A 133,893-nucleotide genomic window follows, 5' to 3' on the forward strand; every position below is an offset into this window, starting at 1 on the left:
CTGTGCTGGGTGCGGCGGCTGTGCGTGGCTATGGGTGGCTGTGCGTGGCTGTGGGCAGCTGTGCTGGGTGCGGCGGCTGTGCGTGGCTGTGGGCGCCTGTGCATGGCTGTGGGCGCCTGTGCGTGGCTGTGGGCGGCTATGGTCGGCTGTGCTGGGTGCGGCGGCTGTGCGTTGCTGTGGGCGGCTGTGCTGGGTGCGGCGGCTGTGCGTTGCTATGGGTGGCTGTACGTGGCTGTGGGCGGCTGTGCTGGGTGCGGCGGCTGTGCGTGGCTGTGGTCGGCTGTGCTGGGTGCGGCTGTGCGTGGCTGTGGGCGGCTGTGCGTGGCTGTGATGGGTGCGGCGGCTGTGGTCGGCTGTGCTGGGTGCGGCGGCTGTGCTGGGTGCGGCGGCTGTGGGCGGCTGTGCTGGGTGCGGCGGCTGTGCGTGGCTGTGGTCGGCTGTGCTGGGTGCGGCGGCTGTGCGTGGCTGTGGTCGGCTGTGCTGGGTGCGGCGGCTGTGCGTGGCTGTGGTCGGCTGTGCTGGGTGCGGCGGCTGTGCGTGGCTATGGGTGGCTGTGCGTGGCTGTGGGCAGCTGTGCTGGGTGCGGCGGCTGTGCGTGGCTGTGGGCGCCTGTGCGTGGCTGTGGGCGGCTATGGTCGGCTGTGCTGGGTGCGGCGGCTGTGCGTTGCTGTGGGCGGCTGTGCGTGGCTGTGCTGGGTGCGGCCATTTTCTTGGTCCTGCTCCCGGAGTCGGCGCCTGCGCAGTCCGCGCTTTCCGGCGCCATTTTCTTGAAGACACTGCAATGTGTCTTCAAGAAAATGGCGCCGGAAAGCGCGGACTGCGCAGGCGCCGATTCCGGGAGCAGGGGGACAGTCACGGCCCGGAAGCGCGTCGGTGGAACGGGTCAGGTAAGTATACTCACCCTCCGCCTCCTGGCTCGTCCCTGCTTGTCCGGTGGAGATCGCGGTGTGCGTTCAGCGCTTACGCATACCGCGATCTCCTGGGAGCGTCGCTCTGTGCGGTCCAGACTGCGCCGGCGCTTGCGCTTGCGCAGTCTATAGAGGCTTCGGACAGAGTGACGCTCCCAGCGTTATATTATAGATATGTCGCCATTATGTAAAAGGCTGTATAGGGCAGACATAAGGCAAAAAGCAATTATAATCAAAAGTTTGCACAATCGCAACCGGTAAAATTACCGCATGTCCATACCGAACTGTAGCATATTATGAGCATAAATAAAGATTAGTTACCCATGAGTGTGGAGAGTCCTGATCCAGATCCCGATCGATTAGGGGTAATCGATCTTTACTATAAAGTAAATTAAGATTGACAAGCTTCAGTAATAAGAATTGATGTTTTTGGCATTAAAATGGGCACTGTAGGTGTTTTCCTGGCCTCCACTCACTGCCGACTTTGATTCCCCATTGACTTGCATTGGGTTTCATGTTTCAGTCGGCCCCCGACTTTTTGCAATAATCGGCCGATTTCACCCGACCCGACTTTTGACAAAGTCGGGTTTCGCGAAACCCGACTCGATCCGAAAAAAGTAAAAGTCGCTCAACTCTAGTCATATATACTGAAATAATACAGTGAAGCATACTGAGAAGGCATATGAGAAGGATCCCATTGCGCTATGGATAATCAGGCTTGGGAATAGTGAAACCAAATACTATGAAGTGAAGTGATATGGTATAGTGAACCGACCTGCGCCTGGACGTGGAAGGAAGGCACGTTTCGCACACTTGCATCTTCTGGGGGTAGTATTAGTAGTAGTTACGTGTGCATTACTAGTATTAGTAGTATTAGTAGCAGTAGTATTAGTAGTAATTACATGGGTAGTAGCAGTATTAGTTGTATTAGTAGATGCAGTATTAGTGGTATTTACGTGGGTAGTAGTAGTATTAGTTGCTGTAGTATTGGTGGTAGTTACATGGGTAGTAGTAGTAGTAGTATTACTTGTATTAGTAGCAGTAGTATTAGTAGTAGTTACATGGGTAGTAGTAGCAGGCTCGGACTGGCCCACAGGGGAACAGGGGAATCCCCCGGTGGGCCCCAGTGGAGATCTAGGCCCCCAACCCCACTGTATGGGCAGTATTGTCATAATTTACTTGATTCTCTCTGTACAGAAAAAAGCAGAATCCCATCATTCATTAACCAAACTACCCAGTGTATTATTATGCAGAGATATAGGTAAATTTGTGAACCAGGATTAAGTAATATGGTGAAAAGTGGGCCCCATTGTCAATGTTACTGGTGGGCCCTTGATACACCAGTCCGACACCGAGTAGTAGTATTAGTTGGATTTGTTGCTGTAGTATTGGTGGTAGCTACGTGGGTAGTAGTATTAGTTGTATTAGTAGCAGTAGTATTAGTAGTAGTTTTGTGGGTAGTAGTATTAGTGGTATTAGTTTCAGTAGTAGTAGTTACGTGGGTAGTAGCAGTATTAGTAGTATTAGTGAAATTAATGCAGGATCAGTAATTGAAGGTAAAACTGTTGACGACTTGTAGTCACACAGATAATTTCCCCCACACCCTCCATTAAAGGAGAATCCATGACTGACACAGCGAGCAGTAATAATGTTCCTCAGCCGTACGAGATACAGACAATTGTACATATAATTATTCTACTTCTATACACAGGTATTTTCTTCTTATATTACACATCTCAGCTGCTGCCTCCGTTCCTGAAACGTAGCTTCTTATTCACTATGGTTAAGTGACACAAACATCCCTCATCCTTTTATTTCTATTTTTTTTTTTTTTGCATGAAATGATGTTCTTCACTAGCTAAAGTGTGCTATGATGTTCTGCAGCAGCTAAGACACAGCACAGGGCGCTGGAAGATGTGAAGATTACACCAGTGACCAGACCGAAGAAGACAACCCAACAGAGAAGCTCTGCACGGCCAGGTGACAGATCGGAGAGTATATAGACTGTTTTGGTGGTTTTTTTTTTAAAGCATGGCTATTATTCTTGAGGTTTGGGATCTGCAGAAATCTCAGAGCATAATACTTTATACTTCACGCCAAAGTTCAGCTGGTTCACTCATCACAAGTGTAAAGAAGATATACGGTATATATATACAGTATATATATATACAGTGGGGCAAAAAAGTATTTAGTCAGTCAGCAATAGTGCAAGTTCCACCACTTAAAAAGATGAGAGGCGTCTGTAAATTACATCATAGGTAGACCTCAACTATGGGAGACAAACTGGGGGAAAAAAATCCGGAAAATCACATTGTCTGTTTTTTTTATCATTTTATTGGCATATTCTGGTGGAAAATAAGTATTTGGTCAGAAACAAACAATCAAGATTTCTGGCTCTCACAGACCTGTAACTTCTTCTTTAAGAGTCTCCTCTTTCCTCCACTCATTACCTGTAGTAATGGCACCTGTTTAAACTTGTTATCAGTATAAAAAGACACCTGTGCACACCCTCAAACAGTCTGACTCCAAACTCCACTATGGTGAAGACCAAAGAGCTGTCAAAGGACACCAGAAACAAAATTGTAGCCCTGCACCAGGCTGGGAAGACTGAATCTGCAATAGCCAACCAGCTTGGAGTGAAGAAATCAACAGTGGGAGCAATAATTAGAAAATGGAAGACATTCAAGACCACTGATAATCTCCCTCGATCTGGGGCTCCACGCAAAATCCCACCCCGTGAGGTCAGAATGATCACAAGAACGGTGAGCAAAAATCCCAGAACCACGCGGGGGGACCTAGTGAATGAACTGCAGAGAGCTGGGACCAATGTAACAAGGCCTACCATAAGTAACACACTACGCCACCATGGACTCAGATCCTGCAGTGCCAGACGTGTCCCACTGCTTAAGCCAGTACATGTCCGGGCCCGTCTGAAGTTTGCTAGAGAGCATTTGGATGATCCAGAGGAGTTTTGGGAGAATGTCCTATGGTCTGATGAAACCAAACTGGAACTGTTTGGTAGAAACACAACTTGTCGTGTTTGGAGGAAAAAGAATACTGAGTTGCATCCATCAAACACCATACCTACTGTAAAGCATGGTGGTGGAAACATCATGCTTTGGGGCTGTTTCTGTGCAAAGGGGCCAGGACGACTGATCCGGGTACATGAAAGAATGAATGGGGCCATGTATGGTGAGATTTTGAGTGCAAACCTCCTTCCATCAGCAAGGGCATTGAAGATGAAACGTGGCTGGGTCTTTCAACATGACAATGATCCAAAGCACACCGCCAGGGCAACGAAGGAGTGGCTTCGTAAGAAGCATTTCAAGGTCCTGGAGTGGCCTAGCCAGTCTCCAGATCTCAACCCTATAGAAAACCTTTGGAGGGAGTTGAAAGTCCGTGTTGCCAAGTGAAAAGCCAAAAACATCACTGCTCTAGAGGAGATCTGCATGGAGGAATGGGCCAACATACCAACAACAGTGTGTGGCAACCTTGTGAAGACTTACAGAAAACGTTTGACCTCTGTCATTGCCAACAAAGGATATATTACAAAGTATTGAGATGAAATTTTGTTTCTGACCAAATACTTATTTTCCACCAGAATATGCAAATAAAATGATGAAAAAACAGACAATGTGATTTTCTGGATTTTTTTTTCTCAGTTTGTCTCCCATAGTTGAGGTCTACCTATGATGTAAATTACAGACGCCTCTCATCTTTTTAAGTGGTGGAACTTGCACTATTGCTGACTGACTATCTTCTTTACACTTGTGATGAGTGAACCAGCTGAACATATATATATATATATATATATATATATATATATATATATATATATATATATATATATATCTTTGTATTCATACACACAATAAATAATGCAAACAAATAAATGCATTTATTTATAAATATTGTATCTTATATGCTTTCTATACTTATAGGCGTGTTATACAGTTGGATCTTTGCAAAGGTAATTTTGCGCTGGTGCCGCCCCTGTGATTAATGTGATAATTGTGGGATCGGATCATGATTGCTGAGTAATATCGACCAGTCATATATATGGTTAGGATGACTGACATGTTTACTGTGTAGGAGAAAACCGGCTTAAAATTGTGGCTTAAATACTAAATTAGAAACTCTTTAACAACCTCTTATTGTAGAATCAATCCCTACTCCACCTTGTTTATGGGCGACTTCCCTCCGGAGACTTATAAAAGGACCAGTTTTTCAGAGGATCTGCTTTGTGTGTTGGATTTATGAAGAGCGGCCACCACGATGAACATCGTCACTGCGGCTCTGGTATCAGTGTCTGCTCTCTGGAGCGTCCTGGAAGGTAAGTGTGAATGTAGATGGGACACTCCGCTCTTGGGTCAAGCTTGGATGTATTTGGTAATTTTATATGATAAAATATGCAGAATGAATGGGCATCACATTACAGATTACATCTCTATGTACAATGCACTATTCACAGATCAGAACATGGCCATTTTCCTTTTTTTGTTTTTGTTGTTATTTTTTTCTCCCCTTCTTCTAAGAGCGATAACTTTTGTATTATTTCCATCAACATAGCCGGGTTAGGGCTTATTCTTTTGCAGGATGAATTGTACTTTTGAACTACACGATTGATTTTACCATATAGTGTACTGGAAATCAGGAAAAAAATCAAGTACAGTTAAATTGCAAAAAAAGTGCTATTCCACAATTGTTGTTTTTTTTACCATGTCTATTACATGGTAAAAAAAAGACCTGGTAATATGATTCACTAGGTCAGTATGAGTACGCAGAAACCAAACATGTATATTTTATTTTTTTATTTAAGTGCTAAAAAAAAAAATCCAAAATATGTATGAAAAAAAGTACCTGGAGCCGTTGAAGCATAGTGTGTATGCGAAACGGCTGTAGTCTGCACAGTCACCCACGCTCCCCCGTGTCCACTTACTTGGTACCCAGAACCATTAAAGTGTAGTGTGTATGTGAAACAGCTGTAGTCTGCACAGTCACCCGCGCTCCCCCGTGTCCACTTACTTGGTACCTGGAACCATTAAAGTGTAGTGTGTATGTGAAACGGCCGTAGTCTGCACAGTCACCCGCGCTCCTCTGCGTCCAGTTACTAGGTACCTGGACCCATTAAAGTGTAGTGTGTATGTGAAACAGACATAGTCTGCACAGTCTCCCGTGTTCCCCCGCGTCCAGTTACTTGATACCTGGACCCATGGAAGTGTTGTGTGTATGTGAAACGGCCGTAGTCTGCACAGTCACCCGCGCTCCTCCGCGTCCAGTTACTAGGTACCTGGACCCATTAAAGTGTATTGTGCATGTGAAACAGACATAGTCTGCACAGTCTCCCGTGCTCCCCAGTGTCCAGTTACTTGGTACCTGGAACCATTAAAGTGTAGTATGTATGTGAAACTGCTGTAGTCTGCACAGTCACCCGCGCTCCCCCGTGTCCACTTACTTGGTACCTGGAACCATTAAAGTGTAGTGTGTATGTGAAACGGCAGTAGCCTGCACAGTCACCTGTGCTCCCCCGTGTCCAGTTACTAGGTACCTGGACCCATTGAAATGTTGTGTGTATGTGAAACGACCGTAGTCTGCACAGTCACCCGCGCTCCTCCGCGTCCAGTTACTAGGTACCTGGACCTATTAAAGTGTAGTGTGTATGTGAAACAGACATAGTCTGCACAGTCACCCGTGCTCCCCCGCGTCCAGTTACTTGGTACATGGACCCATTGAAAGTGTAGTGTGTATGCAAAACGGCCGTAGTTTGCACAGTCACCTGCGCTCCCCTGCGTCCAGTAACTTGATACCTAGACCCATTGAAATGTAGCGTGTATGTGAAACAGCCTAGTCCACACGGTCACCCACACTCCCCCGCATCCAGTTACTTGGTACCTGGACCCATTGAAGTGTAGTGTGTATGCAGGGCCATATTTAGAGTTTCTGCTGCCCTAGGCACTTTTAGTGCTGCCTCCCCCTTTGGTGAGTATGACACTATCGGCAGTGACTTTGGCAAGAATTGCTGATGTGAAAGTCACCTTTTGCAGCAGATCCGGCAGTTTTTCTGCATCTGCCGCGTAACGGATCACTTACGGCAACACTGCGTTCGGCCTCATTCATTCCCTATGGGATTTGCGGCACTTGCCATGATCTGGCAAATGCGGTACCATACCTCCCAACTTTTGAAGAAGGGAAGGAGGTATAAAGTTTGCGGTGCGTGTAGTGCGCCGCGGCAAATTTTAGGCCACGCCTCTGACCACACCCCTTTCACAACAAGTCACACCCATATCCACGTCCCAAACACAGCCATTTAGCACTGCTGATCACACTGTTTTATATACAATAATTATAAACAAAAGAATATGGCCACACAGTGCTCCATACTGTATAATGGCCACACATGACGCTCCATACTGTATAATGGCCACATATGATGCTCAATACTGTATAACGGCCACCACACATGATGCTCCATACTGTATAATGGCCACATATGATGCTCCATGCATACTGTATAATGGCCCACCCCCCCTCCCATCATGTATGCATGGCTCATCTGCCCCTCCCTGTATTCATAGGTGGCTCATCTTCCCCCCCCTGTATGCGTGGCTCATCTCCCCCTCCCTGTATGCATGGGTGGCTCAGGCACTGGCTCATCTCTCATCCCCCCCCCCTGTATGCGTGGCTCATCTCCCCCCCTGGCTGTATATGCGTGGCTCATCGGCTCCCCGCCGCTCCCATCTTGCATGGCTCGGCTCCCCGTCCACCACAGTCCTCCTTCATCCTCCCCGGCTCCCCCTGTCCTCCCTGGCTGTCATCATATACTCACCTCACACCACGCAGAAGAACGGAATCCTCCACGGCTCCACCTCTGTCCCTGCGCAGCACCGTCCCTCATCCTGTGTGAGCGCCGCGGTCGGGTGGTACCGCTCATTAAGGTGATGAATATGCATGCATATTCATCACCTTAATGAGCGGTACCATGTGACCGCTCACACAGGACGAGTTGCAGTCGCTGAGAGCAGACCAGCCGGCACCGCTGGAGCAGGTGAGGTGAGTATGACAGTCAATACTGCATGATGTCTTCAAGGGGGGCCAGGCCGGCAAGGAGGCAGCAGCGGCGGCGCCGGGGGGGCAGGGGGGTTAAGGTGACCACGGCCGGACCGGACTTTATAATAATAATAAAAAAACCTGCTCAGGTAAAGCCGCCCAACCGCATCGCCCCGCCCTAGGCATGTGCCCTCGAGTGCCTAGTGGCAAATACGGCCCTGTGTGTATGCGAAACAGCCGTAGTCTGCACAGTCACCCACATTCCCCCGCATCCAGATACTAGGTACCTGGATCCGTTCAAGCATAGTGTGCACGCGAAACCACAGTAGTCCGCACGGTCAATGGCACTTCCTGTGTTCAGTTACTAGGTACCTGGACCTGTTGAAGTGTAGTGTGTATGCGAAACAGCCAGGGGCGTAACTACCGCGGTCGCAGCGGTCGCAGCGGTCGCAGCTGCGACGGGGCCCAGACTACTTAGGGGCCCCATGGACAGGAGTGAAGGAGAATGAAATGACCCATGATTGATGATGATCCACCATTTGTGAGTGACCCGCAGCAGGGAGCCGTCACCGCTCTCTAATTATACTTACCTACTCCCGGCACGGTCCCTGGACGTCCCTGCTTCTTCCAGCGCTGCAGATTCTTCCTGCACTGAGCGGTCACATGGTCCCGCTCATTACAGAAATGAATATGCGGCTCCACCTCCCATAGGGGTGGAGCCGCATATTCATTTCTGTATTGAACGGTAACTGTGACCGCTTAATACAGGAAGAATCTGCAGCGCTGGAAGAAGCAGGGACGTCCAGGGACCGTGCCGGGAGTAGGTGAGTATACAGCGCTGCGCGATATTTACCGCTCCTCGTTCCGGTGCGGCTCTGTCATCAGCGTCCTCTGGCAGTGACGCTCAGGTCAGACGGCGCGGTGACGTAGTCAGTGCGCGCCCTCTGCTGAACGTCAGTGCCGAAGACGGAGCCGCACGAGGAGCAGCCAGGTAAATATTGAAAGTGCCGGGGGTCCTGAGCGAAGAGAGAGAGGTGAGGTGAGTATGTGATTTATTTTTTTTTATGGCAGCAAAAGCATAAGGGGCAAGTGACTGTAGGGAGCATTTTATGGGGCCATAACGCTTGTGCAGCTCCAGCACTATAAGGGGCAGTGGCTGTGCGGAGCATCTTATGGGGCCATAACACTTGTGCAGCACTATAAGGGGCAAGTGACTGTGCGGAGCATCTTATGGGGCCATAACGCTTGTGCAGCACTATAAGGGGCAGTGACTGTGCGGAGCATCTTACGGGGCCATAACACTTGTGCAGCACTATAAGGGGCAGTGGCTGTGCGGAGCATCTTATGGGGCCATAACAATTGTGCAGCACTATAAGGGGCAGTGACTGTGCGGAGCATCTTATGGGGCCATAACAATTGTGCAGCACTATAAGGGGCAGTGGCTATACGGAGCATTTTATGGGGCCATAACACTTGTGTAGCGCCAGCACTATAAGGGGCAGTGGCTGTGCGGAGCAGCTTATGGGGCCATAACAATTGTGCAGCACTATAAGGGGCAGTGGCTGTGCGGAGCATCTTATGGGGCCATAACCCTTGTGCAGCGCCAGCACTATAAGGGGCAGTGGCTGTGCGGAGCATCTTATGGGGCCATAACACTTGTGCTGCACTATAAGGGGCAGTGGCTGTGCGGAGCATCTTATGGGGCCATAACAATTGTGCAGCATTATAAGGGGCAGTGACTGTGCGGAGCATCTTATGGGGCCATAACACTTGTGCAGCACTATAAGGGGCAGTGACTGTGCGGAGCATCTTACGGGGCCATAACACTTGTGCAGCAGTATAAGGGGCAGTGACTGTGCGGAGCATCTTATGGGGCCATAACAATTGTGCAGCACTATAAGGGGCAGTGGCTGTGCGGAGCATCTTATGGGGCCATAACACTTGTGCAGCGCCAGCACTATAAGGGGCAGTGGCTATACGGAGCATCTTACGGGGCCATAACACTTGTGCAGCACTATAAGGGGCAGTGACTGTGCGGAGCATCTTATGGGGCCATAACACTTGTGCAGCACTATAAGGGGCAGTGACTGTGCGGAGCATCTTATGGGGCCATAACACTTGTGCAGCACTATAAGGGGCAGTGACTGTGCGGAGCATCTTATGGGGCCATAACACTTGTGCAGCACTATAAGGGGCAGTGGCTGTGCAGAGCATCTTATGGGGCCATAACGCTTGTGCAGCACTATAAGGGCCAAGTGGCTGTGCGGAGCATCTTATGGGGCCATAATGAACGGTGCAGAGCATTATATATGGCACAGCTTTATATGGAGTATCTATGGGGCCATAATGACCGGTGCAGAGCATAATACATGGCACAGCTTTCTATGGAGCATCTATGGGGCAATAATGAACGGTGCAGAGCATTATATATGGCACAGCTTTCTATGGAGCATCTATGGGGCCATAATGAACGGTGCAGAGCATTATATATGGCACAGCTTTCTATGGAGCATCTATGGGGCCATAATGAACGGTGCAGAGCATTATATATGGGGCAGCTTTATATGGAGCATCTATGGGGCAATAATCAACGGTATGGAGCACTATGAGGGGGGCTGCGTTGTATTCTATGGGGGTTACCTTGAGTTGTATGGCAGGGCTGCGGGGGGGCCCCATTTGGAAGTTCGCACCGGGGCCCATAACTTTGTAGTTACGCCACTGGAAACAGCCATAGTCCACACTGTCACCTGCGCTCCCCCGCGTCCAGTTACCTGGTACCTGGATCCGTTCAAGCATAGTGTGTACGTGAAACAGCCGTAGTCCACATGGTCACACGCGCTCGCCGCATCTAGTTGCCAGGTACCTAGACCCATTAAAGTATAGTGTGTACACGAAACAGCTGTGCCCGGTTTTAGGGGTAAAAAAAGGGTTGTTTTATGAACTCCTGGTTTTGTTTTAGATCTGAGCCTTAAAAATCTGCCTTTGACTAATATTTCTACCTTCTTTTATTATAGTGCATTCTCTGCAGTGTTACTCCTGCACCAACATGAAAAACAACACTGAGTGCAACCAGCTCCCGACAGTCACTTGCAACTCCTCCAGCTTTTGCTTCACACAAGTCGAGAAAATATTTGGTAAGTGCAAATTCTTCACATAGTCTGCCTCATTATCTTATTAATTAGGGTGTCTACTGTTTTACTGCCAGAGGTGACGCTTGAATCTTCCTCACCGTCAGAACTGACAGAACAGCACAGCGCTGTGTGGTGGCCGTTCTTAGGTACTGCAGCTTCAGCTCCTATTGAAGTAAAGGTGATCAGAGCTGCAGTACCTGAGAGCGGCCACTACATAGTGTACGGCTCTGTGCTGTTCTGGTTCCTCATACTGTGTGTTGGCGGTGTGACGTGACTGTTCATTGAGAGTTCCAAGTGTCGGAGTCCTACCGAGTCAATCCGAAGGCTACGTCATTAATTAATTTGATAGTCTTGGACAGCTTAATAATAATAATCTTTATATAGCGTTAACATATTCTGCAGCACTTTACAGTTTGCACACATTATCATCGCTGTCCCAGATGGGGCTTACAATCTAAATTCCCTATCAGGATGTCTTTGGAATGTGGGAGGAAACCGGAGAACTCGGAGGAAGCCCACGCAAATACAGGGAGAACATACAAACTCCTTGCAGATGTTGTCCTTGGTGGGTTGAACCCAGGACCCCAGCGCTGCAATGCTGACTGTAGTGCTAACCACTGAGCCACCATGCTGCCCTCAACTTTCATACACATGAACATAACCTTAATTGGATCAACCATCTTTCTAATGTGTACTGAGGTCCTTTACCCCAAACAGCAGATGACAAAAAGATCAAAGATGCTGGTCTTCCATATGCCCAACTTTTTGCTCCAGCGAGAGATAATATGGTGCCCTAGGTGTTTGTCAGTGATTAATGACCCTGACTCTGTTAAACAGATTCATGAGATTCAGAAAGAGTAGCAGTCGGTCAAATAGGCATTTGGCCATCAACTATGTCAAGTGTGATGGCAGCTTCATGTCTTGTTGGTTACGCGTCTCCTTCTGAAGAGTGTCATGTTGGTGTAAGGGGACTCACAGGCCATGCAATTCTCCTCTGGGAATTCCAGTGGAGCACTGCATAGCCTGTAAGTCTTACTACACTTACACGGAACTTTCCCCAATTAAAAGCATTAATCCTTAGAACATGCCAGAGGCGTCTCATCCAGCCAAAATAGCTTTGGTATGATGTGGAGTAAACACCCCAAAACATGTGTCTGCAAATCTAGTTTCTGGTTTGGCTTTTCATACCAAGTCATATGGCAAGACTTTTTAAAGGGTCGATATTGACTTTAGGTGTACTACGTCCAACAATTGGAATTAGGCCAGGATCACACATACGTGAGATACGGCCGAGTCTCGCAGGTGAAAACCCAGCTCTGGCGCCGGCACTCCGGAGCGGAGCGTGCAGCAGAGGTCATTTGCATATTTAAATTTCTAAAGAAGCATTCCATGGCCTATAAGTCTCCTTACATTAGGTTGCTATTTTCCACAAGAAATGTTTCCACTTAAATGGAACCTGTCACAAGAAAAAAAAACGCTATTAACCTGCAGATATGGGGTTAATCTGCAGGTTAATAGGGGTACTAACCTGCTTGGTGCCCGCACTTAGCCAAACACTGCAGGGAGAAAATGAACTTTATTCCCCCCAGCAACATTCCAGCTGTCAGTCAGGGCCAGGAAGCAGTTACAGCCGCCGCTCTCTCTACATAGAGCGGGGACAGAACAGGCAACAGTGCCGCCCCCATGGCTTAAACTAGAATGTTGCAGGGGGAATAAAGTTAATTTTCTCCCCGAAGCATTTGACTATGTGCCGGGAAGCTTAGTAATGATATTAACCTGCAGATTAACCCCATATCTGCAGGTTAATAGCATATTTTCTGGTGACAGGTCCCCTTTAAACCTCCTGCTAGAGCCTTCTCAGCCAGCTAAATCAAACCTCCTGCTTTACACTGATGAGGGGCAAACACCCCAAAACACATGTCTGCCAATGGACTATGGACTTGTTAAAGGGTGAATATTGACTTTTAGAATTTCTACCCCCAGTATGTGGTCCTAGAGTTTCTGGACTCTTCCTCGCTGTTGCATAGGTCTTATTGGCATATTTTGGGCATCTTGTGTTGTCCACGAGCAACAACCTTTAATTTAAGTCAGAGGAAAGCTGAGGTTGATTTTCACTACCATTTACACTAATTTATTGGGTAAATTATGTTAATTTCTTGTGTACATTATTATGTCAATCGATGGTTTGGTGTTCCCTTCCGCTACACCTCGCCCACTTTTTAGAAAAGTGGCACGAACAAAGTAAAATTGAAGAAAGTTTGAGCAGAGGAGGTGTACTCCAAATGTAGCTTTTTTATTTATTTTTTTTTACCAGAAAACTGACCCAAAGTATATAAAAAAAAAGTTGATATTGAAGTAAATCCAATGATGGTGCCTGTTTTAATTGTGTCTTTTCTTTTTATTCAGTAAATAATCAGAAGATAACGAAGAGATGCGCACAAAGCTCCGAATGCAACTCGGGAAACTACAGCGTGTGGCTGGCGTCCAGGCACACATCCTGTTGTACCGGAAACCTGTGCAATGAATTCGCCAATGGCAAGACCAATGTAACGTGTAACACGTTCCTGGTGATGGCAGCAGTCCTTGCTCTTATCTTCAAGAACATTTAGCCTGAAAAAAATCAGTGATAATAGACTTTTCTAGAAATAATGCAAAAGAAGGTATAAAGGTGGCACCAATTCACAAAATGGTCACTGTATGTTCAGATAACCTGACCCCATTTGATAATGTGATGAATAGACAATCTGAAAATCATTCAATTAATAAATTATGCTGTCTTACCCCCAAAAAAAATCCCTCCAAAGTCTAGGCCGCTGGGTGTTTCCCTTCTCTATCAGTTCCTGTCTGCTGCCTGTTGTCAAGTGCAATCCACGTCTAGCAGCAGAGATGGATTACAGGACATGTGGGATGATCTTTGTCTCATAAAAAATGCGGGCAAGTCTTATATCTCTGCATCAGGGCCAGACTGGCCATCTGGCAATTCTGGCAAATGCCAGAAGGACCTGTCTGGTCATGGGTTGCCTTGTCTGCTACGTTGTTACCAGAATCGGTGTCCTCAAGACACCCATACTGTTAAGAGTTATGATGGAGCACAAAGTTGCTGACTCCGTCACTTACCCCAGCAGGCCACGGGTATCATTAGAAATATTGGCTGATCCTGTCCATGTGGCCGAGTCACACTATATCTGATAACACCATTAGGAATGGAGCTCATTCTAGTTTTAATCCAGCTCTAAATGACAAATAATAATAATAAAAATAGTATGGAATCTAATACTTAATATTTACTAAGAAAACACAAAAGTATCTTAACTGTAAAATCTAATAATAAAATGATACAATGTTTCCTATTATTTCATTTAGTGACTCTTTCCTTGACTCAACGCCTAAAAGTCTCCGGACGGCACCACAATAAAGGCATCAACAAAGATTTTTTCCATTTCACTTTGACCAGTAACCTGCATTCTTTAGGGATTTTTTTTTAGTATTTTTAATTTTTACCCACAGAAGAGAACATTGGTGGGATCACATGAGCAAGAGTGAATCAAAGAAGAAGGAAAAGTATAAGGGCTCGCTCACTCTGGAGTATAAATCGGACAAGTGCAATGCGAGAAAACATCACATTGCACTCTGACCAATGTTAGTAAGTGAGTCAGTGCTCACCGGCTAGTTTTTTCTGAGCTTGGATCGAACTGAGAAAAAAAATGCAGCATGCCAAGAGAGGATGCGAGAATTGTATTGCATTTACCAATGCAAGTTAATGAGTGCAAAAAAAAATCACACCGCACAGGAACAATGCGTGTACCATTCGATTTTACACACCCATTTCATAGGAGATAGACAGATAATAGATCGTGAATATAGACAGATAATACATAGATAATAGATAGATATATAGATATATGATGGATAATAGATAGATATAGATAGGTAGATAGATAGATAATAGATATCTAATAGATAGCAGATGGATAGATTGATTTGATTGATTGATAGGCTTGTAAAAGTATTCCCCCTCCCCTTGGCATTGTCATGTTCTGCTATCTGGCAATCTGGAATTTTATTGTTTTTTAAGGTTATCAACAGTTATTGTAACGAACATGCCTACAACTGTGAACATTTGGTTTTATTTTTATTGTGAAGCAAACAACAAATGGGACAAAATAGTGCATGACTATTCACCTCCCTAAAGTCAGTACTTTGTAGAGCCTCCTTTTGTGGCAATTACATCTGCAAGAGGCTTTGGATAAGTCTTTAACCCCTTCACCCCCAAGGGTGGTTTGCACGTTAATGACCAGGCCAATTTATACAATTCTGACCACTGTCCCTTTATGAGGTTATAACTCTGGAACGCTTCAACGGATCTTGGCGATTCTGACATGGTTTTCTCGTGACATATTGTACTTCATGATAGTGATAAAATTTATTCGATATAATTTCCGTTTATTTGTGAAAAAAACGAATATTTGGCGAAAATTTTGAAAATTTCGCAATTTTCCAACTTTGAATTTTTATGCCCTTAAATCACAGACATATGTCACGCAAAATACTTAATAAGTAACATTTCCCACATGTCTACTTTACATCAGCACAATTTTGGAACCAACATTTTTTTTTTGTTAGGGAGTTATAAGGGTTAAAAGTTGACCAGCAATTTCTCATTTTTACAACACCATTTTTTTTAGGGACCACATCTCATTTGAAGTCATTTTGAGGGGTCTATATGATAGAAAATACCCAAGTGTGACACCATTCTAAAAACTGCACCCCTCAAGGTACTCAAAACCACTTTCAAGAAGTTTATTAACCCTTCAGGTGTTTCACAGAAATTTTTGGAATGTTTAAATAAAAATGAACATTTAACTTTTTTTCACAAAAAAATTATTTCAGCTCCAATTTGTTTTATTTTACCAAGGGTAACAGGAGAAAATAGACCCCAAAATTTGTTGTACAATTTGTACTGAGTACGCTGATACCCCATATGTGGGGGTAAACCACTGTTTGGGCGCACAGCACTCTGTCAGATCGACGATCTGCTGTGCAGGGCTGCAGGCTTACCAGCGCCTGCTCTGAGCAGGCACTCGGTAAGCCACCTCCCTCCCTGCAGGACCCAGATGCCGCGGCCATCTTGGATCCGGGACCTGCAGCGAGGAGGGAGGTAGGAGACCCTCAGAGCAACGCGATCACATCGCGTTGCTCCGGGGGTCTCAGGGAAGCCCGCAGGGAGCCCCCTCCCTGCGCGATGCTTCCCTATACCGCCGGTACACCGCGATCATGTTTGATCGCGGTGTGCCGGGGGTTAATGTGCCGGGGGCGGTCCGTGACCGCTCCTGGCACATAGTGCCGGATGTCAGCTGCGATATGCAGCTGACACCCGGCCGCGATCGGCCGCGCTCCCCCCGTGAGCTCAGCCGATCGGCTATGACGTACTATCCCGTCGAGGGTCAGATAGGCCCAGGTCACCTCGACGGGATAGTACGTCTAAGGTCACAGAGTGGTTAAAAGCTTTCCACTTTTTGCCATTGGGATTTTTGTCCATTCCTTAAGGCAAAACTGCTCCATCTCCGTCACGTTAGATGGCTTTGAACAGCAATCTTCAAGCCTGACAACAGATTCATTGGATTATGATCTGGGCTTTGACAAGACCACTCCAGAACATTTACACATTTCCCGTTAAAGCACTTGTGTGTTGCTTTAGCAGTGTGCTTTGGGTCATTGTCTTGTTGGAAGGTGAACCTCCGCCCCAGTCTCAAATCACTGACAGACTGAAGCAGGTTTTGCTCAGGAATATCCCTGCATTTCGCAACCTCCATCTTGCCTTGATTCAGACCATTTTCCCTGTCCCTGCTGCCAATAAACATCCACACAGCATGATGCTGCCACCACATTTCACTGTGGGGATGGTGTTATTGGGGTGATGAACTGTGTTGGTTTGGAGCCAGACATAGTGTTTACCCTGGTGGCCAAAAAGTTTAATTTTGGTCTCATCTGATCACAACACCTTCCTACATATATGTGGGAGTCTCTCATGTTTTTTTGGAAATTCAAAGCAAGACTTACAATTTTTGTGTGTAAGTAAAGGCTTTTTCTTCCACTCTTACATAAAGGCCACTTCTCTGAAGTGTATGGCTTATTGTGGTCGTATGGACAGATACTCTATTCTCTGCTTGGGAACCCTGCAGCTCCTTCAGGGTTCCTTTTGGTCTCTGTGCTGCCTCTTTGATTGATGTCCTCCTTGTCCAGGCAGAGTTTTGGTAGGCAGCGCTCTATTGGCAGATTTGTTGTGGTATCATGTTTTTTTCCATTTCATAGAATGGTAAAGTTGGGAGGGACCTCCTGGATTATCTGGTCCAACACCCTAATTTGATCATAATGGAATTGATAGGGGATCATCAGAGATTGGGATAGTTTTTTATAACCCAACCCTGACTTGTACTTCTCATCAACTTTGTCCCTGACTTGTTTGGAGATCTCTTTGGTCTTCATAGTGTAGTTTGGACACACCTTGGTCTTCAAGGTGTTGTTTGGAGATCTCATTGGTCTTCATGGTGTTGTTTGGAGATCTCCTTGGTCTTCATGGTGGTGTTTGGAGATCTCCTTGCTCTTTATGGTGTTGTTTGGTTAATAGTGCCTCTTGTTAATGGTGTTGCAGCCTCTGTAGCCTTTCAGATAAGGTAAAGTGTATATACTGACAGACATGTGACACTTAAATTGCATACAGGTGGACGTCCTGACACTTAGCATGGGACTTATGAAGTGAATTGCTTGCACCAGAATATTTTAAGGGCTTCATAGCAAAAGGGATGAATACTATTTATTTTAACCTATACATTTAATTTATGTCTATATTTTTATTTCCTTAACTTACATTATTTTAGTGCTGATTCACACAAAATGGATTACAAAAATATTAAAACACAGGTTGTAATGTAAAAAAATAGGTAAAAAGCCAAGGGATGAATACTTTTACAAGCCACTGTAGATAGATAGATAATGTCAGTGAGATACATAATAACCAGTGCTTTGTGTGTGTTTTTTGTACTAGTATTTAGCTAATTAAATAAATACATGAAAAAAAAAGGTTAGGTCCCCCCGCATGTTTAGTAACCAGCTGAGGGAAAACAGACAGCTGTGAACTGGTATGGTAATGCTGGGAAGGTGTCAAAATTAGTGTGAAAACACACATATAGGAAAGTCCTTTAGCGTAGAAAGCACTCCCCGATAATTACCCTCTTTTACTCATTCATTACCAAAAACAAAAAATATCACACCTGTCCACAGTAATCTATAATACACTCCCTGACAGAGGTTATGTCGCTTATCCATGTTATGTAAATAAAAGCTTATAACCTGATGTTAAATTCATCCATTGGTTGTATAAATTATTCTTTTGAAAGCTGAAACCCTCCAAAATGTGGTTTAGGTTAAGAAAATAAATTGGCATCAATGCAGAAATATTGATCAGTTAATGGACACAGAATGGTCAGATTTTGGCAAGACAAAAGTTGTCGCCCACAGAAAGTAATGTGATATTCAAACAAATAATTAACGTAAAATACAAATATATGTTGTATAACATTGGTGAGTGAAGTTGTGGTGCTATTAGTCATATTTAATATTTTGTGTGACTTCCATGAGCTTGAAGGACTGCATCCATGCGGTTCAACAATGATTCATACAATTTATTAATGAAGTCATCAGGAATAGAAAAGAATGCAATCTTACATGCCTCCCAGAGTTCATCTAGATTCTTTGGTTTTGTCTTCCAAGCTTCCTCTTTCATCCTACCCCAAACATGCTCAATGATGTTCATGTGTGGTGACTGGGCTGGCCAGTCCTTGTGTAATAATTATAGGGGATAACTCAGGAGACTCTTTGCGTGGAACAAGACAACTACAGGACACAGTTTTATAAGTGGTAAAGTCTATATTATCACACAGTGATTCAAACAGGTGCAGAGAGAAACTCAAGTCCACAACACTTGGTGCAAACATCAAATGCAGCTCAGCAGTCTATAGGAAACTTCAGAGGAAAATGCAATCACGCAGAAAGTCTATGAAGCACAATTATTCTTGAGGATACTTGACACGAATAAGTCCTTGCTTAGTCCACAACACAGATAGATAAGCTTATAAAGCAGTTCAAATAATATCTTAGCTCAACCAGGGAGGTCTGGGTAATAGTCTCAGGTTCTTGCAGAGCAGAAACAGCTTACATGTCCAGCAAATGCAGATGGAAGCAAACACGAGCGGCAGATGAAGGAGGATTACTGGAACTGGTGTATGCAGCAGGAACTCAGAGCAGAGTAGCAGGATAACCCCACAGGTTCACAGGAGCAGGTATATAGCCAGGGAGTCACCAGAGGTCAGGAGCTGGATGCAAGGCAGAATACTCTAGCACAGACTGAAGGCTGGGGTGGAGTTTTATAGCAGGAAGACAGTGCACATGAGACCAAAGACGCCATCTTGGAAAAGGGCAGTAATGCACAAAAAGGTAACAAAAAATGTTCAGAGTCCTGACACCTTGATCTTTTTTGCCTGGAGGAACTTTGTTGTAGAGATGGATGTATGAGATGGAGCACCATCCTGCTGCAGAATTTGACCCCTTTTATGATTTGGAAGATAAGAGGTAGCTAATACCTCTTGATATTTTAGGCTATTGATATTGCCTTCCACCTTGCAAATGTTTCACACATGCCTATACTGAATGTAACCCCAGACCATGATCTTTCCACCACCAAATTTAACTGTTTTCTGGGTGTACTTTGGATCCATACGGGCTCCAGTAGGTCTCCTGCAGTATTTGCGGCAGCTCTGGTGTAATTCTACTGAATATTTATCAGAGAAATCCACCTTCTGCTACTTTTCCAGTGTCCATCTGTTTAGCAGGCTGTGGGACTTTGCAAATGCCCACATGGTACATTTAGTGGAGACGTGTGGATCCTGTCGATGGATGGCAGTGGTGGCTGTAGTTTCCCAACAAAAAGCTGCAAACAACAAAACGGGTCAGGATGTGGTTACATAAGGAAGGTATCGAGCATGTCCAGGACCAGCGCTGTAGATCTTAAAGAAAAAAAGAGATAGTACTTAGCGCATGTGTTGGAATCTGTGTTTCTGTATCTTGCAAGACTACAAAGTAAGGAATAGGCAGCGGTGCGAATGCACGGCCAGGACTGCTGGATTACAAAAAAAAAAGCTGCAGAGCAGGTGATGAGACATTAGGAAGACTGCAGGGCACTTTTGGAACATGATCCAAATGGGTGAGTTTATTTTTGTACTATATCACAGTACAAGGGGGGACTTCTAAGACCCTGCAGGACCAAACTTTGGATACACAGTGTCACGGACTCTGATGCGTGGATTTTGTGTGCTGATTTGAGAGAATGTATGACCCCACTAATTATAAATCTGATTCATTTATCATTTATGTCACGGCATGATGTGTCCTTAAAAAAGCTGCAATGATAAAGGGTAAGTTATGAGCGGTCCGAAATAACAAAAATGAAAAGTCAACAATACATGCCTCCATTGTATTAGCGTGGGCAAATGGCTCCGATTCCACAATCTTTGTGCAGAAAAAAAAGCAACTCAGTTTCTGTAGTCTTATTGAATCCAAAGGAAAATCTGCAATACCAGGCACGACCCGTCGACAGATGTGGCACTGCTTCATAGTATATTTTTTGACTCCAGTATAACATCTTTAGGCTGGAATTATACAGTACCTGCTGTTTTTGTTGCAGTTACTTGAGCCAAAACGGAGTGGATTTAAAGGGGTTTTTCAAGTTATCCCTATCCATAGGATAAGGGTTCCTTACTGATTAAAGTAGACGCGCCTGAATAGACCAGATGTCAAGCATGAAAACCCTTGCTCCATTCATTCCCTCTGGACCTGTCGTAGTCCGCCATCTCCAGCAGTTCTAGACAGTAGAGCAGTGGTGCGCATGCGCGACCATCACTCCATTCTAGAGGATCTCACAGCTCCGTCCAGGATGCTAATTTTACATTCAGGGAGCACAGCATATATTTGATATTCACAGATCACATTGTATATATTTTTTTAGATTTAGGGGGCGCAGGATGTTAATTTTATATTCCGGGGCTTCATGTTACATTCGAGGACATTTTGTCATTGAAAACATCAGGTCACAGATTCAAGTCTTGTGCAAGAAGCAACCGCGGGTGTTGAAATCAAATGGGACGTCTCAATTTTTTCAACGTCAAGGTAAAATGTTGACCCGGGCAGGGATTTTTTACATATTGTATGTTTAGTCATTTGTAAAAATATTCATTTGTCAGGTGTGACAAGAATTGGGAAACACTGACCGGACGACATGCCGACTGTCTCTTATCACAGAGGTATTGTGTAAGGAGCCAGGTGACACGTCAATGCAGGGTATTAAAGGCATCTGTTACTGACCTCGAGACTACAGAAACCGCAAGCAGATCCATCCCAGAGACAAACTCTCAAGACGCTGCATTGAGCTGCAGACAAGGACAAGGTTTTGCTTGGGACCATGAAGACCTTTTTGCATCTAGCAGTGTTTTTTTGCTTAGTCATACTGGGGCAGATGAAAGGTAAGAGCACTCACTCCTGAGTGGTATAATGTTCAGTAAGTGCGGGGGGGAAATGAGACTAATTGTACTGGTTTTTAATTTGGAAGAACTTGGTCTGGGACGTAGGTTGAGATGTGTCCACTCTTACTTTTGCACAAATTTCGTAGACTCCAATTTCTCATTGACACTTTCTTCCACAGACACATGCAGCACAAACGGCGCAAGGCAACACAAATGTCATTTCCAAAGTTGATCATGACCACTTTACATTGTAGGTGGAGCCGAGATAGAAGAGCAAGGACACATCTGTACAAATGTGATTTCACTACCAAAATTGTTGACTGGGACATACATGGAGATGTGTCCAGTCTTTCTTTTTCTGCAAATTTCGTAGACTCCAATTTCTCATCAAAATGTTCTTCCACAGTCACATATGGCACAAATAGCGCACCACAGGGTAACACACTTCCAAAGGTGGTCATCACCACTTTACATCATAGGTTGAGCCAAGATAGAAGAGCAAGGACACGTCTGTACCGATGTGATTTCACTACAACCAGTGTTGGCTGGGACGTAGATAGAGAGGTCCAATGTAAAAGAGGGACAGCACCACAGCAGTTGTGAAAAAGAAAAAATCACATTTTATTCCACCTCCTGCAACGTTTCGGTCCGCAGACCTTTTTCAAGCATGACATAAAACCATTCCAACCACCATTATATACCAATAATCCCGCCCCAACAATTGACTCACAGCCAATCGGACGGTTCAATACAAATAGATAATACAAATGACACCAGAACCATATAAATAGTTAAAAATTATAACCCATGCACAGCCCACCACATATAATCACCACCCGCAGAGTTAAATCCTCCCTGATCGCTCTTTTAATACAAACTGTCCCCAAAAAAGCCAGATATCCGCTCCCCACACTCCATTTGTGTATACTGGCGATCGCACCAATGGGGAGCGGATATCTGGCTTTTTTGGGGACAGTTTGTATTAAAAGAGCGATCAGGGAGGATTTAACTCTGCGGGTGGTGATTATATGTGGTGGGCTGTGCATGGGTTATAATTTTTAACTGTATTTATATGGTTCTGGTGTCATTTGTATTATCTGTTTGTATTGAACCGTCCGATTGGCTGTGAGTCAATTGTTGGGGCGGGATTATTGGTATATAATGGTGGTTGGAATGGTTTTATGTCATGCTTGAAAAAGGTCTGCGGACCGAAACGTTGCAGGAGGTGGAATAAAATGTGATTTTTTCCTTTTTCACAACTGCTGTGGTGCTGTCCCTCTTTTACATTGGATTTGGACTTGGATACCGGGATGGATCCCCTGGTAAGGACGTGCACCCCTATATCCACAGAGATATGTATTTCTTAATTTTATCTATATGGGTGCGGCTAGACTATTAATTATTGGTAGATAGAGAGGTGTCCACCTTTACTTTTCCGCAAATTTCATAGACATCCAATTTCTCATCGACACATTCTTCCTCAGTCACATATGGTACAAATAACGCACCACAGGATAACACAAGTTTAATTTCCAAAGTTAGGCATCAACACTTTATACTGTAGGTGGAGCCAAGATAGAAGGTGAGTAAGGACATCTCTGAATCAAAGAGGTCTTCAATTTACAGTATATGTATGTTTTATTAGCAGGGCAGTGCCTTGTCTGCCATTCATGTAACAAGTTCAGCAGCGTCACAGAGTGCGACCTGCAACCACCAGAAAACTGCACCGCGGAAAAGCCGTTATGCAAGATAACACAGGAGAAAACCGGCATCCCCGGCGTGGAAATGTGTGAGTATAGATGCTGCATGTGCACAGCATTCTGCCTTTGAGCAATAAACTGTCCTGTGTGAACAGCAGGAATAACATTGCTTCTCACTATTATGATTTGTATACCTGCATTTTCACCAGTTTTCCCCTCTGCAGGCTCTATGTGTAATTTACAGTTGTCTCTGAGTTAGTGGGGCTAGTAGCTGCTATGATGTCTCCTATACACCGCACACACAGACATGAGGGATTCCTCCTCTCCCGTCTCTATGTAACATATTCAAAAGCAACATCATGGAGGGCATTATACAGCAGTACTGAGTAGTGTAGATGTGAATAAAGCACTGGGATTGGAAAAACAAAAAAAGCACTTGCTAGAAAAAAAAGCAGAATGGATGATCATATACAGCAGTACTGATCAGTGTAACTGTAAATCCATCAGTGTATGAAATAAAACACTTACTAGTAAGAAGCAGCTAGGATGCTATCATGCAGCAGTACTGAGCAGTGTAAGTGTGAATCAGGCATTGTAGGAGATAAAACAGCACAAAGAAGAAGCATGGAGGACATTATACAGCAGTGCTGAGCAGTGTAGCTGTGAATTCAGCACTCAGGTTAAAAAAAAACACCACTCACTAGAAAGCAGTCTGGATGAAAATATAGTGGTACTGAGCAGTGTAAATGTGAATCAATCATTGTATAGGGTAAAACACATAGTAGAAAGCAAGATGATATTTCAGCCTCTCACTGTTTCCACCCTCTCTATAGACTTCAATAAACAGCTTAAATTTGCATTCCCTCACAGATTTTGGCAGTTTTTGAGAGTAAAGGAGGTTCGTCAAGCTATGCTTTCTCTGAAACACCAAGGCTTTTCAGAGCAAAACATCTTCCTACAATGGTGCAGCCAGGCACTGATTTATGCAGCCAGTTGTTTTTATGCAGCATGAATCTAGTCACAGGGTTCATACCACACACAGAGATGGTACTGTAAAGTGGTGCCGCAAATCCCAGAGGGAAACATACCTTAAAGGGATTAACCAGCACCTCTGACTTCCTAACCTACTGAGGGTTCTGCCATAAAAAGTGCATGCGTCCAATACTAATTATGGGACAGATGCATACCTTTTGGGCATGAAGCCTTGCCAGCAGCCGATAGCCACCACATCAGCAGCAGTACTTCTCACCCTCCAATCCGGAAGTGAGAGGCGCTGGATAACTCCCTTTAACTATATGCAGTACTCGCATGTTACATCTATTGAAGCAACTTTTCCAAAATGGCGGCAACATGCAGGGGTTTCGCAGCAATTTCAGTAAAGTGACGTGAATTTACCATAACAAATACCAACTTTTCCTGCACACCCTAGTAACAAAGAATCCTCGCCCTATATTCATGTCTTACATAAACCTAACTTGTTCTTCACCGTTTCAGTTTCCAAAGTCACAACCACCAAAGGATGCGCCAGCGCGGCAGAATGCAACGGAGAGGACGTCAGCGCGTGGGAATCGAAAAAGTACATATGGTGCTGCCAAAACGACTTATGCAACATATTTCAAAATATGGGCAAGTCTGGGATGGATCTCTTTAATTCACACGCTCCGAAGAGTGACCCGTTACCAGTCCTGTACGCCGCTGCCCTGGTTCTGTATATTATATATTGTGCTTAGAGACAGTAAATTGCCTTACACAGAGCTGTCCTTTATTATGTCACTATGGGCGCAGAGAACATGGGCACAAAGCCACAAAAACCGCTGCAAAAAGCGAAATCCTGAGCAAAATCTGCTGCAAAAATGGATTTTAACCCCTTAGTGACGGAGCCAAATTTTTGAAATCTGACCAGTGTCCCTTTATGTGGTAATAACTCTGGAACGCTTCAACAAATCCCAGTGATTTTGAGACTTTTTCTTCGTGACACATTATACTTTATGATAATGGTAAATTGAGGTGGATATGTTTTGTGTATATTTATAAAAAATATCAGAAATTTGAGAAAATTTTTTAAAAAAATAGCAATTTTCAAACTTTGAATGATTATCCCTTTAATCCAGATAGTCATACCACAGCAAGAGATTAATAAATACTAGTTCCCACATGTCTGCTTTACATCAGCACCATTTGTAAAATGTTATTTTATTTTGTTAGCATTTTAAGTTTAATAATGTAGCAGTAATTTTTCATTTTTTTCAAGGAAATTTACTAAATTTACTTTTTTTAGGGACCTATCCATGTTTGAAGTGCCTGTAGGGGTCCCATATATTGGGAAACCCCTAAAAGTGAAACCATTTTAAAAACAGCACCCCGCCATATTGAAAACTGCAGTCAGGTAGTTTATTAACCCTTCAGGTGATTTTCAGGAATTAATGCAAAGTGGCATGACAGAAATGAAAATGTGAATTTTTACCACCTAAATGTCGCTAACTGCTGAGCAGGTTACAACAGCCAGCAGACTCTAAGGCCCCTATTTGGTCATGAATTGTCATGGCAAACATCAGGACCACACAATCATGATCTGAGGGCCCCAATTGGGATAAAGAGGAAGCCCCCACACTCTGTTAACCATTTATATGATGTAGTCACTATTGACAGCAGCATCTAAGGGGTTAAACAGATTTCGACGGTGCAAACACTGATCGTGGCTGATGCAGCAAGTTGTCAGCGATAGTGGACAGCCGCTGTATGGGGAGGCTATTCTCTTATATCGCAGGTCAGTTAAAAGACGTATTGGCGGTCATTAAGGGGTTAATCCCTCAGCGCCGGTCGACTTTTCTCTGCAGCGCGCGCAGCAGATGGTGTCTTTTCGTGAAGATTAGCGGGTGATTAACCCCTTCAACACTCAGAAGTGCAGTTACAATAACCCGGCATGCCTGGAGATTATAAAATAAGCTCAGTTCACAGTATTAATGGCGGCAGTGGTTAGTGTTACACAGGATCAGGCACTTTCCAGGTTTCCTTTTTTCCATATTTTAGGTCCTGTGAGGCACAAAGACGCCATGAAACCCGTATGGGACCTGTACCGGCGCCTCCGCTCGGGCAATTTCAGTAAAATCTTTGGCATCCAAAATTAGGAGGAAAATATTTCTATCCTAGAAAGAAAAATGGAAAGAACAATTTAAAAAGGGATTTTTTTGTTCTGTAAAACACTGGCAAAAACTGTATTTACATTCCCTCCCCGGGTCCAGTACTGAGCCTCCGACGCTGCTCCCAGTGTCTGTTACTGACTGCAGCGCTGACGTCATGTTGACAGTGCTGCAGCCAATCACTGAGCTCAGTGGACTGTTCCCAAGTTGACAGCACGATCCGCTGAGCTGTAAATGTGACATCAGCGCTGCAGACAATACAGATGCAAGGGGCGGTGGTGGAGTCTCAGCACTGGACCCGGGGAGGGAGAGTAAAGCTCAGTTTGAATTGTTGAAATTAGAAAACTCCTTTATTTCATTTATAACACGAGACTATAAAAAAAAACACAAAAACTCTGCACTACAACCAACATATAGCAGATTTACCTGCTGCACCACTGCCAGTCTTTATTGACCAGGTTGCGGCTTCTCATCTTTAACACAAGCCAGTCACTGACCTCCGCAGTTTTGTGCCATCTACCTCCGCATTATTTCTAACGCCAGTGATTGGCTGCAGCGGTAACACTTTGGAGATGGGATGTCACCATTGCAGCACTTTATATAAAGACTGTTGGCACACAGGGGCAGGAAAGAAGCGGCGCTACATCCCTGTCACGTACCTGATGAGGTGTAAGAACAGCGGAAAGAATGACGCCATCGTCCTCCTCAACAGAATTTGGATAAGGCACAAATATTGGCTCGGAGGGATAATACCCGTCCTCCTTCCACACCTGCAAAATCCAGTACATAAAAAAGGTCAAAAGGTTTATTATTAAGGGACAGACAGTCATATGTGAATAGATGGTAACAACAATGTAACAATCCAGCTACAGAGAGAGAACTCAAGAGTACAAGTGTATTCAGGCTGCCCTAACCTGGCCTGACTGACAGCTGCAGCTTGTACTGAGCAGTGTGAGGTCTCAGTAGGAATGTGGGACACTGAGGAGCTGACAATCAGGCTAGGTGAGTGGAGATTCCTTGGTACACAGGAAGGATGCTGATTAGCTGTCAATCAGGTTAGGAGGGAAACAATTATTATTATTAATAATAATAATTGTATTTATATAGCGCCAACATATTCCGCAGCGCTTTACAAATTATAGAGGGGATTTGTACAGACAATAGACATTACAGCATAACAATAAACACAGATCAAAACAGATGCGAAGAGGAGTGAGGGCCCTGCTCGCAAGCTTACAAACTATGAGGAAAAAGGGGAGACACGAGAGGTGGATGGTAACAATTGCATTCGTTGTTCGCACCAGCCATAGAGTAAGGATCGAGTGTTCATGAAAAGCTGCATGAACCAGTTAACAGCCTAAGTATGTAGCAGTACAGACACAGAGTGCTATTAAAGGGAACCTGTCACCCCCAAAATCGAAGGTGAGCTAAGTCAACTGGCATCAGGGGCTTATCTACAGCATTCTGGAATGCTGTAGATAAGCCCCCGATGTATCCTGAAAGATGAGAACATCATGTTAGATTATACTCACCCATAGGCGGTCCCGGTCCGGGTCCAATGGGCGTCGCGGTCCGGGGCCTCCTATCTTCTTACGATGACGTCCTCTTCTTGTCTTCACACTGCGGCTCCGGTGCAGGCGTACTTTGTCTGCCCTGTTGAGGGCAGAGCTAAGTACTGCAGTGCGCAGGCGCCGGGAAAGGTCAGAGAGGCCCAGCACCTGCGCACTGCAGTACTTTGCTCTGCCCTTAACAGGGCAGATAAAGAATGCCTGCGGCGGAGCCGCGGCATGAAGACAAGAAGAGGACGTCATCCTATGAAGATAGGAGGCCCCGGACCGGACCGCAACGCCCATCGGACTGGACCGCCCCCAGGGTGAGTATAATCTAACCTCTTTCTCATCTTTCAGGATACATACACTTTAACTGCATAAAGTGTATGAGAACATGATGCGAGGAACCTAGTTATGGTTTAAGTTTTTTGAATGGGCCACACAATTAAGTAACAGCTGGAAGTAGGGACAAAGAGGAGATGTCAATTAGGTTGGGTGGGAAGTGATTTAGCAGCGGCAGGGAGGAGGGACGCCGAGGAGCTGCAGCACGGAGGAGGGACGCCGAGGAGCTGCAGCACGGAGGAGGGATGCCAAGGAGCTGCGGCAGGGAGGAGGGACGCCGAGGAGCTGCGGCAGGGAGGAGGGACGCCGAGGAGCTGCGGCAGGGAGGAGGGACACACTGTAAGTACACCAGACTCGTGATGTGTAAGAAATCTATTTAATAATTATGCAGTTTGTACTGATAAATGTCTGATCGCTGAGACGTTATCCCAATTACTAGAACAGAGCAGCGGTCAAGCATGTGCAGAGTCACGCTATGCAAAGTCTGAGTACAATGCTTGGCATTGTACATCAGCCATATTGCCCCTGAATGAAGCTGCACCAGGATTGCACAACCGATGCTCGCCCAAGGAGAAACATGGGGGAAATCAGAACCACCATTCTAGCGTTCGGTGGCAGTCCCAGCCCCAGTATTAAGGAAACACGGGTCACATATGCGGAATATGCCCGATTCAGGAATGAGCCACCCAATACAACTCTGTTGCATTCGAGACATGCTGGCATATAGACAGGATACACCCTAGATGCACGGACCACATCTATCTTGAGAATCGGAGCAGACACTTGTTACCAGGAATGGAACGGTGTCTGCACATCCGCGGCTTTCTCCATCCACCTCTACGGAAGCTCTCAGATTATTGGAGAGCCGCGGATGTGCACCGCGTCCCCACTCCTGACAGCGCATGTCTGTCCCATTCCCAGAATACACGCAAGTCCCAGCGGCATACAATAATGTCAGATGGGAGCATGCGCCGAAAAGCTTCTGTCATCAAACCCAGGAGAGGGCAGCCGTGCAGGAGCCACATCCAACTCATCGTCACCTTGGCTTTCTTCGACTCCACATCCACTTTAAGTAAGGAATCCCCCACGAGGTGCTGGAAGCCGCAGCCGTAGAAGAATCGGTATTTCTTTGTGTTGAATTTAGCGTAATTTATCTGTGGGAATTCGATTCCACATGAGTTCAGCGTGTGGTCATGGAGGTTCTCGTGGGTGCACCATATCTGTGAAAAAAAAAAAAAATCAGTGTCAATAGCTGTGGATTTCCTTGCACCAAAGAGTGAAATCTACAGATTTTCTTTCCGGAATAGATCTCATTCACTGCTACAGTTAAAATTCATCCCTAAAGTGAACATCTGCAGCAAAAAACAATGCAGACTTGCAGAAACCATTGCTGCAATTTGCAGTTTTGTGTCCTGCAGTGACCGCTGCGCCATCACGCGCCAAGATAAAAAGGAGCGTCCGGCGATTGGAACAACATACCCGATGACTCACCCACCTTCCCTTCGCTTTTCTTCGCGGCTGTAGCAGATGAGTAGTTTAAGGGCCTGATGGCTAAATCGTCTTTGACGCGGTCGTCCAGAGGGAGGACGAACCGACGCGGGTACGGCTTTGCTATCTGTCTTAAAATCTGCAAAGAAGAAAAATCTATAAAGATTCTCCTACATAGAATGTAACAATGGCCGCACACACACAACACCGGCCTCCTCAGGACCTCATCCCTTCCAGGGGGCAGAGGGGATAACGTCTCATCCATTAGTCACCTGTCCTTGAGGACAATCGGTTCCCTCATATTAATGGACATCGTTAATTTCGGTCCCTGATGAATTGCTTGAGATACGTTTCCCTCTCGATATTCACTAGATGAGGGGTCAACAATCTGCGATAACACAGCTGGTGTACAACTACAACTCCCAGCATGTCGGCTCTCCAGGCTGGGAGTTGTAGTTTCACAGCAGCTGCAGGTTACCGACTCCTGATCTGGATGGTATTTTTCTGTACATGTCGCCCCAGTGAGAGGGATTTATCTCGGCCCGAGAGAGATCACTCCAATATAAAATAATGTCGGCTGCTTCTTCTCCGCAATGTCCCGTATGGTCAGACCGCACCACCCCGGGCGCCTCTCTGTTCCATCTTTACCTTATTCAGATCATCCCCAGACTTGCGCAGATTTTCCAGCTGGTAGGTGGCCATGGCTGCGCCGTCATCCTGGCAGCAGAGGTCAAGAACAATGCAGCCCTGGTCCTCGTAGGCGTTGATTTGATGAAATGTCGCAAAGGCTTTGGTGTGGAAAGTGGCTGAATGTTTCTGAAGAGACAAAGAAAGTGGTCAATGACCGTCGATAAAACCATCAACGATGGAACGATAGACCTTCCCAGGACGACATTATGGAGCTGAACCTCATGGACGTGGTGCTGTGAAATATCATCATCTAAAGGGTGGGTTCGTCTTGTTAAATAGGTAAAATGGCAAAGTTCTGCTAAAAACAAGTTTATTGCTCATTGTGTAGGTTACAGGTCAGTTCGGAAGTCTATCGGGAGTCAGATGTATGCTCCTGAGGATGGGAAGAATTGTACCCAATGTAGACTATTGTAGATAGGGGATTAATTCCTGATTGTTTGGAAAGTCTAGACCCCAAGAGTGAAGGTTGAGCATGTGTATCCTCCGATCCCTTCCTTGTCTATGATGCAGTCAGAGATCTCAGAGAGTGGTGCTCACCTGGTCCCATAGAGAAGACATGGAGCAGAGGTGCACTGGGTCTGTAGAGCTATATTTTTGGGAAGGAGCCTCAGCGATCTGTAAATGATCCCTTATCCTATGTGTAGGGCATAAATTCTATACTTGATAGAGTCACATCTCTTATATAGACCCTTGGATGGTGCATTATCCAAGCATGCTCAGGTGCTAACCGAGGGTCTTTGGCATACTCGAATACTATCTTCAAGTCCCCGTGGCTGCACGTCTTGTTGCTATTCGACAGCCGCAACATACAGAAACTGCCCGTTTGCTAGGAACGGAGACTCGAACATATTATTCGAGCACGCCGAAGACACCCGGTTAGCACCCGAGCATGCTCAGATAACATCTTATCCCAGAACGTTCACTCCCTAGTGGTGATCCGATGTCCACATCCACCTCCCACCATAGATGTTTTCTGCTCTCCTCTGCAACCATCACTGATGCCTGATCCAGTGACTTATACACCGGTATATCCACATGGACGTCACTGGAGCTTCCCCAGGCAGGGACTAGATGATCTCGGATTCCCCATGTTCTGTTCCAAGGCTGCTACTGCTTTGGAGGACAAGTGACCCATGTGAAACCAGATCCATGATGGGGAGAAGGCGCCGTCTGCCAGGGATAGGACGTCTGGCTCTGCACTGAGGGCAATGAGCAAAAAAACATTCCGCTGTCCTGGAGACCCCATCAACCCTTCTAAGAAGAGTAATGTGTGGTAACCAACCCACGCTTCACCCCCAGAAACCTACAGCAATGTAAATTTTTTTAAAAATACTGGAGTCACCCATGGACATATGTGTATAGCTAAGGCCATTGTGGGAAACACACATAATGTGTACAGGGCCTTATCTGTGGAGGGAGCAGCACGACTGCGCATTACACGGATGATGTACAGACCATGGATTTCAGTGACGCTTTCCTCCTCCTGTGCTGTCGCTTTGGGAAGCAAACTCCTGCAGGCGGATTCCCCAGCACAGAACCACTTATGGTCCGGGATCCCTGCAGAAAGGTGTGAGCTCTTCTGGCCAAAAAGAGTCATCCAATATCCCCTGCATGGACTTCATTAGTGTTAGCACTGATACATGTGAAGCCCCCATGGGTGATTTCTCCGCACCTCTCCGCTGTGTTTATTGATGACGTGGAACACAGTGTTTAGCTGCGGCTCCCAGCTCAGGCTCTGCGACATGGCCTTCCCTCGTATCTGGCCCATCAGTATCTTCATTATGTTCAGTCTCAGAGGCTGCTCCACAAACACCACAAAATTCTCACTCATACCTGGGGAAAAGAGAAATATAAGATAAATATCTGTTATATGACGGTGACACTGCGCAAGGTCCGAGAAGAACAAGGCCCGAGAAGAACAAGTCCCGAGAAGAACAAGGCCCGAGGGGATGTGAGAATGTGTGCAGGAAAGATGGCACATGTTAGCATATCTATAGTGGCCACAAGTCCGGGGTTGACAACGGCGTTTATGTCCTGAGATCACACTCTTATAAGGACGCCTGACACCGTACAGCAGACTCACAATCAGAGCAGAATAGAAACTGCGCAACGGTTGGAAATCCCAGGACTCTTCTCTGGGTAATAAACAGAATGAAACTTCAGATTCCACATTATGGTACCATCCGTGAGGATGATTGGGGTTTTCTTACCGAAGCTGTGGTAGTACGCAGGTTTCCTTTTCTCCTCCGGTTCGATGGAGCAAACAATCTGCGCCCCTTCTAGTGTCTCCGCTGAGCTCGACTTCTGAGGAGGAACCCGAATAATGTTGTAAAGTGTTCCTGTAAAAATAAAAAAATCATGCAGATTTCATTGTAGCACAAAAGGAGTCAGATTACACTATGTGCTCAGGACGACCCCTGACAACTCCCCTACACTGCGGCAGTGCAACGCTGCCGGCATATCCTGCCAATAGCATCATCTGTACGGAGACTGGATGTTCTCCCAGGTTCGATTACAATGAGGTACATTTTGTAGCACCAATGCCCCTTCAAAAAAAAAAAAAAAAATCAGCAAGAGGCCAATAGTTAGACCCCTCCTTTAATAATCCTCAATATAAAAAGTGGAACCCATTTAAGATTCACAGTAACAATAGGACTATCCATTCTCCCCACCAGGGTGGGCAGCAGACTGCAGGCATCATCATGAAAGGTCCGCTGCATGACCGCCCTCTCAACAGGGGCCAAGCCACACGACTAGGCGATCAGACTGTGGCACTGCTGAGGGGTTATGGAAGCCCAGGTTGCTTTGATAGCAGCCTTCAGCTCGTCTGCATTGTTGGGTCTTGTGTCTCATCTTCCTCTTGACAATACCTCATAGATTCTCTTTGGGGTTAAGGTCAGGTGAGTTTGCTGCCAATCAAGCACAGTGATACTGTTGTTTATAAACCAGGTATTGGTACTTTTAGCAGTGTGGACAGGTGCCAAGTCCTGCTGGAGAATGAAATTTCCATATCCAAAAAGCTTGTCGGCAGAGGGAAGAATGAAGTGTTCCAAAACCTCCTGGTAGACGGCTGAGCTGACTTTGGTCTTGATAAATCATAGTGGACCTACACCAGCAGATAACGTGGCTCCCCAAACCATCATGGATTCTGGAAACTTCACACCAGACCTCAATCAGCTTGGATTGTGGCCTCTGCACTCTTCCTCCAGATTCTGGGACCTCGATTTCCAAATGAAATGCAAAATTTACTTTCATCTGAAAACAACACCTTGGGCCACTTGCAACAGTCCAGTTCTTTTTCTCCTTGGCCCAGGTAAGACGCTTCTGGCGTTGTCTATTGGGCATGAGTGGCTTGACAAAAGGAATGCGACACTTGTAGCCCATGTCCTGGAGACGTCTGTGTGTGGTGGCTCTTGGAGCAATGACTCCAGCAGCAGTCCACTCCTTATGAATCTCCCTAAAATTTCTGAATGGCCTTTTCTTAACAATCCTTCCAAGGCTGCGGTAATCCCGGTTGCTTGTGCACCTTTTACTACCGCACTTTTTCCTTCCACTCAACTTTCCATTAATATGCTTGGATACAGCACTCTGGGAACAGCCAGCTTCTTTAGCAATTACATTTTGTGGCTTCCCTTCCTTGTGGAGTGTGTCAATGACTGCCTTCTGGACATCTGTCAGGTCAGCAGTCTTCTCCATGATGGTGGAGACTACTGAGACAGACTAAGGGACCATTTTAGATGCTTAGGAAGCCTTTGCAGGTGTTTTTTGTTAATTATTCGAATTTACTGAGATAATGACTTCTGGGTTTTCATTGGCTGTAAGCCATAATCATCAACATTAACAGAAATAAACACTTGAAATAGATCACACTTTTTGCAATGACTATCTAATATAAGAGTTTCACTTTTTGTATTGAAGAACTGAAATAAATTAACTTTTTGATGATTTTCTAATTTTGTGAGAAGAATCTGTGAGTCCTGACTCCAACAATACAGCGCGGGGACTGGATTAGCACATAAGGATGAGTGCGTATAATAGATAGATATATGGAAGCATATACACACACACACACACACACACACACACATACACATTTTCATACTGCATGTATACACAGTATTATATTATGTGTCATGGTTGAAAGTGTGATGGACCCTTGAAATTGTCCCAGAAAAATTATTGCATTACACATGTTTATTTCCTTTCTGTTTATTGGAACAACAGAAAAAAAAAAAAAAAAAAAAGAGGGAAAAAAGGCAAATTGAACAAAATTTCACACAAAACCCCTTAAATGGGCAGGACAAAATTATTAGCACCCTCGGCTTAATATTTGGTTGCACCCTTTGGAATAAATAACTGCAATCAATCGTTTCTTATAACCATCAACAAGCTTCTTACACCTCTCAGCTGGAATTTTGGACCACTCTTCTTTTGTTAAACTGCTCCAGGTCTCTCATATTTCACCTTCTCCCAATAGCAATTTTAAGATCTCTCCACAAGTGATCAATGGGATTTAGATCCGGACTCATTGCTGCCTCTTCAGAATTCTCCAATGCTTTGTTGCTATCCATTTATTTGGGGCTTCTTGAAGTATGTTTGCGTTCATTGTCCTGCTGGAAGACCCATGACCTAGGACACAAATCCAGCTTTCTGACACTGGGCACTACATTGTGGCCCAAAATCTTTGATAATCTTCAGATTTTGTGATGCCTTGCACAGAGACAGCAAAACAATTCCAAAGCATATTTGACCTCCAGCATATTTGACTGTAGGTACTGTGTTCTTTTCTTTGTAGGCCTCATTCCATTTTCAGTGAGCAGTAGAAGGATGTGCTTTACCAAAAAGCTGTACCTTGGTCTCGTCTGTCCACAAGATGCTTTCCCAAAAGGATTTGGATCACATACATATTGGCAAGCTGCAGTGTAGCTTTTTTATGTCTCTGTATCAGCAGTGGTGTTGTCAGGACTCTGAACATTTTTTTATTACCTTTTTGTGCATTACTGCCCATTTCCAAGATGGCGTCTTTGGTCTCATGTGCACTGAGTCTTCCTGCTATAAAACTCCACCCCAGCCTTTAGTCTGTGCTAGAGTATTCTGCCTTGCATCCAGCTCCTGACCTCTGGTGACTCCCTGGCTATACACCTGCTCCTGTGAACCTGTGGTGTTATCCTGCTACTCTGCTCTGAGTTCCTGCTGCATACACCAGTTCCAGTAATCCTCCTTCATCTGCTGCTCGTGTTTGCTTTCATCTGCATTTGCTGGACATGTAAGCTGTTTCTGCTCTGCAAGAACCTGAGACTATTACCCAGACCTCCCTGGTTGAGCTAAGATATTATTTGAACTGCCTTATAAGCATATCTATCTGTGTTTTGGACTAAGCAAGGACTTATTCGTGTCAAGTATCCTCAAGAATAATTGTGCTTCATAGACTTTCTGCGTGATTGCATTTTCCTCTGAAGTTTCCTATAGACTGCTGAGCTGCATTTGATATTTGCACCAAATGTTGTGGACTTGAGTTTCTCTCTGCACCTGTTTGAATCACCGTGTGATAATATAGACTTTACCACTTATAAAACTGTGTCCTGTAGTTGTCTTGTTCCACGGAAAGAGTCTCCTGAGTTATCCCCTATAATTATTACAGGATACTCTAGCCTAAAAAAAAAAAAAAGAAAAAAAAAAGGCGACTGCTGGAACAATGACTGCAGAAAGCAGACTAGAGCAAGTGTTTTGCATAATTAGATCACTGCAGAAAGATGTGGAAGGTCTGCAAAAGAAGTTTGGAAGCTTTGAACTCAATCAACAAGTGTTTGGACAGACTTTGCAGGACGTAAGCACCCGCATGGCAGCCCAGGAAAACAAACTTGCTGGCATAGAGTCCCAGTATGGACGGGCTTTTCAGGACATAAGCACGCAAATAGCTGCACAAGCGACTTTTCCCTCTGGGCAACCGCCACCAGCTAGCCCACCTAAGTTGCCCCCATTCAGATTTAATGGTGATCGCGACAAATTTCGTGGCTTTGTGAATCAATGTATGCTATATTTTGATGTGCATGCTGACCGTTTTCCTAATGATAGATCCAAAGTATTGTGTGTAATAATGCTGCTGACCGCAGGAGCGCTCGCCTGGGCGAATCCGATGATTGAGTCTCGTGACCCACGGTTAAATAACTTGGATGATTTCTTGGCCGCTATGGCATTAATGTTTGATGATCCTAATCGCCGTGCAACCGCTGAATCTGCTTTATTGTCTTTACGCCAGGCAAAACGTTCTGTTATTGAGTATGCTACTGAATTCAGGAGATTAGCGGTAGATACCAATTGGGACAGTTATGCACAATTGCCTATTTTTAAAAGGGGTCTGTCTAGTATTGTAAAAGATGAACTAGCTCGCTCTGAGTCACCACAAGAGCTAGAGACATTTATACAGAACATTGTTCGCATTAACATTCACCTTACTGAGCGTAGGCAGGAGAAGTTTGCTGCATATAACCGTATTTCTAACTTTTCCCTTCCTTCCAAAGAGCCTGCAGGTAAAACATCTCGGGAGGTGGAGGAGTTGCCCATGCAAATTGATTCCGTTCAGAGGCACGAGATCAATGAGCGCCGGGAGCATCGCCTTCGTGAAAGTCTATGTTTCTACTGCGGCCAGTCTGACCACTTCTTGATCAATTGTCCTAAGTGTCCTAGACGGCCTAACAAGGTTCTAGCAGCAGTAGGGGAGTATGGCAACTGTGATGATGAATCTGACATCTCTGAATGTAGCCTGCCTTTAAACGCTGTATTCCATTCACTTTCTATGACTTCACCCCCCAAGGAGCTTAAGGAAAAGAACTCTCATTGTTCTCTCCCTATTAAGATCCTGTGTTCAGGACAGTGGATTTCCAGTGCAGCTATGATTGACTCTGGTGCAGGTGGCAATTTCATGGATATCGCATTTGCCAAGCAACATGGTACTGAAATTCAGCAAAGAGCCTCTCCAATTACCATGGAAACAGTGGATGGGTCACCTTTAATCTCTGGGCCTGTGGATCAGGAGACCGTACCCCTTGAAATTTTGTTGGAGCCAAATCATCAGGAGCAACTTTCTTTCTTGCTAATTTCTTCTCCTCATTTTCCTGTGATTTTAGGCATTCCTTGATTGCGTTCTCAGAACCCAATTGTCAACTGGGAGACCAAGGAGATTATCTTTCCTACAAGGAGCAACTCAGCGTTATCAGAAGCTGTCCCTGAGTCCACGGCTACGGAACCACATGTACAGGTATTTTCTTTACCTCCAGCATATAAAGAGTTCTCTGACATCTGTGACAAGAAGAATGCAGATTAGCTTCCTCCACACAGGCATTATGACTGTCCCATTGAGTTGCTTCCTGGGGCAGCTATTCCTTTTGGTAACGAATACCCTTTGGCGGCACCTGAGCTTCAAGCCTTAAAGGAGTATATTGATGAAAATCTGGCCAAAAGCTTCATACGTCCTTCTTCCTCACCAGCAGGGGCACCTATCTTTTTTGTAAAGAAGAAGGATGGGACCCTGAGACCATGTGTTGGGAACTCAATAAGGTAACCGTACGAAACGTTACCCTTTGCCTCTGATTCCCAATTACTGGAAAGAGTCCGCCATGCTAAGGTGTTCTCTAAACTGGATCTTCGCGGGGCTTATAATTTGGTGCGTATTCATCCATGGGATGAGTGGAAGACAGCATTCAGATGCCGGTATGGACACTTTGAATCTCTTGTGATGCCCTTCGGGCTTTGTAACGCCCCTGCAACGTTTCAACACCTTGCTAATGACATTTTCAGAGATTTGTTGGACCAGTTTGTAGTGATCTATTTGGACGATATACTAATCTCTTCTCTCTACAGGAACCTGAAGAACATGTCAAAACTGTTTTAAGACGTCTGAAAGAGAACCATCTGTATATTAAGCCGGAGAAATGCGAGTTCCATCGTTCTGAGATACAGTTCTTAGGTTATATCATCTCTCCCCAGGGGCTGAACATGGAATCTGGTAAGATTTAGGCTATCCTTGACTGGCCGGTACCCAAGAATGTAAAGGAGGTCCAACGTTTTATTGGTTTTGCAAATTTCAACAGACGCTTCATTCGAAATTTTTCTGATATTGTCCGTCCCATTACTTCCTTGACAAAGAAGGAAAAGCCCTTTAAGTGGTCATCACAGGCTCAAGAAGCTTTTGATCGGCTTAAGATCTGTTTCACATCAGCACTGCTGTTGATACACCCAGATACAACACTTTCTTTCATTGTGGAGGTGGACGCTTCTGATAATGCTTTGGGGGCTATTCTCTCCCAAAGAACTGGAGAGAAGGGTCTGCTACATCCTTGTGCTTTCTTTTCCCGTAGACTAACCTCAGCAGAGAAGAATTACGACGTGGGAGACAAGAAATTGCTGGCTATTATTGCGGCTTTCAAAGAATGGAGGCATCATCTGCAAGGAGCTGCACAACAGATCATAGTGCTAACTGACCATCGCAATTTAGAGTTCCTTAGATCTGCTAGATGTCTTTCTCCTCGTCAGGCTCGTTGGAATTTATTTTTAAATCAATTTAACTTTGTTATCTCGTACCGTCCAGGTTCTCGTAATGGGAAGGCTGATGCTTTATCCCGAATCCATGCTGCGGATTCCATACCTGGAGCCCCGTCCAAAACCATTCTATCTGATGCCAATTTCATCGGAGTTATCCACGATCAGGAATTGTGGAAGGAGTGCAGGGAGGCCTATGACTGTGATATATTTCTGGCCAACCCACCTGTGGATATTAATCTTGTCTTTAAGGGTTGCATGTGGTTCAGAGATCGACGTATCTACGTCCCTGAGGTCGTCCGTCTGCAGATCCTCAAGTTGGTACATGACTCCAAGTTGGCTGGTCACAGGGGGGTACAGAAGACACAAGAGTTCCTGAGCCGATTCTTCTGGTGGCCAACTTGCCTGAAGGATACCAAGGACTATGTTCTCTCTTGCGAGGTATGTGCTCGTTACAAGACTCCTCATGTGGCACCTACGGGTCTTCTACAACCATTACCTGTTCTGTCCCGCCCTTGGGGGTCTATATCAATGGACTTCATTGTGGAGCTGCCTACATCGGGGGGCATGAATACAATCATGGTGGTAGTTGATCGCATGACTAAAGCTGCTCATTTAGTTCCGTGCACCGGCCTCCCCTCAGCTAAAGATACAGTGAACTTGGTTATACAGAATGTCTTTCGGTTGCATGGGGTTCCGAAAGAGATCATCTCTGACCGTGGAGTGCAGTTCACTTCAAGATTCTGGAAGAGGTTTTGCTCTGCACTCAATATTAATGTCTGTCTCTCTTCCGCTTACCATCCCCAGACAAATGGTCAAACTGAGCGTACCAACCAGACGCTGGAACAATATCTAAGATGCTATGTCAGCCTTCTCCAGGATGATTGGTTGGAGTTGCTGCAGTTAGCCGAATTTTCATATAACAATTCTCAGAGCGCCTCCACTAAATTTACACCTTTCTTTGCCAATCTGGGTTATCATCCGTGTATCTTACCTAGGTCTCCAATTAATTCTCCGGTTCCGGCAGTGGAGGAAAGGCTGACTGCGATGAGGCAAAATCTGGAGGTTCTGAAGGAATCCCTGACCACAGCTCAAGAACGTTATAAGAGATCGGCTGATAGATTCCGTAAACCTGCACCCATGTTCAAGGTAGGAGATTCCGTGTGGTTACCAACTAAGAATCTGAAGTTAAACATTCCTTCACAAAAACTTGGACAGAAATTCATTGGCCCTTTCAAGATCAACGGTATTGTGAGCTCTGTGGCCTGCCGGCTGAAGCTGTCTAGGACAATGAAGGTTACACCCAGTTTTTCATGTATCTTTACTAAAGCCTGTATCTCCTAATACCTTCCAGGGACGTGTTGTGCCACCTCCGCAGCCTGTGGTGATTGATGGGCAAGAACAATTTGTGGTGGAGGAAATTGTTGATTCCAGGATTCGCAGGAATCGGCTCCAATATCTGATAAGATGGCAGGGATATCCCTCTGAGGAAGACTCTTGGGAACCTGTGGAAAACATCAATGCCCAACAGAAGATTTCTCGTTTTCATCAGAGATTCCCTGAGAAACCAGGTCCAGGATCGTCCTGAGGCCGCTTCTAAGGAGGGAGTAATGTCAGGACTCTGAACATTTTTTATTACCTTTTTGTGCATTACTGCCCATTTCCAAGATGGCGTCTTTGGTCTCATGTGCACTGTGTCTTCCTGCTATAAAATTCCACCCCAGTCTTCAGTCTGTGCTAGAGTATTCTGCCTTGCATCCAGCTCCTGACCTCTGGTGACTCCCTGGCTATATACCTGCTCCTGTGAACCTGTGGGGTTATCCTGCTACTCTGCTCTGAGTTTCTGCTGCATACACCAGTTCCAGTAATCCTCCTTCATCTGCTGCTCGTGTTTGCTTCCATCTGGATTTGCTGGACATGTAAGCTGTTTCTGCTCTGCAAGAACCTGATACTATTACCCAGACCTCCCTGGTTGAGCTAAGATATTATTTGAACTGCCTTATAAGCATATCTATCTGTGTTTTGGACTAAGCAAGGACTTATTCGTGTCAAGTATCCTCAAGAATAATTGTGCTTCATAGACTTTCTGCGTGATTGCATTTTCCTCTGAAGTTTCCTATAGACTGCTGAGCTGCATTTGATATTTGCACCAAATGTTGTGGACTTGAGTTTCTCTCTGCACCTGTTTGAATCACCGTGTGATAATATAGACTTTACCGCTTATATAATTGTGTCCTGTAGTTGTCTTGTTCCACGCAAAGAGTCTCCTGAGTTATCCCCTATAATTATTACAGGCATCCTCAGAGGTCTCATGCCATTGCGTTTCATTTCATTCGAATGTCAACAGATAGCATCAGTGTCAGTGTCAATGGAAACTACCTGAGCCTGCAAGACAGCTTAAATGTCTTTGGAACTTGATTGGGCTGCTTATCCACCATCCAGACTATCCCGTGTTGCAAAATTTCATCAATTCTTCTCTGTCGTTCACGTCTAGTGAGATTAGCTACAGTGCCATGGGTTGTAAACTTCTTGATTATGTTGTTCACCGTGGACAAAGAAACATCAAGACCTCTGGAGATGGACTTGTAACTATGAGAAATTGTATATTTTTCAACAATTTTGGATCTAAAGTCCTCAGACAGTTGTCTTCTCCTCTTTCTGTTCTCCGTGCTTAGTAAGGCACACACAGACACACAATGCAAAGACTGAGTCAACTACTCCCCTTTTTATCTGGTTTCAGGTGTGATTTTCATATTGCCCACACCTGTTACTTGCCACAGGTGAATGTGAACGAGCATTACATGCTGGAAACAAAGTTGGTTCCCTGCAATTTTGCCCGGCCCATTTTGGGGGTTTTGTGTGAAATTATGTCCAATTTGCCTTTTCCCGTTTTTTGTGTTGTTCCAATTCACACAAAGGGAAAAAAAACTGTGTATAACAATACACAATAATTGTCTGTGTGTATATAATTATACACAGATATAATGTATATTCATGTGTGTAATACATTATGTATATGTGTGCACATACACAGTAAATAAACACACATGCTGTATGTATGGCATCATATGACGACCTGGAGCGCTCACCCTCTTTTCCATAGGAGTTCCCCATGTTGTACGCGGTACCATCCGGGTCATAGTGGGGGTGCGCTGTGGCGCCATTCACTGCGATGAACTTGCTCCAGTTGACCTGTGCACAGCAACAATCACATGGAGAAGGGGTTAAATGGCAACTTATCTTTCCTTGGTCGCCACCTACTGGTGTCAAGGTGGTACTGCATGTAATGGCAAATATTGGGGTGCGGGGGGGGGCACTGCAGGGGCAGCAGGACGGTGTTTGGCTACGGAAGGCCAATCCGACACATTGCAGTAACCTGAATCGCCGACCTTAACTCCGCCGCAGGGCTGCGCGTTTCTTCCTCTGACCTTTCATTCTGCCTTCAGTGAGGACAGATCTTCCCATTATGGAGATAGTATATGATAGTTGGTACTTTTATGAGACGCTTTGAAATCTCACGGCTTTTGCTGGTACTGTAAAAAGCAGCTTTTAATTTGCATTAAAAAAAAAATGCTGCAAAAAAATGCAAAGTGTGAACACAGCCTTAGTTATGGCAGAATAAAAAGGTTGGGTACTTTTTAAGGTACAAGGGTTTACTATTAGCCGCTCATCACCTTCTCCCGGGTGTCCAAGGTCTCGGGATCCACCTTCCTCATGTAATTGGTTTCAGTGCTGACGTAGAAGTCGCCTTTGTACAGGACGTAGTTCACACTGCAGTTATCCGTTGAGGCTGAGGAAGAGATAAAGGACAAATGGGAATATAGCTGGTGGGAAGCAAAGTACAGGGTGCATGAAACGTGCAGCAGGATTAAAGGGGGATTCCTAAAATAGTGACTTATCCCTTATCCTAACTTACTGAGCGCTGGGACCCCCGGCGATACCGAAAATGGGGCAGCGCAACCCGGGATTCCAGCTCCACAGACCCCATTATTTAACCCATTCTTCCCCAAACCGAGTGATTCCGCAAGCCAAAGGTCGGGCCCCTGTGACTGAAGCTGGGGTCGGGTTTAAAGACCCCTTGCTGGGTTTCATGTCGGTGATCGCCGTCACTAAATGCTGCACTTTCCCACCTTCAATGGAAGAATGGAACTGCTAGTGACTTTAATGTATCACTATAATTGCAGGTGATCTTGAGAAAGGGATTAATCCCCAACATTCTGTAAAATGTTATTTCTAACAGTAACTCCATCATTTTGCTGTAAATCATTGGCTTGGATCTCGGTCATCATTGTTGCCAGCATGGCTGCCGCTTCCAAGCTTATCCTGCTGCTGGCGATATATATTGTATCCTCCGTCTCGTCCTAAGCGGAGAGACGTAATGAACTTACCGACCTTGAACTTAGACATAAACCGATCGTACAGGGACTTGCAGGGGTCAGGTGCGGCTAAAGTGCCAAACTCGGAGAGGACAATGCGATTGGCGCTCTTATTCTTGGTGTACGAGTCGCTTTGTAGGAACTTGCTCATGTAGGTGACCGCTCCGTTCTCAATCTTAAAGTTGTGCATCAGAGCCATGCCGTCAAACCAGTGATTGTACCTGAAACACACGGAGCCTGCAGTGCAGTGAAGGGAGGTGCAATGAAGGGTTAAAGGAGTCGTCGTTTCTGGAGACTGTTCAGAATAAGTTGTACATGAGGAATAACACTTTCTGACCAGTATATGACTTGTATCCTGCATTTGTTCCCTTTGCAGGGTCTATCTATAATTTTCAATTGTCTCTGTGCTAGTGGGTGGAGACTCCATGCTATGATGTCTCCAATACACAGCACACACAGACACAAGGGACTCCTGCTCTCCTGTCTCTATCTGCTCAAAAGAAGCATGGAGGACATTACACAGCAGCACTGAGTAGTGCAGCTGTGAATCCAGTACAGAGTTCAGATAAACTCTTACAAAAAAAGCTGCAGTATGAAAGACATTATACATCATTACTGAGCAGAGTAGCTGTGAATCCAGTATGGGGTGGTGAAGTAAAATACTTACTAGAAAACAGCATAATGAAACACATTGTACAGCAGTATTGATTAGTGTAGATGCGAATCCAGCACAGAGTCGAGATAAACTCTTACTAAAAAGCTGAAGTATTAAAGAGATTACACATCAATACTGAGCAGTGTAAATGTGAACTCGGAACTGGGCCAAGATAAACTCATACTATTAAGCAGCAGCATGGAGGTCATTATCTCAAACCAGTATTGGATTCACAGCTACACTTTTAGGGCTCATTTCCACTTGCGAGGAAAACGGACGAGTGCAATCCGATAAAAAAATCGGATTGCACTCGGACCAATGTTATTCAATAGGTGTCTTTTCATTAGTGATTTTTTTCTCAGCCGAAATCGGACTGAGAAAAAAAATCGCAGCATGCTGCGTATTGCTGCGATTCTTGGACGAGACTCGCCAATGCAAGTCAATGGGTGCGAGAAAAAAAAACGCATGGAATACGGACCATTCGTATTCCGTCCGTTTTTTACGGATACCTTATCATTCTGTGGCATAGAACACTGTAAATGGTCCTGTAAATGACTGTATAAAAATACTTGCAGAGAAAAAAAATGGATTGCATACAGATGTCATACGGATGTAAAACGGATGGTGCGATTAAAAATCGCATTGCAATCGCATACGCTACAGCCGTTTTTTTGGTCCAGATTACGGACCGTTTTTTCTCTTGCAAGTGGAAATGAGCCCTTAAGAGAAAAGCTGCATGAAGAGCATTCAGTACTGAGCAGTGTAGCTGCGAATCCAGGACTAGTATCAGGTAAAACACCTGAACTGCCTTTTTTTAAAAAATTTTTTTTTTTCACTATGCTCCTCCCTCTCCACAGACTTCTGCAAAGCAATCCCTCAGTGAGCTAGCAGGCCATCTTGTTTGACCCATATGTATTTTAGCTGTTATTCAGAGGAGGAGAAGTGGCTCACTGTGAAAGGATTATACTCTCCAATTTACGCTATGTTTATTGTTTTGGACCAATAGATATGTTAAAAGGAGTTTGTCGGCAGAAACTGACTGTTCAAACCAAGCGCATGCGCCCGATGCACTCTTGACGTGGCAGAACAATTCAGTGCAACTTCACATTTACCAGGCGGGGGCAGATAATCTGAACTGCTTGGCCACACCAAGGGTGCACCTTATTGGAAGAAAGAGAGAGATCGAGCTGATGCTGCCACAGGAAAGAGCGAGCGGAACAATTAGAACACTCATTGTGGAAATGCTGATACCAAAGTAGCCAAAAACGTTCTTACTTGTCAGGGCCAAACTCGAACCGGCCGGGGCCATTCCGCAGAAGACTTCCTCTGAGCCACGCCGGGATGGTCCCTGAGACTTTGGTCGGCACGGGCTGCGGGGTTTCTTCCACAGTTTGGAATAATGGAGCGATATATTCCACCTCGGCCTGAGAGGAGACGCTCCTCCATCTTGGGTAGAACTTGTATAGAACTGTAACAATAGAGAACGATTTATTGTTACATTATGGATCTTACCCCTAACTTTAACCCCTTCCCGACTGGGCGGGTTTTTTTTGTTTGCTCGTTTTTGCCTCCCCTTTTTTGAAGAACCACAACGGGTTGGTTTTTTTGCTAGAATTTTCCATCCACAACCATTCGAGGGCTTGGCCTTTTTTTTTGGCTTTTTTTTGCTGGACGAATTGTAGTGCCATTTCTGAATAACTTTGTGAATAACCTCCATGTTCATTGCAGCGTCACCAACCGGAAAATGAGCCCCCGATACAGCGACACCGACCGGAAAATGAGCCCCCGATACAGCGACACCGACCGGAAAATGAGCCTCTGATACAGCGACACCGACCGGAAAATGAGCCCCCGATACAGCGACACTGACCGGAAAATGAGCCCCCGATACAGCGACACCGACCGGAAAATGAGCCTCTGATGCAGCGACACCGACCGGAAAATGAGCCCCCGATACAGCGACACCGACCGGAAAATGAGCCCCCGATACAGCGACACCGACCGGAAAATGAGCCCCCGATACAGCGACACCGACCGGAAAATAAGCCCCCGATACAGCGACACCGACCGGAAAATGAGCCCCCGATACAGCGACACCGACCGGAAAATAAGCCCCCGATACAGCGACACCGACCGGAAAATGAGCCTCTGATGCAGCGACACGACCGGAAAATGGGCCCCCGATACAGCGACACCGACCGGAAAATGAGCCCCCGATACAGCGACACCGACCGGAAAATGAGCCTCTGATACAGCGACACCGACCGGAAAATGAGCCCCCGATACAGCGACACTGACCGGAAAATGAGCCCCCGATACAGCGACACCGACCGGAAAATGAGCCCCCGATACAGCGACACCGACCGGAAAATAAGCCCCCGATACAGCGACACCGACCGGAAAATGAGCCTCTGATGCAGCGACACCGACCGGAAAATGGGCCCCCGATACAGCGACACCGACCGGAAAATGAGCCCCCGATGCAGCGACACCGACCGGAAAATAAGCCCCCGATACAGCGACACCGACCGGTAAGTAAGAAGGGGAGTGACGAGGGGCACAGTGACATAAACCTGCTAGTAAATAATGCGCTGTGTGCACAATGGTCAGTATAATACCGCTACCTGGGTACAATGCGACATTGTGTCCAGAGCGAAGGACAAAAACCTAAAGCAATGACAGGAGCTGCACCTGCCGGGACTTTGTGATATATAAGTCAGGGCTGGACTTGTACTTCCACCTTCCGCACTATAGAGAGCACTTCAAGGGATTGTTTATGACCCCGGAGAGCGAGCGTATGACCAGAGCAGGCGGCTGTATGAAGCAGGAGGAATGTCCTGGCTGCATTAGTGAGAGCACAAGTTTACCTGTCGCCCGCAGCGCCCGATTATTACTGCACAACACCCGCATAGTTCAGCTGCGACAGAGTCCCGGAGGCAGAAAAGCAAAGCGCTCTTCTCATTGGCTCCTGCCTCTGTCAATCAACTCTGCCTCCTGATTGGCGGATGAAATGGGAGAGCTTTTTGCCGGACGCGCCCCTCACAGTCACAGAACTAGAGCAGAAGCTGAGCTGAGAGAAGCAGCAGAGCGCAGCGCGCCGAGCTCCGGAGAGGAGGAGGATTGCGGCGTTGTGCGGCGTTATCACTGCGGCTCTAGCCTGTGTGCGGCGTTATCACTGCGGCTCTAGCCTGTGTGCGGCGTTATCACTGCGGCTCTAGCCTGTGTGCGGCGTTATCACTGCGGCTCTAGCCTGTGTGCGGCGTTATCACTGCGGCTCTAGCCTGTGTGCGGCGTTATCACTGCGGCTCTACCCTGTGTGCGGCGTTATCACTGCGGCTCTAGCCTGTGTGCGGCGTTATCACTGCGGCGCTAGCCTGTGTGCGGCGTTATCGCTGCGGCTCTAGCCTGTGTGCGGCATTATCACTGGGGCCATAGCCTGTGTGCGGCGTTATCGCTGCGGCTCTAGCCTGTGTGCGGCGTTATCGCTGCGGCTCTAGCCTGTGTGCGGCGTTATCACTGCGGCTCTAGCCTGTGTGCAGCGTTAAGGCTACGTTCACATTTGCGGTGTGCGCCGCAGCGTCGGCGCCGCAAGAAAACGCATGCGTCGTGCGGCCCTATCTTTAACATTGGGGCCGCATGTACATGCGTTGTGTTGCGTTGTGCGCCGCATGCGGCGTTAGGGCGCACCTGTCAGGGCGCGGCAAACGCAACATGTTGCATTTTTCGGGCGGTGCCGACCTTTTAAAAAACGCATGCGTCGTGTTTGCGTCGTCGATGCGCCTTATTCCCCATTGAATTGCATTGACAACGCAGACGACGCAAGTACTTGCGTCGTGGTGCGTTGTACGACGCATGCGTTTTCAATTAAAAAATGCAAAACATTGTCTAGACTTTGTCTAGACACTAAAAAACACTATATATATATATATATATATATATATATATATATATATATATAGGGTTGCCATTGTCTTTCACAAGAGGATCAGAGAAGACAGAGGATCAATCTGCTTTCAAAAACTGTAAGTATATTAATTTCTCTTTGCATTTTTTTTATTCTGTGTTTTATTTCTTGATTTTGATTAAATTTGTGTAATGTTTGGTCTGTGCTATTGTACGGTTATGGCACTGTGGGTTGTTATTGAAATATTGTGTTTTTTTATCTGGTTCTGATGTACTTCTGGCGTTATATGCTGGCGTTTATTGTCTTCGGCCTTGCTTGGTTTTGGATTGGTTTTGGGTTGTTCTGGTGTCATGCGGTTGTTCAATGTCTTTTTTTTTTTTTGCTGTTTTTTTTCTTGTTAAATTTCTGGTGCCTTTTTCTGGTTTCTATTGTTGGGGGTAACCGTATGGCGATTTCTTGGCTCATGTCTTGCTGTGTTGTTTATGCTGTTGGCATTTTTTTTTCTTTCCTTGAGTGTCTTTTCTTGCTGGTGGGGGGGCTACATTTATGATGTTTCATTTGTATTGTATTGTTCCGTGCGGCTATATGCCATTCTATTTTCAATTGTATTTTTTTTTTGTTGTTTTTATCTCTGATGGTTTTACGTCGTTTTCCGTATGGCATATATCTCCTTCCTTGACTGTTTGCATTGCCAAGTGTGTAGCATGCATGTTTTTTTTTTTTTTTTTTGGTGTGGCACCTTTTTTTTTTTTTTTAGTTTCATGGGGTTTTTTTTCTATTTGACTATGGTTTATCTTTTGGGTTGCTGTATATTGTAAAACAGCGGTTGTCCGGTAATGTTTATTGCTTATTATCTAGAATGGTATTTATCACCTTTTTCTGATGTATTTCTGTGGTTATATGTCCCCAGATGGTGTTGTTTTGGATCATGTCTTGTTGTAATTGTAAAGTATGGCTTTCATTAGTTTGCTATTTCATTGTGCCTTATTTTTTTCTGTATAAATAAAGGTTTGGGTTTTTTTGTTTTTTTTAAATTTGGACATAGGTGTCTATTTTTGCTTAATTTTGTTTGGGTCTATTCTGGATGAAACTTTTTCATACTCTGCATTGTGTTGTATCTTCTACTGTATTCTCTTGCAATGTATGGCGTTGTGGTGTCGCTTGTTGAGTTTGCATTGTCCTATCAGTCAACAGTCCATTGTGGTTTGTTTTTTTTTGGTTTTGGCTATTTTATTGTATGTGGCATTGTTAGCTTTGGATGTGATTTTTTGCTCATTTTTTCATTGCAGAACAAACTTGCAAGAATGGCGAGTGACTCTGAACATAGCCAATCGGCGCAGGGGAGTGCGGTGAGTAATTATGTCCAGTTGCTTACTATTTGCTGTCATTTGTAGCATTGGCAATAATTTTTGTCTACAATTTTTACAGGCTTCTTCAAGTGAGGGGGAAGGCACTCAGCGGGAGCAGAGAGCTCGGGGCCAAGGTGTGGCGTCAAGACGGCGAGTATTTTTTTTTTTATTTTTTTTATTTTTTTCTTGACTAGCATCCTGCTGTGAGGAACAGTACATTTGAGGAGCATCCTGCTTTCACTAGGGATAGCTTTTAAGGGCTGCAAGTATTGGGGGAAGGTAACATAAAGTTGAACTCCCTGCACAAAAACATACCTAAATACAGGTGTAGAAACCAGAAATATACATACATCAAATGGCAAAGACAGGACAGGGCAAAGGTACATATCATGACAGGTGCTGGTGGTTGTTAATATTTGCATATTTGTAACCTTAATGTTTTCTAATTTTTCTAGGTTTCACAACGGGACCAAGGAGATAGTGGGATTGATGTGGACCTCCTTATCACCTGCATACAGGAGCGTGGCCCGTTGTGGGACAGCCGTGACCCCCGGCACATGGACCAGGTGGTGTTGAGGCGTTTGTGGGTTGAGGTGGCAAAGTCGCTGTGGGATGGCTTTGAAAGCGCTTCAAGCAGTGACAAAAGCAACTTTGGTGAGTATTGCTGAGACGCTGCTATGACCCATCATGCCAGGATAAACACAACCGTGTGTGATGCGATCAACGCCTTCAACTTTGCATCACACACGGTTGTTTTATCCTTTTTAAATGCTAACTATGTAACCTTTTTTTTTCTTTGCATTCACAGTTAAAAAGTTGAGGACCAGATGGCGATCCATGAAGGACCGTTTCAATAAGGGGCTCCGTAATGAGGAGGAGCAAGCTCGGAGTGGTGCTGCTGCGGCCAAGTCTGTGCCCTATAAGTACTACAGGGCATTACAGTTCCTAAGACCAGTCCTTGTCCGCCGACAGTAAGTATTTTGTCCACATACCATATTGCACAACCACATTGTACATTGCCCAGCCACGTACATTTTGCATCCACATAGTATATTGGCAGGCCACTATATCGCAGCCACATAGTACACGTTCTAGCCACGTACCCACATAGTATATTTCCCAGGCACATAGTGTATTGGCCATCCATGTAGTCAGCGTAGCATATTGGCCATCCACGTAACTTTTTCCCTAGTGGGATGGTATATAGCCCATTAGTAATTTTTTGGGTTAAGCGTGAGTCCTTGTAGTCCATGACAGGTTACGTTCTGAGTCAGGGTAGTTCTGATCGCAGGAATAATGATGACGTCTCGATCATATGATCCTAACGTCATGGCCGTTCCTGCGATCAGATCAGCAAAGTCACTGTGTAAATTTTTATTTTATTTTTTTTAAGTTTTATCTTGACTTTAAATTTTATACTTTTTTTGCGGCATATGCAGCGTCAATAAAGAGTTTTTGACAAAAAAGTTTTTTACCGATGACAGTGGTATGCGGTCAAAAGGCTTTGGCAGCGGGAATGAGCAGTCATTTTCTGCCGTTGGTATGTCCATGATTGTTATCGTCAGCCATAACGGTCAGCTGGCGATAACAATCAGCAATTTATTATAGGCCACACAGACTGAGAGACAGAGGATTGTAATGTATTGTTGTGTCATGTAATGTTAATTTTATTACAGGAGTTGGCGTATGTGATAAGTTTTTAATTGAAGACTAATTTTTCCCTTATCTTTTCACAGAACACACAGCAGCACCCTCGAGCGAGCTCGCCCCTCAGGTGCGGACCTTCATGAATCGCCATCTGACCCGTCACAGCCCTCCCACAGCGACAGCAGGCTTGCACCACCATCTGGAGAACCGGCAGCCGGTCCATCAGGTGTTCCCCTGCCCGAGGCCTCTGGCGCTCCTTCGTTCGGGAATTCCCGACAGCGCCAGCGGGCCTCGGACAGGCCAACCATGCCCGAATTTTTGCATTTGAGCACGGTGTTCCAGAACTGTTTCAAGGCGTTGGGCGATAGAATGGACACTGCTCTGTCCAATATCGACCGGCGCCTTGAAAATATGGAATCCGAGCTCTCGAGGCCGGCCAAACATTTTTTTAGTGCCATTGCTAAGGGCATGGTGGAACACCTTACGCCGGAACTCCAGATTTCGGTGATGCAGGCCTGCAACACTGCCTACGTGAGGGCTCTGCAGCAGGCTCGGGTCATGCAGTCAGCGACAATGCCCGTAGTGCCGTCGCTGGCTAGCATGACTCCGACTCTTGCTGCAGAGCCACTCCAGCCACCCCACCGAGGTCCACGTGCGGAGCGACGCCACCACAGGCACCCCATTGTGCCGCCGACTCCTGCTCCTGCCAGGCCCTCATCCTCCCGTAGGCGTCATGATGTGGGAGCTGCCGCGGGCGAGCAAAGAAAAAGGAGGACACACACTGAGGCTCTGGCTGCTCCAATACAGACACCAAGTTCGCGTCAGGGCTCCAGCCGCAGCAGGAGCAGCCAGGGCCATTCAAGAACCAGGCAAAGACTTGTGTTGCCTCCTCCCGCCCCTACAGAGGTGGCAGTTTCTTCCCCAGTGTACCCTGCGGAGGGTTTGGACCTGCCATCGAGCCTCCTGGACTCTGGCTCATCATCCTCCTCTTCCTCTCCCCATTCCCAACCAGAGACATACCATTCCCCCATGGTGGCAGAGGTTGATACCCCCTAAGTTTATTTCCCCTTTTTTTTTCTGTTTCCCCCCAATAAAAATTGTTCTTTTTAAAACAATATTTGTTCTTATTTTGCAGTATACTTCTCGGCAATTCAAGCCGTGCGCCGTCTACACATATTTTGTGCTTCAAACACCTCATATATGCAATGTCAGACAGTATTTTTACAATTTTTTTTTTTTTTTTTTGCCTTTTTTTGGGTGTCTCTCATTGCTGTATGAGTTGTTTACAAACACTAAGGGTATGTGTCCACGTTCAGGATTGCATCAGGATTTGGTCAGGATTTTACATCAGTATTTGTAAGCCAAAACCAGGAGTGGGTGATAAATACAGAAGTGGAGCATATGTTTCTATTCTACTTTTCCTCTAATTGTTCCACTCCTGGTTTTGGCTTACAAATACTGATGAAAAATCCTGAACAAATCCTGATGCAATCCTGAACGTGTACACATACCCTAAAGGTACCTTCACACTTAAGCAACGCTGCAGCGAAAAAGACAATGATGCAGATCACTGCAGCGTCGCTATTTGGTCGCTGGAGAGCTGTGTGACAGCTCTCCAGCGACCAACGATGCCGAGGTCCCAGGGTAACCAGGGTAAACATCGGGTTGATAAGCGCAGGGCCGCACTTCCGATGTTTACCCTGGTTACCAGTGTTAAAGGTAAAAATACAACAGTACATATACTCACAATCGCGTCCCCCGGCTTCCGCTTCCCTGCACTGACTGAGTGCCGGCCCTAACTGCAGAGCGGTCACATCACCGCTGTGCTGTGCATTCACTTTACGGCCGGCACTCAGTCAGTGCAGGAAGCGGACGCTGGGGGACGCGAAGGTGAGTATATGTACTGTTGTTTTTTTTACATTTAACACTGGTAACCAGGGTAAATATCAGGTTACTAAGCGCCGCCCTGCGCTCAGTAATCCGATATTTACCCTGGTTACCATTGTAAAACATCGCTGGTATCGTTGCTTTTGCTGTCAAACACAATGATACACGGCGATCTGACAACCAAATAAATATGATATGGTATGGTATAAATATGTTCTTTGAAGCAGGGTAGAAAACTTAGAAAAGTTTTTTATTAAACAACAACATTTAAAAAAAAAAAAAAAAAAAAGGGTTCCAATTTTTTAGATAAGGCCCATTACATTTGTGAAGTATAGGTAGATGTAAAAGTTGACCTAACAAAACCAACCTAAATGGATGACATTTATTGCACATAATACTGGAGAATTAGTTTATTATATTATATTTTTAGCACAGTCACAGTAGAGGTATTTATTGGTGTAGTTAACCCCTTCATGACACAGCCTATTTTGGCCTTAATGACCTTGCCGTTTTTTGCAATTCTGACCAGTGTCCCTTTATGAGGTAATAACTCAGGAACGCTTCAACGGGTCCTAGCGATTCTGAGATTGTTTTTTCGTGACATATTGGGCTTCATGTTAGTGGTAAATTTAGGTCGATAATTTTTGAGTTTATTTGTGAAAAAAACGGAAATGTGGCAAAAAATTTGAAAATTTCGCAATTTTCACATTTTGAATTTTTATTCTGTTAAACCAGAGAGTTATGTGACACAAAATAGTTAATAAATAACGTTTCCCACATGTCTACTTTACATCAGCTCAATTTTGGAAACAATTTTTTTTTTTGCTAGGAAGTTATAAGGGTTAAAATTTGACCAGTGATTTCTCATTTTTACAACAAAATTTACAAAACCATTTTTTTTAGGGACCACCTCACATTTGAAGTCATTTTGAGGGTTCTATATGGCTGAAAATACCCAAAAGTGACACTATTCTAAAAACTGCACCCCTCAAGGTGCTCAAAACCACATTCAAGAAGTTTATTAACCCTTCAGGTGTTTCACAGCAGCAGAAGCAACATGGAAGTAAAAAATGAACATTTAACTTTTTAGTCACAAAAATGATCTTTTAGCAACAATTTTTTTATTTTCCCAAGGGTAAAAGGAGAAACTGGACCAGGGACGTTGTTGTCCAATTTGGCCTGAGTACGCTGATACCTCATATGTGGGGGTAAACCACTGTTTGGGCGCAGGGCTCGGAAGGGAAGGAGCGCCATTTGACTTTTTTAATGAAAAATTGGCTCCAATCTTTAGCGGACACCATGTCGCGTTTGGAGAGCCCCCGTGTGCCTAAACATTGGAGCTCCCCCACAAGTGACCACGTTTTGGAAACTAGACCCCCCAAGGAACTTATCTAGAAGCATAGTGAGCACTTTAAACCCCCAGGTGCTTCACAAATTGATCCGTAAAAATGAAAAAGTACTTTTTTTTCACAAAAAAATTATTTTAGCCTCAATTTTTTCATTTTCACATGGGCAACAGGATAAAATGGATCCTAAATTTTGTTGGGCAATTTCTCCTGAGTACACCAATACCTCACATGTGGGGGTAAACCACTGTTTGGGCACATGGTAAGGCTCGGAAGGGAAGGAGCGCCATTTGACTTTTTGAATGGAAAATTATCTCCATCGTTAGCGGACACCATGTCGCGTTTGGAAAGCTCCTGTGTGCCTAAACATTGGAGCTCCTCCACAAGTGACCCCATTTTGGAAACTAGACCCCCCAAGGAACTCATCCAGAGGCATAGTGAGCACTTTAAACCCCCAGGTGCTTCACAAATTGATCCGCAAAAATGAAAAAGTACTTTTTTTTCACACAAAATTTCTTTTAGCCTCAATTCTTTCATTTTCACATGGGCAACAGGATAAAATGGATCCTAAAATTTGTTGGGCAATTTCTCCTGAGTATGCCGATACCTCATATGTGGGGGTAAACCACTGTTTGGGTGCACGGCAAGGCTCGGAAGGGGAGGCGTGCCATTTGACTTTTTGAATGGAAAATTAGCTCCAATCGTTAGCAGACACCATGTCGCGTTTGGAGAGCCCCTGTGTGCCTAAACATTGGAGCTCCCCTACAAGTGACCCCATTTTGGAAACTAGACCCCCCAAGAAACTTATCTAGATGCATAGTGAGCACTTATAACCCCCAGGTGCTTCACAGAAGTTTATAACGCAGAGCCGTGAAAATAAAAAAATAATTTTTCTTTCCTCAAAAATGATTTTTAGCCCAGAATTTTTTATTTTCCCAAGGGTAATAGGAGAAATTGGACCCCAAATGTTTTTGTCCAGTTTGTTCTGAGTACGATGATACCCCATATGTGGGGGTAAACCACTGTTTGGGCGCACGGCAGGGCTCGGAAGGGAAGGCACGCCATTTGGCTTTTTGAATGGAAAATTAGCTCCAATCATTAGCGGACACCATGTCGCGTTTGGAGAGCCCCTGTGTGCCTAAACATTGGAGCTCCCACACAAGTGACCCCATTTTGGAAACTAGACCTCCCAAGGAACTAATCTAGATGTGTGGTGAGCACTTTGAACCCCCAAGTGCTTCACAGAAGTTTATAACGCAGAGCCATGAAAATAAAAAATAATTTTTCTTTTCTCAAAAATGATTTTTTAGCCCACAATTTTTTATTTTCCCAAGGGTAACAGGAGAAATTGGACCCCAAAAGTTGTTGTCCAGTTTCTCCTGAGTACGCTGATACCCCATATGTGGGGGTAAACCACTGTTTTGGCACACGTCAGGGTTCGGAAGGGAAGTAGTGACGTTTTGAAATGCAGACTTTGATGGAATGCTCTGCGGGCGTCAGGTTGCGTTTGCAGAGCCCCTGATGTGCCTAAACAGTAGGAACTCCCCACAATTGACTCCATTTTGAAAACTAGACCCCCAAGGGAACTTATCTAGATGTGTAGTGAGCACTTTGAACCCCCAAGTGCTTCACAGAAGTTTATAACGCAGAGCCGTGAAAATAAAAAATGTGTTTCCTTTCCTCAAAAATATTTTTTTAGCCCAGAATTTTTTTATTTTTGCAAGAGTAACAGGAGAAATTGGACCCCAAAAGTTGTTGTCCAGTTTCTCCTGAGTACGCTGATACCCCATATGTGGGGGTAAACCACTGTTTTGGCACACGTCGGGGTTCGGAAGGGAAGTAGTGACGTTTTGAAATGCAGACTTTGATGGAATGCTCTGCGGGCGTCAGGTTGCGTTTGCAGAGCCCCTGATATGCCTAAACAGTAGAAACCCCCCACAAGTGACCCCATTTTGGAAACTAGACCCCCCAAGGAACTTATCTAGATGTGTGGTGAGCACGTTCAACCCCCAAGTGCTTCACAGAAGTTTACAACGCAGAGCCGTGAAAATAAAAAATCATTTTTCTTTCCTCAAAAAAGATGTTTTAGCAAGCAATTTTTTATTTTCACAAGGGTAACAGGAGAATTTGGACCCCAATATTTGTTGCCCAGTTTGTTGTGAGTACGCTGATACCCCATATGTGGGGGTAAACCACTGTTTTGGCACACGTCGGGGTTCGGAAGGGAAGTAGTGACGTTTTGAAATGCAGACTTTGATGGAATGCTCTGCGGGCGTCAGGTTGCGTTTGCAGAGCCCCTGATATGCCTAAACAGTAGAAACCCCCCACAAGTGACCCCATTTTGGAAACTAGACCCCCCAAGGAACTTATCTAGATGTGTGGTGAGCACGTTCAACCCCCAAGTGCTTCACAGAAGTTTACAACGCAGAGCCGTGAAAATAAAAAATCATTTTTCTTTCCTCAAAAAAGATGTTTTAGCAAGCAATTTTTTATTTTCACAAGGGTAACAGGAGAATTTGGACCCCAATATTTGTTGCCCAGTTTGTTGTGAGTACGCTGATACCCCATATGTGGGGGTAAACCACTGTTTGGGCACACGTCAGGGCTCGGAAGGGAAGTAGTGACATTTGAAATGCAGACTTTGATGGAATGGTCTGCGGGCGTCACATTGCATTTGCAGAGCCCCTGATGTACCTAAACAGTAGAAACACCCCACAAGTGACCCCATTTTGGAAACTAGACCCCCGAAGGAACTTATCTAGATGTGTGGTGAGCACTTTCAACCCCCAAGTGCTTCACAGAAGTTTATAACGCAGAGCCGTGAAAATAAAAAATAATTGTTCTTTCCTCAAAAATTATGTTTTAGCAAGTAATTTTTTATTTTTGCAAGGGTAACAGGAGAAATTAGACCCCAGCAGTTGTTGCCCAGTTTGTCCTGAGTACGCTGGTACCCCAAATGTGGGGGTAAACCACTGTTTGGGCGCACGTCGGGGCTTGGAAGGGCGGGAGCACCATTTGACTTTTTGAACGCAAGATTGGCTGGAATCAATGGTGGCGCCATGTTGCGTTTGGAGACCCCTGATGTGCCTAAACAGTGGAAACCCCTCAATTCTAACTTCAACACTAACCCCAACACACCCCTAATCCTAATCCCAACTGTAGCCATAACCCTAATCACAACCTTAACCCCAACACACCCCTAACCACAACCCTAACCGCAACACACCCGTAACCCTAATTCCAACCCTAATCCTAACCCTAATCCCAACCGTAACCCTAATCCCAACCCTAACCACAACTGTAACCCCAACACACCCCTAACCCTATCCGTAACCCTAACCACAAGCCTAATCTTAACCCTATTTCAAACCCTAGCCCTAATTCCAACCCTAACTCTAATTCCAACCCTAACCCTAAGGCTATGTGCCCACGTTGCGGATTCGTGTGAGATTTTTCCTCATGATTTTTGAAAAATCTGCAGGTAAAAGGCACTGCGTTTTACCTGCGGATTTACAGCAGATTTCCAGTGTTTTTTTGTGCAGATTTCACCTGCGGATTCCTATTGAGGAACAGGTGTAAAACGCTGCGGAATCCGCACAAAGAATTGACATGCTGCGGAAAATACAACGCAGCGTTTCTGCACGGAATTTTCCGCACCATGGGCACAGCGGATTTGGTTTTCCTTAGGTGTACATGGTACTGTAAACCTGATGGAAAACTGCTTCGAATTCGCAGCGGCCAATCCGCTGCGGATCCGCGGCCAATCCGCTGCCAATCCGCTGCGGATCCGCGGCCAATCCGCTGCGGATCCGCTGCGGATCCGCGGCCGATCCGCTCTGTGTGCACATGCCATAACCCTACCCCTAACCCTAACCCTACCCGTAACCCTAACCCTACCCCTAACCCTACCCCTAGTTCTAACCCTAGTTCTAACCCTAACCCTAGTGGAAAAAGAAAAAAAAATATTTTCTTTATTTTATTATTGTCCCTACCTATGGGGGTGATAAAGGGGGGGGTTTATTTATTATTTTTTTATTTTGATCGCTGTGATAGAACCTACCACAGCGATCAAAATGTACCTCTAATGAATCTGCCGGCCGGCGGGCGCACTGAGCATGCGCCCGCCATTTTGGAAGATGGCGGCGCCCATGATGGAGGCGGACGGGGACCGGGAGCCTCGGTAAGTATAAGGGGGGGGAGATCGGGGCACGGGGGGGGTGTCGGAGCACGGGGGGGTGACATAGGAGCAGGGGGGGAGCGGGCAGGAGGACGGGGGAGCGGACAGCAGGACGGGGGAGCCGGCAGGCGGACGGAGGGGACCGGACCCTATAACGGAGCACTGGGGGGGCGATCGGTGGGGTGGGGGGGGTCACATTAGTGTTTCCAGCCATGGCCGATGATATTGCAGCATCGGCCATGGCTGGATTGTAATATTTCACCAGTTTTTTAGGTGAAATATTACAAATCGCTCTGATTGGCTGTTGAAAGTGAAACTGCCAATCAGAGCGATCGTAGCCACGGGGGGGTGAAGCCACCCCCCCTGGGCTGAAGTACCACTCCCCCTCTCCCTGCAGATCGGGTAAAATAGGAGTTAACCCCTTCACCCGATCTGCAGGGACGCGATCATTCCATGACGCCACATAGGCGTCATGGGTCGGATTGGCACGGGTTTTCATGACGCCTATGTGGCGTCATGGGTCGGGAAGGGGTTAAAACCAGAATACAGTCCAACAGTAACATTAACACTACACCATTTGTTCTTGCCATGACACACGGCCAACATCTGAAACAAAATAGGCCGCAAAACGATCCCTCATCTGCGCAATTTCCACACTTGTCCTCAGAGGATGATCATGGTAATCGGGCAATGGGTTGGCTATAGGTTCATCGAGTTCCACGTTCAGTCTCTCTTTGGCCATAATGTAATTGTGGAGAATCACACAAGCCTTCACCACCTCATCCACTGTTTCAATTTTAAGATTAATGGCGGATCCTAATATACGCCATTTGGAGACAAGGATGCCAAAGGCACACTCCACAGTTCTTCTGGCCCTGGACAGTCTGTAATTGAAAATCCTTTTGGTGTTGTCCAAGCCCCGACTGGAGTAGGGTTTCAATAGGTTGGCAGACATTTGAAATGCCTCATCCCCAACCACAACAAATGGCATCGCAGGGCCTTCGGTGTGGGGAAGAGGTCGTGGCTGTGGGAAATGAAAATTGTTTCCATATAATTTTTGGCCCATATCCGACTCCTTAAATGTGCGTGAGTCATTTGCACGGCCAAATGCACCAATGTCCACTGCGAGAAACCTGCAGTCCGCACCGGCAATTGCCATGAGCACAGTTGAAAAGTATTTTTTATAATTGTAGAAAAGGGATCCACTTTTTGCAGGCTTGGTAATCCGAATGTGCTTTCCATCCACTGCGCCAATACAGTTTGGAAAAGAACACACTTGCTCAAATTTCTGTGCGTTTGCCTCCCAGATTTCACTTGTAGGGACGGGTAAAAATTCCTCCCGGAGATTATCCCACAAAGCGCGGCATGTCTCAGCAATAATTCCGAAAAGAGTGGAGACTCCAATCCCGAATTGAAAATGAAGTGATCTCAAGGTCTCTCCGGTAGCCAGGAAACTGCCAAGAAGATAAAGAAATTACATTAAAGTACATTGCAATTTATAAAAGTACATTGACCATACCAAACCCCAAAAAAATAAAAAAAATAAAAAACAAAGGGAAGAACATATCACAGTCATTCAAACAGCTACATACCGTAGAGTCACCAGCAGCCGTTCCTCTGCGGAAATAGCTCTCCGGAGCTGCGTGTCCTGCCTGCTAATGGATCCTTCCACCCGACGCAGAAGATAGTGGAAGCTGTCCTGAGACATCCTGGTATATTCGAAATATTTCTCCAGGTTGTCATTGAGTTCGCCAAACAAGCAATGGTATGCTCCACGGCTCTCCCGGACTTCCACAATAGGGTGTATCCAAAAGCGGCGACGACTCCATCTCTGTTTTTCCCTTTGATGAAAACAGGCGACAGCATAGGCATTAGCCAAGGCAAATTCCATATCCATGTAGATACTGTCCATGGGACGCTCCATCATGAATACCAGCAAAATGCGTCGAAAAACCATGCGTTTCTATTGCGTTTTTGTTGCGTCGTGCATTGCGGCGACGACGCTGCGGCGCACACCGCAAATGTGAACGTAGACACTGCGGCTCTAGCCTGTGTGCGGCGTTATCACTGGGGCCATAGCCTGTGTGCAGCGTTATCATTGCGGCTCTAGCCTGTGTGCGGCGTTATCACTGCGGCTCTAGCCTGTGTGCGGCGTTATCACTGGGGCCATAGCCTGTGTGCAGCGTTATCACTGCAGCTCTAGCCTGTGTGCGGCGTTATCGCTGCGGCTCTAGCCTGTGTGCGGCGTTATCGCTGGGGCCATAGCCTGTGTGCGGCGTTATCGCTGCGGCTCTAGCCTGTGTGCGGCGTTATCGCTGCAGCTCTAGCCTGTGTGCGGCGTTATAACACTGCAGTCCGTCTGCTCTCGGGTTCCGCTATAGTTTGCTATTCTGTTTTTATACTGTGAATTCTTACAACTGTCTATAACAGCAGGATGTATGTATGTATATGTGTGTATATATATATATATATATATATATATATATATATATATATATATATATATATATACACACAGTACAGACCAAAAGTTTGGACACACCTTCTCATTTAAAGATTTTTCTGTATTTTCATGACTATGAAAATTGTACATTCACACTGAAGGCATCAAAACTATGAATTAACACGTGGAATTATATACTTAAAGGGCCACTGTCACCCCCCTCCAGCCATTATAAACGAAAAGAGCCACCTTGTGCAGCAGTAATGCTGCATTCTAACAAGGTGGCTCTTTTAGTTTTAGGTTCAAGCATACCCCAAATAAAACGTTTTTATACTTAGCCACAATTCCTGTCTCTAGCCACGTAGGCAGGTCCTCACTCCCCAGCTTGGCCAGCTCCTCTGCCGTGACTCACATCTTCCTGCGCTTTCGGCGCCGACCCTCAGCGCTGTTATCGTTTCAAATCCGGCGCATGCTTTGATGACTGCTTTGCACACTCTTGGCTTTCTCTTGATGAGCTTCAAGTGGAAGTCACCGGGAATGGTTTTCACTTCAGAGGTGTGCCCTGTCAGGTTTAATAAGTGGGATTTCTTGCCTTATAAATGGGGTTGGGACCATCTGTTGTGTTGTGCAGAAGTCTGGTGGATACACAGCTGATGTCCTACTGAATAGACTTAGAATTTGTATTATGGCAAGAAAAAAGCAGCTAAGTAAAGAAAAACGAGTGGCCATCATTACTTTAAGAAATGAAGGTCAGTCAGTCTGAAAAATTGGGAAAACTTTGAAAGTTTCCCCAAGTGCAGTGGCAAAAACCATCAAGCGCTACAAAGAAACTGGCTCACATGAGGACTGCCCCAGGAAAGGAAGACCAAGAGTCACTTCTGCTTCTGAGGATAAGTTTATCCGAGTGACCAGCCTCAGAAATTGCAGGTTAACAGCAGCTCAGATTAGAGACCAGGTCAATGCCACACAGAGTTCTAGCAGCAGACACATCTCTACAACAACTGTTAAGAGGAGACTTTGTGCAGCAGGCTGTTAAATATTAATTTATTGAATGATTCTTAATCTCAATTCAGTACAGTGCACATCGCTTCTTGCTGACAGTACAAAGAGCTATTTTTGTGTATGTATAAGTCAACTCCATATACAGGGAACACGTGATCCGTAGAGAAGATATATAAGCGTCTCTTAGGAGGGTGTGGGGGCTTTTGTCACGTGGGGACTGTCACCTCCTGCCTACGCCATCATTCTCCATGGACATCCGACAAGGAACAGCTGTTAGCTGGCAGCCATAATGACCTTCAGAGATTTCACACAGACGGCTGCTACCATTCAGAACTTTGGAAAAGATGAGTATAAGTACTGATATCTACACATGGACAATCTGTTTGTAACTATTTCGTCTATTTTTATGTCTTACTGCAATGTGGTTATTCTGTGGACAATTCAATAAACCACTACCTTTTTCATGAGAATATCCACGACACTTTTCTTTAAGAGTAATGCACCTGGTGAATAGTCTTGATTAAATAAATGTGCAAAATAAGCATATTTAACATTGGCGAAGCCAGCCAGTTTTGATTTTTTTGTGCTATTTTTGCGTGAATTTCTTTCATTCTTGCACACGGGGGGACGACGGAAGAGAGTTCGCTAGATTTTGTGCAAGTTTTCAGAAATTTCACTTCAAAACTTCAAGTCACAGAGATCTCATAAAAGAGCCTACGAATTACGGAGACTTTAACAGGTGTCAGATGGATTGACAAGCACTAGCATTGGAAGTGCTGAAAATAGACGTGCTGAAGACCGGAGCCCAGCAAAAGAACTACAAGCTGAGATTTCAAGGTAAGAAATGGATTTAATTAATTCATATGTTAAATCAAGTCAGATAGAATTTGTAAGTTTGTACAGATCTAGTGTAGAAATATTTTGGCTTTCTTTATTTGCAGAATGCAAGATCGCAAATTTAAAGTTAGATTCTAAACTAGTATCTAGGAAAAAAGAAAAAGAGCAACTGAAAAATATATTACATATGGTTAATGTATTTCATGAGTTTGTTACAGAGAAGTCCAAAAAAGATTGTGTAGAAAGAATTTCTAAGGAAATGGAAATTAATGATGTTCCCTAGATTGACTGTAATGTGGAGAGTGAGGAAGATGAAGAGGTGACCCACATGTCTGTAATGGCGGCCACCCAAGGTGACTTTGTGTCTCATGATGAAAAACAAGATGGAGGACATGTAGGAGATATGACAACTGACAAAGATGATGTACAAGAAACAGATGTAGAAGGGTCACTAAAAATAGAAGACGGCTCAGAGGCCCAACTCCAAATTAAATCTAGGAAGACCTTGTTAAAATTATGCAAAATCATTCCTGCATATGATGACAAAATCGATGTGCGCAGAAATTCTGAGATTTTTGAAAGTTTTGCTGATAAGTTTGACTTAACTAATCAACAGAAAAATCAACTGGTCAAAATTTGGCTGCCAGTAAGTTTCTCCAGAATTTTCTCATTAAAAATGCAGAATGAAGAGTTCCATGAAGAAATGACTGATGTAGAAAGATTAAAAATTTTGATATTTTGTGGATTAAAAGAAAATTATTCAGATCTTGATATTCTTCTAAAATTGAAGATTGGCCGGAAAGAATGTACTTTTACATTCATGTCTATTTTTGAAAGGGTATACAGAATGGTCAGTACTAATCCCAATAAAAAATCAATGATAAATTGTTTTGTAAACAAATTTAGATTCCTAAATCCTGTATCTCGTGTTATTGCTTCACAAAAAGATTCTTTAATTGAATGTGCGCAATCCCTTGATTTTTCTAGAAAACATGAGAATCTTGAAAGGAAAACAAATCATACTAAGTTTTTTAAACGAAGCAGAATTATATCTTATCAGAAGCCAAAATCAAAATCTCCAAAACTGACCCAAAATCAAATCTATGAAGTACGAAGAAAATTACATATTTGCTACAAACCCTATGAGTCTTCCACTGAAGCTGCACTGAAAGGGTTAAAAGCTGAAGGGTCAGATCTGTCTGTAAAGATGGTGGAAATTGACAGACAGAAACAAGTGAGTATTTCAGGGGCTGCTCAACTGAACACTCCATTATCTCAGCTCATAAGTCTAAAGATGACCTTATTAAATAGTGCTTTCCAACAAATTATGAACAGAGAGGTAAATTTTGGTTTAGGAATTGGATAAAAATGAAATTATATATATAACTGAGTTATACAATGCATTATTTATAAATATGTAATTATTTTATACAATATAATTCTACAGATATATATATATTAACCCCTTCATGACCCAGCCTATTTTGGCCTTAATGACCTTGCCGTTTTTTGCAATTCTGACCAGTGTCCCTTTATGAGGTAATAACTCAGGAACGCTTCAACGGATCCTAGCGGTTCTGAGTTTGTTTTTTCGTGACATATTGGGCTTCATGTTAGTGGTAAATTTAGGTCAATAATTTCTGCGTTTATTTGTGAAAAAAATGGAAATTTGGCGAAAATTTTGAAAATTTCGCAATTTTCAAATTTTGAATTTTTATTGTTAAATTAGAGAGTTATGTGACACAAAATAGTTAATAAATAACATTTCCCACATGTCTACTTTACATCAGCACAATTTTGGAACCAAAATTTTTTTTTTGCTAGGAAGTTATAAAGGTTAAAATTTGACCAGTGATTTCTCATTTTTACAACAAAATTTACAAAATCATTTTATTTAGGGACCACCTCACATTTGAAGTCAGTTTGAGGGGTCTTTATGGCTGAAAATACCCAAAAGTGACACCATTCTAAAAACTACACCCCTCAAGGTGCTTAAAACCACATTCAAGAAGTTTGTTAACCCTTCAGGTGTTTCACAGCAGCAGAAGCAACATGGAAGGAAAATATGAACATTTAACTTTTTATTCACAAAAATGATCTTTTAGCAACTATTTTTTTATTTTCCCAAGGGTAAAAGGAGAAACTGGACCATGTACGTTGTTGTCCAATTTGTCCTCAGTACGCTGATACCTCATATGTGGGGGTAAACCACTGGTTGGGCGCACGGCAGGGCTCGGAAGGGAAGGAGCGCCATTTGACTTTTTGAATGAAAATTTGGCTCCAATCTTCAGCGGATAGCATGTCACGTTTGGAGAGCCCCGTGTGCCTAAACATTGGAGCTCCTCCACAAGTGACCCCAATTTGGAAACTAGACGCCCCAATGAACTTATCTAGATGCATAGTGAGCACTTTAAACCCCCAGGTGCTTCACAAATTGATCCGTAAAAATGAAAACGTACTTTTTTTTCACAAAAAAATTCTTTTAGCCTCAATTTCTTCATTTTCACATGGGCAACAGGATAAAATGGATCCTAAAATTTGTTGGGAAATTTCTCCTGAGTACACCGATACCTCACATGTGGGGGTAAACCACTGTTTGGGCATATGGTAAGGCTCGGAAGGGAAGGAGCGCCATTTGACTTTTTGAATTAAAAATGATCTCCATCGTTAGCGGACACCATGTCGCGTTTGGAGAGCCCCTGTGTGCCTAAACATTGGAGCTCCCACACAAGTGACCCCATTTTGGAAACTAGACCCCCCAAGGAACTTATCTAGATGCATAGTAAGCACTTTAAACCCTTATGTGCTTCAGAAATTGATCCATAATATTGAAAAAGTGCTTTTTTTTCACAAAAATTTTTTTTTTAGCCTCAATATTTTCATTTTCACATGGGCAACAGGATAAAATGGATCCTAAAATTTGTTGGCCAATTTCTCCTGAGTACGCCGATATCTTACATGTGGGGGTAAACCACTGTTTGGGCGCACGGCAAGGCTCGGAAGGGAAGGAGCGCCATTTGACTTTTTGAATGGAAAATTAGCTCCAATCATTAGCGGACACCATGTCGCCTTTGGAGAGCCCCTGTGTGCCTAAACACTGGAGCTCCCCCACAAGTGACCCCATTTTGGAAACTAGACCCCCCAAGGAACTTATCTAGATGCATAGTGAGCAGTTTAAACCACCAGGTGCTTCACAGAAGTTTAACGCAGAGCCGTGAAAGTAAAAAATAATTTGTCTTTCCTCAAAAATGATTTTTAGCCCGGACTTTTTTATTTTCCCAAGGGTAAAAGGGGAAATTGGACCCCAATAGTTATTGTCCAGTTTCTCCTGAGTACGCTGATACCCCATATGTGGGGGTAAACCACTGTTTGGGCACACGGCAGAATTCGGAAGGGAAGGCACGCCATTTGGCTTTTTGAATGGAAAATTAGCTCCAATCATTAGCGGACACCATGTCGCGTTTGGAGAGCCCCTGTGTGCCTAAACATTGGAGCTCCCCCACAAGTGACCCCATTTTGGAAACTAGACCTCCGAAGGAACTAATCTAGATGTGTGGTGAGCACTTTGAACCCCAAAGTGCTTCACAGAAGTTTATAACGCAGAGCCATGAAAATAAAAAATAATTTTTCTTTTCTCAAAAATGATTTTTTAGCCCTGAATTTTTTATTTTCCCAAGGGTAACAGGAGAAATTTGACCCCAAAAGTTATTGTCCAGTTTCTCCTGAGTACGCTGATACCCCATATGTGGGGGTAAACCACTGTTTGGGCACACGTCGGGGTTCGGAATGGAAGTAGTGACATTTTGAAATGCAGACTTTGTTGGAATGCTCTGCGGGCGTCACGTTGCGTTTGCAGAGCCTCTGATGTGCCTAAACAGTAGACACTCCCCACAAGTAACCTTATTTTGGAAACTAGACCCCCAAAGGAACTTATCTAGATGTGTGGTGAGCACTTTGAACCCCCAAATGCTTCACAGAAGTTTATAACGCAGAGCCGTGAAAATAATAAATACGTTTTCTTTCCTCAAAAATAATTTTTTTGCCCAGAATTTTTTATTTTCCCAAGTGTAACAGGAGAAATTTGACCCCAAAAGTTGTTGTCCAGTATCTCCTGAGTACGCTAATACCCCATATGTGGGGGTAAACCACTGTTTGGGCACATGCCGGGGCTCGGAAGTGAAGTAGTGACATTTTGAAATGCAGACTTTGATGGAATGCTCTGCGGGCGTCACGTTGCGTTTGCAGAGCCCCTGATGTCCCTAAACAGTAAACCCCCCCCCACAAGTGACCCCATTTTGGAAACTAGACCCCCAAAGGAACTTATCTAGATGTGTGTTGAGCACTTTGAACCCCCAAGTGCTTCACAGAAGTTTACAACGCAGAGCTGTGAAAATAAAAAATCATTTTTTTCCTCAAAAATGAAGTTTTAGCAAGCAATTATTTATTTTCACAAGGCTAAAAGGAGAAATTGGACCCCAATAGTTGTTGCCCAGTTTGTCTCGAGTATGCTGGTATCCCATATGTGGGGGTAAACCACTATTTGGGCACACGCCGGGGCTCAGAAGGGAAGTAGTGATGTTTTGAAATGCAGACTTTGATGGAATGGTCTGCGGGCGTCACGTTGCATTTGCAGAGACCCTGATGTGTCTAAACAGTAGAAATCCCCCACAAGTGACCCTATTTTGGAAACTAGACCCCCCCAAGGAACTTATCTAGATATGTGGTGAGTAGTGTTGAGCGATACTTTCCGATATCGGAAAGTATCGGTATCGGAAAGTATCGGCCGATACCGTCAAAATATCGGATCCAATCCGATACCGATACCCGATCCCAATGCAAGTCAATGGGACGAAAATATCGGAATTAAAATAAACCCTTAATAAACTTGTAGGTTCATTCTACATGAAGGAAAACAACTAAGAATAATGTAGGATACGTGGCGGAGATATTAAAGGGACAGAGGTTTAGCCCAATGTAATAGAATAGCAGGATTTTTTATTTTTTTTTATGAAGTTCGGCGTTAGAAAGAATTTGACTATGTTATTTTTTTTTTTTTTTATGTCAGATATTGATGTTTCACTACTTCCACGCCCTTCACCTTCTTTTTTACTTCTCCCACGCTTTCTTCTTAATTATCCTCATCATCAGCTTCTTTGACATCAACTTCTTCACCTTATTCATCTTCTTCTTCATCTTCTACCTATTATTTTTTGGGTTACATTGTTCATATTCTTTTTATTTTACTATTATCTTCATCATATTCAACTTCTTCATCATATTCTTATTTGTGACAGGCATTCCCGTAGTTGTTATCTATAAAAGTTTGAAGATTACACCTTCCGTTCTGCCTGTCACAAACCAGTTACATTTGTCCGCGTTCAGTTTGGCCTGCAGCATCAGGCTTTATCCAGGGGCACCACGAGGAGGAACGGACTCACCCCCATACACTGCTTAGTCTTCTTCTGCTTATAATTTACATAATATTTTTTTGCTCTGATATTTTGTGTTATGCTTAATGTCCTTCTGCTCTTTGTTCTGCAGCCTCTTGTTCTTCTGCTTCTCGGTCTTCCAGGTCGTCGTCGTCTCCAGGGTCGTCGTCTCCGGGGTCGTCGTCATCGGGGTGGTCTCCGGGGTCGTCGTCATCGGGGTGGTCTTCAGGGTCATCGTCTCCAGGGTCGTCGTCATCACGGTGGTTGTCGTCTCTGGTGTCGTCGTCATCTTAGGGGTGTTCTTCCGGGTCATCGTGTTTAGTCTCTTGAACTTGGAAATGTAGCAGAAGGTACAAGAAGGCTGAGAAAATGCCGAGAACCAGCTGATGGAACTGGAACTCGGATGGCTACCCGAAGGTCCAAGAGCCAATGGAACTACCGAGGACCAGCTGACGTTACTGGAACCCGGTTACTAAGCAGGAGGTACCCGTGCCTGAAAGCACTACCAAGGACCACCTGACGTTGGTGGAACTCGGATACCCAGAGGGAGGCACCTAAGCCAAAGGCTCTGCCCGGAACCAGCTGACGGTACTGGAACCAGGATGGGGAGCAGAAGGTACAAGAGCAAAAGACACTGCCGAGAACCAGCTGATGGTGCTGGAACCCGGATGGGTAGCCGAAGGTCCAAGAGCCAATGGAACTACCGAGGACCAGCTGACGTTACTGGAACCCGGTTACTAAGCAGGAGGTACCCGTGCCTGAAAGCACTACCAAGGACCACCTGACGTTGGTGGAACTCGGATACCCAGAGGGAGGCACCTAAGCCAAAGGCTCTGCCCGGAACCAGCTGACGGTACTGGAACCAGGATGTGGAGCAGAAGGTACAAGAGCAAGTGTCTGCGTGGCTTTTGCAGGACACGTTGCCGGCTGCACAGCAGGGGAACAGCTGGCGGTGCTGGACCCCACTGACACATTGGCGAGGTGTTTGGCTCTGTGCAGCCAGCACTTCCGGACAGCAACGAGCGGTGTTGTAGCCCGGGCTCTGCAGGGGGAGCAGAGTGTAGGCCGAAGCCTACTTGAACCAATTTCAAAGGTAACCTTTAACCCCCCCTCAGGGGTTAGAAAGTAGAAGAGCCACAGCTTATGCAGCAGTAGTGCTGCACAAGTCAAAGGTTGCTCTTTTAATTTCGCTCCTTGCACACGCTGAATGAAACACGTATAACATTTAGCCCTTTATACAGTCAAACTGTGTTGGAGGCGCGAGTTCCCTTTGTAATGAGACGCAGCACAGATGTCAAGAATCCCACCTTGGTGCTGGGTGCAGCCTCCTGAGCGTTGTTATTTGCTGTACAGGAGTCTGCGCTGTCGTGTTATCCCCTGGCCTAGCGCCGTTAGCGCTGCCCATCTTCTGACCTCATTTAATGTTGGCCGGTGCGGTTCGCGATGCCCATGAATCACAGCCCCGCAGTGTATTGACATAGTTTAAACACTGCGGGGCTGGGATTCATGGCCTGGCGCAGTACATATGTTCGCCTCTCGCTTGGGTTCTTACACCCGCTTCAGACTATGCGGCGTCATCTGATCCCTTATCGCATGCCACGGCCATGAAGCCGCACAGTCCGAAGAAGGCGGAAGGAGAGGAGGGACAGGCGAACTGATGCACTGATCCTGCCCATCAATCACACCCTCGCAGTCCCAATAAATAAGACACCGAGGGGTGTTGTGTGGGTCAGGGCGGCCGCAGAGGCGCAGGCAGCCAAACCATGATGCCAGAAGACGGGCAGCGCTACCAAGGGGGTTGCAGCGTGTCATTACAAAGGAAAGTCACACCACCGGGACGGTTAAATGGTCACACAGAGGACACATTGCAGACGTGTTTTCAGTTCCACATGTGCGAGGAGAATACGTTTCTGAGCCACCTTGCACACATGCAGCATTACCGCTGTACAAGGTGGCTGGATAACGTAAAAACGCCTGGGGGAGGGGGGACAGGTTCCCTTCAATTTCAGTTCTTGTGTCTGCGTGGCTTTTGCAGGACACGTTGCCGGCTGCACAGCAGGGGAACAGCTGGCGGTGCTGGACCCCACTGACACATTGGCTGGTGTTTTTCTCTGTGCAGCTAGCACATCTGGGCAAAAACTGGCGGTGTGTTAGAGCCCAGGGACAGCAGGAGGAGGAGCAGGAGGAGGAGGAGCAGGGGGAGGGGAGTGTAGGCCGAAGCCTGCACAGGCGGCAGCTTTGGGTGTGTTGTGTCTGCGTGACTTTTGCAGGACACGTTGCCGGCTACACAGCAGGGGAACAGCTGGCGGTGCTGGACCCCACTGACACATTGGCGAGGTGTTTGGCTCTGTGCAGCCAGCACTTCCGGACAGCAACTAGCGTTGTTGGAGCCCGGGCTCTGCAGGTGGAGCAGAGTGTAGGCCGAAGCCTAATTGAACCGATTTCAAAAGTCACCTTTAACCCCCCCTCAGGGGTTACAAAGTAGAAGAGCCACAGCTTATGCAGCAGCAGTGCTGCGCAAGTCAAAGGTTGCTCTTGTAATTTTTCTCCTTGCACACGCTGAATGGAACACGTATAACATTCAGCCCTTTAGACAGTCAAACTGTGTAATGGAGGCGAGAGTTCCCTTTGTAATGAGACGCAGCACAGGTGTCAAGAATCCCACCTTGGTGCTGGGTGCAGCCTCCCGAGCGTTGTTATTTGCTGTACAGGAGTCTGCGCTGTCGTGTTATCCCCTGGCCTAGCGCCGTTAGCGCTGCCCATCTTCTGACCTCATTTAATGTTGGCCGGTGCGGTTCGCGATGCCCATGAATCACAGCCCCGCAGTGTATTGACATAGTTTAAACACTGCGGGGCTGGGATTCATGGCCTGGCGCAGTACATATGTTCGCCTCTCGCTTGGGTTCTTACACCCGCTTCAGACTATGCGGCGTCATCTGATCCCTTATCGCATGCCACGGCCATGAAGCCGCACAGTCCGAAGAAGGCGGAAGGAGAGGAGGGACAGGCGAACTGATGCACTGATCCTGCCCATCAATCACACCCTCGCAGTCCCAATAAATAAGACACCGAGGGGCGTTGTGTGGGTCAGGGCGGCCGCAGAGGCGCAGGCAGCCAAACCATGATGCCAGAAGACGGGCAGCGCTACCAAGGGGGTTGCAGCGTGTCATTACAAAGGAAAGTCACACCACCGGGACGGTTAAATGGTCACACAGAGGACACATTGCAGACGTGTTTTCAGTTCCACATGTGCGAGGAGAATACGTTTCTGAGCCACCTTGCACACATGCAGCATTACCGCTGTACAAGGTGGCTGGATAACGTAAAAACGCCTGGGGGAGGGGGGACAGGTTCCCTTCAATTTCAGTTCTTGTGTCTGCGTGGCTTTTGCAGGACACGTTGCCGGCTGCACAGCAGGGGAACAGCTGGCGGTGCTGGACCCCACTGACACATTGGCTGGTGTTTTTCTCTGTGCAGCTAGCACATCTGGGCAAAAACTGGCGGTGTGTTAGAGCCCAGGGACAGCAGGAGGAGGAGCAGGAGGAGGAGGAGCAGGGGGAGGGGAGTGTAGGCCGAAGCCTGCACAGGCGGCAGCTTTGGGTGTGTTGTGTCTGCGTGACTTTTGCAGGACACGTTGCCGGCTACACAGCAGGGGAACAGCTGGCGGTGCTGGACCCCACTGACACATTGGCGAGGTGTTTGGCTCTGTGCAGCCAGCACTTCCGGACAGCAACTAGCGTTGTTGGAGCCCGGGCTCTGCAGGTGGAGCAGAGTGTAGGCCGAAGCCTAATTGAACCGATTTCAAAAGTCACCTTTAACCCCCCCTCAGGGGTTACAAAGTAGAAGAGCCACAGCTTATGCAGCAGCAGTGCTGCGCAAGTCAAAGGTTGCTCTTGTAATTTTTCTCCTTGCACACGCTGAATGGAACACGTATAACATTCAGCCCTTTAGACAGTCAAACTGTGTAATGGAGGCGAGAGTTCCCTTTGTAATGAGACGCAGCACAGGTGTCAAGAATCCCACCTTGGTGCTGGGTGCAGCCTCCCGAGCGTTGTTATTTGCTGTACAGGAGTCTGCGCTGTCGTGTTATCCCCTGGCCTAGCGCCGTTAGCGCTGCCCATCTTCTGACCTCATTTAATGTTGGCCGGTGCGGTTCGCGATGCCCATGAATCACAGCCCCGCAGTGTATTGACATAGTTTAAACACTGCGGGGCTGGGATTCATGGCCTGGCGCAGTACATATGTTCGCCTCTCGCTTGGGTTCTTACACCCGCTTCAGACTATGCGGCGTCATCTGATCCCTTATCGCATGCCACGGCCATGAAGCCGCACAGTCCGAAGAAGGCGGAAGGAGAGGAGGGACAGGCGAACTGATGCACTGATCCTGCCCATCAATCACACCCTCGCAGTCCCAATAAATAAGACACCGAGGGGCGTTGTGTGGGTCAGGGCGGCCGCAGAGGCGCAGGCAGCCAAACCATGATGCCAGAAGACGGGCAGCGCTACCAAGGGGGTTGCAGCGTGTCATTACAAAGGAAAGTCACACCACCGGGACGGTTAAATGGTCACACAGAGGACACATTGCAGACGTGTTTTCAGTTCCACATGTGCGAGGAGAATACGTTTCTGAGCCACCTTGCACACATGCAGCATTACCGCTGTACAAGGTGGCTGGATAACGTAAAAACGCCTGGGGGAGGGGGGACAGGTTCCCTTCAATTTCAGTTCTTGTGTCTGCGTGGCTTTTGCAGGACACGTTGCCGGCTGCACAGCAGGGGAACAGCTGGCGGTGCTGGACCCCACTGACACATTGGCTGGTGTTTTTCTCTGTGCAGCTAGCACATCTGGGCAAAAACTGGCGGTGTGTTAGAGCCCAGGGACAGCAGGAGGAGGAGCAGGAGGAGGAGGAGCAGGGGGAGGGGAGTGTAGGCCGAAGCCTGCACAGGCGGCAGCTTTGGGTGTGTTGTGTCTGCGTGACTTTTGCAGGACACGTTGCCGGCTACACAGCAGGGGAACAGCTGGCGGTGCTGGACCCCACTGACACATTGGCGAGGTGTTTGGCTCTGTGCAGCCAGCACTTCCGGACAGCAACTAGCGTTGTTGGAGCCCGGGCTCTGCAGGTGGAGCAGAGTGTAGGCCGAAGCCTAATTGAACCGATTTCAAAAGTCACCTTTAACCCCCCCTCAGGGGTTACAAAGTAGAAGAGCCACAGCTTATGCAGCAGCAGTGCTGCGCAAGTCAAAGGTTGCTCTTGTAATTTTTCTCCTTGCACACGCTGAATGGAACACGTATAACATTCAGCCCTTTAGACAGTCAAACTGTGTAATGGAGGCGAGAGTTCCCTTTGTAATGAGACGCAGCACAGGTGTCAAGAATCCCACCTTGGTGCTGGGTGCAGCCTCCCGAGCGTTGTTATTTGCTGTACAGGAGTCTGCGCTGTCGTGTTATCCCCTGGCCTAGCGCCGTTAGCGCTGCCCATCTTCTGACCTCATTTAATGTTGGCCGGTGCGGTTCGCGATGCCCATGAATCACAGCCCCGCAGTGTATTGACATAGTTTAAACACTGCGGGGCTGGGATTCATGGCCTGGCGCAGTACATATGTTCGCCTCTCGCTTGGGTTCTTACACCCGCTTCAGACTATGCGGCGTCATCTGATCCCTTATCGCATGCCACGGCCATGAAGCCGCACAGTCCGAAGAAGGCGGAAGGAGAGGAGGGACAGGCGAACTGATGCACTGATCCTGCCCATCAATCACACCCTCGCAGTCCCAATAAATAAGACACCGAGGGGCGTTGTGTGGGTCAGGGCGGCCGCAGAGGCGCAGGCAGCCAAACCATGATGCCAGAAGACGGGCAGCGCTACCAAGGGGGTTGCAGCGTGTCATTACAAAGGAAAGTCACACCACCGGGACGGTTAAATGGTCACACAGAGGACACATTGCAGACGTGTTTTCAGTTCCACATGTGCGAGGAGAATACGTTTCTGAGCCACCTTGCACACATGCAGCATTACCGCTGTACAAGGTGGCTGGATAACGTAAAAACGCCTGGGGGAGGGGGGACAGGTTCCCTTCAATTTCAGTTCTTGTGTCTGCGTGGCTTTTGCAGGACACGTTGCCGGCTGCACAGCAGGGGAACAGCTGGCGGTGCTGGACCCCACTGACACATTGGCTGGTGTTTTTCTCTGTGCAGCTAGCACATCTGGGCAAAAACTGGCGGTGTGTTAGAGCCCAGGGACAGCAGGAGGAGGAGCAGGAGGAGGAGGAGCAGGGGGAGGGGAGTGTAGGCCGAAGCCTGCACAGGCGGCAGCTTTGGGTGTGTTGTGTCTGCGTGACTTTTGCAGGACACGTTGCCGGCTACACAGCAGGGGAACAGCTGGCGGTGCTGGACCCCACTGACACATTGGCGAGGTGTTTGGCTCTGTGCAGCCAGCACTTCCGGACAGCAACTAGCGTTGTTGGAGCCCGGGCTCTGCAGGTGGAGCAGAGTGTAGGCCGAAGCCTAATTGAACCGATTTCAAAAGTCACCTTTAACCCCCCTCAGGGGTTACAAAGTAGAAGAGCCACAGCTTATGCAGCAGCAGTGCTGCGCAAGTCAAAGGTTGCTCTTGTAATTTTTCTCCTTGCACACGCTGAATGGAACACGTATAACATTCAGCCCTTTAGACAGTCAAACTGTGTAATGGAGGCGAGAGTTCCCTTTGTAATGAGACGCAGCACAGGTGTCAAGAATCCCACCTTGGTGCTGGGTGCAGCCTCCCGAGCGTTGTTATTTGCTGTACAGGAGTCTGCGCTGTCGTGTTATCCCCTGGCCTAGCGCCGTTAGCGCTGCCCATCTTCTGACCTCATTTAATGTTGGCCGGTGCGGTTCGCGATGCCCATGAATCACAGCCCCGCAGTGTATTGACATAGTTTAAACACTGCGGGGCTGGGATTCATGGCCTGGCGCAGTACATATGTTCGCCTCTCGCTTGGGTTCTTACACCCGCTTCAGACTATGCGGCGTCATCTGATCCCTTATCGCATGCCACGGCCATGAAGCCGCACAGTCCGAAGAAGGCGGAAGGAGAGGAGGGACAGGCGAACTGATGCACTGATCCTGCCCATCAATCACACCCTCGCAGTCCCAATAAATAAGACACCGAGGGGCGTTGTGTGGGTCAGGGCGGCCGCAGAGGCGCAGGCAGCCAAACCATGATGCCAGAAGACGGGCAGCGCTACCAAGGGGGTTGCAGCGTGTCATTACAAAGGAAAGTCACACCACCGGGACGGTTAAATGGTCACACAGAGGACACATTGCAGACGTGTTTTCAGTTCCACATGTGCGAGGAGAATACGTTTCTGAGCCACCTTGCACACATGCAGCATTACCGCTGTACAAGGTGGCTGGATAACGTAAAAACGCCTGGGGGAGGGGGGACAGGTTCCCTTCAATTTCAGTTCTTGTGTCTGCGTGGCTTTTGCAGGACACGTTGCCGGCTGCACAGCAGGGGAACAGCTGGCGGTGCTGGACCCCACTGACACATTGGCTGGTGTTTTTCTCTGTGCAGCTAGCACATCTGGGCAAAAACTGGCGGTGTGTTAGAGCCCAGGGACAGCAGGAGGAGGAGCAGGAGGAGGAGGAGCAGGGGGAGGGGAGTGTAGGCCGAAGCCTGCACAGGCGGCAGCTTTGGGTGTGTTGTGTCTGCGTGACTTTTGCAGGACACGTTGCCGGCTACACAGCAGGGGAACAGCTGGCGGTGCTGGACCCCACTGACACATTGGCGAGGTGTTTGGCTCTGTGCAGCCAGCACTTCCGGACAGCAACTAGCGTTGTTGGAGCCCGGGCTCTGCAGGTGGAGCAGAGTGTAGGCCGAAGCCTAATTGAACCGATTTCAAAAGTCACCTTTAACCCCCCCTCAGGGGTTACAAAGTAGAAGAGCCACAGCTTATGCAGCAGCAGTGCTGCGCAAGTCAAAGGTTGCTCTTGTAATTTTTCTCCTTGCACACGCTGAATGGAACACGTATAACATTCAGCCCTTTAGACAGTCAAACTGTGTAATGGAGGCGAGAGTTCCCTTTGTAATGAGACGCAGCACAGGTGTCAAGAATCCCACCTTGGTGCTGGGTGCAGCCTCCCGAGCGTTGTTATTTGCTGTACAGGAGTCTGCGCTGTCGTGTTATCCCCTGGCCTAGCGCCGTTAGCGCTGCCCATCTTCTGACCTCATTTAATGTTGGCCGGTGCGGTTCGCGATGCCCATGAATCACAGCCCCGCAGTGTATTGACATAGTTTAAACACTGCGGGGCTGGGATTCATGGCCTGGCGCAGTACATATGTTCGCCTCTCGCTTGGGTTCTTACACCCGCTTCAGACTATGCGGCGTCATCTGATCCCTTATCGCATGCCACGGCCATGAAGCCGCACAGTCCGAAGAAGGCGGAAGGAGAGGAGGGACAGGCGAACTGATGCACTGATCCTGCCCATCAATCACACCCTCGCAGTCCCAATAAATAAGACACCGAGGGGCGTTGTGTGGGTCAGGGCGGCCGCAGAGGCGCAGGCAGCCAAACCATGATGCCAGAAGACGGGCAGCGCTACCAAGGGGGTTGCAGCGTGTCATTACAAAGGAAAGTCACACCACCGGGACGGTTAAATGGTCACACAGAGGACACATTGCAGACGTGTTTTCAGTTCCACATGTGCGAGGAGAATACGTTTCTGAGCCACCTTGCACACATGCAGCATTACCGCTGTACAAGGTGGCTGGATAACGTAAAAACGCCTGGGGGAGGGGGGACAGGTTCCCTTCAATTTCAGTTCTTGTGTCTGCGTGGCTTTTGCAGGACACGTTGCCGGCTGCACAGCAGGGGAACAGCTGGCGGTGCTGGACCCCACTGACACATTGGCTGGTGTTTTTCTCTGTGCAGCTAGCACATCTGGGCAAAAACTGGCGGTGTGTTAGAGCCCAGGGACAGCAGGAGGAGGAGCAGGAGGAGGAGGAGCAGGGGGAGGGGAGTGTAGGCCGAAGCCTGCACAGGCGGCAGCTTTGGGTGTGTTGTGTCTGCGTGACTTTTGCAGGACACGTTGCCGGCTACACAGCAGGGGAACAGCTGGCGGTGCTGGACCCCACTGACACATTGGCGAGGTGTTTGGCTCTGTGCAGCCAGCACTTCCGGACAGCAACTAGCGTTGTTGGAGCCCGGGCTCTGCAGGTGGAGCAGAGTGTAGGCCGAAGCCTAATTGAACCGATTTCAAAAGTCACCTTTAACCCCCCCTCAGGGGTTACAAAGTAGAAGAGCCACAGCTTATGCAGCAGCAGTGCTGCGCAAGTCAAAGGTTGCTCTTGTAATTTTTCTCCTTGCACACGCTGAATGGAACACGTATAACATTCAGCCCTTTAGACAGTCAAACTGTGTAATGGAGGCGAGAGTTCCCTTTGTAATGAGACGCAGCACAGGTGTCAAGAATCCCACCTTGGTGCTGGGTGCAGCCTCCCGAGCGTTGTTATTTGCTGTACAGGAGTCTGCGCTGTCGTGTTATCCCCTGGCCTAGCGCCGTTAGCGCTGCCCATCTTCTGACCTCATTTAATGTTGGCCGGTGCGGTTCGCGATGCCCATGAATCACAGCCCCGCAGTGTATTGACATAGTTTAAACACTGCGGGGCTGGGATTCATGGCCTGGCGCAGTACATATGTTCGCCTCTCGCTTGGGTTCTTACACCCGCTTCAGACTATGCGGCGTCATCTGATCCCTTATCGCATGCCACGGCCATGAAGCCGCACAGTCCGAAGAAGGCGGAAGGAGAGGAGGGACAGGCGAACTGATGCACTGATCCTGCCCATCAATCACACCCTCGCAGTCCCAATAAATAAGACACCGAGGGGCGTTGTGTGGGTCAGGGCGGCCGCAGAGGCGCAGGCAGCCAAACCATGATGCCAGAAGACGGGCAGCGCTACCAAGGGGGTTGCAGCGTGTCATTACAAAGGAAAGTCACACCACCGGGACGGTTAAATGGTCACACAGAGGACACATTGCAGACGTGTTTTCAGTTCCACATGTGCGAGGAGAATACGTTTCTGAGCCACCTTGCACACATGCAGCATTACCGCTGTACAAGGTGGCTGGATAACGTAAAAACGCCTGGGGGAGGGGGGACAGGTTCCCTTCAATTTCAGTTCTTGTGTCTGCGTGGCTTTTGCAGGACACGTTGCCGGCTGCACAGCAGGGGAACAGCTGGCGGTGCTGGACCCCACTGACACATTGGCTGGTGTTTTTCTCTGTGCAGCTAGCACATCTGGGCAAAAACTGGCGGTGTGTTAGAGCCCAGGGACAGCAGGAGGAGGAGCAGGAGGAGGAGGAGCAGGGGGAGGGGAGTGTAGGCCGAAGCCTGCACAGGCGGCAGCTTTGGGTGTGTTGTGTCTGCGTGACTTTTGCAGGACACGTTGCCGGCTACACAGCAGGGGAACAGCTGGCGGTGCTGGACCCCACTGACACATTGGCGAGGTGTTTGGCTCTGTGCAGCCAGCACTTCCGGACAGCAACTAGCGTTGTTGGAGCCCGGGCTCTGCAGGTGGAGCAGAGTGTAGGCCGAAGCCTAATTGAACCGATTTCAAAAGTCACCTTTAACCCCCCCTCAGGGGTTACAAAGTAGAAGAGCCACAGCTTATGCAGCAGCAGTGCTGCGCAAGTCAAAGGTTGCTCTTGTAATTTTTCTCCTTGCACACGCTGAATGGAACACGTATAACATTCAGCCCTTTAGACAGTCAAACTGTGTAATGGAGGCGAGAGTTCCCTTTGTAATGAGACGCAGCACAGGTGTCAAGAATCCCACCTTGGTGCTGGGTGCAGCCTCCCGAGCGTTGTTATTTGCTGTACAGGAGTCTGCGCTGTCGTGTTATCCCCTGGCCTAGCGCCGTTAGCGCTGCCCATCTTCTGACCTCATTTAATGTTGGCCGGTGCGGTTCGCGATGCCCATGAATCACAGCCCCGCAGTGTATTGACATAGTTTAAACACTGCGGGGCTGGGATTCATGGCCTGGCGCAGTACATATGTTCGCCTCTCGCTTGGGTTCTTACACCCGCTTCAGACTATGCGGCGTCATCTGATCCCTTATCGCATGCCACGGCCATGAAGCCGCACAGTCCGAAGAAGGCGGAAGGAGAGGAGGGACAGGCGAACTGATGCACTGATCCTGCCCATCAATCACACCCTCGCAGTCCCAATAAATAAGACACCGAGGGGCGTTGTGTGGGTCAGGGCGGCCGCAGAGGCGCAGGCAGCCAAACCATGATGCCAGAAGACGGGCAGCGCTACCAAGGGGGTTGCAGCGTGTCATTACAAAGGAAAGTCACACCACCGGGACGGTTAAATGGTCACACAGAGGACACATTGCAGACGTGTTTTCAGTTCCACATGTGCGAGGAGAATACGTTTCTGAGCCACCTTGCACACATGCAGCATTACCGCTGTACAAGGTGGCTGGATAACGTAAAAACGCCTGGGGGAGGGGGGACAGGTTCCCTTCAATTTCAGTTCTTGTGTCTGCGTGGCTTTTGCAGGACACGTTGCCGGCTGCACAGCAGGGGAACAGCTGGCGGTGCTGGACCCCACTGACACATTGGCTGGTGTTTTTCTCTGTGCAGCTAGCACATCTGGGCAAAAACTGGCGGTGTGTTAGAGCCCAGGGACAGCAGGAGGAGGAGCAGGAGGAGGAGGAGCAGGGGGAGGGGAGTGTAGGCCGAAGCCTGCACAGGCGGCAGCTTTGGGTGTGTTGTGTCTGCGTGACTTTTGCAGGACACGTTGCCGGCTACACAGCAGGGGAACAGCTGGCGGTGCTGGACCCCACTGACACATTGGCGAGGTGTTTTTCTCTGTGCAGCTAGCAGTACCGGGCCCCAACTGGCGGTGTTGGAGCCCAGGGTCAGCAGGAGGAGCAGGGGGAGCGGAGTGTAGGCCGAAGCCTGCACTCGAGCAAGTTGAAAGGAAACCTTTAACCCCCCCCCCCCCAGGCGTTTGTAGCTGAAAGAGCCATTGTGTACAGCACTAATGCTGGAAAAGGTAAACTTAGCTCTTTTAATTATGGTCCTTGCACATGCGGAACCTAACAGTTATGAAATGTGTCCCCTCACAGCGTTAAACCGTCCGGTAGGTGGAACTTTCCTTTGTCGTGTGACGCAGCACAGCCATCATTTTTACCCCCTTGGCGCCGTGCGCCGCCTCCTCAGCGTTGTTTTAATCTGTCCCGGAGCCTGGGCTGTTAGGTTAGCCCTTGGCCATGCACACATTTTGCGCTGCCCGTCTTCTGACATCATTTGGTGTCAGGCTGGCTGCGCCTGTGCGGGTGCGCTGGCCGAGATCCCGCCTCGCAGTGTCGTCTAATGTAATCCCACCGCGGGCCTGTGATCCGTGCCCGTGCGCAGTGCATATCCTCTCCTCTCACTCCCCTCCCTACGGCTTTTTCAGACTGTGCGGTGTCACGGCCGTGGCATGCTATTAGGGACCAGCTGACATCGCACAGTCTGAAGAAGCCGTAGGGAGGGGAGTGAGAGGAGAGGATATGCACTGCGCACGGGCACGGATCACAGGCCCGCGGTGGGATTACATTAGACGACACTGCGAGGCGGGATCTCGGCCAGCGCACCCGCACAGGCGCAGCCAGCCTGACACCAAATGAGGTCAGAAGACGGGCAGCGCAACATGTGTGCATGGCCAAGGGCTAACCTAACAGCGCAGGCTCCGGGACAGATTAAAACAACGCTGAGGAGGCGGCGCACGGCGCCAAGGGGGTAAAAATGATGGCTGTGCTGCGTCACACGACAAAGGAAAGTTCCACCTACCGGACGGTTTAACGCTGTGTGGGGACACATTTCATAAGTGTTTGGTTCAGCATGTGCAAGGAGCATCACGAAAAGAGGCACTTTTTCCCTTTGCATCATTACTGCTGCACAAGGTGGCTCCTTCAGTAACAAACGCCTGTGGGGGGGGGGGGGGGGTCAGGTTCCCTTACATTTAACTTGTTGTGCCTGCGTGGCGGTCGCAGTACACGTTGCCGTATACACAGCAGGGGAACAGCTGGCGGTGCTGAACCCCACTAACACATTGGCGAGGTGTTTGGCTCTGTGCGTACAGCACTTCTGGACGGCAACTGGCGGTGTTGGAGCCCAGGGGCAGGTGGAGGAGGAGGAGGTTGGAGGAGGTAGGAGGAGGTAGGAGGGATTGCCACACACACAGCAGGGGAACAGCTGACGTTACTGAACCCCAATAACAGAGGAGGGACTGTTGACTGTGCGTACAGCACTTCTGGACGGCAACTGGCGGTGTTGAAGCCCAGGGACGGGTGGAGGAGGAGGAGGTTGGAGGAGGTAGGAGGGATTGCCACACACACAGCAGGGGAACAGCTGACGTTACTGAACCCCAATAACAGAGGAGGGACTGTTGACTGTGCGTACAGCACTTCTGGACGGCAACTGGCGGTGTTGGAGCCCAGGGGCAGGTGGAGGAGGAGGAGGTTGGAGGAGGTAGGAGGAGGTAGGAGGGATTGCCACACACACAGCAGGGGAACAGCTGACGTTACTGAACCCCAATAACAGAGGAGGGACTGTTGACTGTGCGTACAGCACTTCTGGACGGCAACTGGCGGTGTTGGAGCCCAGGGACGGGTGGAGGAGGAGGAGGTTGGAGGAGGTAGGAGGGATTGCCACACACACAGCAGGGGAACAGCTGACGTTACTGAACCCCAATAACAGAGGAGGGACTGTTGACTGTGCGTACAGCACTTCTGGACGGCAACTGGCGGTGTTGGAGCCCAGGGGCAGGTGGAGGAGGAGGAGGTTGGAGGAGGTAGGAGGAGGTAGGAGGGATTGCCACACACACAGCAGGGGAACAGCTGACGTTACTGAACCCCAATAACAGAGGAGGGACTGTTGACTGTGCGTACAGCACTTCTGGACGGCAACTGGCGGTGTTGGAGCCCAGGGACGGGTGGAGGAGGAGGAGGTTGGAGGAGGTAGGAGGGATTGCCACACACACAGCAGGGGAACAGCTGACGTTACTGAACCCCAATAACAGAGGAGGGACTGTTGACTGTGCGTACAGCACTTCTGGACGGCAACTGGCGGTGTTGGAGCCCAGGGACGGGTGGAGGAGGAGGAGGTTGGAGGAGGTAGGAGGGATTGCCACACACACAGCAGGGGAACAGCTGACGTTACTGAACCCCAATAACAGAGGAGGGACTGTTGACTGTGCGTACAGCACTTCTGGACGGCAACTGGCGGTGTTGAAGCCCAGGGACGGGTGGAGGAGGAGGAGGTTGGAGGAGGTAGGAGGGATTGCCACACACACAGCAGGGGAACAGCTGACGTTACTGAACCCCAATAACAGAGGAGGGACTGTTGACTGTGCGTACAGCACTTCTGGACGGCAACTGGCGGTGTTGGAGCCCAGGGGCAGGTGGAGGAGGAGGAGGTTGGAGGAGGTAGGAGGAGGTAGGAGGGATTGCCACACACACAGCAGGGGAACAGCTGACGTTACTGAACCCCAATAACAGAGGAGGGACTGTTGACTGTGCGTACAGCACTTCTGGACGGCAACTGGCGGTGTTGGAGCCCAGGGACGGGTGGAGGAGGAGGAGGTTGGAGGAGGTAGGAGGGATTGCCACACACACAGCAGGGGAACAGCTGACGTTACTGAACCCCAATAACAGAGGAGGGACTGTTGACTGTGCGTACAGCACTTCTGGACGGCAACTGGCGGTGTTGGAGCCCAGGGACAGGTGGAAAAGCAGAGGAACACAATGTAGGCCGAAGCCTGAGAAAGTCGAAAGGGAACCTTTAACCCCCCCCCAAGGCGTTTGTAGCTGAAAGAGCCAGCTTGTGCAGCACAAAAGATGCAAAAGGAAAAGGTGGCTCTTTTCATCATGCTCCTTGCAAACACAGAACTAAACACTTATAAAATGTGTCCCCTGCAACCGTAAAACCGTCCCGGAGGTGGGACTTTCCTTCGTAATGTGACGCAGCCCAGCCGTCATTCCTACCCCCCCGGCGCCGCGCACCGGCTCCTCAGCGTTGTTTTATTCCGTCAAGGAGCCTGCGCTGTTATGTTATCCCGTGGCCAGGCACACTTAGCGCTGCCCGTCTTCTGGCATCATTTGGTGTCTGGATGGCTGCGCCTGTGCGGCCGCGCTGGCAGAGAGCCCGCCTCGCAGTGTCTTCTGATTTAATCCCACTGGGGGCCTGGGATCCATGGACATGCGCACTGCATATCTGAACCTCCACCTCTCACTCATCTCCCTATGGCTTCTTCAGACTGTGCGGTGTCACGGCCGTGGCATGCTGTTAGGGACCAGCTGACACCGAACAGTCTGAAGAAGCCATAGGGAAATGAGTGAGAGGTGGAGGTTCAGATATGCACTGCGCATGTCCATGGATCCCAGGCCCCCAGTGGGATTAAATCAGAAGACACTGCGAGGCGGGCTCTCTGCCAGCGCGGCCGCACAGGCGCAGCCATCCAGACACCAAATGATGCCAGAAGACGGGCAGCGCTAAGTGTGCCTGGCCACGGGATAACATAACAGCGCAGGCTCCAGGACGGAATAAAACAACGCTGAGGAGCCGGTGCGCGGCGCCGGGGGGGTAGGAATGACGGCTGGGCTGCGTCACATTACGAAGTAAAGTCCCACCTCCGGGACGGTTTTACGGTATCAGTGGACACATTTTATAAGTGTTAAGTTCTGCGTGTGCAAGGAGCTAAACAAAAATAGCTACCTTTTCCTTGGGCAGCATTACTGCTGCACAAGGTGGCTCTTTCAGTAACAAACGCCTTGGGGGGGGGGGGACAGATTCCCTTACATTTCAGTTGTTGTGTCAGCGTGGCGGTCGCATGACACATTGCCGGCTACACAGCTGGGGATCAGCTGACATTACTGAAACCCAATAACACTGGGTCGTATGTTTTGACTGTGCAGACGGCACGTCTGAGCCTCAACTGGCGGTGTTGGAGCCCAGGAATTTAAGTTCAGGTGGTAGAAAGATGAACACAACAGGAGACCTGGATAACGTATACAGTGACCTAATTATTCAATCAGGAGGAGGAGTGGCAAATTCCGGCGAGATCCAGGCCTTGTTCATTTTCAGGAAAGTAAGCCGGTCAACGTTATCGGAGGATAGTCGCATGCGACGGTCAGTTAGTACACCACCTGCAGCACTAAAGACACGTTCCGATAATACACTGGCCGCAGGGCAAGACAGCACCTCCAATGCATACTGGCTTAGCTCTGGCCATGTATCCAGCTTTGAGACCCAAAACTTGAAAGGGGAAGAGCCGTCTGGGAGTACAGCAAGAGGGCAAGACATGTAGTCTGTCACCATCTGACGGAAACGTTGCCTCCTGCTGACTGGAGCCGTCTGTGATGGTGTAGACTTTTGTGGCGGGCACAGAAAACTGTGCCACAGTTCGGCCATACTGGTCTTGCCTTGGGCAGAGGCACTGCTTCTGCTCCCTCTTTGTGCAGAGCCTCCACCACGGCCTGGACGCACTGAGCTGCTTTGGAATGCACTAGCAGCACTTCTCTCAGTTGGAATGGAGAAGATGATGGAATTGACCAGTGTGTCTTGGTACTCCCGCATTTTTCGCTCCCGGTTCAACGGTGTGATGAGGCTTTCTACGTTGTCCCGGTAGCGAGGATCGAGGAGGGTGAACACCCAATAATCAGACATGTTGAGAATGTGGGCGATGCGGCGGTCGTTTCTCAGGCACTGCAGCATGTAATCCACCATGTGCTGCAGACTGCCAACTGCCCAAGAAACGCTGTCCCCTGCTGGAGGCGTGATCTCTGCCCGCTCGTCATCACCCCACCCTCGCTGTACACACTGAGTACTGGACAATTGTGTAACTCCCTCCTCTGGACGGATGTCTTCCTCCTCCATTGACTCCTCCTCATCCTCCTCACAAACGGTCCCCTGCCTACGCGTTTGTGAGGAACCACGTGGCGCTGACTGTCCAGAAGATGATGGAAATGGTGAATCCTCATCCTCCACCTCTTCCACAACATCATCCCTTAGCGCTTGCAGTGATTTTTCAAGCAGGCAGATAAGGGGGACAGTCATGCTGACTAGTGCATCATCTGCACTCGCCATCCGCGTGGAATAATCAAAGGGACGCAAAACCTGGCAGACGTCATTCATAGTGGCCCACTCTGTGGTTGTGAAGTCTGTACGGCGCTGACTGCGACTTTTTTGCGCCTGAAGCAGCTGGTACTCCATTACAGCTTGCTGCTGCTCACACAACCGCTCCAACATATGTAACGTGGAATTCCACCTGGTAGGTAGGTCACATATGATGCGATGTTCCGGCAGGCGGTGTCGGCGCTGCAGAGCCGCAATGCGCGCTTTTGCCGTGCTGGAACGCCGCAAGTGAGCACACTCTAGGCGGACCTTGTGCAGCAGTGCATCAAGATCCGGATAGTCCCTCAAAAAGCTCTGCACGACCAAATTGAGCACATGTGCCAGACATGGGATGTGAGTGAGGTTGCCGAGGCCCAGAGCTGCCACCAGATTTCGGCCATTATCACACACTACCATGCCTGGCTGGAGATTCGCTGGCACAAACCACACATCGCTCTCCTGCTTGATGGCATTCCAGAGCTCCTGCGCTGTGTGGCTACGATTCCCCAAGAAAATTAATTTCAAGACGGCCTGTTGACGTTTGGCCACGGCTGTGCTCATGTCGGTCGTAACAGGTACACGTTCATCACGGGTCCATGTGGAGGTGGACTGTGACGGCTCCTGCAGCGATGATTCTGAGGAACTGGTGTAAGAGGAGGAGTCAATGCGTACAGAATGGATTCCTGCAATCCTTGGAGTGGGCAGGACACGTCCTGCGCCACTCGCACGGTCTGTACCCGGCTCAACGACATTAACCCAATGGGCAGTGAGGGAAAGGTATCGCCCCTGTCCATGTTGACTGGTCCACGCATCGGTGGTGAGGTGGACCTTGCTACTGACGGCGTTCAGTAGCGCGTGTTTTATGTGTCCCTCCACATGCTTCTGCAGGGCAGGGACGGCTTGCCTGCTGAAGTAAAAGCGGCTGGGCACTTTGTACTGTGGGACTGCCAATGACATGAAGTCACGGAAGCTGTCAGTCTCCACCAGCCTGAATGACAGCATTTCCAGTGACAGAAGTTTGGCAATGCCTGCAGTCAGAGCCTGTGCTCGTGGGTGGTTTGACGAGAAAGGCCGCCTTTTCTCCCATGCCTGTACTACCGATGGCTGTAGACTGGGCTGGGAGTGTGTGGATGACTGGGAAAGTGGCGCTGCGGGTGGAATTACAGCGGGTCTCTGGACAACAGGGGCAGAGGTTCTTCCACGGCGATCCTGGGAGGACGCCGAACCAGCTGCGTGTGAGGTAGAGGAAGAGGCAACACGAGCTGAAGAGGTGGTAGCTGCCGCTGTTGGTTGGCCTACCTCTTCAGTGTGTTTTTCTAACTCCGCCGGGTGCCTGTTGCGCACATGTTTCCACATGTTGGAGGTATTGAGGTTGCTGACATTTCGACCTCTTTTGACTTTTTGATGACACACGTTGCATCTGACATAGCAAATGTCATCTGCAACTGTGTCAAAAAAGGACCAGGCACTGCAAGTCTTGGGAGCGCCCTTTTTGGCTTTTGGAAGAGACATGCTCCTAACGGGTGCCAAAGCGGAGGCTGCAGGATCCGCAGTCTTCCCCCTCCCTCTCCCTCTTTGGGCCGTACGGGGAATCTCTTCCTCAGAGCTGCTCCCACCACCTTCCTGTCCCTCACGCCAAGATGGGTCGAGGACCTCATCATCTACACTACCCTCTGCCCCCAACTGCTCCTCCTGGGTAGTCTCAGCAGCAGAGCACGCACCAGTAAGTGGCACCTGAGTGTCATCATCAGCTGATGCGGCCTGCGATGTGGTGACCGGAGCCACTGGCCCACCCGCCTCTTCAGAGGAAGACAGAAAAAGCTGTTGGGCATCACTGCACCCTGCCTCTTCTTCCATTTCTCCAATGCTGCTTGGCTGGCCCCCTGTTTCCAAGCCAAGAGATTCAGAGAACAGAAGTAGAGACGGCTCCTGTCCTGGGCTCTCTGTCTGCCTGGGCAATTTGGCAGGTGGTGAAGAGACAGATGGCTGCTCTCCAGTGCTCTGTGTCTGAGAGGATGTGGCACTAATGGAAGTTGATGCATTAGCTGCCATCCATCCGACAACAGCTTCAATTTGTTCTTCACGCAGCAGCGGTGTACGGCGCTCGGACACAAAGCTTCGCATGAACGACTGTTGCCTGGTGAAAGTGGGTGCTGATGAGTCACCGGTGCCCGCAGCAGGCACAGAATCCCCACGTCCCCTCCCTGCTCCGCGACGGCTCCCACGCCCCCGTGCCTTACTCACTGCCTTCTTCATCTTGGTTGACTGATAAAGATAAGCAGAAAAGTACTAACGGATTTGTGTGCTTATTCCTGAGCAACTCCTCCTAACAGGTATAAGAAGCACTAATTATCTAAAGTGTGGACTAGACACAAATATGAGCTAATGTGGCCTACAGAAATGTAAAGTGGTGTAACTGGTGTGTTTGGTGAACTTTATTATTTATTTATTTTTTGGGGGCTGAACTGACAACAGATAGAGCTGCAGTCACACGGAGACCGTGCAGACAGACGTAAACGGCGCTACAAGGCCCAAAAACCCTCCTCTACTTTATCCTATGTAGTGTTTTTCCACAAATTAGCTGGAGACGGGTGGAAAGACACTAATAGGATTTTTTTGAATAAATTAGCAGCAGACTACACTAGTTTGAAAAAAAAGAAAATTGATTTGGCGGTATGACGCAGTGAAAAACCCTGAGCTGGAGACAACCAGGCTATAGCTGCTCACAGATTACAGGGCGAGCTGCAGTCACACGGAGACCGTGCAGACAGCCGTAAACGGCGCTGCAAGGCCCAAAAACCCTCCTCTACTTTATCCTATGTAGTGTTTTTCCACAAATTAGCTGGAGACGGGTGGAAAGACACTAATAGGATTTTTTTAAATTAATTAGCAGCAGACTACACTACTTTGAAAAAAAAGAAAATTGATTTGGCGGTATGACGCAGTGAAAAACCCTGAGCTGGAGACAACCAGGCTATAGCTGCTCACAGATTACAGGGCGAGCTGCAGTCACACGGAGACCGTGCAGACAGCCGTAAACGGCGCTGCAAGGCCCAAAAACCCTCCTCTACTTTATCCTATGTAGTGTTTTTCCACAAATTAGCTGGAGACGGGTGGAAAGACACTAATAGGATTTTTTTAAATTAATTAGCAGCAGACTACACTACTTTGAAAAAAAAGAAAATTGATTTGGCGGTATGACGCAGTGAAAAACCCTGAGCTGGAGACAACCAGGCTACAGCTGCTCACAGATTACAGGGCGAGCTGCAGTCACACGGAGACCGTGCAGACAGCCGTAAACGGCGCTGCAAGGCCCAAAAACCCTCCTCTACTTTATCCTATGTAGTGTTTTTCCACAAATTAGCTGGAGACGGGTGGAAAGACACTAATAGGATTTTTTTAAATTAATTAGCAGCAGACTACACTACTTTGAAAAAAAAGAAAATTGATTTGGCGGTATGACGCAGTGAAAAACCCTGAGCTGGAGACAACCAGGCTACAGCTGCTCACAGATTACAGGGCGAGCTGCAGTCACACGGAGACCGTGCAGACAGCCGTAAACGGCGCTGCAAGGCCCAAAAACCCTCCTCTACTTTATCCTATGTAGTGTTTTTCCACAAATTAGCTGGAGACGGGTGGAAAGACACTAATAGGATTTTTTTAAATTAATTAGCAGCAGACTACACTACTTTGAAAAAAAAGAAAATTGATTTGGCGGTATGACGCAGTGAAAAACCCTGAGCTGGAGACAACCAGGCTACAGCTGCTCACAGATTACAGGGCGAGCTGCAGTCACACGGAGACCGTGCAGACAGCCGTAAACGGCGCTGCAAGGCCCAAAAACCCTCCTCTACTTTATCCTATGTAGTGTTTTTCCACAAATTAGCTGGAGACGGGTGGAAAGACACTAATAGGATTTTTTTAAATTAATTAGCAGCAGACTACACTACTTTGAAAAAAAAGAAAATTGATTTGGCGGTATGACGCAGTGAAAAACCCTGAGCTGGAGACAACCAGGCTACAGCTGCTCACAGATTACAGGGCGAGCTGCAGTCACACGGAGACCGTGCAGACAGCCGTAAACGGCGCTGCAAGGCCCAAAAACCCTCCTCTACTTTATCCTATGTAGTGTTTTTCCACAAATTAGCTGGAGACGGGTGGAAAGACACTAATAGGATTTTTTTGAATAAATTAGCAGCAGACTACACTACTTGGGAAAAAAAAAAAAAAAAAGGACAGTATGAGGCAATGAACCACCCTCCCTGAACTGAATACAACCAACTATGGATGGCCTATGTGGCTGCACTCAGACTGGAGACTGGGCTGCACTCACACACACACACACACAGACCCTGCAGATCGCTGTGAAAACAGCGCTACAAGGCAAAAGCAAGGTGAATAGTAGGTGAACACAGCGGTTGCTAAATTAGCCTTTGGAAAGCACAAAGAAGCAAATCGCTATCTCTAAACTGTCCCTCAGTCAGCAAACAGCGTCCTGTCACTAACTGAATTCACAGCAGAGTGATCGCAAAATGGCGCCAGCGACTTTTAAACTGCATCATGACATCATTACACCAGCCAATCACAGCCTTGCCAGTAGTTTCATGCCCTCCATGCTAAACAGGATGTGCCCACACTTGGAATCAATCTCATTGGCTGAATTTCTGCTTTTTGAATCTTAGAACTTCCGATTCCGGTATCCGATACGCGGCAAGTATCGGAATCCCGGTATCGGAATTCCGATACCGCAAGTATCGGCCGATACCCGATACTTGCGGTATCGGAATGCTCAACACTAGTGGTGAGCACTTTGAACCCCCAAGTGCTTCACAGAAGTTTACAACGCAGAGCTGTGAAAATAAAAAATCATTTTTATTTCCTCAAAAATGATGTTTTAGCAAGCAATTTTTTATTTTCACAAGGGTAACAGATGAAATTGGACCCCAATAGTTGTTGCCCAGTTTGTCCCGAGTATGCTGGTACTCCGTACGTGGGGGTAAACCACTGTTTGGTTGCACGTTGGGGCTCGGAAGGGAGGGTGCACCATTTGACTTTTGGAACGCAAGATTGGCTGGAATCAATGGTGGCGCCATGTTGCGTTTGGAGACCCCTGATGTGCCTAAACAGTGGAAACCTCTCAATTCTAACTCCAACACTAACCCCAACACACCCCTAACCCTAATCCCAACTCTAGATATAACCCTAACCCCAATACACCCCTAACCCTAATCCCAACTCTAATTTCAACCCTAACCACAACCCTAACCCCAACACACCCATAACCCTAACCACAAGCCTAATCTTAAACCTATTTCCAACCCTAGCCCTAATTCCATCCCTAACCCTAAGGCTATGTGCCCACGTTGTGGATTCGTGTGAGATTTTTCCGCACCATTTTTGAAAAATCCGCAGGTAAAAGGCACTGCGTTTTACCTGCGGATTTACCACAGATTTCCAGTGGTTTTTGTGCGGATTTCACCTGCGGATTCCTATTGAGGAACAGGTGTAAAACGCTGCGGAATCCGCACAAAGAATTGATATGCTGCGTAAAATACAACGTAGCGTTTCTGCGCGGTATTTTCCGCACCATGGGCACAGCGGATTTGGTTTTCCAAAGATTTACATGGAACTCAAACAACGAAAGGAAAAACCAAGCGCACAATCAGCACCGCCCAACCTGTGCTCCCACCTCCACCTTACGGCTGATGTCTTGTTACCACAACCATATGGGGTGCTCGTGAAAAAAGAAACAGTCTATGTAAAATGAAGAAAAATAGGAGAAAACGAGCACTCACCATTGGTATGAACAATATCTTTCTTTATTGTGGCTTCATGTATAAAAACAGCAAGGCAGTGCAGGGAGAACCTTCGGTTCCTGACAAACGACGATCGTTTCGCTCCTCTGAGTTTCAACGGGTAAAACTGCTACGAATCCGCAGCAGCCAATCCGCTGTGGATCCGCAGTCAAATCCACACCGTGTGCACATAGCCTAATTCTAAGGCTATGTGCACACGCTGCGGAAAACGCTGCGGATCCGCAGCGTTTCCGCAGCTGCGGGTCCGCAGCAGTTTCCCTTGAGATTATAGTTCAATGTAAACCTATGGGAAACAAAAAACGCTGTGCCCATGCTGCCGAAAAAACTGCGCGGAAACGCAGCAGTTTACATTCCGCAGCATGTCACTTCTTTCTGCGGATTCCGCAGCGGTTTTACAACTGCTCCAATAGAAAACCGCAGTTGTAAAACCGCAGTGAAATCCGCAGAAAAACCACGTTGAATCCGCGATAAGTCCGCTGCGGTTTTACACTGCGAATTTATCAAATGTGCTGTGGAAAAATCCACAGAGGACCAGAATACCCTAACCCTAACCACAGCACAGGGGAGGTGGATCGGAGCAAGGAAGGAGCGGGCAGGAGGACGGGGGAGCGGACAGGAGGACGGAGAGGACCGGGCCACATAACGGACGACTGGGGAGGAGATCGGGGGCGGTGGGGGGGGGCAGAACATGATTTCCAGCCATGGCAGATGCTATTGCAGCATCGGCCATGGCTGGATTGCAATATTTCACCATTTTCATAGGTGAAATATTGCAAATTGCTCTGATTGGCTGTTGCACTTTCAACAGCCAATCCGAGTGATCGTAGCCACGTGGGGGCAAAGCCACCCCCCCTGGGCTGAAGTACAACTCCCCCTCTCCCTGCAGATCGGGTGAAATAGGAGTTAACCCTTTCACCCGATCTGCAGGGACGCGATCATTCTGTGACACAGCATATGCGTCACAGGTCGGATTGGCACAGACTTTCATGACGCATACACTGTGTCACAGGTCGGGAAGGGGTTAATATAGTATACAGTAAATACTGTAGCATATTTGTATAACTAGAGATTATATAACTGTATATATATATATATATATATATATATATATATATATATATATATATATATATATATAGTGAAATAATTAAAATTTACTCCAGTAATATTTAGAATTACATTAATTGCATTAATTAAATATATACATATGGATAAGATATTTAAATTATTTTGTTTTTAAATAAATATGAAATTAACCTTTATCTTTTGTTTTTCCTTAGAGCTTTCATTTCAAAACAGGAATTGAACAAAAAACCTTTTTACATGAATTTGTCTTTATTCGCAGGAAGTTATAATAACTGCATGATATATACACTCACCGGCCACTTTATTAGGTACACCTGTCCAACTTCTTGTTAACACTTAATTTCTAATCAGCCAATCACATGGCGGCAACTCAGTGCATTTAGGCATGTAGACATGGTCAAGACAATCTCCTGCAGTTCAAACCGAGCATCAGTATGGGGAAGAAAGGTGATTTGAGTGCCTTTGAACGTGGCATGGTTGTTGGTGCCAGAAGGGCTGGTCTGAGTATTTCAGAAACTGCTGATCTACTGGGATTTTCACGCACAACCATCTCTAGGGTTTACAGAGAATGGTCCGAAAAAGAAAAAAAATCCAGTGAGCGGCAGTTCTGTGGGCGGAAATGCCTTGTTGATGCCAGAGGTCAGAGGAGAATGGGCAGACTGGTTCGAGCTGATAGAAAGGCAACAGTGACTCAAATCGCCACCCGTTACAACCAAGGTAGGCCTAAGAGCATCTCTGAACGCACAGTGCGTCGAACTTTGAGGCAGATGGGCTACAGCAGCAGAAGACCACACCGGGTACCACTTCTTTCAGCTAAGAACAGGAAACTGAGGCTACAATTTGTACAAGCTCATCGAAATTGGACAGTAGAAGATTGGAAAAACGTTGCTTGGTCTGATGAGTCTCGATTTCTGCTGCGACATTCGGATGGTAGGGTCAGAATTTGGCGTAAACAACATGAAAGCATGGATCCATCCTGCCTTGTATGGAGCATCTTTGGGATGTGCAGCCGACAAATCTGCGGCAACTGTGTGATGCCATCATGTCAATATGGACCAAAATCTCTGAGGAATGCTTCCAGCACCTTGTTGAATCTATGCCACGAAGAATTGAGGCAGTTCTGAAGGCAAAAGGGGGTCCAACCCGTTACTAGCATGGTGTACCTAATAAAGTGGCCGGTGAGTGTATATTTAACACTTAATAAAAAAATAATACATAATAAACTAAAAACGTGTTTTTTTTTCCTTTGCATGGTAATAATTTTTTCCTCCACTGCATGGTGCATGATATGTGTCTAGCTGTAAGTTAAAAATAAAAATATCATATATCCTTGTTTTAGTGTAAGAAGAATTTAGAAAGCGCCTCAGCCTTTACATTCAAACGGATTCAGTTCCAGGCCCTGTACCAGAAATAGCTGTGGAACAGATACCCTTGTTTCTTATAGATGAGTCCTATCCATAGGTTAGAACATAGTGTTACTGTAGATAATAATATTTGGGGAATATTCAAAGAAATATTAGAATAGTAAATTTAATAGTATACAATGCGCATTGATTGATAATTAGGATACAATATTTTGGGTTAATATACATGCATTCATATTCTTTGTATGTGAAATATGTATTGTGAACTTTCATGTGTGTCACAATCTGAGTGACAAATGACAGATGAGCGTATGAGCAGCTGCTAAGAGTGAAGTGTAACGTACGAGAGACTAGCGTGGTACGTGCGGTATGTGAGAGGCCTCATGATTTATGGTATGTTGGAAAAAAAAAAAACACTTGTGTGTAAGAGAAAATAGAAAATAAGAGTCAGATAAATTATTAGAATATTAAGATATATTTAAATATTATTTACTCAACATATATTTATTTAGTAATTATTATTATTTGATTTAGTCAATAATGAATAAGTGCAATCACACATCAATATGGTTTATGAAGTCTACATTTAGAATAATTTTCCCAAATTATAATTTTTTCATATTCAATTTTTTTTAGTTACATAGATGGGTATACATCTTCAAACAAATATATGGCATATAGCTGATATGACAGTTATAAAATTAATAATTTTAATTTTGGTTTTACAAATTATTTTTTTTTTCATAAAATATTATTTTTTTATATTAAGGGGGAAATGTGTTTTTGGTCCAGATTACATCATCACATTTCATCAATACCTCTTTTTCACACATTTTAATAAAAAAGACATATTAATAAGGTATCATTGGGTATAATAACATTAAGTATTATAAAAGTCATTTTTTTTTCTCTAGTGAAGGATATTATATGCAAAGTTGCATAATTTCAATATTTTGGTAATCCAAGGTTATGACAACATCTAAATGATGAAAATATTAAGGAAATGTGTTATTGAGATATAACCTCTGCATTTATCATCAACATATAAAGGCCTTATTTTTATTTTTCATTTTTAATTTTTTCTTCAATTTTTATTTTTATTCTCATTTTTTATTTTTCACTTTTCCTTCAATTTTTATTCTTAATTTTTATTTTTTACTCCAAGAAAAATAAAAATCAATATTTAATAAAGTAATGTCTAATACAAGAATATTGCTTTATCAAATATAGTGATCATATGGTTTCATTATATAAGAAATGTTTCAATTCTGAGTTGAATACAACAATTCTTTCACTCATTCATTCATTCATTCATATATTCATATATATATTCTTATTTTGGTTCATGGCTACATATTCTTACATATTATTGGTCTATTAATAAAGATGGAAACACTTGTTACATAAGACACACTGACATCTATGGGTTCAAAAAGAAATTACACCTATGACATAAAAATGTCCTATCACATGAAGAATATGGTTAATAATAATATATTATCATTTATTATTATTATTTTATGTTTCCAAATATAAATTTCATATTTATATTCTGATAATTATATGGATATTATTGATTGCTATGGTACGCTGTGATATTATAGGTTAGGAAAATTACCAGATTTGGTATAGAATAAGGAATGAAGACTTCAATCAAGATACCGAAAGTTACATTAATAAAGACTTTTTATATTTTTACATTCAATTGATTCTTAAAAGTTTCAAGAAGAAAAAGCCGTTATCCAGAAGTTCCACAAGGTAACAATGCTATGATTTCTGAGTAATAATAGACTGTGTCAAATACAATTCATGTCACCACTCACAACTACAGCATCCATCACTGACAAGTATGAGTACAGTATCTAAACTGACAATCACAACTGGGACAATGATCCTACGATGCTTAGATGAACTGTGTTATTACGTTCCAGTGGTTTCCTATCACCTGTAAGACTTCCATGAAAGCTGGTGAACAATCAGGTAATTGTCAGGACGCTACAACCCTGACATGTGTCCTGTGTACTAAAGACTGGTTATGGTGCTATGTATAGCAGGGAAGAGTCAATTTAACCCTTGCTGTGCCGACCAAAGACATCACACTTGTTCCAAGACCACTGCGGATGATATGGAGATTCCAGATGATTTCCAAGGCGAGCCAATGTAAGTCCAGGTCTCTAAAGGTGACACTGCCCAGATATTAAAGCTACATTTCATCTATGAACTTTGTTTTCTTATCAACATTTGAATTTATGGACTTTGATTGACACATGACACACAGTCTCTACAATATCTACATGCTTTCATCTATTTCAAAAGAATTATAATGAAGATTGTTTTAAAAGAACCAAGAAGAAGACATCAAGATGAAGACCAGATGACATCAGATGATGATCAGACCGGAGATGCTTCAAGTAGATATAGGGAAGTATAATTATATATTTTATATGAATATTGGTCACGGCTTACCATAACATGAATTTACATAACATTATATTATTGAGTACATATAACAATATTATTATTATTATTGATATTATGAACACTAAATTATTTGCCAAAGAAGAAGAAAAGAAGATCTTATTAATATATTTAATTTGAGGGTTCCAATCAATGAATGTCTGTCACCCTCAAAAGGGGGAATTGTTAAATATTAATTTATTGAATGATTCTTAATCTCAATTCAGTACAGTGCACATCGCTTCTTGCTGACAGTACAAAGAGCTATTTTTGTGTATGTATAAGTCAACTCCATATACAGGGAACACGTGATCCATAGAGAAGATATATAAGTGTCTCTTAGGAGGGTGTGGGGGCTTTTGTCATGTGGGGACTGTCACCTCCTGCCTACGCCATCATTCTCCATGGACATCCGACAAGGAACAGCTGTTAGCTGGCAGCCATAATGACCTTCAGAGATTTCACACAGACAGACGGCTGCTACCATTCAGAACTTTGGAAAAGATGAGTATAAGTACTGATATCTACACATGGACAATCTGTTTGTAACTATTTCGTCTATTTTTATGTCTTACTGCAATGTGGTTATTCTGTGGACAATTCAATAAAACACTACCTTTTTCATGAGAATATCACAACATTTTTCTTTAAGAGTAATGCACATGGTGAATAGTCTTGATTAAATAAATGTGCAAAATAAGCATATTTAACACAGGCCTTCATGGTAAAATATCTGCTAGGAAACTACTGCTAAGGACAGACAACAAGCAGAAGAGACTTGTTTGGGCTAAAGAACACAAGGAATGGACATTAGACCAGTGGAAATCTGTGCTTTGGTCTGATTAGTCCAAATTTGAGATCTTTGGTTCCAACCACCGTGTCTTTGTGCGTCGCAGAAAAGGTGAACGGATGGACTCTGCATGCCTGGTTCCCACCATGAAGCATGGATGAGGAGGTGTGATGGTGTGGGGGTGCTTTGCTGGTGACACTGTTGGGGATTTATTCAAAATTGAAGGCATACTGAACCAGCATGGCTACCACAGCATCTTGCAGCGGCATGCTATTCCATCCGGTTTGCGTTTAGTTGGACCATCATTTATTTTTCAACAGGACAATGACCCCAAACGCATCTCCAGGCTGTGTAAGGGCTATTTGACCAAGAAGGAGAGTGATGGGGTGTTACGCCAGATGACCTGGCCTCCACAGTCACCAGACCTGAACCCAATCGAGATGGTTTGGGGTGAGCTGGACCGCAGAATGAAGGCAAAAGGGCCAACAAGTGCTGAGCATCTCTGGGAACTCCTTCAAGATTGTTGGAAGACCATTCCCGGTGACTACCTCTTGAAGCTCAACAAGAGAATGCCAAGAGTGTGCAAAGCAGTTATCAAAGCAAAAGGTGGCTACTTTGAAGAAACTAGAATATCAGACATAATTTCAGTTGTTTCACACTTTTTTGTTAAGTATATAATTCCACATGTGTTAATTCATAGTTTTTGATGCCTTAAGTGTGAATCTACAATTTTCATAGTCATGAAAATACAGAATAGCGTTTCAAGCTGGGGAGTGAGGACCCGCCTCCCTGTCTAAAAACAGGTATTTTGGCTAAGTTTCAAAACGCTTTATTTTGGGAATACTTGAACCAAAAACAAAAAGAGCCACCTTGTTAGAATGCAGCATTACTGCTGCACAAGGTGGCTCTTTTAGTTTATAACGGCTGGAGGGGGGTGACAGTGGCCCTTTAAATGAGATGGTGTGTCCAAACTTTTGGTCTGTACTAACTATATATATATATTACATACTGAGAAATATTCTGCTAAAGTTCACAATAAAAAAGCCCCGTGCGATTTTACACTTAGGCCATGTGTTCACCATTACCTTTTATTTGGGGGGGGGGGGGGAGATATTTACTCATTTACCCTAATTGCTAGAAGAGCAGAATCCCCCCTCTAGTGACCCCATTTGGGAAGCTATACCTCTTGGGGAATTTATTTACAGGTGTAGTGACGATTTTGAGTCCATGGATGTTTTCCAGAAACAAGCAGCAGTGAATGTTGCAGAGTGAAAATTGCAAACTGCCGTTGTAGTGACCAGTACGTTGTAGTGACTAGTACATTATGCCCAGCCCGTGCTTCTGGAGACAGGCACCCGTAAAGTAGGTGGGCTCTCATCGCTACAGAAATGCCAAACGTGGACGATCGTATGTTGAAACTCAGAAGGTAGGGGGTGCATTTGTATTTGGGAGTGCAGAATTTTCTGAATTTCTTTTGGGGGACGAGGAGCCATTTAGCTTTTCCAGAGCCTTTGTACTACCAGTAACGTGGAAGCCCCCTATATTTCCGTTAACAGATGATGGGCCTAAGTCGGGACTTGCTTTTTTGTGGATTGAGGTGAAGCTTTTATTGGGAACATTTTACATAATGTTTGGGATCACATTTATCCTGCGCTCTGCTCTGAGCACTTAATTTTGGACATTGCAATAGCTAATGGATCCATGGTTACGACCAATAACCTCTGTCACTGTATGAGTGGTCGTAACCATAGATACCCATACTACTGCATTGCCCTGCACATGGGGTAAACAACATAAATTATCAGGAGAACTATACTACATTTCTAATTGGAGGTATTTGATAATATTATTATTATTACGCCTACTACATGCTGGGATAGGATGGAGATGGGAATACCCCTTTAAGGCTCTGTGTACGTGTCTATAATGGCAAAGTATAATAAGAAAAATACTCCTTATTATAAATACAGAGTGAAATTTTCAAGGCAGAAATTAATAATTCAGTACAGATTTTAATAATCCAATAAAGACTCAATCTGCATAGAAAAGGGATATTTTTATATTAAAAAAGTGAATATTAAGGAAATAGAAATGTAGAAAATAGTGTGAGATTGTATCACGTTACATTACATTGTATCTGTAAGAGGGTCGGAAACAGAACAGCAGGAGATGTGCGCAGACGTAACAAGTGCTGCATTGTTTAGGGGAGCTGAAGGCAGGATCGGGAGCAGACACTGGTCAGAAAACTCATGTCCAGGATTTTTTTTGTGGCTTCTCAATCACATATTACATTTCTTTCCCATAATGGTAGATTTTTTTTTATTTTAAACATTATAGAAAAACCACTAAGTTATCAGGAAGAGTTTGCTTAAAATGTTTGCTCTTATTAATGAGTGCACGATTACTTCCATCTTCTATATAATTTAATAAATACGTGAGGACCCAGCACTGAACCTTGGGGTCACCATTTATAACCAGAGACCATTCAGAGAAGTCATTCACCACTGCTCTCTTTGCTTTCTAAGCTTGTAGACCTTCATTTACCAATTTGGCATATGCGTCAAACATCTTTGCAAAGTCTGAAAACACTATATCCCCAGAGGCGCCTCTGCCTAGGTTTTTACTCTCCTCTTTATAAAAACTCAGGTTAGTTTGACAACTTTTGCCTTTAGTAGACCTGCTTTGGCAATCCCATGTTATTTTCTGCCACTTGCTCCCATATATAAGGTTGTTAGGCTTACTGGTCTACGATTATCCGGGAAAGACGACAAGAATGTCGTCATTCTGATCTCCTGTCCTCTATGTGCTCAGAACTCCCGGCTCCATAGCAGAAAGCCTGAATCATAAATTAGGCATGTTATAGTAAATTTAGAAAAAAATATATCGCGCTAAGTCAGTGCAAAAAGCCATATCATCCCTGCGCCTGTGTATTACATGTCTTCTTCGCTGCTGCCATTCGCTGATTGAGCTTCTTCATTTTGCGCCACGAAGATCCCGTGGAAGCCATAAGGAATCTGAACAGAAACTTCTGCACGTCCAATTTCTTTGAAGTTTTTAGCATCTAGAATAAGTAAAAAGGTTGTTTTGTCCTAGAAAGTAATAAAGAAAAATACATATTGTTAAAGGTTATTTGCTGGAGCGGGGACAAACTTTCTTAGGTGCTTATAGCAGGGGAATGAATACGTTCTACTGCCCTGTGTCCCTGAAGTCAGACATTAAAGGGACTCTGTCAACACAGAATGACGGTTCAAACCAATCACAGGCACTCGGTGCTTCACGGCGGGACCAAACATGTAACGACCCTTTCCCACCTGCTTGTTTTCTCTCAATCTCCGCCTAACTTTTATATGACTGATGGCTCTGGCATCATAGGGCCAGAGAAGGATGGAGATGGAAACCAAGCAGGTAGGCAGGTGTATATAAATGATTGGCCCTGCCATGCCACACCCAGCGGCAGGACTTTGTTTGAACAGTCATTCTGTGCTGACAGAGTTCGGCTGTCAAATGTAGAATTGTTTACTTTTTTGCACTAAAGGGCTTCCCTAACCGGACTATGGAATTACCATTTTATCAAATTCTAGGGCACTGCATCCAATTGGGCGTACAAACAAATGTAATCCTTTCCCAACATACAATACAATGTCCTTTTTGGTGCACATGTTTTGGGCGGAACTCGGGGAGCCGAGCCTGGGACGGGACTGGAGGAGCCGTGCCTGGGGCGGGACTGGAGGAGCCGAGCCTGGGGCGGGACTGGAGGAGCCGAGCCTGGGGCGGGACTCGGGGAGCCGAGCCTGGGGCGGGTCTGGAGGAGCCGAGCCTGGGGCGGGACTCGGGGAGCCGAGCCTGGGGCGGGACTCGGGGAGCCGAGCCTGGGGCGGGACTCGGGGAGCCGAGCCTGGGGCGGGACTCGGGGAGCCGAGCCTGGGGCGGGACTCGGGGAGCCGAGCCTGGGGCGGGACTCGGGGAGCCGAGCCTGGGGCGGGACTCGGGGAGCCGAGCCTGGGGCGGGACTCGGGGAGCCGAGCCTGGGGCGGGACTCGGGGAGCCGAGCCTGGGGCGGGACTCGGGGAGCCGAGCCTGGGGCGGGACTCGGGGAGCCGAGCCTGGGGCGGGACTCGGGGAGCCGAGCCTGGGGCGGGACTGGAGGAGCCGAGCCTGGGGCGGGACTGGAGGAGCCGAGCCTGGGGCGGGACTCGGGGAGCCGAGCCTGGGGCGGGACTCGGGGAGCCGAGCCTGGGGCGGGACTCGGCGAGCCGAGCCTGGGGCGGGACTCGGCGAGCCGAGCCTGGGGCGGGACTCGGCGAGCCGAGCCTGGGGCGGGACTCGGGGAGCCGAGCCTGGAGGAGCCGAGCCTGGGGCGGGACTGGAGGAGTTGAGCCTGGGGTGGATCTCGGCATGCAGATACCAGCAGGTAGGAGGCAGCTCTCTGTGCTCCCACACAGCAGCCATGGATAGCTGGCCTCCCTGATGGACCAGAGTGGCTCCACAAATCAGATTATGCGCACCCATACAAGTTTATGGGTGCATGTAAAACATTGGACCGCACTCTGATTTACGGCGACACAGAACATGGAGAAATTAGGATCTCCATCTTCTCTGCAGTTGTGCTGGATTCTGTCATGTGAGAGAATCTGATGACACTCTGATCAAACTTTTTCGATCCGATACTCTCGAAAATGAGAATTATGACTCGTGTGACCTCAACCTAAGGGCACATTCTGCGTGACATATTTATGTGCCAAATGTGTATACTTGGGTCCTGCGCTTAATAAACTGAACAAGGTCTGTACCTACCGGCCGCGGTGAGACTACGACAGAGAGAATCACCCCATCATCCTCGGCACATGAATGTGGGCTAGGGACAAACACTGGCTCCGAGGGGTAGAAGCCGTCTTCCTGCCAAGTCTGTAAGCCAACACCAGATCCATGTAAGTTAGAAAAATAAATATTTAAGATTATACAATATTACATGATGTTCATAAAACTCTATGAAGGGAGCAGGGTATAAAGAAAGTGGGAGAATAATGGCTCCGAAGACACCTGGATAGGCTGTAAAGAAGTCTCAGTAGCAAATCTAAGCTTTTATTCCATTTTTGATGTAGGAGTTTTATTGAAGATTTTCACGAACAGACCATGTGCCCATTATGTGCTGTGTTCACATGTCCAGGTTTTTGTTTTTTTTTGCAAACTGTCCATACAACAATTATGATCTCACATGACTGATGTCACCAAAGGACCTTAAGTAGTTTTAGCCTTGGAATAGAAAAGTTGGGGGTCCAAATCCCCCCTTCCCCCAAACGCCGTCCCTGACTGTCACTAGGGTTTAAATTTCATGCTCCAAAAATCCTATAAAATCATGCTAGGGCTTATTTTGTGGAAATTTTTGGACGTTTGGACATCGCTGTGATTGTACTTACCGTACACTGCTTGGTGTTAACATCCACCTTCACCAGGCAGCTCCCTATGACACGCTGGAGCCCAGAGCCATAGAAATAGCGATACTTCTTAGTGTTGTACTGGGAATAGTTAATGGCAGGAAAGTCGAGGCTTCCGATGTCCTCGAATGTGCGATCATACAGCTGTTCTGGTGAACACCACAGCTAGAAAACACAGCACACAGGTATTGTGTAGAGAAGACACCCGACGGAGACTCTGACACATCGCCAACAGCGGATAACACCCGAGTACGCGTGCTCATCACTAATGACTACACACCGCTGCAGTCAATCACTGGTCTCTGTGAAAATGGCAGTACTGTGTACCTGACTAGTGATTATTTGCAGCTGTTATGTGCATGTAGTCAGCATGTCATGAGTGCAAGATGGGACCACCGAATAGTTGGGTCGTTTACCAGAAGAACTTATTTTGGTATTTAATTTACTTTCCTGCTTTAATGCAATTATTCCCAAAATTTCCCCTTTTACTGTAGACGCCACAAGACGCTGCATTCAGTGATTGGCTGCAGCGCTGCTGAAGGGACATTAGCATTGCAAATAATAGACATCAGTAACAGAAACGGTGACTAGCTGCAATACCAACCACAAGCTGTGGTCAAAGGAGGCGCTGTTCTTTTATTTTTTAACAAATTATCCAGATTGTTGTAAACTTCTAAAAAAACACTTTATAATAATTAAAAAAATTGCATAAAAGTAAAATTTACCTTGCCATCAGCTCTTTTCTCAGCTGTGGCCGTGCTATAGCTGAGGGGGTTGATTTTTGTATCATGTGGCGTCTTTGTATTCAGAGGAAGCACAAACCGGAGAGGTAAAGACTTTGGAACTGAATTGTAGAACTGTTGAAGTAAAGGAAGGCGAGAACAAAGGATGTAACTGCAGTGATGTGAAGAGAATGTCTACCACCGGTCAGAAAACGTGTCCCGTCAGTGAGACTTGCTTTATCTGGAAACTTATAATATTACTTGTCGGACTTCATAATTGGGCATATTTTTGTCTAAAAATAATCCTTGCATTTGGGTATAATTTTTAAAAAATGGCGTTGTTTGCTTTCTGTAGTCTCTGGATTGCACTTGTCATTTGCTGAATGCAGAATGAGGTAACTGAGTATCTGTCACTGAGCTCGTTCTGATGGGGAGTTTATCAATCTTTTATCGGAACAGGGTTGCGATTTCTGACCACAGACTATATCATACTGGAGTTGAACCTTAGATGCTATCATAATTCTGATGAGAAAACAACACACCAGTATTGAGAATGAGCTCACCGACCGTCTCTCAGTTAACTATTTCTGCAGCCAGAAATGTAGGATAAAAAAGGGCTTGTAAAAGCCAAGCTGTGATCAGACTTTTTAATGAAATACAATTTCAAAAATTATTCTCTCTCTTAAATAATCGCAGTTAGGGTAAGAAAAAATGTCCTGAGGATGTCCACTTTTTTTTAATAGAAAGTGAATAACTGGTCCCATCAGGACATATGTCTGAACCCCACAAAACTGGATTCGAGTGTATGCACCGATGGGGCCATTGACTATAATGGTGCAGACTGAGTGAAGTTGCGCTCGGATGTGCATCATTATCGGATGTTTACACCTTCTGCAGGTGAACACTTATAATACATCTGATCATCCGCCTCCTATAGGTGTACATACCCGAAAAAGATGAATGGCTGAGCGCATGGTCACTCTGTCGGCACCATTATAGTCTATGTCCCCGTCGGCGCATAGGTCCGAATCCCATTTTGCGTAAGCCCTGACGGGACCAGCAAACATGGGACAAAACGCAATGTGAAAATTATATATATATAAAATATATATATATTTTTTTTATTCTTTTGTTTCTGAATTTTTGGTACACTACTATTTTTGCTACATTACTGATGTGACACTATAAGGTCCTGCACTCACTAATACAATACCTCATTCAGAGCTTCCCCAGATTTGCGTAGATTTTGCAGCTGGTATATCTTTATAGCCGTGCCATCATCCTGACAGCAGAGATCAAGCACAATGCAGCCCTCGTCTTCATATGCATTGATTTGATGAAACATGGCAAATGCCTGAGCATGAAATTTCACAGAGTGCAGCTAGATGAAAAAGAAAAGAACATGTTTCATAAGTATATATATGACTGTATCAGAAACCTGAAGTTACTACTAGTACAGGGTGACAGACATGAACATCCAACTTATATTACAATTGTATGTTTTTCCTGAATTTTTCAAACTAGTGTAATATTGTTGGTGTGACTGGTCTGTGTCCCAGTCCTTTAGTAGAGAATGTAAAGCCTTGACCTACCACTAGGACATTAAAAAAAACATCCAATTTTTTTTTTATTATAAACGTTCTTCCATTTGGACTCTGAGTCTTCAGAACATAACGTAGCATGTTCGTATATCTGGGCTCCGTCACCTTTAGTTTCACCGCAGCATCTTTGTGTTTACAATGCAGTATCCAGCACACAATCCTGAGTTATATGGAAATAATAAGGACTATATTGGGGTACATACCCCACAGCATTGCACACATGAAGCCTTACGCAATACACCATTAATGAAAGTTGTGTCATTCAAATAATTTCAAGGAGTTGTCTAAAATCAAGATTGAAGCTATGTAATGTCAAATTTTAATAAATCTGTGATCATGCTCCATTCATCGCCTCTGAACCTGCAGGAGATCAGAGCACTGAGTAACTTAATTTAAAGGGGTTGTCCAAACTCAAGAAGGAGTCTTAAACACCCTGTTGGAAAGGAACGGTGGCCATGTATGCGTGCAGCCGCTCTATTCACAGTCTATTTGTTTGCCGGAGACAACTGCACTCACTTCCTCTCCCTGATAAAAAGGATTGGGGGTATGAAACGTGCCCATTGTGGTCACTTATCCATTTCCAGAATTGCTTGCCTGCAGAAACAACATACATCTCCTATATGAAAGCTTCATAAAATTGTCTTTTTTCAAGTATCCTGTGCCTGAAAATTATGCTATAAATAGCCTAACCTGTTGCAAGGCCACATGCAGGAGACTTATCAGATTGTCTTGGGGCTGCACATGTGAGTCCTCTGTAGCTGGCTGGATTTGGCTAGCTTGAATATTTGACAATCCTTTTTATTGTGGCCACCAAATGTAAGTAATGTACACAATGGTCTGTGGGAAGATGGCATAAGGGGCCATGATAATTAGCTTTAATAGCCATAAATTGATCCATACCAGTGTGCCAAATGTAAATCTGACGTCAGTTATAGCAACACCATCAATTTTCTTCCACGTTTTCTGATCTAGAGGATTAATCAACCTATCCTGAAAATATGTGCAGTAGATGTAGTCATAACTAGGTCAGTGATTGTACTCAAAGAGTGGTAATAAATGGCTTCACATCAAATTCGTAGAGTGTTTCAAGTGGGCTATCACAAGGCTCTGTCCTGGCCCCAGCGTTATGCAACATCTTTATAAATGATCTAGATAAGGGAACTGAAGGTAAATTGATCAAATTTGCAGAAGATGCAAAGCTAGGAGGGATAGCTAACACTAGAGAAGACAGTTCTGAAGGATCTAGATAAACGTTAACAATGGGCAGTGACTGATAGAATAATATCTAAAGGAGAAATGCAAACTTCTACAACTGGGCAAGAAAAAACGAAAAAGACATCTACAGAATTGGAAGACTAGAACTAAGCAACAGCACGTGTGAAAAAGACTTGGGTATACTAATAGATCACATACTGCACATGAATAAACAGTGTGATGCAGCAGCAAAAAAAAGGCAAATACTCCTCCTTGGTCAGGCCTCATCTGGAATACTGTGTCCAGTTCTGGACACCACATTTAAAAAAAAAAAAAAGTCATCGAAAAACTGGAGCAAGTTCAAAGAGCTATCAGGATGGTGAGCGGACTGCAAAGTATGTCCTACGAGGAACGGTTAACAGATCTGGGACTGTTTAGCTTTCAAGAAAGAAGGCTAAAAGGAGACCTAATAGCTGTTTACAAATAACTGAAGGTATGTCACAGTGTAGAGGAATCGTCCTTATTTTCATTTGCACGTGGAAACATGAGAAGCAATGGAATGGAACTGAAAGTGAGAAGATACAGATTAGATATTAGAAAAACCTTTTTGACAGAGAGGGTGATCAATGAGTGGAACAGGTGGCCACGAGAAGTGGCCAGTTCTCCTTCAATAGAAGCCTTCAAACAGAGGCTGGACAAACATCAGTCCGAAATGGTCTAGTGAATCCTGCATTGAGCAGGTAGTTGGACATAATGATCCTGGAGGTCCCTTCCAACTCTAACATTCTATGATTTTATAGTCTTATGCAGGGCCCCATCAAGTCAATACTACCCTTACTGGTGTATGGGGCCCAGTTAGCAGAAGCGAGAGAATGGGCCTGGATCCAGTCTGGGCCCTCCTATTTTGCTTCTGCTCACCAATCCCCAGGGGCACTGGTAGATGATTATGAATTGAGCCTGGGCTTGGGAAACAGCAAATGATGATGACTTGAGAGTTGTGTATGAGGGAGAGCAAATTATTATGAATTGAGGGTGGGGGAGAGCAAATGTTTTATTGAGGGGGATCCTTTTACTGTGTAGGGCGGCACTATGTCACTTTTTTCTTTATCTGGCACAGTATTTTATTTTTTTATTAATGATCAGTATTGTATTCAATCACTATGGGGTGGTAATTTGTGGTCTGGTCAGGATGTGGCAGTATTTGTCCATTGTATATGGAATTATTCAGTCACTGTGGTGGTAATATGTGATCTGGTCATAGTGTGGTGGTATATGTCCCTTGTGGAATTATTCAGTAACTGTCATGGTAATATGTGATCTGGTCATGGTGTGGTTGTATTTGTCCCTTGTATGTGATGGTAATATGTGGTCCGGCCATTTTGTGAAGGTATTTTTCTTTTGTATGTGGTATGATTCAGTCACTACGTGGTGGTAATATGTGGTCTGGTCATGGTGTGACAGTATTTGTTCCTTGTATGTGGTATAATTCAGTCACTATGTGATGGTAATAAGTGGTCTGATCATGGTATGGTGGTATTTGTTCCCTGTATGTGGTATTATTCGGTCATTATGCAGTGGTAATATGTGGTCCGGGCCATGATATGATGGTATTTGTTCCTTGTATGTTGCTATTATTATTGATGATTTTAAAAGAGGTGTGCGACTAATTCCCTTAAAGAAAAATAAAGAAAAATATACATAGAGTATTAAATATTTTAACAAATTTTTAGCAGATTAGAATAGAATATGGCCCGGCCAAAAGAGCCTACCTTGTTGTGGTGGCGGCCTAAAAAATATTGTGGCCAAATCAAAAGTTGATGGCTGTGTATGTAACTAACTGTTCCATGTGAGGACGTGGTGCATAAGTGGAGTTTTTCCAACAATGGGTAGCGGGAGTGTGGAAGGTTCGAGGGGTGGAGCTGGAATGGAGCCTGGGCGGAGTCTCAAGGGGGCCCAAAAATGTTAACATTATGAGGCCCTGAAATTCTTGGTGGCAGCCCTGGTCTTACCTCGCCCGTGTGTTTATTTGCCACATGAAAAATGGTGTCGTATCTGGGATCCCAGCTAAAGCAGTCAATTATGGGTGACCCGGTCATGTTGCTCATCCTTATTTTCAGCACATTGATCTTGATTGGTTGTTCTATGAACACAATGTAGTTTTCTGTCATTCCTGAGAGAAAGCAGAAAAAAAGGAAATACTTGTGAGTACTTGGTGTATTTTGGTCACTTAGATTCTTTGACAATCCCTTCTCTTTCTGTCTGGATATACACCATTGATGACATGTAGCTAATTGCACTACAATAGTCACAGATCGCTCTACGACATTCCCTCTATGTGCTCGATGTTTTAGGAAGCAGGAGCAGACCTGACAACAATTTAATCACAGTGAAGTTTGCCAAATGCCAATATCTGTCTGCTTCATTTACATCAATCCTTGTACTTTCCTGTACTCACCAAAGCTGTGGTAGTATGAGGGATAGAAATTGTCACTTGCTGGTATAGAGCAAATAACCTGCGCTCCATACAGTACATCTTCATCCTCGGATTCCTGAGCAGGCACCTTAATAATGTTGTAGAACGTTCCTACAAGTCATAAACTGATCATTAATCATTCAATGTGTCATACAGACTTTCTGAAAAAGTGATTGACTTTCCAATAGTGAACCGCTCTTAGAATTTTAGTGCAAATGTTTACTCTTTGGGTTTTTTCTGCCTCTAATTTCATGCACATCATTCGGGGAGTGGGTCCTAAGACCATAAATGATTCAAATCATAGGTATAGCCTCTGTGTGCATAATTAGGGGTGTTTTGAGTGATCAGTGGGGGTCTTGGGACCTGGACTAGTTTAGCCACACATCTATTCCGTTAGTGGTCGGGTAGGTCTACACTTTTTCCTGTAGCCCTTGTATGACGCTTCAAGTTAGAACTTCTCTAGCTACAGTGTGCAAAGAAGATGAGTATTTAAACTGTAGAGCCAACTATTGGGGGTAGCAATCCAAAAAGTCAGCAACCAGCCTTGCCAAATGACTTAGGATAAAAAAACAGTCCATTTGCAGACACGTTTCGGTGTTTTTGACACTCATCAGTGCAAAGCAGGAGGTCCGATTTGGCTCTGACTGGTGGTTTAAGAGGGAATATTTCTCCTTGTGGAAACTTATAGACCATGCAATGCTTGGCACTCTCAACAAGGAAAAACATTCCCCCTTAGAGATCACTGTCAGATGCCCCCTACCCAGTCAAACTTGACACTAATGATTGATAAACATTCCGAAACATGTGTCTGGTTGTTGTTTTTTTAACTTAAGTCATGCAGCAAGGCTCATTAAAGGGTTGATATTGACTTTTACAAATGCTACATCCAAAAGGTGGCACTAGACTTCCAGTCCGCCTCCTCTCCAAAGAGGATATTTGCATATCAAATTCCCAGAGGAGCATTGTATGGCCTACAAGTCTACTTATATAGGCTTAGCACTCTCCATAAGGAAAAATGTTCCTTCTTGGACCCTCCAGCTATAGTAGGTAATTATGAAGGTTGAAAAAAATAAATATGGCTTTCACAGTAATCTTTTCAAAGTTGTTGAAGGGCAAAGCAACACCATGGCCAACAATGACAAATGAAAATGGCAGGGGACAACGGCAACCACTGAATTAGTAAGGTTATTGTAATATAGACCACTTTGGGATACTGAATGTACATAATTGAAGATTAAAGACAGCTCGGTGTCTCTACCGTGGCCACGGAAATATAAAACTTACAGGATGACAAAATCGTACTCAAATACAGGCAGATAGTTTTGCAACTGTTCCATTTATCAAAAAAATGCAGCGTATTTTAACATTTACCCTGCTTGCCATAAGAATTGCCCATGTTGTATGCAGTCCCATCAGGGTCATAATGAGGATGAGCTGTTGCCCCATTCACAGCAATATATTTACTCCAGTCAACCTGCAAGGAGATGATATCCAGTTAGTGAAGTGGTTTTCATCTTCTTCCTAAAACTCGAAAGGGAAAATGACAAATTAGGCTACCGGCTATTGAACTTTAGATAACCTGTATGTAATGTATATACCACGAAAAGTATTAAATCTCTAGTTATGTAAGAGCATAGTGCATAAATCCTTCCAACCTCAACGTATTACAGAAGTCCAAGTCCCTACTTTTTTATTTCATGTGAAAGTAGTGTAAAGGGGATGTACGCTCTTGAGTAGACGCTAGATCCACGAAGCTTCTCGGTGTAAACAGGAGTGTTTTATTATAGTTTACACTTTTAGCAGAAGGGAAAACAAAACGGCTTTTCTTTCAAATAAAAGGTAAGCAAAACAGAAAATGAGCAGTCCATATAATAGCACGAGCTCACCCGGTTAGATACCAGTCCTGCCCTAACCGCTTCTGGCAAAAGAAGAGCAACATATACAAGGTCTTTCCACCTCTACACATAGACCCCGAATAAGGCAGGTGAACTACCTTAAATAGTTTGTTCCAAGGCCTGGAACTAAAGGTATGAAAATGGCCAGGCCCACCCTGCTCTTCTGACCGTTACCAAAATCAGGACCCAAAAAAAAACAAAAACCTCAGCACTATATGCTGGAGCCTGCTTCTCCGGGTCTTACATCACCGAGGCTACCACCTCCATGACACACACCCCCCATCCAGGACTTGTCCGGCTGCAACCTTACAGTAGATAGAAGCATAAAAAGTTGTGCCATATTTATCCCCTCAAATTATTCTTCTACAGAATATCTCCGTAATTAGACAAGAAGCTTTACCCAGAATCAGAATAACAGGCACTGTAATATTGGATATGTCATAAAATGCTAAATACAGTGACAACTGCAGAATCCTTAGTTTTTGAATCACCGGTAAAGGGGTTTTATACGACTAAAAAACTGCTCCTTTTTCCATGTATATTGTTACAACTGTCTATGGGTTGTGTCTGATATTGCAGCTCAGTTTTCCTTGCTTTTATAAAAGAGATTATAAAAGTACAAAACTAAATCGGTCATATCCTTAGAATCTGCCTTTTACTCCTGCACTGCTACCCCAATGTTTTCCGACAGGCCAGAAGTGATGATGTCACTACCCCATGACATGACTTTTGAGGCCATGGACTGACTGTAGGGTCTGGTTACTGGTGGCATCACCTCCAGTCCAGTGGAGACCCATTGAGCTAAGGGTAGAATGGGCTTTTTTTTTTTCTTCTTCTATATAAGCATGGCCAAGATCTACAGAAAACCCCTTTAAGCGTAACTCATGATGTTATACTCTCAACATGAAATGTTGGAAAGAATAATCACCTTTCCTGCTGTTCCCAGTGTTGCTAGATCCACCTTATGGAATATGTTGGTTTCTGTGCTGACACAATAATCCTTCTTGTATTTCACAAAGTTCACGTTCCCGTTGTCGGTCGGTTCTAAAAACAACAAATAAAGATAATACATGATACAAAAAAATGCACATTTCCATTCAAAAAACCGAACACTCGAGGGTTGATTTTTTTATTTATTTTTTTATTTAAGCTTTTGCATTTGTCAATCTTCACACTATTTTCATTATGACGTTGCTTTGCTGATTGAATTAGATTGTGCTTCCGTGACACTCCGTAAAATGGCTGCTCACTGCCAAAAACAGTTTGACCCTACTTAAAAGATAGGGGATAACTTGCAGATCGCTTGAAATACGACTTCTGGGATCCAAGAACAACTCTACAGATGATGGGGCGGAGGTGCGCATGCTTGGAGCGTGGCTTCCACCCATTACTTTGACAGTCCCGTAGACAATCAGGATAGCAAAGGCCGAACATACGCACCTCTGTAGTTAGGAACAGGCTTTTCTCACTATCATGGGGGTTCCCATCACTCAGACCCCCAGCAATCAGCAAGTTGTCTTCTATCCTATTTGCAGGGAATTACTTATTTTTTTTTGGAGGGGGGGAGTGATAATAATTGAAATAAAATAACTTTGAAAAATCCCTTACAAAAAGCTCCGTCGTTCCAATATTGGCGCTGTGTCACTCAGGGTTCACATGACATTGTCAAATCACCGCTGCAGTCAATCAACGGCCACAGGTCGACTGTAGTCTTCACTATATTATCAAACTTTGAGAGTTGAGCCAAAGGAAATGCATGTAGAGCAATGAAATTGGGTTTTCATTTTTTTTTGGGGGGGGGGGGAAGGGGAATTGATTGTTGGAACTGGATACAACTAAAGACAAGCTAGAATCTCCTGGTTCCTTTCTCTTTTATGTGTGAAACAGGATCAGAAGGAGTTGTGCAATAAATAGTTATTTAATATCTATGGGAAGAGTCCTGAGAGCCTGGCGTAATAACCAGAAGTGGCAAACAAAGACCCGAGGGCATTTACGGGACGTTTATTCTCGATGTTTACCTGCGGTGCCATGTTTGCTACATTCGGCTTCATGTTCTCTTATGCACATTTTTATACCTATTGTGCATTTTCCTTCTTCTACAGCTTGAAAAGTGCGGAAATAGTAGTTTAATAGTTTTGGGGGAAATTTTTTATACAGTTTATGAGCAGCTATATATTTATTTATTCATTTTTTTTTTAATTAGGTTAAATAACTCCATTTTTTTCACACAAGTCAAATTTAGACGTTGATCCAAAAGCGAGGAAAAATGTAACAAGACCTCCATACACGTTGGATAAAAGTTGTCTACACCGACCATTTTGGCAGGATCATCCGACCGTCCACTTTTGCATCTTTTGATATCAAGAAGTTAGCGCAGAGGGACAATAATTTCTATCTACAGTGTTTGCCTGAACTTTTATTTTTTTTTTAAATTTTGGGTCTCAAATGCTGTGAACAGTTGACATGAAATATTAAAGCTCTCCATAATCGCTGTGGTTTGTATTGTTTAGTGGCTGCCACGTTTGTTTAAAATGCAGCAAGTCCTTGTTATGCTGTTTTTGTAGTGTTTTGCTCTCTTGATTTTAATAGTTTTTGTTTGTTTGTTTGTTTGTTTGTTACAATACTTTAGAACATAGCTTTTAAGATGGCATGCGAAGCCAAGCTGGCTGAACTGGTGAGCTAGTTGTAGACAAAAAAAAAATTGATCTGAGTCAAACAAGAACAAATAACCAGCAAGAAACCCCCTCATATATTCCATGTGCCTTGAGTTACGGTAGTTTCTACACATTTTAATTTAACCAAATAAACTTAATTTCCTTTCCTTTTCACTTTATGTTACTTGTCCTTTCCATCCTTTTTTTTCCAGAAAAGCAAGCGGGACAGTGAAATTTAATAAGATGATTTTGATATGCAAGAATAATTTCAGAAAAATAATTAAAAAAACACTTTGCTGGGATGTCACAACATTTTACAATCCCAAATTGTAATTTGACTGTCAGTATGACAGGATATAAAATTATTTCTGGATGGTTGCAATGGTCTCAGAGGTCACCTCTGTGATTAGGAAATGACTGTTGTGGTTGATGAGAGGAAGTGGTTAATGCTGAGTCTAATTTTGTCTATGGGGTTACTGATGTGCCTGGCCGGGAAGGGACTGTTTTTGCCTGGCCGGGAAGGGACTTTTTGCCTGGCCGGGAAGGGACTGTTTTTTTGCCTGGCCGGGAAGAGACTGTTTTTGCCTGGCCGGGAAGGGACTGTTTGTGCCTGGCCGGGAAGAGACTGTTTTTGCCTGGCCGGGAAGGGACTGTTTGTGCCTGGCCGGGAAGGGACTGTTTGTGCCTGGCCGGGTAGGGACTGTTTTTGCCTGGCCGGGTAGGGACTGTTTTTGCCTGGCCGGGTAGGGACTGTTTTTGCCTGGCCGGGTAGGGACTGGTGTGCCTGGTCGGGAAGAGACTGGTGTGCCCGGTCGGGTAGGGACTGGTGTGCCCAGTCGGGAAGAGACTGGTGTGCCCGGCCGGGAAGGGACTGTTTTTGCCTGGCCGGGAAGGGACTGTTGTGCCTGGCCGGGTAGGGACTGTTGTGCCTGGCCGGGTAGGGACTGTTGTGCCTGGCCGGGTAGGGACTGTTGTGCCTGGCCGGGTAGGGACTGTTGTGCCTGGCCGGGTAGGGACTGTTGTGCCTGGCCGGGTAGGGACTGTTGTGCCTGGCCGGGTAGGGACTGTTGTGCCTGGCCGGGTAGGGACTGTTGTGCCTGGCCGGGTAGGGACTGTTGTGCCTGGCCGGGTAGGGACTGTTGTGCCTGGCCGGGTAGGGACTGTTGTGCCTGGCCGGGTAGGGACTGTTGTGCCTGGCCGGGTAGGGACTGTTGTGCCTGGCCGGGTAGGGACTGTTGTGCCTGGCCGGGTAGGGACTGTTGTGCCTGGCCGGGTAGGGACTGTTGTGCCTGGCCGGGTAGGGACTGTTGTGCCTGGCCGGGTAGGGACTGTTGTGCCTGGCCGGGTAGGGACTGTTGTGCCTGGCCGGGTAGGGACTGTTGTGCCTGGCCGGGTAGGGACTGTTGTGCCTGGCCGGGTAGGGACTGTTGTGCCTGGCCGGGTAGGGACTGTTGTGCCTGGCCGGGTAGGGACTGTTGTGCCTGGCCGGGTAGGGACTGTTGTGCCTGGCCGGGTAGGGACTGTTGTGCCTGGCCGGGTAGGGACTGTTGTGCCTGGCCGGGTAGGGACTGTTGTGCCTGGCCGGGTAGGGACTGTTGTGCCTGGCCGGGTAGGGACTGTTGTGCCTGGCCGGGTAGGGACTGTTGTGCCTGGCCGGGTAGGGACTGTTGTGCCTGGCCGGGTAGGGACTGTTGTGCCTGGCCGGGTAGGGACTGGTGTGCCTGGCCGGGTAGGGACTGGTGTGCCTGGCCGGGTAGGGAATGGTGTGCCTGGCCAGGTAGGGACTGGTGTGCCTGGTCGGGAAGAGACTGGTGTGCCTGGTCGGGAAGAGACTGGTGTGCCTGGTCGGGAAGAGACTTTTGGGTTTGCGATGACTATTGGTTTGGTTGGGTGGTTACCACTACGGGTGGTTAGTATTGTATCTAGGTAGTTACTGTTGTAGTCATCGGAGTGACTATCGTGTCTGCGATTACTATTTAGGAGACTTACTTGGCATTTCAAACATGGCTACAAAGCGCTGAAACATTGTCTTGCAGGGGTCTGGCATGGCCACAGTGCCAACTTCAGAAACCACAATCCTGTTTTCACTTTCGTTTGCCTTGTAGGAGTCGCTTTGAAGAAACTTACTCATGTAAGTTACATTTCCCTTCTCAATTGTAAATTTGTGCATAAGAGCCATCCCATCGAACCAGTGATTAAATCTGCCAAATAAAAAGTGATCATCAAATCTGCAGCAAATACAGAGTCAATACTCGCCTGCTAATCCGGTGCAATGTCATTGTAGTTCAGACTTAAAGAAGTCTTGCTGTTAACATTGGGAAACCTTTATTAACAGCGTTGTAAAGTTACTTTTTTTTTTTAATCTGATGCAATTTAGAAACATGATTGTCACCATAAAACGATATCAGACACTCAGATACGGCTCCACAAGCTGCCAACTTTCTATAGGCTCTGTTTTAGAGATGTGTTATTTGGGATCCGCCTCTCTCTGCGGTTATGCCATAAATGCACAGGATGGCTCAGCCCTTTCACCTCGTAAACCGGAGAGTAAATCAAATTGCATCTGATAAGAAAATCTATTGATCCGCTCAACCAATAATCATCACAGTAAAGCTGGGGAACGCATGTCAAAGTCACGACCACTTGAGACACTAACACAATAAACTACTTCTGGCCCACTGGCCCATTGTGATTGACGCAGGCTCTCGGACAAGCACTGGATTTGCTGAACGTCAGTCAATTAGGTTGAATTCATGCAGTCATGCTTGGGTTGCAATATTCTACTGATTGCAATTTTTTTTTACCTAAACTAACAGCCTCATGGATATATAGGAGACAGCCTTTGTGTAATAGGCGATTTTATAGATTGTGAGCCCTCACGGGCAGGGTCCTCTCTTCTCCTGTACCAGTCGTGACTTGTATTGTTTAAGATTATTGTACTTGTTTTTATTATGTATACCCCTCCTCACATGTAAAGCACCATGGAATAAATGGCGCTATAATAATAAATAATAATAATTATTGAGAACTTTTTATGATAGTTGAGGCTTGTCAGGAAGGGAGTGAATAATCCCAAGACTGCAGGAGTTATTGAAAGGGGCAATTAGTGGGGAAATTGGAAAAACACTTGTTATATTGGTTGTGTTGAGCCATTTACATTATTCTTTGGTTTCACTGCAAACAGCAGAAAGTTTCTAAATTTTGCGAAGAAACCAAATTTTTATCTGTAGATATGAGGTAGGTATAGGGATAATTAATGGCTTCAATAGGCATCTGGTTAAACGTTATTACTCTCACTTGTCATTTCCAAACTCATATCGGCCCGGTCCATTGCGGAGCAGACTACCGGTGATCCATCCCGGCACAGTCCCGGTAATTCTGGTGGGGACGGGCTGCGGCGTCTCTTCCACAGTCTGGAATAATGGTGCAATACTTTCCTTCTGTTCTCCGGTGGAAGCGCACAACTGATTTGTCTCTTTATTAAAGAAATAATTGAGACCTAAAGATGAGAAAAGGAAACATTTGTTAGGTTTATCTCCCGGTACCTGATGTAGGATCAGGAGAGTGAGCGAAAGCCGCATGTTTACACCACGGTATTACAACTCTATCCAGCCGATCTAACAATGCAATGGTTTCCACTAAGAGTAGAAGCAATTCTATATTTTAAGCGAAAGCAGTTTGTGTAATAACGTGATATTTTCTGATGACAACTTAAAACTTGCTTCCACAGGCGGGTACATTTTACTTCTTGTGTTTCCTGCATTCATTTTCCATGCTCCTTACATCTTACGAAACCTGTTGGACATTTTTTTCCGGCCTCACTTTTCCCTTCCTATCTATCGGCCTCCCTCGTGTATCCTCTGTAATATCAAAGCAACAAAAGACGCAATTACTGGGATCTGGATTCTCCTGTATTGGGTGCCTCTAGGGCACACATGTCAAACTCTGGCCCTCGGGGTGAGTATATTTGGCCCGCGACACCAGGCACCAGGTAGTCCCCCCCGCCCGGCATCGCACTTTCTACTGTATCAGGATCCTGGATGGCTGGCTCAGTAGGCCACAAACTGTATGATAAACCCCCTCAGTAGCCCCCACACTGTTTTATAGCTCCTAAGTAGCCCCCACTCTATATCATGGCAACCTAAAGTAGGCCCCGCACTGCCATGGCCCCCTCTCTGTATCATGGCCCCAACTCTGTATCATGGGGAGCCTTAGTAGCCCCCACTCTATATCATGGCACCTTAAGTAGCCCCCACATTGCCATGGCCCCCTCAGTAGCCCTCTCTCTGTATCATGGCCCACACTCTGTATCACATGGCCCCCTTAGTAGCCCTCACACTGTATCATGGCCCCTTCAGTAGTCTTCCTGCTCTGCAGCAAAGTTTAATTGTATCAGCGCTCAGCGGACACTGATGCAGTTAAAAGTAGCATAGCTGCAGGTGGGCCACTCAAGAGTGCGGAGAGCGAGACAACCTCACTCTTGTGCCCCCAGTGGCTGTGCTGCTGGATGATAAGGAAAAACACCATTAATCGTAGACTTTTTTTTTAATAAATATCAAGGTTGGCTGCGACTTTGCCCAAGCTTTTAATTTTGGCCCCCGTGTATTTGAGTTTGACATCCCCAATCTAGGGCCAAAAAATATTAATTTTCTCATCTTTCTATTTCACGTTAGTGATGATTTATGATCCTGTTTGTTTAACTCCTTTACAACCTTGGACTTATGGGTACGTTCAAGGTCGTGTCCCTGGATTTGCTGCGGGCTCCGGATCTGAGCCCGCATTTTTCCCTGCACATGACAGCTGATTTGATCGCCTGTGGCCGTCGTTCATAGGAGATCATGATTTATGCTACACATAGCAGGACTGAAGCACAGTTATGCATAGCCCAGACGATCGCTGCTTCATGTCTCCTAAGCAAGTGAAAAAAAAGTTTTATAAAAAATTTTAAAAAACACATAAAAGTTCAAATCGCCCCCTTTTGCCCCAATCAAAATAAAACAATTAAAAACTACACTTATTTGGTATCGCTGTGTTCATAAATGTCCGATCTATCAATATATAAAGTAACTTAATCCGATCAGTAAATGGCATAACGAGAAAAAAAATGAAAATGACAGAAATATGGTTTTTGGTCACCGCAATAAAATGCAAAGAGGCGATCAAAACATTGTATCTACCCCAAAATGGTATCAATAAAAACATCAGCTCAGCGCATAAAAGATAAGCCCTCACCCAGCCCCAGATCAATAAAAATGTTATTTTATTTTTCTTCATTTTTTTTCCATCACTTAAATAAAAATAAACCTATACATGTTTGGTATCTGCGAACACATAGCGTTCTAGGGAATCACATTTCCAGGTCAGTTTTACCATATAATGAACATGGTAACTTAAAAAAAAAAAACGAAAACAATTGTGGAATTGCACTTTCTTAGCAATTTTGCAGCACTTAGAATTTTATTTCCTGTTTTCCAGTACACTATATAGTAAAATTAATGGTGTCGTTCAAAAGTACAACTCGTCCTGCAGAAAATAAGCCCTCAAATGGTCATATTGACGGAAAAATGAAAAAAGTTATGACTCTGGGAAGAAAGCAAAAAACGGAAAATCGTAAGGTGGTGAATGCTGCAAAACAGAAATTAAATCCGAAGACCATGAAGTGTGCCCACCTAAAGATGTTGTGGTCGTCAGCAGTCGACACTTAGTTCAGTGGCATTTCTGATCGAGCATTGCTGAAATCGCATGTATCACTAAGGCCGACACGCTGGCAAATAAAATAATTTAACGAGAAGTGGTAAAATACTGAGCGTAGATTACAACGGAGATTATTTTATTGCCACATACGGTAAATATTTGCTATGTTCATTCTTTTGCATGTTTTTTAAAAGGACCAGAAACTGGTTAAAAAAATAATAATTTTACATCTAGCGTTTATACCGATGCATAACTTGATCATCGGATGATTATGTGAATCCAGCCAACGTGGTGACATTGAATCTTACCATTACTCAACATGTCTCCACATGTCTGCCACATCATCAGGTGCCGTCTGCATCTTACCTGGTATTCTGTAGAGGGCTGAGAGTATAAAATCCATTGATGACGGAGGCCGTGCTGCCTTCTGTGAAAGATCCTGATCTCTTCCGGTTGCAATGCACGGGATGTAATTGATTGAGAGATGATTTCATTCTTGGCAGTAGCATAGCTACTGGGAGGGCAGAGGGGGAGAATGTCCCGGGCCCAGTCACATGCAGGGGCCCACTGGGAGACATGGCCAGCATCTGAGGTGTCAGGGAGAGAGCAGCACAATACCGGCTCCCCAGTCTGACAGACTGCACAGCGGCAGGTTGCAGAGCCTGTCTGTGCAGTGGACGGTGCTATTGTCTTACCGGACGAGCTCCTTCCTGGCTGGCAGCAGCTGCAGTTTCTGCCTTGCAGGCTTTGGTTGTCTCAGCCATATTGTATCCTAGTGCCCTCTGTGTGCATACACTGAACACTTCTTGGCCCTGCATCAGTCACTGCCTGCAAACTTCACTGGTGCGATCAGGAGGTCAGGCGACCACGTTTGCTATTTGCACGTTTTGACTAGATAAGTTTGACTACACTCAATAGAAGTTAATTGGGAGAAACCGAATGAGTCGTCACACGACCCCCTGCTCACATCAGCGATGCTGGGGCCATTACTACTGTACATAGGGGGACTCAGTTAAATATTAAGTGGGCACTTAAGAAGCATTATTATTTATAGGGGCACCAGTAGGGTAACTGCCGGGTGGCAGACGGTGCTGAGGCTGCGGTCAGTCAGTGCCGGAGTGAGGTTACAGCCACCACCCTCTATACACAGAGCAGTGACTGAAACCGTGCCAGGGCAACCCCTATGACTGGAAGAGCAATGCTGCCTGGAGGAATAAAGTTAATTTCCTCCCTGCAGAGGGGCTCTCGGTGCAGGCACTATAAACTATTATACTGTGTATTGGAGGAGCAGTGGGGACATCAATCTATGTATAGGGAAACTCTGGGGGACATCATACTGTATGTACGGGAGCTGCGAGCCCATCATACTGTCTATAAGGGAGCTGTGGGCCTACCATACTGTGTATAGGGGAGCTGTGGGATCATTATACTGTCTATAGGGGAGCTATGGGCCCATCATACTATGTATAGGGGAGCTATGGGCCTATCCTACTGTGTATAGGGGAGCTGTGGGCCTACCATACTGTGCATAGGGAAGCTGTGGGCCTACCATACTGTGTATAGGGGAGCTGTGGGCCTACCATACTGTGCATAGGGAAGTTGTGGGCCTACCATACTGTGTATAGGGGAGCTGTGGGCTCATCATATGATGTATAGGGGAGCTGTGGGATCATCATACTGTGTATAGGGAAGCTGTGGGCTATCATACTGTTTATAGGGAGTTGTGGGATCATCATACGGTGTATAGGGGAGCTGTGGGATCATCATACAGTGTAGAAGGGAGCTGTGGGTCCAGCATACTGTATATAGAGGAATTATACATGGGGAACTCGGGACATTATTAAATGTTAAGTGGGCACTTAAACATTATTGTTATAGGGTTTCTCAGTACTGTGACCATCAGAGTTGTACATGGGGTATTACTACTTTCTAGGGACAAAATTTGGAGGGCACATGCACAGGAAATTAATGTTTTCTAGGGGGCAATTTTATCATCTAGAGAGCACAAAGGATGCATTATTACAATGTAAGGGGCACATTGGTGGCATTACTATGTGGAGCACTAAGAGGAGCTCTGCTTTTGTACCACACAGCAGGTGCAGTAATGGGGACACATACGGCAGCAGCGGCTCAGTATTGGGGTATCGGCAGGATGAGGAGTTTGTGCAGGTTGGGAATACATTTGCACATGAAAATATGAGATGCAATGGGATGAAACTGAAAGGGAGAAGATCCACATTAGATATTAGAAAAAACTTTTTGACAGTGAGGGTGAGCAATGAGTGGAACAGGCTGCCACGAGAGGTGGTGAGTTCTCCTTCAATGGAATAGTTCACACAGACGCTGGACAGAAACATATGTCTGAGGTGGTGTAGTGAATCCTGCATTGAGCAGGGGGTTGGACACGATGACCCTAAAGGTCCCTTCCAACTCCAACATTCTGTGATTTCATGATTCTACATGTAAACGGTGCTGGAAATGAAAGAAGACAGATGTGCCTGTTGTAATCTGTGCAGATGAGTCGTGGCTGGAGAAGTCGACATATCGGTCTGGGCCAGATGGAAAAGACGGAAAAAGTGAATGACTGCACCAGAAAGAACATCCTCTGTAAGTCACCATCTATAACTGTGCAGTAATCTCTATATATCCTGAGAGGACTGGTATCTACCACTATATGTCACCATAAGGCGGTAATATCAGTGCTGGTCTTTGTATAGACTTTTATTTTCAATAACAGTGCGATCAACTCCTGAGGTTCCCCAATACCATCATAGTTAGAATCATGATTACCTGGTTAGGGGCCACAGGCAGACACAGACAGAAAGGGCCCCTGTTCAAGAACAATATATGATCCCGTTGCAGCTCAAGATCTCCTAAAAATGCGAAATTGCACCTTTTTTGGAGGTAGAAATGGGCTCCCTTACCTCTTGCGCCCTTTGTGCGGCCGCGCAGGTTGCACCAATGATATGTCCGCATGTTTGGGGTTAGATGTTTCGCACCCCCTGAGCTGAACCCCCCTGCTGATCTGAGCGTAGGGAGAGGTGCCGCTTCGTCAGAAGCAGGGATAGACAGTGTTAGGCAGGGTACATTCACCCCCAAACCGCTTGTGCTGTAGCGATTTCCACTGTCCAACACCACCTTTTGGTTGCAGGACAGTGGAAGCTACATTTTTTTTTCCTCAGCGCTGTAGCTCATTGGGCTGCCCTAGAAGGCTCCCTGATAGCTGCGTTGCTGTGTGTGTACGCCGCTGTGCAAACCAACTGCTTTTTTTCAAAGCACAAATCCTGTTGTTCCTTCCTTTCTGCACAGCTATCTTGTTTGTTTGTCCACACTTTTGTGTGCAGCAGTCCTTTTTATAGCTGCCTGCCATACTTTTCTGAGATTACTGCAGGGAGATAAAGATTGGCAAGTCTGCCTCTGTGCCAGTGCTGTGTGTGGCATCTGTCTCTCATTGTGTGCCACAGAAAACCTAGTGTGTAATATTGGTTTTTTTTTGGTTTTTTTTAATTTTCCCTGAAAAAAAAAAAAAATAAATAGTGGGAGATAAAGAATGGAAAGTCTGCCTCTGTGCCAGTCCTGTGTGTGGCATCTGTCTCTCCTTGTGTGCCACCGAAAACCAGTGTGTAATATTGGGCCTTTTTTTTTTTTTGGTAAATTCTCCCTGTAAAAAAATAATTAATAGTGGGAGATAAAGATTGGCAAGTCTGCCTCTGTGCCAGTGCTGTGTGTGGCATCTGTCTCTCCTTGTGTGCCACCGAAAACCAGTGTGTAATACTGGGCCATTTTTTTTTTTTTTGGTAAATTCTCCCTGTAAAAAAAAAAATTAATAGTGGGAGATAAAGATTGGCAAGTCTGCCTCTGTGCCAGTCCTGTGTGTGGCATCTGTCTCTCCTTGTGTGCCACCGAAAACCAGTGTGTAATATTGGGCCATTTTTTTTTGGGGGGGGGGTAAATTCTCCCTGTAAAAAAAATAATTAATAGTGGGAGATAAAGATTGGCAAGTCTGCCTCTGTGCCAGTACTGTGTGTGGCATCTATCTCTCCTTGTGTGCCACCAAAAACCAGTGTGTAATACTGGGCCTTTTTTTTTTTTTTTTTGGTAAATTCTCCCTGTAAAAAAAAAAAATAGTGGGAGATTAAGATTGGCATTTCTGCTTGAGTGCCGGTCCTGTGTGTGCCATCTGTCTCAAATTATTGGGGCACAGAAAACCTAGTGTGTAACATTGGGCCTGATTTTTCTTTCAGTGTCAGGCACCTATAAAGGTATATATCAATCCTACAGAAGTTTGAGTTCACCTTATAAGTTGTTTTACAGTAACAAATACCGTTACTTTGGTTACGTTTTGCAAACAATGAGGAAGTCTAGTGGAAGAGGTCGTGGCCGTGGGCGGTCATTGTCAGCTGGTAATGATGGTAGTGGTGGTGGAGCATCAGGTGGTCGTGGTAAAAGCAGTACAGCACCTAAGTCTCGAGTTGTTGAGCCAGGTTCGTCGTCTGGCTACACAAGGCCTCGAACGCTCTCTTTTCTGGGAGTAGGAAAACCACTTTTGAAGCCGGAGCAGGAGGAACAAGTATTGGCTTTCATTGCTGACTCTGCCTCTAGCTCTTTCGCCTCCTCCTCGGAAAGTGCCAAATGTCAGAGCAGTGCATCGTCAGTGGATGCTCCCGGTCAGGAACAAGTCGCTTCCTTGTGTCCTTCACCCAGAACAACAGTGAAAAATGCGTCAGTCGACACAACAGGTTACTCCATGGAGCTCTTTACACATACCGTTCCTGGGTTAGACAGTGAAACAGTTAACAGGCCATGCCCATTAGAAGTTGAATCGGACATGGAGTGCACAGATGCACAGCCACAGCCAGATTACTATGCTGTTCCTTTGACTCAGACCAGAACATTGCCCTCGCAGTGTACTGAGGCAGAATCAAAACAAGCGGAGACTATGGTGCCCCGTCACGAACGCTATACCACCGGCTTACACGGTGACACAGACGAAGTTGCACACGACATAGAAGAGGAGGTCATAGATGACCCAGTTGTTGACCCCGATTGGCAGCCATTGGGGGAACAGGGTGCAGGCGGCAGTAGTTCTGAAGCGGAGGAGGAGGAACCACAGCAGGCATCAACATCACAACAGTTTCCATCTGCCGGGCCCGTATCTGGCCAAAAACACTTGGCAAAACCAAAACCAGTTGGAGGACAGCGTGGCCATCCGGTTAAAGAAGCTCAGTCTGCAATGTCTGAAAATGTATCCGATAGTAGAAAGAGTGCAGTCTGGCATTTTTCTAAACAACATCCAAATGATCAGCACAAAGTCATCTGTCAAAAATGTTCAACTACCTTAAGCAGAGGTCAGAATCTTAAAAGTCTAAATACAAGTTGCATGCATAGACATTTATCCACCATGCATTTGCAAGCCTGGACTAACTACCAAACGTCCCTAAAGGTTGCAGCACCCTTGGCCAATGAAGCTAGTCAGCAACGCTACATCCCTTCCCTCCCTGTAAGCCCACCATTTCCCGCACCACCTGCAGTATCTGTGCAGCTTTCGTCGCCAGGCCAAAGCAGTCAGGGAATCACCAGGTTAGTAGTAGGAAACACTGCATGTAGGGCACCGGCAAGAATACCATCTCCAACCCTCTCTCAGTCACCCATGTCCACCGGCACCCCCGCTAGTTCCACCGTACGCAGCTCTCCAGTCCAGCTCACCCTTCATGAGACTCTCATTAGGAAAAGGAAGTACTCATCCTCGCATCCGCGTACACAGGGTTTGAACGCCCACATTGCTAGACTAATCTCATTAGAGATGATGCCCTACCGGTTAGTTGAAAGCAAAGCTTTCAAAGCGCTGATGGACTACGCTGTACCACGCTACGAGCTACCCAGTCGACACTTCTTTTCTAGAAAAGCCACCCCAGCCCTCCAACAGCATGTTAAAGACCGCATCGTCCATGCACTCAGGCAGTCTGTGACTACAAAGGTGCACCTGACAACAGATGCATGGACCAGTAGGCATGGCCAGGGACGTTGTGTCCATCACGGCACACTGGGTGAATGTGGTGGATGCAGGGTCCACAGGGGACAGCAATATTGGGACAGTTCTGCCTAGCCCACGGTCAAGGAAAGAGTTGGTTGTAGGCGTTCGCCCCCCCTCCTCCTCTTCCTCCTGCAGAAACGAGAGCTCGTCCACAGACCGCAGTCGCACATCCACTCCATCCGCAGCTGCCACTGTTGCACACCAGGTGTGCCATTATGGGACAGCTAGTGGCAAGCATCAGCAGGCTGTATTGGCAATGAAGTGTTTGGGCGACAACAGACACACCGCGGAAGTTCTGTCCGAGTTCTTTCAGAAAGAAACTCAGTCATGGCTGGGCACTGTACATCTTGAGGCAGGCAAGGTAGTGAGTGATAACGGAAGGAATTTCATGGCCTGGCTCACACCTTAAACCTGGTGGTGCAGTGCTTCCTGAAAAGTTATCCGGGGTTACCCGACCTGCTCCTCAAAGTGCGCAGACTTTGCTCGCATATCCGCCGTTCGCCCGTACACTCCAGCCGTATGCAGAACTATCAGCGGTCTTTGAACCTTCCCCAGCATCGCCTAATCATCGACGTTGCCACAAGGTGGAACTCCACACTGCACATGCTTCAGAGACTGTGCGAACAGAGGCGTGCTGTTATGTTTTTGTGGGAGGATACACATACACGGGCAGGCAGTTGGATGGCAGACATGGAGTTGTCAGGTGTGCAGTGGTCAAAGCTACAAGACCTGTGTCAAGTGCTTGAGTGTTTTGAGGAATGCACACGGCTGGTTTGTGCAGACAACGCCATAATAAGCATGAGCATCCCCCTAATGCATCTGCTGATGCAAAGTTTGACGCACATAAAGGAGCAGGCGTCTGCAGCCGAGGAAGAGGAAAGCCTTGATGACAGTCAGCCATTGTCTGGTCAGGGCCATGTAGAGGACGCGGTAGCGGGCGAAGAGGAGGAGGAGGAGGACGAGGAGGATGATGGGGATGAGTACTTTTTTAATGAGGAAGCTTCTCCTGGGCCAACAGAAATTAGTGGCGTTGCAAGGCCGGGTTCTGTTTTTTTAAGGGAGACAAGTGACGTAGATTTGCCTGTAACTGCCCCTCAAACCAGCACAACCGCAGATTTGACAACTGGAACTTTGGCCCACATGGCGGATTATGCCTTACTTATCCTCAAAAGGGACCCACGCATTATTAAAATGATGAGCGATGACGATTACTGGTTGGCCTGCATCCTTGACCCTTGCTATAAAGGCAAATTGCAAAATATTATGCCACATGAGAACCTCGAACAAACATTAGCAACCAAACAAGCTACTCTTGTAGACCGTTTGATTCAGGCATTCCCAGCACACAGCGCCGGTGATGGTTCTCACACGAGCTGCAGGGGGCTACAGGGCAGAGGTGTTAGAGGTGCACAAATCAGAAGTGGCGTTGGACAGAGGGGTTTTCTGACCAGGTTGTGGAGCGATTTCGCAATGACCGCAGACAGGACAGGTACTGCAGCATCTATTCAAAGTGACAGGAGACAACATTTGTCCAGTATGGTTACTAACTATTTTTCATCCCTTATCGATGTTCTCCCTCAACCGTCATTCCCATTTGATTACTGGGCATCCAAATTAGACACCTGGCCTGAATTGGCAGAATATGCATTGCAGGAGCTTGCTTGCCCAGCAGCTAGTGTGCTATCAGAAAGAGTATTCAGTGCTGCTGGTTCAATATTAACCGAAAAAAGGACTCGTCTGGCTACCCAAAATGTGGATGATCTAACCTTCATTAAAATGAACCACTCCTGGATTTCAAATTATTTTGCCCCACCTTTCCCGGCTGACACCTAGCTTTCCTATAAAAAGGTCTTGCTTGTGGACTGGTCTTACTGAGTGTTCCAATCTCTTAATTTGCAGCAGCTGTTTGTCCAGCATACGACATGTTTACACCTCCCTCAATGGGAAAACTCCCCGCACAGGGCCGTGGTCTCGCCACTTGGCGCAAGCACCCGTTAGAGTGCCGTTTGTCTGAAGAGGTGGGTGTGCCCGCTTTTGGTCGACGGCACTGCCACTGGGTCCCTCGTAGTACAATAAAGTGTCTCTGGCGGTGGTGGCGCGCACCCAACGTCAGACACACCGTTGTAACATGAGGGGCCCTGGGACGGTACCGCCGGCCACAAGAGAGTTCACCCCCCCCCCCAGCTCAAACTGTGCTCTACCACGTGCAAAATTATCTCTCACAGCTCCACCAATGTTTAGTCTATGCGCTGACATCATTCAATGCCTGGCACGGACAATACCAATTTGTTGACATCTATGATACTAGTTAAAGTAGTCTGGGTCAGTGTCCTATATTGACACCAGTAAATACTTACTGCCAAATTACTATGTCAGAAACTCAGCAGATGAGCCCACCCCTGTACCTAAGTATGCCACACTTTTTTTTTTTTTGTTTTTTGGCGAGACATTAACATCTATTTATTTTTTGTGAGTACTAACTGTGTCAGACACTCCTTGCAATCGTCCTCCGCTGACCACACCAATGCTGCCTGTGTAACCCTGCGAGATAACTCTAAGTGCCTTGAGCCTATTTTTATTTATTTTAGGCCTAGTAAGCCTGTCTGCGGTCCCTCCTTGCAATCCTCCTCCGCTGACCACAATGCTGCCTGTGTATCCATGTAACCGATTTAAAACTGCCTTGAGCCTATTTTTAGTTATTTTAGGCCTAGTACGCCTGTCTGCGGTCCGTCCTTGTGATCCTCCTCCTCCGCTGACCACAATGCTGCCTGTGTATCCATGTAACCGATTTAAAACTGCCTTGAGCCTATTTTTAGTTATTTTAGGCCTAGTACGCCTGTCTGCGGTCCCTCCTTGCAACCTTCCTCCGCTGACCACAATGCTGCCTGTGTATCCATGTAACCGATTTAAAACTGCCTTGAGCCTATTTTTAGTTATTTTAGGCCTAGTACGCCTGTCTGCGGTCCGTCCTTGCAATCCTCCTCCTCCGCTGACCACAATGCTGCCTGTGTATCCATGTAACCGATTTAAAACTGCCTTGAGCCTATTTTTATTTATTTTAGGCCTAGTACGCCTGTCTGCGGTCCTTCCTTGCAATCCTCCTCCTCCGCTGACCACAATGCTGCCTGTGTATCCATGTAACCGATTTAAAACTGCCTAGAGCCTATTTTAAGTTATTTTAGGCCTAGTACACCTGTCTGCGGTCCCTCCTTGCAATCCTCCTCTGCTGACCACAATGCTGCCTGTGTATCCATGTAACCGATTTAAAACTGCCTTGAGCCTATTTTTAGTTATTTTAGGCCTAGTACACCTGTCTGCGGTCCCTCCTTGCAATCCTCCGCTGACCACAATGCTGCCTGTGTATCCATGTAACCGATTTAAAACTGCCTTGAGCCTATTTTAAGTTATTTTAGGCCTAGTACACCTGTCTGCGGTCCCTCCTTGCAATCCTCCTCTGCTGACCACAATGCTGCCTGTGTACCCCTGGAACCTATTTTAAAGTGCAAAGAGCCTATTTTTAGTTATTTTAGGCCTAGTACGCCTGTCTGCGGTCCCTCCTTACAATCCTCCTCCTCCGCTGACCACAATGCTGCCTGTGTATCCATGTAACCGATTTAAAACTGCCTTGAGCCTATTTTTAGTTATTTTAGGCCTAGTACGCCTGTCTGCCGTCCCTCCTTGCAATCCTCCTCCGCTGACCACAATGCTGCCTGTGTATCCATGTAACCGATTTAAAACTGCCTTGAGCCTATTTTTAGTTATTTTAGGCCTAGTACGCCTGTCTGTGGTCCCTCCTTGCAATCCTCCTCCTCCGCTGACCACAATGCTGCCTGTGTACCCCTGGAACCTATTTTAAAGTGCAAAGAGCCTATTTCTTTATTTTATGTAATATTAAAAAAGCCATGATGGACTACGCTGTCCCACGCTACGAGCTACCCAGTCGACACTTCTTGCAAGAAAAGCCATCCCAGCCCTCCACCAGCACCACCTCCATTGTCCATGCACTCTGGCAATCTGTGAGTACAAAGGTGCACCTGACAATAGACGCATGGACCTGTAGGCATGGCCACGGAAGGTTACGTGTCCATTATGGCGCAATGGGTTAATGTGGTGGATGCATGGTCCACAGGGGACAGCCTACTAAGTCTGTCTGGAGTCCCTAATTCAAATTTTCCTCCACTGTCTAAATCTGAGCTTCAACCTTCTGGCTCTCATTAAGTGCTTTTTTAAAAAGAATTGGTGGTTGGGGCCTAATACCTCTGTTTGCCGCTCCCTGGTGTTGTCCTCAACTGAATAAATCTGAGCTTCAACCTTCCGGCTATCCTTAAGTGCTTTTTTTAAAAAAATTGGTGGTTGGGGCCTAATACCTCTGTTTGCCGCACCCTGGTGTTGTCCTCAACTGAATAAATCTGAGCTTCAACCTTCTGGCTCTCATTAAGTGCTTTTTTAACAAAAATTGGTGGTTGGGGCCTAATAACTATGTTTGCCGCTCCCTGGTGTTGTCCTCCTCCTGAGTGTTCTCCTCCTCCTTGGTGTTCTCCTCCAGGTTGCCTTGTCTGAGCTTCAACCTTCTGGCTCTCATTAAGTGCTTTTTTAACAAAAAATTGGTGGTTACGGCCTACTAACGGTGTCTGCCGCTCCCTGGTGTTATCCTCAACTGTATAAAGCTGAGCTTCAACCTTCTGGCTCTCATTAAGTGCTTTTTTAACAAAAAATTGGTGGTTACGGCCTACTAACGGTGTCTGCCGCTCCATGGTGTTGTCCTCCACTGTATAAAGCTGAGCTTCAGTCTTTAGGCTTTTGGCCTATAGTAGCAGATATTAAACTGCATTTGGCCTACTAGTGTGGTTGGGCCCTTAAAACAGTGTCTGCTGCTCCTGGGTTTGCTACTCCACTGAACAAAGCAATGCCGCCTGTTTATTCCTGTTACCAATTTTGAACTGCATTTAGCCTACTTTATTCTTTGGCCCTATATCTGTGTTTAGTACTCCTCATCCTGCCCATTGCCCAGCCACTGCTAGATGAGTCTGCTGGTACATCGACCTAGACCACTACATTCCCCTTGCACTCTACACAGCCAGAATCTGACCCTGCTGAAAGTAAGGTTCCCCTTCCCGCATGTTATACCACCTTACACAGGGACAAAGAGGAAGGTGCAGATGAAAGTGCAGGTTCCTTCATCAGGTGGGGGGGCATACTCGTTGGCGACGTCACTGGCACAGGGCCCCTCAGAGTACGCAAAAGTGTCGCTGCTGGTGAGAGGCGCCCCCGCCGTGCAAACACACCGCTGTACTTTGAGGGGCCCTGTGCCAGTGCCAATGCCAACGAGTGGGCCCCCCCTGCTTGCTTAGGATCACAGCACTTGCAAACTTGACATACTTACCTCTCACTGCTCCACCGCCATGACGTAGTCCACGTTTCCTGGGCCCACTAAAACCTTGAACCAGCCCTACCACCCCCCCCCCCACAACTTTTGCCAAATGACCCCCAATTTCCAATGCCCAACTATTATTATAAAGTTAATTAAGATTGACAAGCTTCAGAAACAAGAATGGATGTTTTTGGCATTAAAATGGGCACTGTAGGTGTTTTCCTGGCCTCCACTCACTGCCGACTATGCTTCCCCATTGACTTGCATTGGGTTTCGTGTTTCGGTCGATCCCCGACTTTTAGCGATAATCGGCCGACTGCACTCGACTCGACTTTGGACAAAGTCGGGTTTCGCAAAACCCGACTCGATCTTAAAAAAATGAAAGTCGCTCAACCCTAAGCATGACCAGTGTGGTGGTGGGTCAGTGATGGTCTGGGGTCACACAAACCTCCATGTGATAACAAAGGTGACCCTAATTGCTGTTATGTTATGTACCGGGATGAAATCCTCAGAACCAATGTCAGACCTTACACAGTGGGGTCTGATATCCTCCTTGTGCAGGATACTGCCTGGCCTCATGTAGCCAGGGTACGTAGGCAGTTCCTCGATGATACCATTGACTGGCCAGACCAGAATCCAGTTAACAACCTTGAGGACATTGTTTATCAATGCACCAAAGTGCTAAGCAGTGCAACAGACTGACTGGGAGCCATTGATGTACTGATCCAGGTTTCGGAGGAGATTCTGCAGTATATTATGGTCATCTAACATCACTGTAAAAAAAAAAAAAAAAAAAAAGCTGACCTATGATCATTTTTTTTTTTTTAGAAGCTGTCCAGAAAAAAATAAAAGTAGGCAACCCTGCTATCCACCATCTCATCCGGAGCATGTCCAGACGTTGTCAGCAGTGCACATAGGCACATGGGCCCTGAATCCTGCAGAGTCACATATTCACACCATTTGGATCTGTTTTATTTCATTTTTTTTTTACTTTTGATTTTATGAGATTGTTTTTTACAAGAGTTTTTACTGTTGTAAAAAAATAAGCCCCATAGAGAAATATATATACTGTATACTCAGTTGGATTAAGGTCAGGACTTTAACTAGGCCACTCCAAAGTCTTATTTTTGTTTTTATTAACCCATTTAGAGGTGGACTTGCTAGTGTGTTTTGGATCATTGTCCTGCTGCATAAACCAAGTGCGCTGCAACGTGAGGTCCCAAACAGATGGCCAGGCATTCTCCTTCAGGATTTTTTGGTAGACAGCAGAATTCATGGTTCCATTTACCAAAGCAAGTCTTCCGGGTCCTGAAGCAGCAAAACAGCCCCAGACCATCACACTACCACCACCATATTTTACTGTTGGCGCGATGTTCGTTTTGAGAAATGCTGTGTTACTTCTACGCCAGATGTAATGGGACATACACCTTCCAAAAAGTTCAACTTTTGTCTCATCAATCCACAGAGTATTCTCCCAAAAGTCTAGGGGGTCATCAAGATGTTTTCTGGCAAAACTGAGAAGAGGCTTTATGTTCTTATTGCTCAGCAGTGGTTTTTCTCTTGTAGCTCTGCCATGCAGGCCATTTTTGCCCAGTCTCTTTCTTACAGTAGAGGCATGAACGCTGACCTTAACTGAGGCAAGTGAGACCTGCAGTTCTTTGGATGTTGTTGCGGGGTCTTTTGTGACCTTTTGGATGAGTCGTTGGTGCAACCTTGGGTGTAATTTTGGTCGGCTGACGACTCCTGGGAAAGTTCACCACTGTTTCATGTTTTCGTAATTTGTGGATAATGGCTCTCGGTGTGGTTCGCTGGAGTCCCGAATCTTTAGAAATGGCTTTATAACCTTTTCCAGACTGACAGATCTCAATTACTTTGTTTCTCATTTGTTCCAGAATTTCTTTGGATTGCAGCATGATGTCTAGCTTTTGAGGATCTTTTGGTCTACTTCACTTTGTCAGGCAGGTCCTATTTAAGTGACTTCTTGATTGAGGACAGGTGTGGCAGTAATCAGGCCTGGGTGAAGTTAGGGAATTTGAATTCAGCTTCCCAAAGATGTGATAAAGCACAGTTTATTTCTGTTTTAAGGGGTGGGGGGGGGAACTCTTTCACACAGGGCCCTGTAGGTTTGGACTTCTTCCCTTCATAATAAAAGCCTTCATTTTAAAACTGCATTTTGTGATTGTGTTATCTTTGTCTAATATTTACATTTGTTTGCAGATCTGAAACATTTAAGTGTGACAAACATGCAAAATAGGAAATCAGGAAGGGGGCAAACACATTTGCACACAACTATATATATATACAGAGCGATTTACATAAGTATAGAACACATCACCAGTTTCTTCGTCTCTCCCTATATTATCTGTGAACCAGACGTATCATGAAATGATAACCCCTTTAATGTGGTTTTCTCAGTCCTCCATAAGAAATGCCTTAAAGGGCTGATAAATGTAGGTTTATGGCATCTGCTCTCATAGACTTACATCAAGAGCTTGTGACTGTTACCTCTGACTTCCGGCCAGTCACAAGATGGCGCCGTGGGACTGGAGTGGCACCAGGTAGAGCTGAAGACGGCGGCTGGTGAGTAGAATATTAAAAAACCTCTGGATTGGAGCTCTAATAGATTGTTTAGGTTGGCCGTGCTTCCCATGTAAATAGAGCATTCTGCACGTATACAATATGAGGCTATGTGCACACGTAGAATGGTCCTCTGCGGAAAAATTGGAAAAAATCGGATTTGATAAATATGCAGGGCAAAAACGCTGCGTTTTTGCTGCAGATTTATCGCAGATTTACAGCAGATTTTCCGCGTTTTTTTGTGCGGATTCCGCTGCGGTTTTACACTTGTGGTTTTCTATTATGGAGCAGGTGTAAAACCGCTGCGGAATCCGCAGAAAGAATTGACATGCTGCAGAATATAAACCGCTGCGTTTCCACGTGTTTTTTTCTGCAGCATGGGCACAGCGTTTTCTGTTTCCCATAGGTTTACATTGTAATGTAAACTCATGGGAAACTGCTGCCGACCCGCAGCTGCAGAAACGCTGCGGATCCGCAGCAAAATCCGCAGCGTGTGCACATACCCTCATACTTCTTGACAGCACATGTCCTGTTTTCACAGGGCGATGTGCTGCCGAAAACAATTATTTGTAAGCGTTCGCATGTTCTTTGGATGATCGGCCACCTCTTTACAGCCCATGATTATGGGGAGAAGAGCAATCCTAGGAACGCTAATTCACTATAATCGCACTCTGAGGTCATGTTCACACCAAAGAGGAAAACTTGCTCACAAATTCACAACGAATCTGCAGGCAGAATAGCTTTTTGTGTTACTTTTGGATTTCTTTGCAGATTCCACTCTACTCCATTAAAAGGTACTGAATAGGGTACAATGAGAATAAGCATGAGAATTAAATGAATTCGGAACCGTCCTTCCATTTTTGTGCTGATTTGGGATTTTGAAAACCTCGTTTACATGATTTGCCCTGGAAAATAAATTGCTGTGGATATGTGATGAGTAATCCACACTGCAAATCGGCCTGAGTTTGCAGGTAGAATGAGCCCGCATTGCTATATCTGCCCATTATGTTTGCCATCTACCATTCTACATAAGGCGAATCTGTTCGCCAGGATTCTGTTTTACTTTTATACATAAATGAAAAAACCTGTTCGCCAGGATTCTGTTTTACTTTTATACATAAATGAAAAAACCTGTTCTCTTAGGTGAAACATTTATTATCTTGTAGTAAAACACACAATACTATACACATAATGCTCCTCCCGTCAGTCCAGGGATCGGTGCAGATAAGGGAGGCTGCGGGTAGTTGGAGCTCGCACCCCGGCCAGATTTTAGCCCCGGGGACCTCCTGGTATAACCTTGTTTCTATGAGGCCGGGGAAATATATATATGTTATCCTGAGAATTACACAACTCTTATAAACAGCTTCTATTATACTTGTCGTTTACAGCTGCACGCAATGTTATCTGCCCTCATTTCTGTAAAGTCTTG

At 46.1% G+C, this 133,893-nt stretch overlaps 5 protein-coding genes and 1 long non-coding RNA gene across 11 annotated transcripts in view; 3 read left to right on the forward strand and 3 right to left on the reverse strand.

Moving 5' to 3' along the window:
- LOC143768801 (prostate stem cell antigen-like) overlaps window positions 1-13,969 on the forward strand; it is a 16,212-nt gene extending 2,243 nt beyond the window's left edge. Inside the window, exons 1-5 of one of the 3 annotated variants that reach the window (XM_077257439.1) lie at window positions 2,602-2,619; window positions 2,767-2,888; window positions 5,069-5,241; window positions 10,970-11,089; window positions 13,493-13,969. In XM_077257439.1, coding sequence (XP_077113554.1) covers window positions 5,184-5,241; window positions 10,970-11,089; window positions 13,493-13,695 — 381 coding nt within the window. In that variant the 5' untranslated portion in view covers window positions 2,602-2,619; window positions 2,767-2,888; window positions 5,069-5,183 and the 3' untranslated portion in view covers window positions 13,696-13,969. Of the gene's footprint in view, window positions 1-2,601; window positions 2,620-2,766; window positions 2,889-5,068; window positions 5,242-10,969; window positions 11,090-13,492 lie in introns of those variants that run through there. The other 2 variants (XM_077257440.1, XM_077257441.1) reach the window with 2 other exon arrangements.
- A 7,538-nt stretch (window positions 13,970-21,507) lies between these two features.
- On the forward strand, window positions 21,508-25,514 carry LOC143764310 (uncharacterized). The gene is made up of 3 exons (XR_013213148.1): window positions 21,508-21,660; window positions 23,306-23,449; window positions 24,855-25,514. It is a non-coding gene; the product is annotated as an uncharacterized LOC143764310 (long non-coding RNA).
- Window positions 25,515-25,624: 110 nt separating this feature from the next.
- LOC143764309 (carotenoid-cleaving dioxygenase, mitochondrial-like) lies at window positions 25,625-47,101 on the reverse strand. 2 transcript variants are annotated; one of them, XM_077249739.1, is made up of 12 exons: window positions 47,007-47,101; window positions 45,415-45,607; window positions 43,497-43,705; window positions 42,783-42,898; window positions 42,198-42,300; window positions 32,781-32,909; window positions 32,243-32,403; window positions 30,529-30,696; window positions 29,888-30,019; window positions 29,433-29,612; window positions 27,160-27,270; window positions 25,625-26,506 (listed from the first exon to the last, which is right to left on the reverse strand). In XM_077249739.1, the coding sequence occupies exons 1-12, from the start codon at window positions 47,047-47,049 to the stop codon at window positions 26,387-26,389; spliced, it is 1,665 nt and encodes a 554-aa protein (XP_077105854.1). In that variant the 5' UTR covers window positions 47,050-47,101; the 3' UTR covers window positions 25,625-26,386. The 2 variants fall into 2 exon arrangements, with proteins under 2 accessions (XP_077105854.1, XP_077105855.1); XM_077249740.1 differs by having other exon boundaries at window positions 43,497-43,721; window positions 47,007-47,093.
- A 1,025-nt stretch (window positions 47,102-48,126) lies between these two features.
- On the forward strand, window positions 48,127-93,617 carry LOC143767824 (uncharacterized). Its single transcript, XM_077256345.1, has 6 exons — window positions 48,127-49,392; window positions 49,472-49,546; window positions 49,848-50,046; window positions 50,201-50,363; window positions 51,129-51,372; window positions 93,543-93,617. Exons 1-6 carry the CDS (start codon window positions 49,183-49,185, stop codon window positions 93,615-93,617), a joined length of 966 nt encoding a protein of 321 aa, XP_077112460.1. The 5' UTR covers window positions 48,127-49,182.
- A 5,191-nt stretch (window positions 93,618-98,808) lies between these two features.
- Window positions 98,809-119,265, reverse strand: LOC143764311 (carotenoid-cleaving dioxygenase, mitochondrial-like). Its single transcript, XM_077249742.1, has 12 exons — window positions 118,849-119,265; window positions 116,086-116,287; window positions 114,778-114,989; window positions 111,063-111,178; window positions 109,611-109,713; window positions 108,222-108,350; window positions 107,776-107,936; window positions 104,185-104,352; window positions 102,975-103,106; window positions 102,232-102,414; window positions 101,609-101,719; window positions 98,809-99,903 (listed from the first exon to the last, which is right to left on the reverse strand). Exons 1-12 carry the CDS (start codon window positions 118,883-118,885, stop codon window positions 99,745-99,747), a joined length of 1,713 nt encoding a protein of 570 aa, XP_077105857.1. The 5' UTR covers window positions 118,886-119,265; the 3' UTR covers window positions 98,809-99,744.
- Window positions 119,266-133,604: 14,339 nt separating this feature from the next.
- TEX12 (testis expressed 12) overlaps window positions 133,605-133,893 on the reverse strand; it is a 12,319-nt gene continuing 12,030 nt past the window's right edge. For all 3 annotated transcript variants that reach the window (XM_077249746.1, XM_077249744.1, XM_077249745.1), the window contains exon 5: window positions 133,605-133,893. This exon is cut by the window's right edge and continues 126 nt beyond it. In XM_077249746.1, coding sequence (XP_077105861.1) covers window positions 133,875-133,893 — 19 coding nt within the window. In that variant the 3' untranslated portion in view covers window positions 133,605-133,874.

This window comes from Ranitomeya variabilis, chromosome 4 (genome assembly GCF_051348905.1).
Source record: "Ranitomeya variabilis isolate aRanVar5 chromosome 4, aRanVar5.hap1, whole genome shotgun sequence".
Lineage (NCBI taxonomy): Eukaryota > Metazoa > Chordata > Amphibia > Anura > Dendrobatidae > Ranitomeya > Ranitomeya variabilis.

What these genes read in the sequence shown, in the direction of transcription:
- LOC143764309 (XM_077249739.1), bottom strand. Translation starts at nt 47,049, where the DNA reads ATGCGGGTGTTGTGCAGTAATAATCGGGCGCTGCGGGCGACAG. An exon ending in TATGTCTAAGTTCAAGGTCG is followed by an intron (nt 42,899 to 43,496) that starts GTAAGTTCATTA and finishes TCTCTTCCTCAG; the next exon opens with CCTCAACGGATAACTGCAGT. An exon ending in CGAAGAAAAGCGAAGGGAAG is followed by an intron (nt 29,613 to 29,887) that starts GTGGGTGAGTCA and finishes TTTTTTTCACAG; the next exon opens with ATATGGTGCACCCACGAGAA.
- LOC143764311 (XM_077249742.1), bottom strand. Translation starts at nt 118,885, where the DNA reads ATGGATTTTATACTCTCAGCCCTCTACAGAATACCAG. An exon ending in CTCATACTACCACAGCTTTG is followed by an intron (nt 107,937 to 108,221) that starts GTGAGTACAGGA and finishes GCTTTCTCTCAG; the next exon opens with GAATGACAGAAAACTACATT. An exon ending in AGAAAAGAGCTGATGGCAAG is followed by an intron (nt 102,415 to 102,974) that starts GTAAATTTTACT and finishes TGTGTTTTCTAG; the next exon opens with CTGTGGTGTTCACCAGAACA.
- LOC143767824 (XM_077256345.1), top strand. Translation starts at nt 49,183, where the DNA reads ATGTATGGCGTTGTGGTGTCGCTTGTTGAGTTTGCATTGTCCTATCAG. An exon ending in CAGTGACAAAAGCAACTTTG is followed by an intron (nt 50,047 to 50,200) that starts GTGAGTATTGCT and finishes TTGCATTCACAG; the next exon opens with TTAAAAAGTTGAGGACCAGA. An exon ending in CCAGTCCTTGTCCGCCGACA is followed by an intron (nt 50,364 to 51,128) that starts GTAAGTATTTTG and finishes ATCTTTTCACAG; the next exon opens with AACACACAGCAGCACCCTCG.